This window comes from Schistocerca serialis, chromosome 6 (assembly GCF_023864345.2).
Source record: "Schistocerca serialis cubense isolate TAMUIC-IGC-003099 chromosome 6, iqSchSeri2.2, whole genome shotgun sequence".
In the NCBI taxonomy this organism is placed as follows: Eukaryota; Metazoa; Arthropoda; class Insecta; order Orthoptera; family Acrididae; genus Schistocerca; species Schistocerca serialis.
This window is the reverse complement of record NC_064643.1, coordinates 13,978,282-14,122,460: the sequence shown is the minus strand read 5'-3', so window position 1 is coordinate 14,122,460 and position 144,179 is coordinate 13,978,282.

The following is a 144,179-nucleotide window of genomic DNA, read 5'->3' as shown; positions in this document are numbered from 1 at the left end:
TTAATTCCGATGCAATTTCAGTGTTTCATCGTCAATAAGAAGGTCAGAGGGATACAGTAAACCTTAAGTGAAGCATCGGAATCTATAACTAGTGTCACAGGAATGGTTCAAAGCATAGACAGTAAGAATCGTTAGTCTTCTTCTACTTAAGTCGGCATTGTGCCTTTTGTATTTAATTCCGATGCAATTTCTGTGTTTCATGGTCAATGAGAAGGTCCAAGGGTAACAGTAAACCTGAAGTGAAGCATCGGAATCTATAACTAGTGTCACAGGAATGGTTCAAAACATAGACAAAAAGAAGAGTAAGTCTTCTTGTACCTATGTCGGCATTGTGCCTTTTGTATTTAATTCCCTTTGCAATTTCTGTGATTCATCCTCAAAAAGAAGGTCAGAGGGATACATTAAACCTCAAGTGAAGCATCGGAATCTGTAACTAGTGTCACAGGAATGGTTCAAAACATAGACAGTAGGAAGAGTCAGTCTTCTTGTACCTAAGTCGGTATTGTGCATATCGTATTTAACTCCTATGCACTATCTGTGTTTCATCGTCAATAAGTAGATCAAAGGGATACAGTAAACCTGAAATGAAGCATCGGAATCTATAACTAGTGTCACAGGAATGGTTCAAAACATAGACAGTAGGAAGATTCAGTCTACATTTACCTAAGTCGGCATCGTGCCTTTTGTATTTTTTTCCGATTCAATTTCTGTGTTTCATCGTCAATATGATGGTCAGAGGGATACAGTAAACCTGAAGTTAAGCATCGGAATCTATAACTAGTGTCACAGGAATGGTTCAAAACATAGTCAGTAAGAAGAGTCAGTCTTCTTGTACTTAAGTCGGCATTGTGCCTTTTGTATTTAATTCCGATGCAATTTCTGTGTTTCATCGTCAATAAGAAGGTCAGAGGGATACAGTAATCCTGAAGGGAAGCGTCGGAATCTCTAACTAGTGGCACAGGAATGGTTCAAAACATAGTCAGTAGGAAGAGTCAGTCTTCATGTACTTATGTCGGCATTGTGCGTTTTGTATTTAATTCCGATGCACTTTCTGTGTCATCGTCAATTAGAAGGTCCAAGGGATACAGTAAACCTGAAATGAAACATCGGAATCTATAACTAGTGTCACAGGAATGGTTCAAAACATAGACAAAATAAGAGTCAGTCTTCTTGTTCTTAAGTCGGCAATGTGCCTATTGTATTTAATTCCGATGCAATTTCTGTGATTCATCGTCAATAAGAATGTCAGTGGGTTACAGTAAACCTGAAGTGAAGCATCGGAATCTATAACTAATGTCCCAGGAATGGTTCAAAACAGTCACTAAGAAGAGTCAGTCTTCTTGTACTTAAGTCGGAATGGTGCCTTTTGTATTTAATTCCGATGCAATTTCTGTGTTTCATCGTCAATAAGAAGGTCAGAGGGATACAGTAAACCTGAGGTGATGCATCGGAATCTATAACTAGCGTCACAGGAATCTTCTAAACATAGACAGTAGGAAGAGTCAGTCTACATGTACATAAGTCGGCATTGTGCCTTTTGTATTTAATTCCGATGCGATTTCTGTGTTTCATCGTCAATAAGAAGGTCAGAGGGATACAGTAAACCTGAAGTGAAGCATCGGAATCTATAACTAGTCGCACACGAATGGTTCAAAACATAGTCAGTAAGAAGAGTCAGTGTTCTTGTACATAAGTCGGTATTGTGCCTTTTGTATTTAATTCCGATGCAAATTCTGTGTTTCATCGTCAATAAGAAGGTCAGAGGGATACAGTAAACCTGAGGTGATGCATCGGAATCTATAACTAGTGTCACAGGAATGGTTCAAAACATAGTCAGTAAGAAGAGTCAGTCTTCTTGTACTTAAGTCAGCATTGTGTGTTTTGTAATTAATTCCGATGCAATATCTGTGTTTCATCGTAAATAAGAAGGTCCAAGGGATACAGTAAACCTGAAGTGAAGCATCGGAATCTATATCTAGTGTCACAGGAATGGTTCAAAACACAGACAGTAAGGAGAGTCAGTCTTCTTGTACTTAAGTCGGCATTGTGCCTTTTCTATTTAATTCCGATGCAATTTCTGTGTTTCATAGTCAATAAGAACGTCCACGGGATACAGTAAACCTGAAGTGAAGCATCGGAATCTGTAACTAGTGTCACAGGAATGGTTCAAAACATAGACAGTAGGAAGAGTCAGTCTTCTTGTACTTAAGTCGGCATTGTGCCTTTTCTATTTAATTCCGATGCAATTTCTGTGTTTCATCGTCAAGAAGAAAGTCCAAGGGATACAGTAAACCTGAAGTGAAGCATTGGAATCTATAACTAGTGTCACAGGAATGGTTCAAACATAGACAAAATAAGAGTCAGTCTTCTTGTTCTTAAGTCGGCAATGTGCCTATTGTATTTAATTCCGATGCAATTTCTGTGACTCATCGTCAATAAGAATCTCAGAGGGTTACTGTAAACCTGATGTGAAGCATCGGAATCTGTAACTAATGTCCCAGGAGTGGTTCAAGACAGTCAGTAAGAAGAGTCAGTCTTCTTGTACTTAAGTCGGAATTGTGCCTTTTGTATTTAATTCCGATGCAATCTCTGTGTTTCATCGTCAGTAAGAAGGTCCAAGGGATACAGTAAATCTGAAGTGAAGCATCGGAATCTCTAACTAGTGTCACAGGAATAGTTCAAAACATAGACAGTAAGAAGAGTCAGTCTACTTGTACTTAAGGCGGCATTGATCCTTTTCTATTTATTTCCGATGCAATGTCTGTGTTTCATCGTCAATAAGAAGGTCAGAGGGATACAGTAAACCTGAAGTAAAGAATCGGAATCTATAACAAGTGACACAGGCATGGTTCCAAACATAGTCAGGAAGAAGAGTCAGTCTTCTTGTACTTATGTCGGCATTGTGCATTTTGTATTTAATTCCGATGCAATTTCTGTTATTCATCGTCAATAAGAAGGTCCAAGGGATACAGTAAACCTTAAGTGAATCATCGGAATCTATGAGTGGTGTCACAGGAGTGGTTCAAAACATAGTCAGTACAAAGAGTCAGTCTTCTTGTACTTATGTCGGCGTTGTGCATTTTGTATTTAATTCCGATGCAATTTCTGTGTTTCATCGTCAATAAGAAGGTCAGAGGGATACAGTAAACCTGAAGGGAAGCATCGGAATCACTAACTAGGGGCACAGGAATGGTTCAAAGCATAGTCAGTAGGAAGAGTCAGTCTTCTTGTACTTATGTCGGCATTGTGCCATTTGTATTTAATTCCGATGCACTCTCTGTCTTTCATCGTCAATTAGAAGGTCCAAGGGATACAGTAAACCTGAAATGAAGCATCGGAATCTATAACTAGTGTCACAGGAAAGTTTCAAAACATAGACAGTAGGAAGAGTCTGTCTACATGTACTTAAGTCGGCATTGTGCCTTTTGTATTTAATTCCGATGCAATTTCTGTGTCTCATCGTCAATAAGAAGGTCAGAGGGATACAGTAAACCTGAAGTGAAGCATCGGAATCTATAACTAGTGTCACAGGAATGGTTCAAAGCATAGTCAGTAAGAAGAGTCAGTCTTCTTGTACTTAAGTCGTCATTGTGCCTTTTGTATTTAATTCCGATGCAATTTCTGTATTTCATCGTCAATAACAAGGTCCAAGGGATAAGGTAAACCTGAAGTGAAGCATCGGAATCTATAACTAGTGCCACAGGATTGAGTCAAAATATAGACAGTAAGAAGCGTCAGACTTCTTGTACATAAGTCGGCATTATGCCCTTTTCAATTTAATTCCGATGCAATTACTGTGTTTCATCGTCAATAAGAAGGTCAGAGGGATACAGTAAACCTGAAGTGAAGCATCGGAATCCCTAACTAGGGTCACAGAAATGGTTCAAAACATAGTCAGTAAGAAGAGTCAGGCATCTTGTACTTAAGTCGGCATTGTGCCATTTGTATTTTATTCCGATACAATTTCTGTGTTTCATCGTCAATAACAAGGTCAGAGGAATACAGTAAACCTGAAGTGAAGCATCGGAATCTATAACTAGTGTCACAGGAATGGTTCAAAACATAGTCAGTAAGAAGAGTCAGTCTTCTTGTACTTAAGTCGGCATTGTGCCTTTTGTATTTAATTCCGATGCAAATTCTGTGTTTCATCGTCAATAAGAAGGTCAGAGGGATACAGTAAACCTGAAGGGAAGCATCGGAATCTCTAACTAGTGGCACAGGAATGGTTCAAAACATAGTCAGTAGGAAGAGTCAGTCTTCTTGTACTTATGTCGGCATTGTGCCTTTTGTATTTAATTCCGATGCAATTTCTGTGTTTCATCGTCAATAAGAAGGTCCAAGGGATACAGTTAACCTGAAGTGAAGCATCGGAATCTGAAACTAGCGTCACAGTAATGGTTCAAAGCATAGACACTATGAAGAGTCAGTCTGCTTGTACCTAAGACGGCATTGTGCCTTTTCTATTTAATTCCGATGCAATTTCTGTGTTTCATGGTCAATTAGAAGGTCAGAGGGATACAGTGAACCTGAGGTGAAGCATCGGAATCTATAACTAGTGTCACACAAATGGTTCAAAACATAGACAGTAGGAAGATTCAGTCTACATGTACTTAAGTCGGCATCGTGCCTTTTGTATTTATTTCCGATGCAATTTCTGTGTTTCATCGTCAATAAGATGATCAGAGGGATACAATAAACCTCAAGTGAAGTATAGGAATCTATAACTAGTGTCACAGGAATGGTTAATAACATAGTCAGTAAGAAGAGCCAGTCGTCTTGTACTTAAGTCGGCATTGTTCCTTTTGTATTTAATTCCGAAGAAAATTCTGTGTTTCATCGTCAATAAGAAGGTCAGAAGGATACAGTAAACCTGAAGGGAAGCATCGGAATCTCTAACTAGTGTCACAGGAATGGTTCAAAACATAGTCCGTACGAAGACTCAGTCTTCTTGTTCTTAAGTCGGCATTATGGCCTTTTTAATTTAAGTCCGATGCAATTACTGTGTTTCATCGTCAATAATAAGGTCAGAGGGATACAGTAAACCTGAAGTGAAGCATCGGTATCTCTAACTAGTGTCACAGGAATGTTTCAAATCATAGTCAGTAAGAAGAGTCTGTCTTCTTGTACTTAAGTCGGCATTGTGCTTTTTGTATTTAATTCCGATGCAATATCTGTGTTTCATCGTCAATAAGAAGGTCAGAGGGATACAGTAAACCTGAAGTGAAGCATCGGAATCTGTAACTAGCGTCACAGGAATGGTTCAAAACATAGGCAGTTGGAAGAGACAGTCTTCTTGTACTTAGGTCGGATTTGTGCATTTCTATTTAATTCCGATGCAATTTCTGTGTTTCATCGTCAATAAGAAGGTCAGAGGGATACAGTAAACCTGAAGTGAAGCATCGGAATCTATAACTAGTGACACAGGCATGGTTCCAAACATAGTCAGGAAGAAGAGTCAGTCTTCTTGTACTGAAGTTGGCATTGAGCCTTTTCTATTTAATTCCGATGCAATTTCTGTGATTCATCGTCAGTAAGAAGGTCAGAGGGATACAGTAAACCTTAAGTGAAGCATCGGAATCTATAACTAGTGTCACAGGAATGGTTCAAAACATAGACGTAAAGAAGAGTCAGTCTTCTTCTACCTAAGTCGGCATTGTGCCTTTTGTATTTAATTCCTATGCAATTTCTGTGATTCATCCTCAAAAAGAATGTCAGAGGGATACATTAAACCTCAAGTGAAGCATCGGAATCTATAACTAGTGTCACAGGAATTGTTCAAAACATAGACAGTAGGAAGAGTCAGTCTTCTTGTACTTAAGTCGGTATTGTGCCTATTGTATTTAACTCCTATGCACTATCTGTGTTTCATCGTCAATAAGTAGATCAAAAGGATACAGTAAACCTGAAATGAAGCATCGGAATGTATAACTTGTGTCACAGGAATGGTTCAAAACATAGACAGTAGGAAGATTAAGTCTACATGTACTTAAGTCGGCATCGTGCCTTTTGTATTTATTTCACGATGCAATTTCTGTGTTTCATCGTCAATAAGATGGTCAGAGGTATTCAGTAAACCTCAAGTGAAGTATCGGAATCTATAACTAGTGTCACAGGAATGTTTCAAAACATAGTCAGTAAGAAGATCCAGTCGTCTTGTACTTAAGTCGGCATTGTTCCTTTTGTATTTAATTCCGATGCAAATTCTGTGTTTCATCGTCAATAAGAAGGACAGAGGGATACAGTAAACCTGAAGGGAAGCATCGGAATCTCTAACTAGTGTCACAGGAATGGTTCAAAACATAGTCCGTACGAAGAGTCAGTCTTCTTGTACTTAAGTCGGCATTATGGCTTTTTCAATTTAATTCCGATGCAATTACTGTGTTTCATCGTCAATAATAAGGTCAGAGGGATACAGTAAACCTGATGTGAAGCATCTGTATCTCTAACTAGTGTCACAGGAACGTTTCAAAACATAGTCAGTAAGAAGAGTCTGTCTTCTTGAACTTAAGTCGGCATTGTGCTTTTTGTATTTAATTCCGATGCAATATCTGTGTTTCATCGTCAATAAGAAGTTCCAAGGGATACTGTAAAGCTGAAGTGAAGCATCGGAATCTCTAACTAGCGTCACAGGAATGGTTAAAACATAGTCAGTAAGAAGAGTCATTCTTATTGCACTTAAGTCGGCATTGTGCCTTTTCTATTTAATTTCGATGCAATTTCTGTTTTTCATCGTGAATAAGAACGTCCAAGGGATACAGTAAACCTGAAGTGAAGCATCGGAATCTATAACTATTGTCACAGAAATGGTTCAAAACATAGACAGTAGGAAAAGTCAGTCTTTTTGTACTTAAGTCGGCATTGTGCCTTTTCCATTTATTCCGTTGCAATTTCTGTGTTTCATCGTCAATAAGAAGGTCAGAGGGATACAGTAAACCTGAAGTGAATCATCGGAATCTGTAACTAGCGTCACAGGAATGGTTCAAAACATAGGCAGTAGGAAGAGACAGTCTTCTTGTACTTAGGTCGGATTTGTGCTTTTTCTATTTAATTCCGATGCAATTTCTGTGTTTCATCGTCAATAAGATGGTCCAAGGGATACAGTAAACCTGAAGTGAAGCATCGGAATCAATAACTAGTGTCACAGAAATGGTTCAAAACATAGACAGTAAGAAGAGTCAGTCTTCATGTACTTAAGTCGGCATTGTGCTTTTTGTATTTAATTCCGATGCAATATCTGTGTTTCATCGTCAATAAGAAGTTCCAAGGGATACTGTAAACCTGAAGTGAAGCATCGGAATCTCTAACTAGCGTCACAGGAATGGTTAAAACATAGTCAGTAAGAAGAGTCATTCTTATTGTACTTAAGTCGGCATTGTGCCTTTTCTATTTAATTTCGATGCAATTTCTGTTTTTCATCGTGAATAAGAACGTCCAAGGGATACAGTAAACCTGAAGTGAAGCATCGGAATCTATAACTAGCGTCACAGGAATGGTTCAAAACATAGGCAGTTGGAAGAGACAGTCTTCTTGTACTTAGGTCGGTTTTGTGCCTTTTCTATTTAATTCCGATGCGATTTCTGTGTTTCATCGTCAATAAGAAGGTCCAAGGGATACAGTAAATATGAAGTAAAGCATCGGAAACAATAACTAGTGTCACAGAAATGGTTCAAAACATAGACAGTAAGAAGAGTCAGTCTTCATGTACTTAAGTCGGCATTGTGCCTTTTCTATTTAATTCCGATGCAATGTCTGTGTTTCATCGTCGATAGGAAGGTCAGAGGGATACAGTGAACCTGAAGTGAAGCATCGGAATCTATAACTAGTGTCACAGGAATGGTTCAAAACATAGTCAGTAAGAAGAGTCAGTCTTCTTGTACTTAAGTCGGCATTGTGCCTTTTCTATTTAATTCCGATGCAATATCTGTGTTTCATCGTCAATAAGAAGGTCAGAGGGATACAGTAAACCTGAAGTGAAGCATCGGAATCTATAACTAGTGACACAGGCATGGTTCCAAACATAGTCAGGAAGAAGAGTCAGTCTTCTTGTACTGAAGTTGGCATTGAGCCTTTTCTATTTAATTCCAATGCAATTTTGTGATTCATCGTCAATAAGAAGGTCAGAGGGATACAGTAAACCTGAAGTGAAGCATCGGAATCTATAACTAGTGTCACAGGAATGGTTCAAAACATAGACAGTAGGAAAAGTCAGTCTTTTTGTACTTAAGTCGGCATTGTGCCTTTTCTATTTATTCCGTTGCAATTTCTGTGTTTCATCGTCAATAAGAAGGTCAGAGGGATACAGTAAACCTGAAGTGAAGCATCGGAATCTGTAACTAGCGTCACAGGAATGGTTCAAAAAATAGGCAGTTGGAAGAGGCAGTCTTCTTGTACTTAGGTCGGATTTGTGCATTTCTAGTTAATTCCGATGCAATTTCTGTGTTTCATCGTCAATAAGAAGGTCCAAGGGATACAGTACATATGAAGTAAAGCATCGGAATCAATAACTAGTGTCACAGAAATGGTCAAAACATAGACAGTAAGAAGAGTCAGTCTTCATGTACTTAAGTCGGCATTGTGCCTTTTCTATTTAATTCCGATGCAATGTCTGTGTTTCATCGTCTATAAGAAGGTCAGAGGGATACAGTGAACCTGAAGTGAAGCATCGGAATCTATTACTAGTGCCACAGGAATGGTTCAAAACATAGTCAGTAAGAAGAGTCAGTCTTCTTGTACTTAAGTCGGCATTGTGCCTTTTCTATTTAATTCCGATGCAATATCTGTGTTTCATCGTCAATAAGAAGGTCAGAGGGATACAGTAAACCTGAAGGGAAGCATCGGAATCTCTAACTAGTGTCACAGGAATGGTTCAAAACATAGTCCGTACGAAGAGTCAGTCTTCTTGTACATAAGTCGGCATTATGGCCTTTTCAATTTAATTCTGATGCAATTACTGTGTTTCATCGTCAATAATAAGGTCAGAGGGATACAGTAAACCTGAAGTGAAGCATCTGTATCTCTAACTAGTGTCACAGGAACGTTTCAAAACATAGTCAGTAAGAAGAGTCTGTCTTCTTGAACTTAAGTCGGCATTGTGGACTTTGTATTTAATTCCGATGCAATATCTGTGTTTCATCGTCAATAAGAAGTTCCAAGGGATACTGTAAAGCTGAAGTGAAGCATCGGAATCTCTAACTAGCGTCACACGAATGGTTAAAACATAGTCAGTAAGAAGAGTCATTCTTATTGCACTTATGTCGGCATTGTGCCTTTTCTATTTAATTTCGATGCAATTTCTGTTTTTCATCGTGAATAAGAACGTCCAAGGGATACAGTAAACCTGAAGTGAAGCATCGGAATCTATAACTATTGTCACAGAAATGGTTCAAAACATAGACAGTAGGAAAAGTCAGTCTTTTTGTACTTAAGTCGGCATTGTGCCTTTTCTATTTATTCCGTTGCAATTTCTGTGTTTCATCGTCAATAAGAAGGTCAGAGGGATACAGTAAACCTGAAGTGAATCATCGGAATCTTTAACTAGCGTCACAGGAATGGTTCAAAACATAGGCAGTAGGAAGAGACAGTCTTCTTGTACTTAGGTCGGATTTGTGCCTTTTCTATTTAATTCCGATGCAATTTCTGTGTTTCATCGTCAATAAGATGGTCCAAGGGATACAGTAAACCTGAAGTGAAGCATCGGAATCAATAACAAGTGTCACAGAAATGGTTCAAAACATAGACAGTAAGAAGAGTCAGTCTTCATGTACTTAAGTCGGCATTGTGCTTTTTCTATTTAATTCCGATGCAATATCTGTGTTTCATCGGCAATAAGACGTTCCAAGGGATACTGTAAACCTGAAGTGAAGCATCGGAATCTCTAACTAGCGTCACAGGAATGGTTAAAACATAGTCAGTAAGAAGAGTCATTCTTATTGTACTTAAGTAGGCATTGTGCCTTTTCAATTTAATTTCGATGCAATTTCTGTTTTTCATCGTGAATAAGAACGTCCAAGGGATACAGTAAACCTGAAGTGAAGCATCGGAATCTATAACTAGTGTCACAGGAATGGTTCAAACATAGACAGTAGGAAAAGTCAGTCTTTTTGTACTTAAGTCGGCATTGTGCCTTTTCTATTTATTCCGTTGCAGTTTCTGTGTTTCATCGTCAATAAGAAGGTCAGAGGGATACAGTAAACCTGAATGTGAAGCATCGCAATCTGTAACTAGCGTCACAGGAATGGTTCAAATCATAGGCAGTTGGAAGAGACAGTCTTCTTGTACTTAGGTCGGATTTGTGCCTTTTCTATTTAATTCCGATGCGATTTCTGTGTTTCATCGTCAATAAGAAGGTCCAAGGGATACAGTAAATATGAAGTAAAGCATCGGAAACAATAACTAGTGTCACAGAAATGGTTCAAAACACAGACAGTAAGAAGAGTCAGTCTTCATGTACTTAAGTCGGCATTGTGCCTTTTCTATTTAATTCCGATGCAATGTCTGTGTTTCATCGTCGATAAGAAGGTCAGAGGGATACAGTGAACCTGAAGTGAAACATCGGAATCTATAACTAGTGTCACAGGAATGGTTCAAAACATAGTCAGTAAGAAGAGTCAGTCTTCTTGTACTTAAGTCGGCATTGTGCCTTTTCTATTTAATTCCGATGCAATATCAGTGTTTCATCGTCAATAAGAAGGTCAGAGGTATACAGTAAACCTGAAGTGAAGCATCGGAATCTATAACTAGTGACACAGGCATGGTTCCAAACATAGTCAGGAAGAAGAGTCAGTCTTCTTGTACTGAAGTTGGCATTGAGCCTTTTCTATTTAATTCCGATGCAATTTCTGTGATTCATCGTCAATAAGAAGGTCAGAGGGATACAGTAAACCTTAAGTGAAGCATCGGAATCTATAACTAGTGTCACAGGAATGGTTCAAAGCATAGACAGTAAGAAGCGTCAGTCTTCTTGTACTTAAGTCGGCATTGTGCCTTTTGTATTTAATTCCGATGCAAATTCGGTGTTTCATGGTCAATGAGAAGGTCCAAGGGATACAGTAAACCTGAAGTGAAGCATCGGAATCAATAACTAGTGTCACAGGAATGGTTCAAAACATAGACAAAAAGAAGAGTCAGTCTTCTTGTACCTAAGTCGGCATTGTGCCTTTTGTATTTAATTCCTATGCAATTTCTGTGATTCATCCTCAAAAAGAATGTCAGAGGGATACAGTAAACCTGAAGTGAAGCATCGGAATCAATAACTAGTGTCACAGAAATGGTTCAAAACATAGACAGTAAGATGAGTCAGTCTTCATGTACTTAAGTCGGCATTGTGCCTTTTGTATTTAATTCCGATGCATTGTCTGTGTTTCATCGTCAATAAGAAGGTCAGAGGGATACAATAAACCTGAAGTGAAGCATCGGAATCTATAACTAGTGTCACAGGAATGGTTCAAAACATAGTCAGTAAGAAGAGTCAGTCTTCTTGTACTTAAGTCGGCATTGTGCCTTTTCTATTTAATTCAGATGCAATATCTGTGTTTCATCGTCAATAAGAAGGTCAGAGGGATACAGTAAACCTAAAGTGAAGCATCGGAATCTATAACTAGTGACACAGGCATGGTTCCAAACATAGTCAGCAAGAAGAGTCAGTCTACTTGTACTGAAGTTGGCATTGAGCCTTTTCTATTTAATTCCGATGTAATTTCTGTGTTTCATCGCCAATAAGAAGGTCGAAGGGATACAGTAAACCTGAAGAGAATCATCGGAATCTATTAGTGGTGTCACAGGAATGGTTCAAAACATAGTCAGTACAAAGAGTCAGTCTTCTTGTACTTATGTCGGCATTGTGCATTTTGTATTTAATTCCGATGCAATTTCTGTGATTCATCGTCAATAAGAAGGTCAGAGGGAAACAGTAAACCTTAAGTGAAGCATTGGAATCTATAACTAGTGTCACAGGAATAGTTCAAAGCATTGACAGTAAGAAGCGTCAGTCTTCTTGTACTTAAGTCGGCATTGTGCCTTTTGTATTCAATTCCGATGCAATTTCTGTGTTTCATGGTCAATGAGAAGGTCCAATGGATACAGTAAACCTGAAGTGAAGCATCGGAAATAATAACTAGTGTCACAGGAATGGTTCAAAACATAGACAAAAAGAAGAGTCAGTCTTCTTGTACCTAAGTCGGCATTGTGGATTTTGTATTTAATTCCTATGCAATTTCTGTGATTCATCCTCAAAAAGAAGGTCAGAGGGATACATTAAACCTCAAGTGAAGCATCGGAATCTGTAACTAGTGTCACAGGAATGGTTCAAAACATAGACAGTAGGAAGAGTCAGTCTTCTTGTACTTAATTCGGTATTGTGCCTATTGTATTTAACTCCTATGCACTATCTGTGTTTCATCGTCAATAAGATGGTCAGAGGGATACAGTAAACCTGAAGTGAAGCATCGGAATCTATAACTAGTGTCACAGGAATGGTTCAAAACATAGTCAGTAAGAAGATTCAGTCTTCTTGTACTTAAGTCGGCATTGTGCCTTTTGTAATTAATTCCGATGCAATCTCTGTGTTTCATCGTCTATAAGAAGGTCCATGGGATACAGTAAACCTGAAGTGAAGCATCGGAATCTGAAACTACCGTCACAGGAATGGTTCAAAGCATAGACACTATGAAAAGTCAGTCTGCTTGTACCTAAGACGGCATTGTGCCTTTTCTATTTAATTCCGATGCAATTTCTGTGTTTCATCGTCAATAAGGTCAGAGGGATACAGTGAACCTGAGGTGAAGCATCGGAATCTGTAACTAGTGTCACAGGAATGGTTCAAAACATAGACAGTAGGAAGATTCAGTCTACATGTACTTAAGTCGGCATCGTGCCTTTTGTATTTATTTCCGATGCAATTTCTTTGTTTCATCGTCAATAAGATGGTCAGAGGGATACAGTAAACCTGAAGTGAAGTATCGGAATCTATAACTAGTGTTACAGGAATGGTTCAAAACATAGTCAGTAAGAAGAGCCAGTCTTCTTGTACTTAAGTCGGCATTGTTCCTTTTGTATTTAATTCCGATGCACATTCTGTGTTTCATCGTCAATAAGAAGGTCAGAGGGATACAGTAAACCTGAAGGGAAGCATCGGAATCTCTAACTAGTGTTACAGGAATGTTTCAAAGCATAGTCAGCACGAAGAGTCAGTCTTCTTGTACTTAAGTCGGCATTATGCCCTTTCCAATTTAATTCCGATGCAATTACTGTGTTTCATCGTCAATAATAAGGTCAGAGGGATACAGTAAACCTGAGGTGAAGCATCGGTATCTCTAACTAGTGTCACAGGAATGTTTCAAAGCAAAGTCAGTAAAAAGAGTCTGTCTTCTTGTACTTAAGTCGGCATTGTGCTGTTTGTGTTTAATTCCGATGCAATATCTGTGTTTCATCGTCAATAAGAAGTTCCAAGGGATACTGTAAACCTGAAGTGAAGCATCGGAATCTCTAACTATCGTCACAAGAATGGTTAAAAACATAGTCAGTAAGAAGAGTCATTCTTATTGTAATTAAGTCGGCATTGTGCCTTTTCTATTTAATTCCGATGCAATTTCTGTTTTTCATCGTGAATAAGAACGTCCAAGGGATACAGTAAACCTGAAGTAAGGCATCGGAATCTATAACTAGTGTCATAGGAATGGTTCAAAACATAAACAGTAGGAAGAGTCAGTCTTCTTGTACTTAAGTCGGCATTGTGCCTTTTGTATTTAAATCCGATGCAATATCTGTGTTTCATCGTCAATAAGAAGGTCCAAGGGATACAGTAAACCTGAAGTGAAGCATCCGGATCTGTAACTAGCGTCACAGGAGTGGTTCAAAACATAGTCAGTAAGAAGAGTCAGTCTTCTTGTACTTAAGTCGGAATTGTGCCTTTTGTATTTAATTCCGATGCAATTTCTGTGTTACATCGTCAATAAGAATGTCCAAGGGATACAGTGAACCTGGAGTGAAGCATCGGAATCTGTAACTAGCGTCACAGGAATGGTTAAAACATAGACAGTAAGAAGAGTCAGTCTTCTTGTACTTAAGTCGGAATTGTGCCTTTTCTATTTAATTCCGATGCAATTTCTGTGTTTCGTCGTCAATACGAAGGTCCAAGTTATACAGTAAACCTGAAGTGAAGCATCGGAATCTATAACTAGTGTCACAGAAATGGTTCAAAACATAGACAGTAAGAAGAGTCAGTCTTCTTGTACTGAAGTCGGCATTGTGCCTTTTCTATTTAATTCCGATGCAATGTCTGAGTTTCCTCGTCAATAAGAAGGTCAGAGGGATACAGTAAACCTGAAGTGAAGCATCGGAATCTATAACTAGTGTCATAGGAATGATTCAAAACATAGTCAGTAAGAAGAGTCAGTCTCCTTGTACATAAGTCGGCATTGTGCCTTTTCTATTTAATTCCGATGCAATATCTGTGTTTCATCGTCAATAAGAAGGTCAGAGGGAAACAGTAAACCTGAAGTGATGCATCGGAAACTATAACTAGTGACACAGGAATGATTCCAAACATAGTCAGTAAGAAGAGTCAGTCTTCTTGTACTTAAGTCGGCATTGTGCTTTTTGTATTTAATTCCGATGCAATTTCTGCGTTTCATCGACAATAAGAAGGTTCATGGGATACAGTAAACCTGAAGTGAAGCATCGGAATCAATAACTAGTGTCACAGGAATGGTTCAAAACATAGACAAAAAGAAGAGTCAGTCTCCTTGTACCTAAGTCGGCATTGTGCCTTTTGTATTTAATTCCGATGCAATTTCTGTGGTTCATCGTCAAAAAGAAGGTGAGAGGGATTCATTAAACCTGAAGAGAAGCATCGGAAAATATAACTAGTGTCACAGGAATGGTTCACAACTTAGACAGTAGGAAGAGTCAGTCTTCTTGTACTTAAGTCGGTATTGTGCCTATTGTATTTAACTCCTATGCACTATCTGTGTTTCATCGTCAATACGAAGATCCAAGGGATACAGTAAACCTGAAATGAGGCATCGGAATCTATAACTAGTGTCACAGGAATGGTTCAAATCATAGACAGTAGGAGGATTCAGTCTACATGTACTTATGTCGGCATCGTGCCTTTTGTATTTATTTCCGATGCAATTTCTGTGTTTCAGCGTCAAAAAGAAGGTCGGAGGGATACTGTAAACCTGAAGTGAGGCATCGGAATCTATAACTATTGTCACGGGAATGGTTCAAATCATAGACAGTAAGAAGAGTCAGTCTTCTTGCACTTAAGTCGGCATTGTGCCTTATGTATTTAATTCTGATGCAATTTCTGTGTTTCATCGTCAATAAGAAGGTCTGAGGGATACAGTAAACCTGAAGTGAAGCATCGGAATCTGAAACTAGCGTCACAGGAATGGTTCAAAGCATAGCCACTATGAAGAGTCAGTCTGCTTGTACCTAAGACGGCATTTTGCCTTTTCTGTCTAATTCCGATGTAATTTCTGTGTTCATCGTCAATAAGAAGTTCAGAGGGATACAGTGAACCTGAGGTGAAGCATCGGAATCTATAACTAGTGTCACAGGAATGGTTCAAAACATAGATAGTAGGAAGATTCAGTCTACATGTACTTAAGTCGGCATCGTGCCTTTTGTATTTATTTCCGATGCAATTTCTGTGTTTCATCGTCAATAAGATGGGCAGAGGGATACAGTAAAAATGAAGTGAAGCATCGGAATATATAACTAGTGTCACAGGAATGGTTCAAAGCATAGTCAGTAAGAAGAGTCAGGCTTCTTGTACTTAAGTCGGCACTGTTCCCTTTGTATTTAAGTCCGATGCAATTTCTGTGTTTCATCGTCATTAAGAAGGTCAGAGGGATACAGTAAACCTGAAGTGAAGCATCGGAAACTATAACTAGTGACACAGGAATGATTCCAAACATATTCAGTAAGAAGGGTCAGCCTTCTTGTACTTAAGTCGGCATTGTGCCTTTTCTATTTAATTCAGATGCAATATCTGTGTTTCATCGTCATTAAGAAGGTCAGAGGGATACAGTATACCTGAAGTGAAGCATCGGAATCTATAGCTAGTGACACAGGCATGGCTCCAAACATAGTTAGTAAGAAAAGTTAGTCTTCTTGTACTTAAGTTGGCATTGAGCCTTTTCTATTTAATTCCGATGCAATTTCTGTGTTTCATCTTCGATAAGAAAGTCCAAGAGATACAGTAAACCTGAAGTGAATCATCGGAATCTATAACTAGTGTCATAGGAGTGGTTCAAAACATAGTCAGTACGAAGAGTCAGTCTTCTTGTACTTAAGTCGGCATTGTGCATTTCGAATTTAATTCCAATGCAATTTCTGTGTTTCATCGTCAATAAGAAGGTCAGAGGGATACAGTAAACCTTAAGTGAAGCATCGGAATCTATAACTAGTGTCACAGGAATGGTTTAAAGCATAGACAGTAAGAAGCGTCAGTCTTCTTGTACTTAAGTCGGCATTGTGCCTTTTGTATTTAATTCCGATGCAATTTCTGTGTTTCATGGCAATGAGAAGGTCCAAGGGATACAGTAAACCTGAAGTGAATCATCGGAATCAATAACTAGTGTCACAGGAATGGTTCAAAACATAGACAAAAAGAAGAGTCAGTCTTCTTTTACCTAAGCCGGCATTGTGCCTTTTGTATTTAAATCCGATGCAATTTCTGTGATTCATCCACAAAAAGAACGTCAGAGGGATACATTAAACCTGAAGTGAAGCATCGGAATCCATAACTAGTGTCACAGGAATGGTTCAAATCATAGTCAGTAAGAAGAGTCAGTCTTCTTGTACTTATGTCGGCATTGTGCCTTTTGTATTTAATTCCGATGCAATTTCTGTGTTTCATCGTCAATAAGAAGGTCAGAGGGATACAGTAAACCTGAAGGGAAGCATCGGAATCTCTAACTAGTGTCACGGGAATGGTTCAAAACATAGTCAGTAAGAAGAGTCAGTCTTCTTGTACTTAAGTCGGCATTGTGCCTTTTGTATTTAATTCCGATGCAATTTCTGTTTTTTATCGTCAATAAGAAGGTCCAAGGGATACAGTAAACCAGAAGTGAAGCATCGGAATCTGAAACTAGCGTCACAGGAATGGTTCAAAGCATAGACACTATGAAGAGTCAGTCTGCTTGTACCTAAGACGGCATTGTGCCTTTTCTATCTAATTCCGATGCAATTTCTGTGTTTCATCGTCAATAAGAAGGTCAGAGGAATACAGTGAACCTGAGGTGAAGCATCGGAATCTATAACTAGTGTCACAGGAATGGTTCAAAACATAGATAGCAGGAAGATTCAGTCTACATGTACTTAAGTCGGCATCGTGCCTTTGGTATTTATTTCCGATGCAATTTCTGTGTTTCATCATGAATAAGATGGGCAGAGGGATACAGTAAACCTGAAGTGAAGCATCGGAATCAATAACTAGTGTCACAGGAATGGTTCAAAGCATAGTCAGTAAGATGAGTCAGGCTTCTTGTACTTAAGTCGGCACTGTTCCCTTTGTATTTAAGTCCGATGCAATTTCTGTGTTTCATCGTCAGTAAGAAGGTCAGAGGGATACAGTAAATCTGAAGGGAAGCATCGGAATCTCTAACTAGTGTCACTGGAATGGTTCAAAACATAGTCAGTACGAAGAGTCAGTCTTCTTGTACTTAAGTCGGCTTCATGCCCTTTTCAATTTAATTCCGATGCAATTACTGTGTTTCATCGACTATAATAAGGTCAGAGGGATACAGTAAACCTGAAGTGAACCATCGGTATCTCTAACTAGTGTCACTGGAATGTTTCTAAACATAGTCAGTAAGAAGAGTCAGTCTTCTTGTACTTAAGTCGGCAATTTGCCTTTTGAATTTAATTCCGATGCAATATCTGTGTTTCATCGGCAATAAGAAGTTCCAAGGGATACAGTAAACCTGAAGTATAGCATCGGAAACTGTAACTAGCGTCATAGGAGTGGTTAAAAACATAGTCAGTAAGATGAGTCAGTCTTATTGTACATAAGTCGGCATTGTGCCTTTTCTATTTAATTCCGATGCAATTTCTGTGTTTATCCGCCAATAAGAACGTCCAAGGGATACAGTAAACCTGAAGTGAGGCATCGGAATCTATAACTAGTGTCACAGGAATGGTTCAAGACATAGACTGTATTAAGAGTCAGTCTTCTTGTACTTAAGTTGGCATTGTGCCTTTTGTATTTAATTCCGATGCAATATCCGTGTTTCATCGTCAATAAGAAGGTCCAAGGGATACAGTAAACCTGAAGTAGAGCATCGGAATCTGTAACTAGCGTCACAGGAGTGGTTCAAAACATAGTCAGTAAGAAGATTCAGTCTTCTTGTACTTAAGTCGACATTGTGCCTTTTGTATTAATTTCCAATGCAATTTCTGTGTTTCATCGTCAATACGAGCGTCCAAGGGATACAGTAAACCTGAAGTGAAGCATCGGAATCTGTAACTTGAGTCACAGGAATGGTTCAAAACATAGACAGTAAGAAGAGTCTGTCTTCTTGTACTTAAGTCGGTATTGTGCCTTTTCTATTTAATTCCGATGCAATGTCTGAGTTTCATCGTCAATAAGAAGGTCAGAGGGATACAGTAAACCTGAAGTGAAGCATCGGAATCTATAACTAGTGTCACAGGAATGGTTTAAAACATAGTCAGTAAGAAGAGTCAGTCTCCTTGTACATAAGTCGGCATTGTGCCTTTTCTATTTAATTCCGATGCAATATCTGTGTTACATCGTCAATAAGAAGGTCAGAGGGAAACAGTAAACCTGAAGTGAAGCATCGGAATCTATAACTAGTGACACAGGAATGGTTCCAAACATAGTCAGTAAGAAGAGTCAGTCTTCTTGTACTTAAGTTGGCATTGTGCTTTTCTATTTAATTCCGATGCAAAATCTGTGTTTCATCGTCATTAAGAAGGTCCAAGGGATACAGTAAACCTGAAGTAAATCATCGGAATCTATAACTAGTGTCACAGGAATGGTTCAAATCATAGTCGGTACGAAGGGTCAGTCTTCTTGTACTTAAGTCGGCAGTGTGCATTTTGTATTTATTTCCGATTCAATTTCTGTGTTTCATCGTCAATAAGAAGGTCAGAGGGATACAGTAAACCTTAAGTGAAGCATCGGAATCAATAAGTAGTGTCACAGGAATGGTTCAAAGCATAGACAGTAAGTAGAGTCAGTCCTCTTGTACTTAAGTCGGTATTGTGCCTTTTCTGTTTAATTCCGATGCAATGTCTGAGTTTCATCGTCAATAAGAAGGTCAGAGGGATACAGTAAACCTGAAGTGAAGCATCGGAATCTATAACTAGTGTCACAGGAATGGTTCAAATCATAGTCAGTAACAAGAGTCAGTCTCCTTGTACATAAGTCGGCATTGTGCCTTTTCTATTTATTTCCGATGCAATTTCTGTGGTTCATCGTCAAAAAGAAGGTCAGAGGGATTCATTAAACCTGAAGAGAAGCATCGGAATATATAACTAGTGTCACAGAAATGGTTCAAAACATAGACAGTAGGAAGAGTCAGTCTTCTTGTACTTAAGTCGGGATTGTGCCTATTGTATTAACTCCTATGCACTATCTGTGTTTCATCGTCAATAAGAAGATCCAAGGGATACAGTAAACCTGAAACGAAGCATCGGAATCTATAACTAGTGTCACAGGAATTGTTCAAATAATGGACAGTAGGAAGATTCAGTCTACATGTACTTAAGTCGGCATCGTGCCTTTTGTATTTATTTCCGATGCAATTTCTGTGTTTCGTCGTCAATAAGATGGTCATAGGGATACAGTGAACCTGAGGTGAAGCATCGGAATCTGTAACTAGTGTCACAGGAATGGTTCAAAACATAGTCAGTAAGAAGAGTCAGTCTTCTTGTACTTAAGTCGGCATTGTGCCTTTTGTATTTAATTCCGATGCAATTTCTGTGTTTCATCGTCAATAAGAAGGTCAGAGGGATACAGTAAACCTGAAGGGAATCATCGGAATCTCTAACTAGTGTCACAGGAATGGTTCAAAACATAGTCAGTAAGAAGAGTCAGTCTTCTTGTACTTAAGTCGGCATTGTGCCTTTTGTATTTAATTCCGATGCAATTTCTGTGTTTCATCGTCAATAAGAAGGTCCAAGGGATACAGTAAACCTGCAGTGAAGCATCAGAAGCTGAAACTAGCGTCTCAGGAATGGTTCAAAGCATAGCCACTAAGAAGAGTCAGTCTGCTTGCACCTAAGACGGCATTGTGCCTTTTCTATTTAATTCCGATGCAATTTCTGTGTTTCATCGTCAATAAGAAGGTCAGAGGGATACAGTGAACCTGAGGTGAGGCATCGGAATCTATAACTAGTGTCACAGGAATGGTTCAAAAGTTAGGCACTAGGAAGAGTCAGTCTTCTCGCACTTAAGTCGGCATTGTGCCTTTTCCATTTAATTCCGATGCAATTACTGTATTTCGTCACCAATATGAAGGTCCAAAGGATACAGTAAACCTGAAGTAAAGCATCGGATTCTATAACTAATGTTACAGGAATCGTTCAAAAACATAGACAGTAGGAAGAGTAAGACGTCTTGTACTTAAGTCGGCATTGTGCCTTTTGTATTTAATTCCGATGCAATTTCAGTGTTTCATCGTCAATAAGAAGGTGTTCAAATGGTTCAAATGGCTCTGAGCACTATGCGACTTAACTTCTGAGGTCATCAGTCGCCTAGAACTTAGAACTAATTAAACCTAACTAACCTAAGGACGTCACACACATCCATGCCCGAGGCAGGATTCGAACCTGCGACCGCAGCGGTCACGCGGTTCCAGACTGAAGCGCCTTTAGCCGCACGGCCACACCGGCCGGCCTTATACGAAGGTGTAAGGGATACAGTAAACCTGAAGGGAAGCATCGGAATCTCTAACTAGTGTCACAGGAGTGGTTCAAAGCATAGTCAGTAAGAAGAGCCAATCTTCTTGTACTTAAGTCGGAATTGTGCCTTTTGTATTTACTTCCGATGCAATTTCTGTGTTTCATCGTCAATAAGAAGGTCCAAGGGATACAGTAAACCTGAAGTGAAGCATCGGAATCTGAAACTAGCGTCACAGGAATGGTTCAAAGCATAGACACTAAGAAGAGTCAGTCTGCTTGCACCTAAGACGGCATTGTGCCTTTTCTATTTAATTCCGATGCAATTTCTGTGTTTCATCGTCAATAAGAAGGTCAGAGGGATACAGTGAACCTGAGGTGAGGCCTCGGAATCTATAGCTAGTGTCACAGGAATGGTTCAAATGATAGACAGTAGGAAGAGTCAGTCTTCTTGTACCTAAGTCGGCATTGCGCCTTTTCCATTTAATTCCGATGCAATTACTGTATTTCGTCGCCAATATGAAGGTCCAAAGGATACAGTAAACCTGAAGTAAAGCATCGGAATCTATAACTAATGTTACAGGAATCGTTCAAAAACATAGACAGTAGGAAGAGTAAGTCGTCTTGTACTTAAGTCGGCATTGTGCCTTTTGTATTTAATTCCGATGCAATTTCAGTGTTCCATCGTCTATAAGAAGGTGTAAGGCATACAGTAAACCTGAAGGGAAGCATCGGAATCTCTAACTAGTGTCACAGGAGTGGTTCAAAACATAGTAAGAAGAGTCAATCTTCTTGTACTTATGTCGGAATTGTGTCTTTTGTATTTACTTCCGATACAATTTCTGTGTTTCATCGTCAATAAGAAGGTCCAAGGGATACAGTAAACCTGAAGTGAATCATCGTAATCTATAACTAGTGTCACAGGAATGGTTCAAAACATAGTCAGTACGAAGAGTCAGTCTTCTTGTACTTAAGTCGGCTTTGTGCCTTTTGTATTTAATTCCGATGCAATTTCTGTGTTTCATCGTCAATAAGAAGGTCAGAGGAATACAGTAAACCTGAAGTGAAGCATCCGAATCTATAATTGGTGTCACAGGAATGGCTCAAAACATAGACAGTAAGAAGGGTCAGTCTTCTTGTACTTATGTCGGCATTGTGCATTTTGTATTTAATTCCGATGCAATTTCAGTGTTTCATCGTCAATAAGAAGGTTTAAGGGATACAGTAAACCTGAAGTGAAGCATCGGAATCTATAACTAGTGTCACAGGAATGGTTCAACACATAGACAGTAAGAAGAGTCAGTATTCTTGTACTTAAGTCGACATTGTGCCTTTTGTATGTATGTCTGATGAAATTTCTGTGTTTCAGCGTCAATACGAAGGTCAGAGGGATACAGTAAACCTGAAGTGAAGCATCGGAATCTATAACTAGTGTCACAGGAATAGTTCAAAACAGTCAGTAAGAAGAGTCAGTCTTCTTGTACTTATGTCGGCATTGTGCCTTTTGTGTTTAATTCCGACGCCATTTCTGTGTTTCATCGTCAATAAGAAGGTCCAAGGGATACAGTAAACCTGAAGTGAAGCATCGGAATCTATAACTAGTGTCACAGGAATGGTTCAAATCATAGACAGTAGGAAGATTCAGTCTACATGTACTTAAGTCGGCATCGTGCCTTTTGTTTTTATTTCCGATGCAATTTCTATGTTTCATCGTCAATAAGATGGTCAGAGGGATACAGTAAACCTGAAGTGGGGCATCGGAATCTATAACTAGTGTCACAGAAATGGTTCAAATCATAGTCAGTAAGAAGAGTCAGTCTTCTTGTACTTAAGTCGGCATTGTGCCTTTTGTATTTATTTCCGATGCAATATCTGTGTTTCATCGTCAATAAGAAGGTCCAAGGGATACAGTAAACCTGAAGTAAAGCATCGGAATATGTAACTAGAGTCACAGGAATGGTTCAAAACATAGACAGTAAGAAGAGTCAGTCTTCTTGTACTTAAGTCGGTATTGTGCCTTTTCTATTTAATTCCGATGCAATGTCTGAGTTTCAGCGTCAATAAGAAGGTCAGAGGGATACAGTAAACCTGAAGTGAAGCATCGGAATCTATAACTAGTGTCACAGGAATGGTTCACAACATAGTCAGTAAGAAGAGTCAGTCTCCTTGTACATAAGTCGGCATTGTGCCTTATCTATTTAATTCCGATGCAATATCTGTGTTTCATCGTCAATAAGAAGGTCAGAGGGAAACAGTAAACCTGAAGTGAAGCATCGGAATCTATAACTAGTGACACAGGAATGGTTCCAAACATAGTCAGTAAGAAGAGTCAGTCTTCTTGTACTTAAGTTGGCATTGTGCTTTTCTATTTAATTCCGATGCAATATCTGTGTTTCATCGTCAATAAGAAGGTCCAAGGGATACAGTAAACCTGAAGTAAATCATCGGAATCTATAACTAGTGTCACAGGAAGGGTTCAAATCATAGTCGGTACAAAGGGTCAGTCTTCTTGTACTTAAGTCGGCATTGGGCATTTTGTATTTAATTCCGATGCAATTTCTGTGTTTCAACGTCAATAAGAAGGACAGAGGGATACAGTAAACCTTAAGTGAAGCATCGGAATCTATAACTAGCGTCACAGGAATGGTTCAAAGCATAGATTGTAAGAAGGGTCAATCTTCTTGTACTTAAGTCGGCATTGTGCTCTTTGTATTTAATTGCGCTGCAATTTCTGTGTTTCATCGACGATAGGAAGGTCCAAGGGATACAGTAAACCTGAATTGAAGCATCGGAATCAATAACTAGTGTCACAGGAATGGTTCAAAACAAAGACAAAAAGAAGAGTCAGTCTTCTTGTACCTAAGTCGGCATTGTGCCTTTTCTATTTAATTCCGATGCAATTTCTGTGGTTCATCGTCAAAAAGAAGGTCAGAGGGATTCTTTAAAACTGAAGAGAAGCATCGGAATATATAACTAGTGTCACAGAAATGGTTCAAAACATAGACAGAAGGAAGAGTCAGTCTTCTTGTACTTAAGTCGGGATTGTGCCTATTGTATTTAACTCCTATGCACTATCTGTGTTTCATCGGCAATAAGAAGATCCAAGGGATACAGTAAACCTGAAACGAAGCATCGGATTGAATAACTAGTGTCACAGGAATGGTTCAAATAATAGACAGTTGGAAGATTCAGTCTACATTTACTTAAGTCAGCATCGTGCCTTTTGTATTTATTTCCGATGCAATTTCTGTGTTTCGTCGTCAATAAGATGGTCAGAGGGATACAGTAAACCTGAGGTGAAGCATCGGAATCTATAACTAGTGTCACGGGAATGGTTCAAAACATAGTCAGTAAGAAGAGTCAGTCTTCTTGTACTTAAGTCGGCATTGTGCCTTTTGTATTTAATTCCGATGCAATTTCTGTGTTTCATCGTCAATAAGAAGGTCAGAGGGATACGGTAAACCTGAAGGGAAGCATAGGAATCTCTAACTAGTGTCACAGGAATGGTTCAAAACATAGTCTGTAAGAAGAGTCAGTCTTCTTGTACTTACGTCGGCATTGTGCCTTTTGTATTTAATTCCGATGTCATTTCTGTGTTTCATCGTCAATAAGAAGGTCCAAGGGATACAGTAAACCTGAAGTGAAGCATCCCAATCTATAACTGGTGTCACAGGAATGGTTCAAACATAGACAGTAAGAAGGGTCAGTCTTCTTGTACTTATGTCGGCATTGTGCCTTTTGCATTTAATTCCGATGCAATTTCAGTATTCATCGTCAATAAGAAGGTTTAAGGGATACAATAAACCTGAAGTGAAGCATCGGAATCTATAACTAGTGTAACAGGAATGGTTCAAAACATAGACAGTAAGAAGAGTCAGTATTCTTGTACTTAAGTCGACATTGTGGATTTTCTATTTAATTCCGATGCAATTTCTGTGTTTCATCGTCAATAAGAAGGTCAGAAGGATACAGTGAACCTGAGGTGAGGCATCGGAATCTATAACTCATGTTACAGGAATCGTTCAAAAACATAGACAGTCGGAAGAGTCAGTCATTTGTACTTAAGTCGGCATTGTGCCTTTTCTATTTAATTCCGATGCAATTTCTGTGTTTCATCGTCAATAAGAAGGTCAGAAGGATACAGTGAACCTGAGGTGAGGCATCGGAATCTATAACTCATGTTACAGGAATCGTTCAAAAACATAGACAGTAGGAAGATTCAGTCTACATGTACTTAAGTCGGCATCGTGCCTTTTGTATTTATTTCCGATGCAATTTCTATGTTTCATCGTCAATAAGATGGTCAGAGGGATACAGTAAACCTGAAGTGAAGCATCGGAATCTATAACTAGTGTCACAAAAATGGTTCAAATCATAGTCAGTAAGAAGAGTCAGACTTCTTGTACTTAAGTCGGCATTGTGCCTTTTGTATTTAATTGCGATGCAATTTCTGTGTTTCATCGTCAATAAGAAGGTCAGAGGGATACAGTAAACCTGAAGGGAAGCATCGGAATCTCTAACTAGTGTCAGAGGATTGGTTCAAAACATAGTCAGTAAGAAGAGTCAGTCTTCTTGTACTTACGTCGGCATTGTGCCTTTTGTATTTAATTCCGATGTAATTTCTGTGTTTCATCGTCAATAAGAAGGTCCAAGGGATACAGTAAACCTGAAGTGAAGCATCGGAATCTGAAACTAGCGTCACAGGAATGATTCAAAGCATAGACACTAAGAAGAGCCAGTCTGCTTGTACCTAAGACGGCATTGTGCCTTTTCTATTTAATTCCGATGCAATTTCTGTGTTTCATCGTCAATAAGAAGGTCGGAGGGATACAGTAACCCTGAAGTGAAGCATCGGAATCTGTAACTAGCGTCACAGGAATGGTTCATAACATAGACAGTAAGAAGAGTCAGTTCTCTTGTACTTAAGTCGGCATTGTGCCTTTTCTATTTAATTCCGATGCAATTTCTGTGTTTCATCGTCAATAAGAAGGTCAGAAGGATACAGTGAACCTGAGGTGAGGCATCGGAATCTATAACTCATGTTACAGGAATCGTTCAAAAACATAGACAGTCGGAAGAGTCAGTCATTTGTACTTAAGTCGGCATTGTGCCTTTTGTATTTAATTCCGATGCAATTTCTGTGTTTCATCGTCAAAAAGAAGGTCGGAGGGATACTGTAAACCTGAAGTGAGGCATCGGAATCTATAACTAGTGTCACAGGAATGGTTCAAAACATAGACAGTAGAAAGAGTCAGTCTCCTTGTACGTAAGTCGGCATTGTGCCTTTTGTATTTAATTCCGACGCAATTTCGGTGTTTCATCGTCAATAAGAAGGTCAGAGGAATACAGTAAACCTGAAGTGAAGCATCCGAATCTATAACTGGTGTCACAGGAATGGTTCAAAACATAGACAGTAAGAAGTGTCAGTCTTCTTGTACTTAAGTCGGCATTGTGCCTTTTGTATTTAATTCCGATTCAATTTCTGTGTTTCATCGTCAATAAGAAGGTCCAAGGGATTTAGTAAACCTGAAGTGAAGCATCGGAATCTGTAACTAGCGACACAGGAGTGGTTCAAAGCATAGTCAGTAAGAAGAGTCAGTCTTCTTGTACTAAAGTCGGCATTGTGCCTTTTCTATTTAATTCCCATGCAATTTCTGTGTTTCATCGTCAATAAGAACGTCCAAGGGATACAGTAAACCTGAAGTGAAGCATCGGAATCTATAACTAGTGTCACAGGATTGGCTCAAAGCATAGACAGTAGGAAGAGTCAGTCTTCTTGTACTTAAGTCGGCATTGTGCCTTTTCTATTTAATTCCGATGCAATTTTTGTGTTTCATCGTCAATAAGAAGGTCGGAGGGATACAGTAACCCTGAAGTGAAGCATCGGAATCTGTAACTAGCGTCACAGGAATGGTTCGTAACATAAACAGTAAGAAGAGTCAGTCCTCTTGTACTTAAGTCGGCATTGTGCCTTTTCTATTTAATTCCGATGCAATTTCTGTGTTTCATCGTCAATAAGAAGGTCCAAGGGATATAGTAAACCTGAAGCTAAGCATCGGAATCTATAACTAGTGTCACAGGAATGGTTCAAAACATAGACAGTGGGAGGAGTCAGTCTTCTTGTACTTAAGTCGGCATTGTGCCTTTTGTATTTAATTCCGATGCAATTTCTGTGTTTCATCGTCAATAAGAAGGCCAAAGGGATACAGTAAACCTGAAGTGAAGCATCGGAATCTATAACTAGTGTCACAGGAATGGTTCAAAACAGTCACTAAGAAGAGTCAGTCTTCTTGTACTTAAGTCGGCATTGTGCTTTTGTATTTAATTCCGATGCAATTTCTATGTTACATCGTCAATAAGAAGGTCAGAGGGATACAGTAAACCTAAAGTGAAGCATCGGAATCTATAACTAGTGTCACAGGAATGGTTCAAAACAGTCAGCAAGAAGAGTCAGTCTTCTTGTACTTAAGTCGGCATTGTGCCTTTTGTATTTAATTCCGATGCAATTTCTGTGTTTCATCGTCAATAAGAAGGTCCGAGGGATACAGTAAACCTGAAGTGAAGCATCGGAATCTATAACTAGTGTCAATGGAATGGTTCAAAACATAGACAGTAAGAAGAGTCAGTCATCTTGTACTTAAGTCTGTATTGTGCCTTTTCTATTTAATTCCGATGCAATTTCTGTATTTCATCGAAAATAAGAAGGTCCAAAGGATACAGTGATTCTGAAGTGAAACATCGGAATCTATAACTAATGTCACAGGAATCGTTCAAAACATAGACAGTAGGATGAGTCAGTCTTGCTGTACTTAAGACGGCATTGTGCCATTTGTATTTAATTCCGATGCAATTTCTGTGTTTCATCGTCAAAAAGGAGGTCGGACGGATACAGTAAACCTGAAGTGAGGCATCGAAATCTATAACTAGTGTCACAGGAATGGTTCAAAACATAGACAGTAGGAAGAGTCAGTCTTCTTGTACTTAAGTCGGCATTGTGCCTTTTGTATTTAATTCCGATGCACTTTCTGCGTTTCATCGTCAATAAGAAGGTCCAAGGGATTTAGTAAACCTGAAGTGAGGCATCGGAATCTGTAACTAGCGTCACAGGAGTGGTTCAAAACATAGTCAGTAAGAAGAGTCAGTCTTCTTGTACTAAAGTCGGCATTATGCCTTTTCTATTTAATTCCCATGCAATTTCTGTATTTCATCGCCAACAAGAAGGTCCTAGGGATAGAGTAAACCTGAAGTGAAGCATCGGAAACTATAACTAGTGTCACAGGAATGGTTCAAAACTTAGTCAGTAAGAAGAGTCAGTCTTCTTGTACTTAAGTCGGCATTGTGCCTTTTGTATTTAATTCCGTTGCAATTTCTGTGTTTCATCGTCAATACGAAGGTCCAAGGGATACAATAAACCTGAAGTGAAGCATCGTAATCTATAACTAGTGTCACAGGAATGGTTCAAAACATAGTCAATAAGAAGAGTCAGGCTTCTTGTACTTATGTTGGCATTGTGCCTTTTGTATTTAATTCTGATGCAATTTCTGTGTTTCATCGTCAATAAGATGGTCAGAGGGATACAGCAAACCTGAAGTGAAGCATCGGAATCTATAACTAGTGTCACAGGAATGGTTCAAAACAGTCAGTAAGAAGAGTCAGTCTTCTTGTACTTAAGCCGGCATTGTGCATTTTGTATTTAATTCCGATGCAATTTCTGGTTTTCATCGTCAATAAGGAGGTCCAAGGGACACAGTAAACCCAAAGTGAAGCATCGGAATCTATAACTAGTTTCACAGGAATGGTTCAAAACATAGACAATAAGAAGAGTAAGTCTTCTTTTACTTAAGTCGGCATTGTGCTTTTTGTATTTAATTCCGATGCAATTTCTGTGTTTCATCATCAATAAGAAGGTCAGAGGGATACAGTAAACCTGAAGTGAAGCATTGGAATCTATAACTAGTGTCACGGGAATTTTTCAAAACATAGACAGTAGGAAAAGTCGGTCTTTTTGTACTTAAGTCGGCATTGTGCCTTTTCTATTTAATACCGATGCAATTTCTGTGTTTCATCGTCAATAAGAAGGTCCAAGGGATACAGTAAACCTGAAGTGAAGCATCGGAATCTGAAACTAGCGTCACAGGAGTGGTTCAAAGCATATACACTAAGAAGAGCCAGTCTGGTTGTACCTAAGACGGCATTGTGCCTTTTCTATTTAATTCCGATGCAATTTCTGTGTTTCATCGTCAATAAGAAGGTCGGAAGGATACAGTGAACCTGAGGTGAGGCATCGGAATCTATAACTAGTGTCACAGGAATAGTTCAAAAGATAGTCAGTAGGAAGAGTCAGTCCTCTTGTACTTAAGTCGGCATTGTGCCTTTTCCATTTAATTCCGATGCAATTACTGTATTTCGTCGCCAATATGAAGGTCCATAGGATACAGTAAACCTGAAGTGAAGCATCGGAAACTATAACTCATGTTACAGGAATCGTTCAAAAACATAGACAGTCGGAAGAGTCAGTCATTTGTACTTAAGTCGGCATTGTGCCTTTTGTATTTAATTCCGATGCAATTTCTGTGTTTCATCGTCAAAAATAAGGTCGGAGGGATATTGTAAACCTGAAGTGAGGCAACGGAATCTATAACTAGTGTCACAGGAATGGTTCAAAACATAGACAGAAGAAAGAGTCAGACTTCTTGTACGTAAGTCGGCATTGTGCCTTTTGTATTTAATTCCGATGCAATATCTGTGTTTCATCGTCAATAAGAAGGTCAGAGGAATACAGTAAACCTGAAGTGAAGCATCCGAATCTATAACTGGTGTCACAGGAATGGTTCAAAACATAGTCAGTAAGAAGGGTCAGTCTTCTTGTACTTAAGTCGGCATTGTGCCTTTTGTATTTAATTCCGATGCAATTTCAGTGTTTCATCGTCTATAAGAAGGTGTAAGGGATACAGTAAACCTGAAGTGAAGCATCGGAATCTATAACTAGTTTCACAGGAATGGTTCAAAACTTAGACAGTAAGAAGAGTCAGTATTCTTGTACTTAAGTCGACATTGTGCCTTTTGTATTTAAGTCCGATGCAATTTCTATGTTACATCGTCAATAAGAAGGTCAGAGGGATACAGTAAACCTAAAGTGAAGCATCGGAATCTATAACTAGTGTCACAGGAATGGTTCAAAACAGTCAGCAAGAAGAGTCAGTCTTCTTGTACTTAAGTCGGCATTGTGCCTTTTGTATTTAATTCCGATGCAATTTCTGTGTTTCATCGTCAATAAGAAGGTCCGAGGGATACAGTAAACCTAAAGTGAAGCATCGGAATCTATAACTAGTGCCAATGGAATGGTTCAAAACATAGACAGTAAGAAGAGTCAGTCATCTTGTACTTAAGTCTGTATTGTGCCTTTTCTATTTAATTCCGATGCAATTTCTGTATTTCATCGAAAATAAGAAGGTCCAAAGGATACAGTGATTCTGAAGTGAAACATCGGAATCTATAACTAATGTCACAGGAATCGTTCAAAGCATAGACAGTAGGATGAGTCAGTCTTGTTGTACTTAAGACGGCATTGTGCCATTTGTATTTAATTCCGATGCAATTTCTGTGTTTCATCGTCAAAAAGGAGGTCGGACGGATACAGTAAACCTGAAGTGAGGCATCGAAATGTATAACTAGTGTCACAGGAATGGTTCAAAGCATAGACAGTAGGAAGAGTCAGTCTTCTTGTACTTAAGTCGGCATTGTGCCTTTTGTATTTAATTCCGATGCACTTTCTGTGTTTCATCGTCAATAAGAAGGTCCAAGGGATTTAGTAAACCTGAAGTGAAGCATCGGAATCTGTAACTAGCGTCACAGGAGTGGTTCAAAACATAGTCAGTAAGAAGAGTCAGTCTTCTTGTACTAAAGTCGGCATTATGCCTTTTCTATTTAATTCCCATGCAATTTCTGTGTTTCATCGTCAATAAGAACGTCCAAGGCATACAGTAAACCTGAAGAGAAGCTTCGGAATCTATAACTAGTGTCACAGGATTGGCTCAAAACATAGACAGTAGGAAGAGTCAGTCTTCTTGTACTTATGTCGGCACTGTGCCTTTTCAATTTAATTCCGATGCAATTTCTGTGTTTCATCGTCAATAAGAAGGTCGGAGGGATACAGTAACCCTGAAGTGAAGCATCGGAATCTGTAACTAGCGTCACAGGAATGCTTCATAACATAGACCGTAAGAAGAATCAGTCCTCTTGTACTTAAGTCGGCATTGTGCCTTTTCTATTTAATTCCGATGCAATTTCTGCGTTTCATCGTCAATAAGAAGGTCCGAGGGATATAGTAAACCTGAAGTGAAGCATCGGAATCTACAACTAGTGTCACAGGAATGGTTCAAAACATAGACAGTGGGAGGAGTCAGTCTTCTTGTACTTAAGTCGGCATTGTGCCTTTTCTATTTAATTTCCATGCAATTTCTGTGTTTCATCGTCAATAAGATGGTCAGAGGGATACAGTAAAACTGAAGTGAAGCATCAGAATCTATAACTAGTGTCACAGGAATGGTTCAAAACAGTCAGTAAGAAGAGTCAGTCATTTTGTACTTAAGTCGGCGTTGTGCATTTTGTATTTAATTACGATGCAATTTCTGGTTTTCATCGTCAATAAGGTGGTCCAAGGGACACAGTAAACCTAAAGATAAGCATCGGAATCTATAAGTAGTTTCACAGGAATTGTTCAAAACATAGACAATAAGAAGAGTAAGTAATCTTGTAATTAAGTCGGCATTGTGCTTTTTGTATTTAATTCCGATGCAATTTCTGTGTTTCATCATCAATAAGAAGGTCAGAGGGATACAGTAAACCTGAAGTGAAGCATTGGAATCTAAAACTAGTGTCACGGGAATGTTTCAAAACATAGACAGTGGGAAGAGTCAGTCTTCTTGTACTTAAGTCGGCATTGTGCCTTTTCTATTTAATTCCGATGCAATTTCTGTGTTTCATCATCATAAAGAAGGTCAGAGGGATACAGTAAACCGGATGTGAAGCATCGGAATCTATAACTAGTGTCACAGGAATGGTTCAAAACATAGACAGTGGGAAGAGTCAGTCGTCTTGTACTTAAGACGGCATTGTGGCTTTTCTATTTAATTCCGATGCAATTTCTGTGTTTCATTGTCAATAAGAAGGTCCAAGGGATACAGTAAACCGGAAGTGAAGCATCGGAATCTATAACTAGTGTCACAGGAATGGTTCAAAACTTAGATAGTAGGAAGAGTCAGTCTACTTGTACTTAAGTCGGCATAGTGCCTTTTCTATTAAATTCCGATGAAATTTCTGTGTTTCATCGTCAATAAGAAGGTCAAAGGGATACAGTAAACCTGACGTGAAGCATAGGAATCTATAACTAGTGTCACAGGAATGGTTCTAAACAGTCAGTAAGAAGAGTCAGTCTTCTTGTACTTAAATCGGCATTGTGCCTTTTGTATTTCATTCCCATGCACATTCTGTGTTTCATCGTCTTTAAGAAGGTCCAAGGGATACAGTATATGTCAATTGAAGCATCGGAATCTATTACTAGTGTCACTGGAATGGTTCAAAACATAGATAGTAAGAAGAGTCAGTCTTCTTGTACTTTAGTCGGCATTGTGGCTTTTCTATTTAATTCCGATGCAATTTCTGTGTTTCATCGTCAATAAGAAGGTCCAAGGGATACAGTAAACCTGAAGTGAAGCATCGGCATCTATAACTAGTGTCACAGGAATGGTTCAAAGCATAGACAGTAGGAAGAGTCAGTCTTCTTGTACTTAAGTCGGCATTGTGCCTTTTCTATTTAATTCCGATGCAATTTCTGTGTTTCATCGTCAATAAGAGGGTCCAATGGATACAGTAAACCTGAAGTGAAGCATCGGAATCTATAACTAGTGTCACAGTAATGGTTCAAAACGTAGACAGTAAGAAGAGTCAGTCATCTTGTACTTTAGTCGGCATTGTGGCTTTTCTATTTAATTCCGATGCAATTTCTGTGTTTCATCGTCAATAAGAAGGTCCAAGGGATACAGTAAACCTGAAGTGAAGCATCGGCATCTATAACTAGTGTCACAGGAATGGTTCAAAACATAGACAGTAGGAAGAGTCAGTCTTCTTGTACTTTAGTCGGCATAGTGCCTTTTCTATTAAATTCCGATGAAATTTCTGTGTTTCATCGTCAATAAGAAGGTCAAAGGGATACAGTAAACCTGACGTGAAGCATAGGAATCTATAACTAGTGTCACAGGAATGGTTCTAAACAGTCAGTAAGAAGAGTCAGTCTTCTTGTACTTAAATCGGCATTGTGCCTTTTGTATTTCATTCCCATGCACATTCTGTGTTTCATCGTCTTTAAGAAGGTCCAAGGGATACAGTATATGTCAATTGAAGCATCGGAATCTATTACTAGTGTCACTGGAATGGTTCAAAACATAGATAGTAAGAAGAGTCAGTCTTCTTGTACTTTAGTCGGCATTGTGGCTTTTCTATTTAATTCCGATGCAATTTCTGTGTTTCATCGTCAATAAGAAGGTCCAAGGGATACAGTAAACCTGAAGTGAAGCATCGGCATCTATAACTAGTGTCACAGGAATGGTTCAAAGCATAGACAGTAGGAAGAGTCAGTCTTCTTGTACTTAAGTCGGCATTGTGCCTTTTCTATTTAATTCCGATGCAATTTCTGTGTTTCATCGTCAATAAGAGGGTCCAATGGATACAGTAAACCTGGAGTGAAGCATCGGAATCTATAACTAGTGTCACAGTAATGGTTCAAAACGTAGACAGTAAGAAGAGTCAGTCATCTTGTACTTAAGTCGGCATTGTGCCTTTTCTATTTAATTCCGATGCAATTTCTGTATTTCATCGTCAATAAGAAGGTCCAAGGGATTTAGTAAACCTGAAGTGAAGCATCGGTATTTGTAACTAGTGTCACAGGAATGGTTCAAAACATAGACAGTAAGAGGAGTCAGTCTTCTTGTACTTAAGTCGGCATTGTACCTTTTCTATTTAATTCTGATGGAATTTCTGTGTTTCATCGTCAATAAGAAGGTCCAAGGGATACAGTAACCCTGAGGTGAATCATCGTAAACTATAACTAGTGTCACAGGAATGGTTCAAAACATAGTCAGTACGAAGAGTCAGTCTTCTTGTACTCAAGTCGGCATTGTGCCTTTTGTATTTAATTCCGATGCAATTTCTGTGTTTCATCGTCATTGAGAAGGTCAGAGGGATACAGTAAACCTTAAGTGAAGCATCCGAATCCATAACTAGTGTCACAGGAATGGTTCAAAACATAGACAGTAAGATGGGTCAGTCTTCTTGTACTTAAGTCAACATTCTGCATTTTGTATTTAATTCCGATGCAATTTAGTGTTTCATAGTCAATAAGAAGGTCAGAGGGATACAGTAAACCTGAAGTGAAGCATCGGAATCTATAACTAGTGTCACGGGAATGGTTCAAAACATAGACAGTAGGAAGAGTCAGTCTTCTTGTACTTAAGTCGGCATTGTGCCTTTTCTATTTAATTCCGAAGCAATTTCTGTGTTTCGTCGTCAAAAAGAAGGTCAGAGGGATACAGTAAACTAGATGTGAAGCATCGGAATCTATAACTAGCGTCACAAGAATGGTTCAAAACATATACAGTAGGAAGAGTCAGTCTTCTTGTACTTAAGTCGGCATTGCGGCTTTTCTATCTAATTCCGGTGCAATTTCTGTGTTTCATCGTCAATAAGAAGTCCAAGGGATACAGTAAACCTGAAGTGAAGCATCGGAATCTATAACTAGTGTCACAGGAATGGTTCAAGTCATAGACAGTAGGAAGAGTCAGTCTTCTTGTACTTAAGTCGGCATTGTGCCTTTTCTATTTAATTCCGATGCAATTTCTGTGTTTCATCGTCAATAAGAAGGTCCAAGGGATACAGTAAACGTGAAATAAAGCATCGGAATCAATAACTAGTGTCACTGGAATGGTTCAAAATATAGATAGTAAGAAGAGTCAGTCTTCTTGTACTTAAGTCGGCATTGTGCGTTTTCTATTTAATTCCGATGCAATTTCTGTGTTTCATCGTCAATAAGAGGGTCAGAGGGATAGAGTGAACCTGAGGTGAAGCATCGGAATCTATAACTAGTGTCACAGGAATGGTTCAAAACATAGACAGCAAAAAGAGTCAGTCTTCTTTTCCTTAAGTCGGCTTTGTGCCTTTTGTTTTTAATTCCGATGCAATTTCTGTGTTTCATCGTCAATAAGAAGGTGTAAGGGATACAGTAAACCTGAAGTGAAGCATCGGTATCTATAACTAGTGTAACAGGAATGGTTCAAAACATAGACAGTAGGAAGAGTCAGTCTACTTGTACTTAAGTCGGCATAGTGCCTTTTCTATTTAATTCCGATGCAATTTCTGTGTTTCATCGTCAATACGAAGGTCCACGTGATACAGTAAACCTGAAGTGAAGCATCAGAATCTATAACTAGTGTCACAGGACTGGTTCAAAACATAGACTGTAAGAAGAGTCAGTCTTCTTGTACTTAAGTCGGCATTGTGCCTTTTGTATTTAATTCCGATCCAATTTCTGTGTTTCATCGTCAATAAGAAGGTCAGAGGGATACAGTAAACCTGCCGTGAAGCATCGGAATCTATAACTAGTGTCACAGGAATGGTTCTAAACAGTCAGTAAGAAGAGTCAGTCTTCTTGTACTAAAGTCGGCATTGTGCCTTTTGTATTTAATTCCGATGCAATTTCTGTGTTTCATCGGCAATAAGAAGGTCCAAGGGATACAGTAAACGTGAATTGAAGCATCGGAATCTATAACTAGTTTCACTGGAATTGTTCAAAACATAGACAGTAAGAAGAGTCAGTCTTCTTGTACTTTAGTCGGCATTGTGTCTTTTCTATTTAATTCCGATGCAATTTCTGTGTTTCATCGTCAATAAGAAGGTCCAAGGGCTACAGTAAACCTGACGTGAAGCATCGGAATATATAACTAGTGTCACAGGAATGTTTCAAAACATAGACAGTGGGAAGAGTCAGTCTTCTTGTACTTAAGTCGGCATTGTGCCTTTTCTATTTAATTCCGATGCAATTTCTGTGTTTCATCGTCTTTAAGAAGGTCCAAGGCATACAGTAAACCTGAAGCGAAGCATCGGAATCTATAACTAGTGTCACAGGAATGGTTCAAAACATAGACAGTAAGAAGAGTCAGTCTTCTTGTACTTAAGTCGGCAGTGTGCCTTTTGTATTTAATTCCGATCCAATATTTGTGTTTCTTCGTCGATAAGAAGGTCCAATGGATACAGTAAACCTGGAGTGAAGCATCATAATCTATAACTAGTGTCACAGGAATGGTTCAAAACATAAACAGTAAGAAGAGTCAGTCATCTTGTACTTAAGTCGGCATTGTGCCTTTTATATTTAATTCCGATGCAATTTCTGTGTTTCATCGTCAATAAGAAGGTCCAAGGGATATAGTAAACCTGAAGTGAAGCATCGGTATTTATAACTAGTGTCACAGGAGTGGTTCAAACATAGACAGTAAGAGGAGTCAGTCTTCTTGTACTTAAGTCAGCATTGTGCCTTTTCTCTTTAATTCCGATGCAATTTCTGTGTTTCATCGTCACTAAGAAGGTCCAAGGGATACAGTAAACCTGAAGTGAAGCATCAAAATCTATAACTAGTGTCACGGGAATGGTTCAAAACATAGACAGTAGGAAGAGTCAGTCTTCTTGTACTTAAGCCGGCATTGTGCCTTTTCTATTTAACTCCGATGCAATTTCTGTGTTTCATCGTCAAAAAGAAGGTCAGAGGGATACAGTAAGCCAGACGTGAAGCATCGGAATCTATAACTAGTGTCACAGGAATGTTTCAAAACATAGACAGTAGGAAGAGTCAGTCCTCTTGTACTTCAGTCGGCATTGTGGCTTTCTATTTCATTCCGATGCAATTTCTGTGTTTCATCGTCAATAAGAAGGTCCAAGGGATACAGTAAACCCGAAGAGAAGCATCGGAATCTATAACTAGTGTCACAGGAATGGTTCAAAGCATAGACAGTAGGAAGAGTCAGTCTTCTTGTACTTAAGTCGGCATTGTGCTTCTCTATTTCATTCCGATGCAATTTCTGTGTTTCATCGTCAATAAGATGATCAGAGGGATACAGTAAAAATGAAATGAAGCATCGGAATCTATAACTAGTATCACAGGAATGGTTCAAAGCAGTCAGTAAGAAGTGTCAGTCTTCTTGTACTTAAGTCTGCATTGTGCCTTTTCTATTTAATTCCGATGCAATTTCTGTCTCTCATCGTCAATAAGAAGGTCCAAGGGATACAGTAAACCTGGTGTGAAGCATCGGAATCTATAACTAGTGTCTCAGGAATGGTTCAAAACATAGACAGTAAGAAAAGTCAGTCATCTTGTACTTAAGTCTGCATTGTGCCTTTTCTATTTAATTCCGATGCAATTTCTGTCTTTCATCGTCAATAAGAAGGTCCAAGGGATACAGTAAACCTGAAGTGAAGCATCGGAATCTATAACTAGTGTCACAGGAATGTTTCAAAGCATATACAGTAGGAAGAGTCAGTCTTCTTGTACTTAAGTCGGCATTGTGCCTTTTCTATTTAATTCCGATGCAATTTCTGTGTTTCATCGTCATTAAGAAGGTCCAAGGGATACAGTAAACCTGAAGTGAAGCATCAAAATCTATAACTAGTGTCACGGGAATGGTTCAAAACATAGACAGTAGGAAGAGTCAGTCTTCTTGTACTTAAGTCGGGATTGTGCCTTTTCTATTTAATTCCGATGCAATTTCTGTGTTTCAGCGTCAAAAAGAAGGTCAGAGGGATACAGTAAACCGGATGTGAAGCATCTGAATCTATTACTAGTGTCACAGGAATGGTTCAAAACATAGACAGTAGAAAGAGTCAGTCTTCATTTACTTAAGTCTGCTTTGTGCCTTTTGTATTTAATTCCGATGCAATTTCTGTGTTTCATCGTCAATAAGAAGGTCCAAGGGATACAGTTAACCTGAAGTGAAGCATCGGAATCTATAACTAGTGTCACAGGAATGGTTCAAAACATAGACAGTAGGTAGAGTCAGTCTTCTTGTACTTAAGTCGGCATTGTGCCTTTTCTATTTAATTCCGATGCAATTTCTGAATTCAGCGTCTAAAAGAAGGTCAGAGGGATACAGTAAACCAGATGTGAAGCATCACAATCTATAACTAGTGTCACAGGAATGGTTCAAAACAAAGACAGTAGGAAGAGTCAGTCTTCTTGTACTTAAGTCGGCATTGTGGCTTTCTATTTAATTCCCATGCAATTTCAGTGTTTCATCGTCAATAAGAAGGTGTAAGGGATACAGTAAACCTGAAGTGAAGCATCGGAATCTATAACTAGTGTCACAGGAATGGTTCAAACATAGACAGTAAGTAGAGTCAGTCTTCTTGTACTTAATTCGACATTGTGCCTTTTGTATTTAATACCGATGCAATTTCTGTGTTTCATCGTCAATAAGAAGGTCAGAGGGATACAGTAAACCTGAAGTGAAGCATCGGAATCTATAACTTGTGTCACAGGAATCGTTCAAAACATAGACAGTAGGATGAGTCAGTCTTCTTGTACTTATGTCGGCATTGTGCCTTTTGTATTTAATTGCGATGCAATTTCTGTGTTTCATCGTCAAAATGAAGGTCAGAGGGATACAGTAAACCAGATGCGAAGCATCGGAATCTATAACTAGTGTCACAGGAATGGTTCAAAACATAGACAGTAGGATGAGTCTGTCTTCTTGTACTTAAGTCGGCATTGTGGCTTTTCTACTTAATTCCGATGCAATTTCTGGGTTTCATCGTGAATAAGAAGGTCCAAGGGATACAGAAAACCTAAAGTAAAGCATCGGAATCTATTACTAGTGTCACAGGAATGGTTCAAAACATAGACAGTAGGAAGAGTCAGTCCTCTTGTACTTAAGTCGGCATTGTGCCTTTTCTATTAAATTCCGATGCAATTTCTGTGTTTCATCGTCAATAAGAAGGTCAGAGGGATACGGTAAACCTCAAATGAAGCATCGGAATCTATAACTCGTGTCGCAGGAATGGTTCAAAACAGTCAGTAAGAAGAGTAAGTCTTCTTGTACTTAAGTCGGCATTGTGCCTTTTCTATTTAATTCCGATGCAATTTCTGTGTTTCATCGTCAATAAGAAGGTCCAAGGGATACAGTAAACGTGAAGTGAAGCATCGGAATCTATAACTAGTGTCACTGGAATGGTTCAAAATGTAGATAGTAAGAAGAGTCAGTCTTCTTCTACTTAAGTCGGCATTGTGCCTTTTCTATTTAATTCCGATGGAATTTCTGTGTTTCATCGTCAATAAGAAGGTCAGGGGGATAGAGTAAACCTGAATTGAATAATCGGAATCTATAACTAGCGTCACAGGAAAGGTTCAAAACATAGACAGTAGGAAGAGTCAGTCTTCTTGTACTTAAGTCGGCATTGGGCCTTTTGTATTATTTCCGATGCACTATCTGTGTTTCATCGTCAATAAGAAGATCCAAAGGATACAGTAAACTTAAAATGAAGCTTCGTATTCTATAACAAGTGTCATACGAATGTTTCAAAACATAGACAGTAGTAAGATTCAGTCTTCATGTACTTAAGTCGGCATTGTGCCTTTTGTATTTATTTCTGATGCAATTTCTGTGTTTCATCGTCAATAAGAAGGTCAGAGGGATAGAGTAAACCTGAAGTGAAGCATCGGAATCTATAACTAGTGTCACAGGAATGATTCAAAACATAGTCAGTAAGAAGAGTCAGTCTTCTTGTACTTAATTCGGCATTGTGCCTTGTGTATTTAATTCCGATGCAATATCTGTGTTTCATCGTCAATAAGAAGGTCCAAGGGATACAGTAAACCCGAAGTGGAGCATCGGAATCTATAACTAGTGTCACAGGAATGGTTCAATACATAGACAGTAAGAAGAGTCAGTCTTTTTGTACTTAATTCGACATTTTGCCATTTTCAATTTAATTCCGATGCAATTAGTGTGTTTCATCGTCAATAAGAAGATCAGAGGGATACAGTAAACCTTAAGTGAAGCATCGGAATCTATAACTAGTGTCACAGGAATGGTTCAAGACATAGTCAGTAAGAAGAATCAGTCTTCTTGTACTTCAGTCGGCATTGTGCCTTTTCTATTTAATTCTGATGCAATATCTGTGTTTCATCGACAATAAGAAGGTAAGAGGGATACAGTAAACATGAAGTGAAGCATCGGAATCTATAACTAGTGTCACAGGAATGGTTTAAAACATCGTCAGCAAGAAGAGTCAGTCTTCTTGTACTTAAGTCGGCATTGTGCATTTTGTATTTAATTCCAATGCAATTTCTGTGTTTCATCGTCAAAAAGAAGGTCAGAGGGATACAGTTAACCTGAAGTGAAGCATCGGAATCTATAACTAGTGTCACAGGAATGGTTCAAAACATAGTCAGTAAGAAGAGTCAGTCTTCTTGTACTTATGTTGGCATTGTGCCTTTTGTATTTTTATTCCGATGCAATTTCTGTGTTTCATCGTGAATAAGATGGTCAGAGGGATACAGTAAACCTGAAGTGAAGCATCGGAATCTATAACTAGTGTCACAGGAAAGGTTCAAGACAGTCAGTAAGAAGAGTCAGTCTTCTTGTACTTATGTCGGCATTGTGCATTTTGTATTTAATTCCGATGCAATTTCTGTGTTTCATCGTCAATAAGAAGGTCCTAGGGATAGAGTAAACCTGAAGTGAAAAATCAGAATCTATAACTAGTGTCTCAGGAATGGTTCAAATCATAGTCAGTAATAAGTGTCAGTCTTCTTGTACTTAAGTCGGCATTGTGCGTTTTGTTTTTAATTCCGATGCAATTTCTGTGTTTCATCGTCAATACGAAGGTCCAAGGGATACAGTAAACCTGAAGTGAAGCATCGGAATCTATAACTAGTGTCACAGGAATGGTTCAAAACATAGACAGTAGGAAGAGTCAGTCTTCTTGTACTTATGTCGGCATTGTGCCTTTTCTATTTAATTCCGATGCAATTTCTGTGTTTCATCGTCAAAAAGAAGGTCAGAGGGATACAGTTAACCTGAAGTGAAGCATCGGAATCTATAACTAGTGTCACAGGAATGGTTCAAAACATAGTCAGTAAGAAGAGTCAGTCTTCTTGTACTTATGTTGGCATTGTGCCTTTTGTATTTTTATTCCGATGCAATTTCTGTGTTTCATCGTCAATAAGATGGTCAGAGGGATACAGTAAACCTGAAGTGAAGCATCGGAATCTATAACTAGTGTCACAGGATTGGTTCCAAACATATACAGTGGGAAGATTCAGTCTACATGTACTTAAGTCGGCATTGTGCCATTTGTATTTATTTCCGATGCATTTTCTGTGTTTCATCGTCAATAAGAAGGTCAGAGGGATACAGTAAAACTGAAGTAAAGCATCGGAATCTATAACTAGTGTCACAGGAATGGTTCAAAACATAGTCAGTAAGAATAGTCAGTCTTCTTGTAGTTATGTCGGCATTGTGCCTTTCGTATTTAATTCCGATGCAATTTCTGCGTTTCATCGTCAATTAGAAGGTCAGAGGGATACAGTAAACCTGAAGTGAAGCATCGGAATCTATAACTAGTGTCACAGGAATGGTTTCAAACAGTCAGTAAGAAGAGTCAGTGTTCTTGTACTTAAGTCGGCATTGTGCCTTTTGTATTTAATTCCGATGCAATTTTTGTGTTTCATCGTCAAAAAGAAGGTCAGAGGGATACAGTAAACCTGAAGTGAACCATCGGAATCTATAACTAGTGTCACAGGAATGGTTCAAAACATAGACAGTAAGAAGAGCCAGTCTTCTTGTCCTCAAGTCGGCATTGTGCCTTTTGTATTTACTTCCGATGCAAATATCTGTGTTTCATCGTCAATAAGAAGGTCCTAGGTATACAGTAAACCTGAAGTGAAGGAACGGAATCTACAACTGGTGTCACAGGAATGGTTCAAAACATAGTCAGTAAGAATAGTCAGTCTACTTGTACTTAAGTCGGCATTGTGCTTTTGTATTTCATTCCGATGCAATTTCTGTGTTTCATCGTCAATATGAAGGTCCAAGGGATACAGTAAACCTAAAGTGAAGCATCGGATTTTATAACTAGTGTAACAATAATGGTTCAAAGCATAGAGATTAAGAAGAGTCAGTCTTCTTGTACTTAAGTCGGCATTGAGCCTATTCTATTTAATTCCAATGCAATTTCTGTATTTCGTCGCCAATAAGAAATTCCAAAGGATACAGTAAACCTGAAGTGAAGCATCGGAATCTATAACTAATGTCACAGGAATCGTTCAAAACATAGACAGTAGGAAGAGTCAGTCTTCTTGTACTTAAGTCGGCATTGTGCCTTTTGTATTTAGTTCCGATGCAATTTCTGTGTTTCATCGTCAATAAGAAGGTCCAAGGGATACAGTAAACCTGAAGTGAAGCATCGGAATCTATAACTAGTGTCACAGGAATGGTTCAAAACATAGAAAGTAAGAAGAGCCAGTCTTCTTCTACTTGAGCCGGCATTGTGCCTTTTGTTTTTAATTCCGATGCAATTTCTGTGTTTCATCGACAATAAGGAGAACACAGGGATACAGCATACCTGAAGCGAAGCATCGGAATCTATAACTAGTGTCACAGGAATGGTTCAAAACATAGACAGTAGGAAGAGTCAGTCTTCTTGTACTTAAGTCGGCATTGTGCCATTTCTATTTAATTCCGATGCAATTTCTGTGTTTCATCGTCAAAAAGAAGGTCAAAGGGATACAGTAAACCTGAAGTGAAGCATCGGAATCTATAACTAGTGTCACAGGATTTGTTCAAAACATAGACAGTGGGAAGAGTCAGTCTTCTTGTACTTAAGTCGACATTGTCCCTTTTCTATTTAATTCCGATGCAATCTCTGTGTTTCATCGTCAATAAGTGGGTCCAAGGGATACAGTAAACCAGAGGTGAAGCATCGGAATCAATAACTAGTGTCACAGGAATGGTTCAAAACGTAGACAGTAGGAAGAACCAGTCTTCTTGTACTTAAGTCGGCGTTGTGCTTTTTCTATTTAATTCCGATGCAATTTCTGTGTTTCATCGTCTATTAGATGGTCAGAGGGATACAGTAAACCTGAAGTGAAGCATCGGTACTATAATTAGTGTCACTGGATTGGTTCTAACATAGACAGTAAGAAGGGTCAGTCTTCTTGTACTTAAGTCGTCATTGTGCCTTTTTGTATTTAATTCCGATGCAATTTCTATGTTTCATCGTCAATAAGAAGGTCCAAGGGATACAGAAAACCTGAAGTGAAGCATCGGAATCTATAACTAGTGTCACAGGAATGGTTCAAAACATAGACAGTAAGAAGAGTCAGTCTTCTTGTACTTATGTTGGCATTGTGCCTTTTGTATTTTTATTCCGATGCTATTTCTGTGTTTCATCGTCAATAAGAAGGTCAGAGGGATACAGTAAACCTGAAGTGAAGCATCGGAATCTATAACTAGTGTCACAGGAATGGTTCAAAACAGTCAGTAAGAAGAGTCAGTCTTCTTGTACTTAAGTCGGCATTGTGCATTTTGTATTTAATTCCGATGCAATTTCTGTGTTTCATCGTCAATAAGAAGGTCCAAGGGATACAGTAAACCTGAAGTGAAGCATCGGAATCTATAACTAGTGTCACAGGAATGGTTCAAATCATAGACTGTAAGAAGAGTCAGTCTTCTTGTACTTAAGTCGGCATTGTGCCTTTTCTATTTAGTTCCGATGCAATTTCTGTGTTTCATCGTCAAAAAGAAGGTCAGAGGGATACAGTAAACCTGAAGTGAAGCATCGGAATATATAACTAGTGTCACAGGAATGGTTCAATACTTAGACAGTAGAAAGAGTCAGTCTTCTTGTACTTAAGTCGGCATTGTGCCATTTCTATTTAATTCCGTTGCAATTTCTGTGTTTCATCGTCAAAAAGAGGGTCAGAGGGACACAGTAAACCTGAAGTGAAACATCGGAATCTATAACTAGTGTCACAGGATTGGTTCAAATCATAGACAGTAGGAAGAGTCAGTCTTCTTGTACTTAAGACGGCATTGTGCCTTTTCTATTTATTTCCGATGCAATTTCTGTGTTTCATCGTCAATAAGTAGGTCCAAGGGATACAGTAAACCTGAGGTGAAGCATCGGAATCTATAACTAGTGTCACAGGAATTGGTCAAAACACAGACAGTAGGAAGAACCAGTCTTCTAGTACTTAAGACGGCATTGTGCTTTTTCTATTTAATACCGACGCAATTTCTGTGTTTCATCGTCTATAAGAAGGTCAGAGGGGTACAGTAAACCCGAAGTGAAGCATCGGAATCTATAACTAGTGTCACTGGATTGGTTCTAACATAGACAGTAAGAAGGGTCAGTCTTCTTGTACTTAAGTCGGCATTGTCCCTTTTGTATTTAATTCCGATGCAATTTCTGTGTTTCATCGTCAATAAGAAGGTCCAAGGGACACAGTATACCTGAAGTGAAGCTTTGGAATCTATAACTAGTGTCACAGGAATGGTTCAAAACATAGGCAGTAAGAAAAGCCAGTCTTCTTGTACTTAAGTCAGCATTGTGCCTTTTGTATTTAGTTCCGATCCAACTTCTGTGCTTCATCGTCAATAAGAAGGTCGGAGGAATACAGTAAATCTGAAGTGAAGCATCCGAATCTATAACTTGTGTCACAGGAATGGTTGAAAACAGTCCGTAAGAGGAGTCAGTCTTCTTGTAATTAAGTTGGCATTGTGCCTTTTGTATTTAATTCCGATGCAATATCTGTTTTTCATCGTCAACAAGAAGGTCCAAGGGATACAGTAAACGTGAAGTGAAGCATCGGAATCCGTAACTAGTGTCACAGGAATGGTTCAAAACATAGACAGTAAGAAGAGTCAGTATTCTTGTACTTAAGTCTCCATTGTGCCTCTTCTATTTAATTCCGATGCAATTTCTGTGTTTCATCGTCAAAAAGAAGGTCAGAGGGATAGAGTAAACCCGAAGTGAATAATCGGAATCTATAACTAGTGTCACAGGAACGGTTCAAAACATAGACAGTAGGAAGAGTCAGCCTTCTTGTACTTGAGTCGGCATTGTGCCTTTTATATTTAATTCCGATGCACTATCTGTGTTCCATCGTCAATAAGAAGATCCAAGGGATACAGTAAACCTGAAATGAAGCATCGGAATCAATAACTGGTGTCACAGGTTTAGTTCAAAACATATACAGTAGGAAGATTCAGTCTACATGTACTTAAGTCGGCATTGTGTCTTTTGTATTTATTTCCGATGCAATTTCTGTGTTTCATCGTGAATAAGAAAGTCAGAGGGATACGGTAAACCTGAAGTGAAGCATCGGAATCTATAACTAGTGTCACAGGAATGGTTCAAAACATAGTCAGTAAGAAGAGTCAGTCTTCTTGCACTTAAGTCGGCATTGGGCCTTTTGTATTTAATTCCGATGCAATTTCTGTGTCTCATCGTCAATAAGAAGGTCAGAGGGAGACAGTGAACCTGAGGGGAAGCAGTGGAAACTATAACTAGTGTCACAGGAATGGTTCAAAACATAGCCAGTAGGAAGAGTCAGTCTTCTTTTACTTAATTCGGCATTGTGCTTTTTCTTTTTAATTCCGATGCAATTTCCGTGTTTCGTCGCCAATAAGAATGTCCAAAGGATACAGTGGACCTGAAGTGAAGCATCCGAATCCATAACTAATGTCACAGGAATCGTTCAACACATAGACAGTAGGAAGAGTCAGTCTTCTTGTACGTAAGGCGGCATTGTGTTTTTTGTATTTAGTTCCGATGCAATTTCTGTGTTTCATCATCAATACGAAGGTCCTAGGGATACAGTAAACCTGAAGTGAAGGATCGGAATCTACAACTAGTGTCACAGGAAAGGTTCAAAACATAGTCAGTAAGAATAGTCAGTCTTCTTGTACTTAAGTCGACATTGTGCCTTTTGTATTTAATTCCGATGCAATTTCTGTGTTTCATCGTATATACGAAGGTCAGAGGGATACAGCAAACCTGAAGTGAAGCATCGGAATCTATAACTAGTGTCACAGGAATGGTTTAAATCATAGAGATTAAGATGAGTCAGTCTTCTTGTACTTAAGTAGGCATTGTGCCTATTCTATCAATTTCCAATGCAATTTCTGTATTTCTTCGCCAATAAGAAGGTCCAAAGGATACAGTAAACCTGAAGTGAAGCATCGGAATCTATAACTAATGTCACAGGAATCGTTCAAAACATAGACAGTAGGAAGAGTCAGTCTTCTTGTACTGAAGTCGGCATTGTGCCTTTTGTATTTAGTTCCGACGCAATTTCTGTGTTTCATCGTCAATATGAAGGTCCTAGAGATAGAGTAAACCTGAAGTGAAGCATCGGAATCTATATCTAGTGTCACAGGACTGGTTCAAAAGATAGCCAGTAAGAAGTGTCAATCTTCTTGTACTTAAGTCGGCATTGTGCCTTTTGTATTTAATTCCGATGCAATTTCTGTGTTTCATCGTCAATACGAAGATCCAAGTTATACAGTAAACCTGAAGTGAAGCATCGGAATCTATAACTAGTGTCACAGGAATGGTTCAAAACATAGTCAGTAAGAAGAGTCAGTCTTCTTGTACTTATGTTGGCATTGTGCCTTTTGATTTAATTCCGATGCAATTTCTGTGTTTCAACGTCAATATGAAGGTCAGAGGGATACAGTAAACCTGAAGTGAAGCATCGGAATCTATAACTAGTGTCACAGGACTGGATCAAAACAGTCAGTAAGAAGAGTCAGTCTTCTTGTACTTAAGTCGGCATTGTGCATTTTGTATTTAATTCCGATGCATTTTCTGTGTTTCATCGTCAATAAGATGGTCCAAGGGATACAGTAAACCTGAAGTGAAGCATCGGAATCTATAACTAGTGTCACAGGAATGGTTTAAAACATAGACAGTAGGAAGAGAAAGTCTTCTAGTACTTAAGTCGGCATTGTTCCTTTTCTATTTACTTCCGATGCAATTTCTGTGTTTCATCGTCAAAAAGAAGGTCAGAGGGATACAGTAAACCTGAAGTGAAGCATCGGAATCTATAACTAGAGTCACAGGAATGGTTCAAAACATAGTCAGTAAGAAGAGTCAGTCTTCTTGTACTTATGTTGGCATTGTGCCTTTTGTATTTAATTCCGATGCAATTTCTGTGTTTCATCGTCAATAAGAAGGTCATAGGGATAAAGTAAACCTGAAGTGAAGCATCGGAATCTATAACTAGTGTCACAGGAATGGTTCAAAACAGTCAGTAAGAAGAGACAGTCTTCTTGTACTTCAGTCGGCATTGTGCATTTTGTATTTAATTCCGATGCAATTTCTGTGTTTCATCGTCAATAAGAAGGTCCAAGGGATACAGTAAACCTGAAGTGAAGCATCGGAATCCATTACTAGTGTCACAGGAATGGTTCAAAACATAGACACTAAGAAGAGTCAGTCTTCTTGTACTTAAGTCGGCATTTTGTCTTTTGTATTTAATTCCGATTATACTTCTGTGTTTCATCGTCAATAACAAGATCAGAGGGATACAGTAAATCCGAAGTGAAGCATCGGAATCTATAACTAGTGTCACAGGAATGGTTCAAAACAGTCAGTAAGAAGAGTCAGTCTTCTTGTACTTGAGTCAGCAGTGTGCCTTTTGTATTTAATACCGATGCACTATCTGTGTTCCATCGTCAATAAGAAGATCCAAGGGATACAGTAAACCTGAAATGAAGCATCGCAATCTATAACTGGTGTCACAGGATTGGTTCAAAACATATACAGTAGGAAGATTCAGTCTACATGTACTTCAGTCGGCATTGTGCCTTTTGTATTTATTTCCGATGCATTTTCTGTGTTTCATCGTCAATAGGAAGGTCAGAGGGATACAGTAAACCTGAAGTGAAGCATCGGAATCTATAACTAGTGTCACAGGAATGGTTCAAAAGACAGTCAGTAAGAAGAGTCAGTCTTCTTGTACTTAAGTCGGCATTGTGCCTTTTCTATTTAATTCCGATGCAATTTCTGTGTCTCATCGTCAATAAGAAGGTCAGAGGGATACAGTGAACCTGAGGTGAAGCAGTGGAATCTATAACTAGTGTCACAGGAATGGTTCAAAACAGTCAGTAAGAAGAGTCAGTCTTCTTGTACTTAAGTCGGCATTGTGCCATTTCTATTTAATTCCGTTGCAATTTCTGTGTTTCATCGTCAAAAAGAGGGTCAGAGGGACACAGTAAACCTGAAGTGAAACATCGGAATCTATAACTAGTGTCACAGGATTGGTTCAAATCATAGACAGTAGGAAGAGTCAGTCTTCTTGTACTTAAGTCGGCATTGTGCCTTTTCTATTTATTTCCGATGCAGTTTCTGTGTTTCATCGTCAATAAGTAGGTCCAAGGGATACAGTAAACCTGAGGTGAAGCATCGGAATCTATAACTAGTGTCACAGGAATTGGTCAAAACATAGACAGTAGGAAGAACCAGTCTTCTAGTACTGAAGACGGCATTGTGCTTTTTCTATTTAATTCCGATGCAATTTCTGTGTTTCATCGTCTATAAGAAGGTCAGAGGTATACAGTAAACCCGAAGTGAAGCATCGGAATCTATAACTAGTGTCACTGGATTGGTTCTAACATAGACAGTAAGAAGGGTTAGTCTTCTTGTACTTAAGTCGGCATTGTCCCTTTTGTATTTAATTCCGATGCAATTTCTGTGTTTCATCGTCAATAAGAAGGTCCAAGGGACACAGTAAACCTGAAGTGAAGCTTTGGAATCTATAACTAGTGTCACAGGAATGGTTCAAAACATAGGCAGTAAGAAAAGCCAGTCTTCTTGTACTTAAGTCGGCATTGTGCCTTTTGTATTTAGTTCCGATCCAACTTCTGTGCTTCATCGTCAATAAGAAGGTCGGAGGAATACAGTAAATCTGAAGTGAAGCATCCGAATCTATAACTTGTGTCACAGGAATGGTTGAAAACAGTCCGTAAGACGAGTCAGTCTTCTTGTAATTAAGTTGGCATTGTGGCTTTTGTATTTAATTCCGATGCAATATCTGTTTTTCATCGTCAACAAGAAGGTCCAAGGGATACAGTAAACGTGAAGTGAAGCATCGGAATCCGTAACTAGTGTCACAGGAATGGTTCAAAACATAGACAGTAAGAAGAGTCAGTCTTCTTGTACTTAAGTCTGCATTGTGCCTCTTCTATTTAATTCCGATGCAATTTCTGTGTTTCATCGTCAAAAAGAAGGTCAGAGGGATAGAGTAAACCCGAAGTGAAGCATCGGAATCTATAACTAATGTCACAGGAATCGTTCAAAACATAGACAGTAGGAAGAGTCAGTCTTCTTGTACTTAAGTCGGGATTGTGCCTTTTGTATTTAGTTCCGATGCAATTTCACTGTTTCATCGTCAATATGAAGGTCCTAGAGATAGAGTAAACCTGAAGTGAAGCATCGGAATCTATATCTAGTGTCAGAGGTATGGTTCAAAAGATAGTCAGTAAGAAGTGTCAATCCTCTTTTACTTAAGTCGGCATTTTGCCTTTTGTATTTAATTCCGATGCAATTTCTATGTTTCATCGTCAATACGAAGATCCAAGAGATACAGTAAACCTGAAGTGAAGCATCGGAATCATTAACTAGTGTCACAGGAATGGTTCAAAACATAGTCAGTAAGAAGAGTCAGTCTTCTTGTACTTATGTTGGCATTGTGCCTTGTGTATTTAATTCCGATGCAATTTCTGTGTTTCAACGTCAATATGAAGGTCAGAGGGATACAGTAAACCTGAAGTGAAGCATCGGAATCTATAACTAGTGTCACAGGACTGGTTCAAAACATTGTCAGTAAGAAGAGTCAGTCTTCTTGTACTTATGTTGGCATTGTGCCTTTTGTATTTAATTCCGATGCAATTTCTGTGTTTCATCGTCAATAAGAAGGTCATAGGGATACAGTAAACCTGAAGTGAAGCATCGGAATCTATAACTAGTGTCACAGGAATGGTTCAAAACAGTCAGTAAGAAGAGTCAGTCTTCTTGTACTTGAGTCGGCAGTGTGCCTTTTGTATTTAATACCGATGCACTATCTGTGTTCCATCGTCAATAAGAAGATCCAAGGGATACAGTAAACCTGAAATGAAGCATCGCAATCTATAACTGGAGTCACAGGATTGGTTCAAAACATATACAGTAGGAAGATTCAGTCTACATGTACTTAAGTCGGCATTGTGCCTTTTGTATTTATTTCCGATGCATTTTCTGTGTTTCATCGTCAATAAGAAGGTCAGAGGGATACAGTAAACCTGAAGTGAAGCATCGGAATCTATAACTAGCGTCACAGGAATGGTTCAATACATAGTCAGTAAGAAGAGTCAGTCTTCTTGTACTTAAGTCGGGATTGTGCCATTTCTATTTAATTCCGATGCAATTTCAGTGTTTCATCGTCAAAAAGAAGGTCAAAGGGATACAGTTAACCTGAAGTGAAGCATCGGAATCTATAACTAGTGTCACAGGATTTGTTCAAAACATAGCCAGTAGGAAGAGTCAGTCTTCTTGTACTTAAGTCGACATTGTGCCTTTTCTATTTAATTCCGATGCAATCTCTGTGTTTCATCGTCAATAAGTAGGTCCAAGTGATACAGTAAACCTGAGGTGTAGCATCGGAACCTATAACTAGTGTCACAGGAATGGTTCAAAACATAGACAGTAGGAAGAACCAGTCTTCTTGTACTTAAGTCGGCGTTGTGCTTTTTCTATTTAATTCCGATGCAACTTCTGTGTTTCATCGTCTATAAGAAGGTCAGAAGGATACAGTAAACCTGAAGTGAAGCATCGGAATCTATAACTAGTGTCACTGGATTGGTTCTAACATAGACAGTAAGAAGGGTCAGACTTCTTGTACTTAAGTCGTCATTGTGCCTTTTGTATTTAATTCCGATGCAATTTCTGTGTTTCATCGTCACTAAGAAGGTCCAAGGGATACAGTAAACCAGAAGTGAAGCATCGGAATCTATAACTAGTGTCACAGAAATGGTTCAAAGCATAGACTGTAAGAAGAGTCAGTCTTCTTGTACTTAAGTCGGCATTGTGCCTTTTCTATTTATTTCCGATGCAATTTCTGTGTTTCATCGTCAATAAGTAGGTCCAAGGGATACAGTAAACCTGAGGTGAAGCATCGGAATCTATAACTAGTGTCACAGGAATTGGTCAAAACATAGACAGTAGGAAGAACCAGTCTTCTTGTACTTAAGACGGCATTGTGCTTTTTCTATTTAATTCCGATGCAACTTCTGTGTTTCATCGTCTATAAGAAGGTCAGAGGGATACAGTAAACCTGAAGTGAAGCATCGGAATCTATAACTAGTGTCACTGGATTGGTTCTAACACAGACAGTAAGAAGGGTCAGTCTTCTTGTACTTAAGTCGGCATTGTCCCTTTTGTATTTAATTCCGATGCAATTTCTGTGTTTCATCGTCAATAAGAAGGTCCAAGGGACACAGTAAACCTGAAGTGAAGCATTGGAATCTATAACTAGTGTCACAGGAATGGTTCAAAACATAGGCAGTAAGAAAAGTCAGTCTTCTTGTACTTAAGTCGGCATTGTGCCATTTGTATTTAATTCCGATCCAACTACTGTGCTTCATCATCAATAAGAAGGTCGGAGGAATACAGTAAATCTGAAGTGAAGCATCGGAATCTATAACTAGTGTCACAGGAACGGTTCAAAACATAGACAGTAGGAAGAGTCAGCCTTCTTGTACTTGAGTCGGCATTGTGCCTTTTGTATTTAATTCCGATGCACTATCTGTGTTCCATCGTCAATAAGAAGATCTAAGGGACACAGTAAACCTGAAATGAAGCATCGGAATCAATAACTGGTGTCACAGGTTTAGTTCAAAACATATACAGTAGGAAGATTCAGTCTACATGTACTTAAGTCGGCATTGTGATTTTTGTATTTATTTCCGATGCAATTTCTGTGTTTCATCGTCAATAAGAAGGTCAGAGGGATACAGTAAACCTGAAGTGAAGCATCGGAATCTATAACTAGTGTCACAGGAATGGTTCAAAACAAAGTCAGTAAGAAGAGTCAGTCTTCTTGTACTTAAGTCGGCATTGGGCCGTTTGATTTAATTCCGATGCAATTTCTGTGTCTCATCGTCAATAAGAAGGTCAGAGGGATACAGTGAACCTGAGGTGAAGCAGTGGAATCTATAACTAGTGTCACAGGAATGGTTCAAAACATAGCCAGTAGGAAGAGTCAGTCTTCTATTACTTAAGTCGGCATTGTGCCTTTTCTATTTAATTCCGATGCAATTTCCGTGTTTCGTCGCCAATAAGAATGTCCAAAGGATACAGTGGACCTGAAGTGAAGCATCGGAATCCATAAGTAATGTCACAGGAATCGTTCAAACATAGACAGTAGGAAGAGTCAGACTTCTTGTACGTAAGTCGGCATTGTGCCTTTTGTATTTAATTCCGATGCAATTTCTGTGTTTCATCGTATATAAGAAGGTCAGAGGGATACAGCAAACTTGAAGTGAAGCATCGGAATCCATAACTAGTGTCACAGGAATGGTTTAAAACATAGAGATTAAGATGAGTCAGTCTTCTTGTACATAAGTCGGCATTGTGGCTATTCTATCAAATTCCTATGCAATTTCTGTATTTCGTCGCCTATAAGAAGGTCCAAAGGATACAGTAAACCTGAAGTGAAGCATCGGAATCTATAACTAATGTCACAGGAATCGTTCAAAACATAGACAGTAGGAAGAGTCAGTCTTCTTGTACTTAAGTCGGCATTGTGCCTTTTGTATTTAGTTCCGATGCAATTTCTGTGTTTCATCGTCAATACGAAGGTCCTAGAGATAGAGTAAACCTGATGTGAAGCATCGGAATCTATAACTAGTGTCACAGGAATGGTTCAAAACATAGTCAGTAAGCAGTGTCAATCTCCTTGTACTTAAGTCGGCATTGTGCCTTTTGTATTTAATTCCGATGCAATTTCTGTGTTTCATCGTCAATACGAAGATCCAAGTGATACAGTAAACCTGAAATGAAGCATCGGAATCTGTAACTAGTGTCACAGGAATGGTTCAAAACTTAGTCAGTAAGAAGAGTCAGTCTTCTTGTACTTATGTTGGCATTGTGCCTTTTGTATTTAATTCCGATGCAATTTCTGTGTTTCAACGTCAATATGAAGGTCAGAGGGATACAGTAAACCTGAAGTGAAGCATCGGAATCTGTAACTAGTGCCACAGGAATGTTCAGAACAGTCAGTAAGAACAGTCAGTCTTCTTGTACTTAAGTCGGCATTGTGCATTTTGTATTTAATTCCGATGCATTTTCTGTGTTTCATCGTCAATAAGATGGTCCAAGGGATACAGTAAACCAGGAAGTGAAGCATCGAAATCTATAACTAGTGTCACAGGAATGGTTCAAAACATAGACAGTAGGAAGAGTCAGTCTTCTAGTACTTAAGTCGGCATTGTGCCTTTTCTATTTACTTCCGATGCAATTTCTGTGTTTCATCGTCAAAAAGAAGGTCAGAGGGATACAGTAAACCTGAAGTGAAGCATCGGAATGTATAACTAGTGTCACATGAATGGTTCAAAACATAGTCAGTAAGAAGAGTCAGTCTTCTAGTACTTATGTTGGCATTGTGCCTTTTGTATTTAATTCCGATGCAATTTCTGTGTTTCATCGTCAATACGTAGGTGATAGGGATACAGTAAACCTGAAGTGAGGCATCGGAATCTATAACTAGTGTCACAGGAATGGTTCAAAACAGTCAGTAAGAAGAGACAGTCTTCTTGTACTTAAGTCGGCATTGTGCATTTTGAATTTAATTCCGATGCAATTTCTGTGTTTCATCGTAAATAAGAAGGTCCAAGGGATACAGTAATCCTGAAGTGAAGCATCGGAATCTATTACTAGTGTCACAGGAATGGTTCAAAACATAGACAGTAAGAAGAGTCAGTCTTCTTGTACTTAAGTCGGCATTGTGCCTTTTGTATTTAATTCCGACGCAATTTCTGTGTTTCATCGTCAAAATGAAGGTACGAGGGATACAGTAAACCTGAAGTGAAGCACCGGAATCTATAACTAGTGTCACAGGAATGGTTCAAAACATAGACAGTAGGAAGAGTCAGTCTTCTTGTACTTAAGTCGGCATTGTGCCTTTTCTATTTAATTCCGATGCAATTTCTGTGTTTCATCGTCAATAAGTAGGTCCAAGGGATACGGTAAACCTGAAGTGAAGCATCGGAATCTATAACTAGTGTCACAGGAATGGTTCAAAACATAGGCAGTAAGAAAAGCCAGTCTTCTTGTACTTAAGTCGGCATTGTGCCTTTTGTATTTAATTCCGATGCAATTTCTGTGTTTCATCGTATATAAGAAGGTCAGAGGGATACAGCAAGCTTGAAGTGAAGCATCGGAATCCATAACTAGTGTCACAGGAATGGTTTAAAACATAGAGATTAAGATGAGTCAGTCTTCTTGTACATAAGTCGGCATTGTGCCTATTCTATCAAATTCCTATGCAATTTCTGTATTTCGTCGCCAATAAGAAGGTCCAAAGGATACAGTAAACCTGAAGTGAAGCATCGGAATCTATAACTAATGTCACAGGAATCGTTCAAAACATAGACAGTAGGAAGAGTCAGTCTTCTTGTACTTAAGTCGGCATTGTGCCTTTTGTATTTAGTTCCGATGCAATTTCTGTGTTTCATCGTCAATAAGAAGGTCCTAGAGATAGAGTAAACCTGATGTGAAGCATCGGAATCTATAACTAGTGTCACAGGAATGGTTCAAAACATAGTCAGTAAGCAGTGTCAATCTTCTTGTACTTAAGTCGGCATTGTGCCATTTGTATTTAATTCCGATGCAATTTCTGTGTTTCATCGTCAATACGAAGATCCAAGTGATACAGTAAACCTGAAGTGAAGCATCGGAATCTGTAACTAGTGTCACAGGAATGGTTCAAAACTTAGTCAGTAAGAAGAGTCAGTCTTCTTGTACTTATGTTGGCATTGTGCCTTTTGTATTTAATTCCGATGCAATTTCTGTGTTTCAACGTCAATATGGAGGTCAGAGGGATACAGTAAACCTGAAGTGAAGCATCGGAATCTATAACTAGTGCCACAGGAATGTTCAGAACAGTCAGTAAGAACAGTCAGTCTTCTTGTACTTAAGTCGGCATTGTGCATTTTGTATTTAATTCCGATGCATTTTCTGTGTTTCATCGTCAATAAGATGGTCCAAGGGATACAGTAAACCTGAAGTGAAGCATCGAAATCTATAACTAGTGTCACAGGAATGGTTCAAAACATAGACAGTAGGAAGAGTCAGTCTTCTAGTACTTAAGTCGGCATTGTGCCTTTTCTATTTACTTCCGATGCAATTTCTGTGTTTCATCGTCAAAAAGAAGGTCAGAGGGATACAGTTAACCTGAAGTGAAGCATCGGAATGTATAACTAGTGTCACATGAATGGTTCAAAACATAGTCAGTAAGAAGAGTCAGTCTTCTAGTACTTATGTTGGCATTGTGCCTTTTGTATTTAATTCCGATGCAATTTCTGTGTTTCATCGTCAATACGTAGGTGATAGGGATACAGTAAACCTGAAGTGAGGCATCGGAATCTATAACTAGTGTCACAGGAATGGTTCAAAACAGTCAGTAAGAAGAGACAGACTTCTTGTACTTAAGTCGGCATTGTGCATTTTGTATTTAATTCCGATGCAATTTCTGTGTTTCATCGTAAATAAGAAGGTCCAAGGGATACAGTAATCCTGAAGTGAAGCATCGGAATCTATTACTAGTGTCACAGGAATGGTTCAAAACATAGACAGTAAGAAGAGTCAGTCTTCTTGTACTTAAGTCGGCATTGTGCCTTTTGTATTTAATTCCGACGCAATTTCTGTGTTTCATCGGCAAAATGAAGGTACGAGGGATACAGTAAACCTGACGTGAAGCACCGGAATCTATAACTAGTGTCACAGGAATGGTTCAAAACATAGACAGTAGGAAGAGTCAGTCTTCTTGTACTTAAGTCGGCATTGTGCCTTTTCTATTTAATTCCGATGCAATTTCTGTGTTTCATCGCCAATAAGTAGGTCCAAGGGATACGGTAAACCTGAAGTGAAGCATCGGAATCTATAACTAGTGTCACAGGAATGGTTCAAAACATAGGCAGTAAGAAAAGCCAGTCTTCTTGTACTTAAGTCGGCATTGTGCCTTTTGTATTTAGTTCCGATCCAACTTCTGTGCTTCATCGTCAATAAGAAGGTCGGAGGAATACAGTAAATCTGAAGTGAAGCATCCGAATCTATAACTTGTGTCACAGGAATGGTTGAAAACAGTCCGTAAGAGGAGTCAGTCTTCTTGTAATTAAGTTGGCATTGTGCCTTTTGTATTTAATTCCGATGCAATATCTGTTTTTCATCGTCAACAAGAAGGTCCAAAGCAAGGGATACAGTAAACGTGAAGTGAAGCATCGGAATCCGTAACTAGTGTCACAGGAATGGTTCGAAACATAGACAGTAAGAAGAGTCAGTCTTCTTGTACTTAAGTCTGCATTGTGCCTCTTCTATTTAATTCCGATGCAATTTCTGTGTTTCATCGTCAATAAGAAGGTCAGAGGGATAGAGTAAACCCGAAGTGAAGCATCGGAATCTATAACTAATGTCACAGGAATCGTTCAAAACATAGACAGTAGGAAGAGTCAGTCTTCTTGTACTTAAGTCGGCATTGTGCCTTTTGTATTTAGTTCCGATGCAATTTCTGTGTTTCATCGTCAATATGAAGGTCCTAGAGATAGAGTAAACCTGAAGTGAAGCATCGGAATCTATATCTAGTGTCAGAGGAATGGTTCAAAAGATAGTCAGTAAGAAGTGTCAATCTTCTTGTACTTAAGTCGGCATTGTGCCTTTTGTATTTAATTCCGATGCAATTTCTGTGTTTCATCGTCAATACGAAGATCCAAGAGATACAGTAAACCTGAAGTGAAGCATCGGAATCATTAACTAGTGTCACAGGACTGGTTCAAAACATTGTCAGTAAGAAGAGTCAGTCTTCTTGTACTTATTTTGGCATTGTGCCTTTTGTATTTAATTCCGATGCAATTTCTGTGTTTCATCGTCAATAAGAAGGTCATAGGGATACAGTAAACCTGAAGTGAAGCATCGGAATCTATAACTAGTGTCACAGGAATGGTTCAAAACAGTCAGTAAGAAGAGTCAGTCTTCTTGTACTTGAGTCGGCAGTGTGCCTTTTGTATTTAATACCGATGCACTATCTGTGTTCCATCGTCAATAAGAAGATCCAAGGGATACAGTAAACCTGAAATGAAGCATCGCAATCTATAACTGGAGTCACAGGATTGGTTCAAAACATATACAGAGGGAAGATTCAGTCTACATGTACTTAAGTCGGCATTGTTCCTTTTGTATTTATTTCCGATGCATTTTCTGTGTTTCATCGTCAATAAGAAGGTCAGAGGGATACAGTAAACCTGAAGTGAAGCATCGGAATCTATAACTAGTGTCACAGGAATGGTTCAATACATAGTCAGGAAGAAGAGTCAGTCTTCTTGTACTTAAGTCGGCATTGTGCCATTTCTATTTAATTCCGATGCAATTTCAGTGTTTCATCGTCAAAAAGAAGGTCAAAGGGATACAGTAAACCTGAAGTGAAGCATCGGAATCTATAACTAGTGTCACAGGATTTGTTCAAAACATAGCCAGTAGGAAGAGTCAGTCTTCTTGTACTTAAGTCGACATTGTGCCTTTTCTATTTAATTCCGATGCAATTTCTGTGTTTCATCGTCAATAAGTAGGTCCATGGGCTACAGTAAACCTGAGGTGTAGCATCGGAACCTATAACTAGTGTCACAGGAATGGTTCAAAACATAGACAGTAGGAAGAACATGTCTTCTTGTACTTAAGTCGGCGTTGTGCTTTTTCTATTTAATTCCGATGCAACTTCTGTGTTTCATCGTCTATAAGAAGGTCAGAGGGATACAGTAAACCTGAAGTGAAGCATCGGAATCTATAACTAGTGTCACTGGATTGGTTCTAACATAGACAGTAAGAAGGGTCAGTCTTCTTGTACTTAAGTCGTCATTGTGCCTTTTGTGTTTAATTCCGATGCAATTACTGTGTTTCATCGTCAATAAGAAGGTCCAAGGGATACAGTAAACCTGAAGTGAAGCATCGGAATCTATAACTGGTGTCTCAGAAATGGTTCAAAGCATAGACTGTAAGAAGAGTCCGTCTTCTTGTACTTAAGTCGGCATTGTGCCTCTTCTATTTATTTCCGATGCAATTTCTGTGTTTCATCGTCAATAAGTAGGTCCAAGGGATACAGTAAACCTGAGGTGAAGCAACGGAATCTATAACTAGTGTCACAGGAATTGGTCAAACATAGACAGTAGGAAGAACCAGTCTTCTTGTACTTAAGACGGCATTGTGCTTTTTCTATTTAATTCCGATGCAACTTCTGTGTTTCATCGTCTATAAGAAGGTCAGAGGGATACAGTAAACCTGAAGTGAAGCATCGGAATCTATAACTAGTGTCACTGGATTGGTTCTAACACAGACAGTAAGAAGGGTCAGTCTTCTTGTACTTAAGTCGGCATTCTCCCTTTTGTATTTAATTCCGATGCAATTTCTGTGTTTCATCGTCAATAAGAAGGTCCAAGGGACACAGTAAACCTGAAGTGAAGCATTGGAATCTATAACTAGTGTCACGGGAATGGTTCAAAACATAAGCAGTAAGAAAAGTCAGTCTTCTTGTACTTAAGTCGGCATTGTGCCATTTGTATTTAATTCCGATCCAACTACTGTGCTTCATCATCAATAAGAAGGTCGGAGGAATACAGTAAATCTGAAGTGAAGCATCGGAGTCTATAACTAGTGTCACAGGAACGGTTCAAAACATAGACAGTAGGAAGAGTCAGCCTTCTTGTACTTGAGTCGGCATTGTGCCTTTTGTATTTAATTCCGATGCACTATCTGTGTTCCATCGTCAATAAGAAGATCTAAGGGACACAGTAAACCTGAAATGAAGCATCGGAATCAATAACTGGTGTCACAGGTTTAGTTCAAAACATATACAGTAGGAAGATTCAGTCTACATGTACTTAAGTCGGCATTGTGATTTTTGTATTTATTTCCGATGCAATTTCTGTGTTTCATCGTCAATAAGAAGGTCAGAGGGATACAGTAAACCTGAAGTGAAGCATCGGAATCTATAACTAGTGTCACAGGAATGGTTCAAAACATAGTCAGTAAGAAGAGTCAGTCTTCTTGTACTTAAGTCGGCATTGGGCCGTTTGATTTAATTCCGATGCAATTTCTGTGTCTCATCGTCAATAAGAAGGTCAGAGGGATACAGTGAACCTGAGGTGAAGCAGTGGAATCTATAACTAGTGTCACAGGAATGGTTCAAAACATAGCCAGTAGGAAGAGTCAGTCTTCTTTTACTTAAGTCGGCATTGTGCCTTTTCTATTTAATTCCGATGCAATTTCCGTGTTTCGTCGCCAATAAGAATGTCCAAAGGATACAGTGGTCCTGAAGTGAAGCATCGGAATCCATAAGTAATGTCACAGGAATCGTTCAAAACATAGACAGTAGGAAGAGTCAGACTTCTTGTACGTAAGTCGGCATTGTGCCTTTTGTATTTAGTTCCGATGCAATTTCTGTGTTTCATCATCAATACGAAGGTCCGAGGGATACAGTAAACCTGAAGTGAAGGATCGGAATCTACAACTAGTGTCACAGGAATGGTTCAAATTATAGTCAGAAAGAATAGTCAGTCTTCTTGAACTTAAGTCGGCATTGTGCCTTTTGTATTTAATTCCGATGCAATTTTTGTGTTTCATCGTATATAAGAAGGTCAGAGGGATACAGCAAACCTGAAGTGAAGCATCGGAATCCATAACTAGTGTCACAGGAATGGTTTAAAACATAGAGATTAAGATGAGTCAGTCTTCTTGTACTTAAGTCGGCATTGTGCCTATTCTATCAAATTCCTATGCAATTTCTGTATTTCGTCGCCAATAAGAAGGTCCAAAGGATACAGTAAACCTGAAGTGAAGCATCGGAATCTATAACTAATGTCACAGGAATCGTTCAAAACATAGACAGTAGGAAGAGTCAGTCTTCTTGTACTTAAGTCGGCATTGTGCCTTTTGTATTTAGTTCCGATGCAATTTCTGTGTTTCATCGTCAATAAGAAGGTCCTAGAGATAGAGTAAACCTGATGTGAAGCATCGGAATCTATAACTAGTGTCACAGGAATGGTTCAAAACATAGTCAGTAAGAAGTGTCAATCTTCTTGTACTTAAGTCGGCATTGTGCCTTTTGTATTTAATTCCGATGCAATTTCTGTGTTTCATCGTCAATACGAAGATCCAAGTGATACAGTAAACCTGAAGTGAAGCATCGGAATCTGTAACTAGTGTCACAGGAATGGTTCAAAACTTAGTCAGTAAGAAGAGTCAGTCTTCTTGTACTTATGTTAGCATTGTGCCTTTTGTATTTAATTCCGATGCAATTTCTGTGTTTCATCGTCAATACGAAGGTGATAGGGATACAGTAAACCTGAAGTGAGGCATCGGAATCTATAACTAGTGTCACAGGAATGGTTCAAAACAGTCCGGAAGAAGAGACAGTCTTCTTGTACTTAAGTCGGCATTGTGCCTTTTCTATTTAATTCCGATGCAATTTCTGTGTTTCATCGTCAATAAGTAGGTCCAAGGGATACGGTAAACCTGAAGTGAAGCATCGGAATCTATAACTAGTGTCACTGGAATGGTTCTAACATAGACAGTAAGAAGGGTCAGTCTTCTTGTTCTTAAGTCGGCATTGTGCCTTTTGTATTTATTTCCGATGCAATTTCTGTGTTTCATCGTCAATAAGAAGGTCCAAGGGATACAGTAAAAATGAAGTAAAGCATCGGAATCTATAACTAGTGTCACAGGAATGGTTCACAACATAGACAGCATGAAGAACCAGTCTTCTTGTACTTGAGTCGGCATTGTGCTTATTCTATTTAATTCCGATGCAATTTCTGTGTTTCATCGTCTATAGGAATGTCAGAGGGATACAATAAACCAGAAGTGAAGCATCGGAATCTATAACTAGTGCCACAGGAATGTTCAAAACAGTCAGTAAGAACAGTCAGTCTTCTTGTACTTGAGTCGGCATTGTGCATTTTGTATTTAATTCCGATGCATTTTCTGTGTTTCATCGTCAATAAGATGGTCCAAGGGATACAGTAAACCTGAAGTGAAGCATCGAAATCTATAACTAGTGTCACAGGAATGGTTCAAAACATAGACAGTAGGAAGAGTCAGTCTTCTAGTACTTAAGACGGCATTGTGCCTTTTCTATTTACTTCCGATGCAATTTCTGTGTTTCATCGTCAAAAAGAAGGTCAGAGGGATACAGTAAACCTGAAGTGAAGCATCGGAATGTATAACTAGTGTCACATGAATGGTTCAAAACATAGTCAGTAAGAAGAGTCAGTCTTCTAGTACTTATGTTGGCATTGTGCCTTTTGTATTTAATTCCGATGCAATTTCTGTGTTTCATCGTCAATACGAAGGTGATAGGGATACAGTACACCTGAAGTGAGGCATCGGAATCTATAACTAGTGTCACAGGAATGGTTCAAAACAGTCAGTAAGAAGAGACAGTCTTCTTGTACTTAAGTCTGCATTGTGCATTTTGTATTTAATTCCGATGCAATTTCTGTGTTTCATCGTCAATAAGAAGGTCCAAGGGATACAGTAAACCTGAAGTGAAGCATCGGAATCTATTACTAGTGTCACAGGAATGGTTCAAAACATAGACAGTAAGAAGAGTCAGTCTTCTTGTACTTAAGTCGTCATTGTGCCTTTTGTATTTAATTCCGATGCAATTTCTGTGTTTCATCGTCAAAATGAAGGTACGAGGGATACAGTAAACCTGAAGTGTAGCACCGGAATCTATAACTAGTGTCACAGGAATGGTTCAAAACATAGACAGTAGGAAGAGTCAGTCTTCTTGTACTTAAGTCGGCATTGTGCCTTTTCCATTTAATTCCGATGCAATTTCTGTGTTTCATCGTCAATAAGTAGGTCCAAGGGATACGGTAAACCTGAAGTGAAGAATCGGAATCTATAACTAGTGTCACTGGAATGGTTCTAACATAGACAGTAAGAAGGGTCAGTCTTCTTGTTCTTAAGTCGGCATTGTGCCTTTTGTATTTATTTCCGATGCAATTTCTGTGTTTCATCGTCAATAAGAAGGTCCAAGGGATACAGTAAAAATGAAGTAAAGCATCGGAATCTATAACTAGTGTCACAGGAATGGTTCACAACATAGACAGTATGAAGAACCAGTCTTCTTGTACTTAAGTCGGCATTGTGCTTATTCTATTTAATTCCGATGCAATTTCTGTGTTTCATCGTCTATAGGAAGGTCAGAGGGATACAATAAACCAGAAGTGAAGCATCGGTATCTATAACTAGTGACTCTGGAATGGTTCTAACATAGACAGTAAGAAGGGTCAGTCTTCTAGTACTTAAGTCGGCATTGTGCCTTTTGTATTTAATTCCGATGCAATTTCTGTGTTTCATCGTCGATAAGAAGGTCCAAGGGATACAGTAAACCTGAAGTGAAGCATCGGAATCTATAACTAGTGTCACAGGAATGGTTCAAAACATAGACAGTAAGAAGAGTCAGCCTTCTTGCACTTAAGTCGGCATTGTGCCTTTTGTAATTAATTCCGATCCAACTTCTGTGTTTCATCGTCAATAAGAAGGTCAGAGGGATACAGTAAATCTGAAGTGAAGCATCGGAATCTATAACTAGTGTCACAGGAATGGTACAAAACAGTCAGTAAGGAGAGTCAGTCTCCTTGTAATTAAGCCGGCATTGTGCCTTTTCTATTTAATTCCGATGCAATATCTGTGTTTCATCGTCAATAAGAAGGTCCAAGGGATACAGTAAACGTGAAGTGAAGCATCGGAATCCATAACTAGTGTCACAGGAATGGTTCAAAACATATACAGTAAGAAGAGTCAGTCTTCTTGTACTTATGTCGGCATTGTGCATTTTGTATTTAATTCCGATGCAATTTCTATGTTTCATCGTCAAAAAGATGGTCCATGGGATACAGCAAACCTGAAGTGAAGCATCGGAATCTATAGCTAGTGTCAAAGGAATGGTTCAAAACATAGACAGTAAGAAGAGTCAGTCTTATTGTACTTAAGTCGGCATTGTGCCTTTTCTATTTAATTCCGATGCAATTTCTGTGTTTCATCGTCAATAAGTAGGTCCAGGGGATACAGTAAATCTGAAGTAAAGCATAGGAATCTATAACTAGTGTCACAGGAATGGTTCAAAACATAGACAGTAGGAAGAGTCAGTCTTCTTGTACTTAAGTCGGCATTGTGCCTTTTCTATTTAATTTCGATGCAATTTCTGTGTTTCATCGTCAAAAAGAAGGTCAGAGGGATACAGTAAACCTGAAGTGAAGCATCGGAATCTATAACTAGTGTCACAGGAATGGTTCAAAACATAGACAGTAGGAAGAGTCATTCTTCTTGTACTTAAGTCGGCATTGTGCCTTTTCTATTTAATTCCGATGGAATTTCTGTGTTTCATCGTCAAAAAGAAGGTCAGAGGGATACAGTAAACCTAAATTGAAGCATCGGAATCTATAACTAGTGTCACAGGAATGGTTCAAAACATAGACAGTAGGAAGAGTCAGTCTTCTTGTACTTAAGTCGGCATTGTGCCTCTTCTATTTAATTCCGATGCAATTTCTGTGTTTCATCGACAATAAGTAGGTCCAAGGGATACGGTAAACCTGAGGTGAAGCATCGGAATCTATAACTAGTGTCACAGGAATGGTTCAAAACATAGACAGTAGGAAGAGTCAGTCTTCTTGTACTTAAGTCGGCATTGTGCTTTTTCTAATTAATTCCGATGCAATTTTTGTGTTTCATCGTCGATAAGAAGGTAAGAGCGATACAGTAAACCTGATGTGAAGCATCGGAATCTATAACTAATGTCACTGGAATGGTTCTAACATAGACAGTAAGAAGGGTCAGTATTCTTGTACTTAAGTCGGCATTGTGCCTTTTGTATTTAATTCCGATGCAATTTCTGTGTTTCATCGTCAATAAGAAGGTCCAAGGGATACAGTAAATATGAAGTGAAGCATCGGAATCTATAACTAGTGTCACAGGAATGGTTCAAAACATAGACAGTATGAAGAATCAGTCTTCTTGTACTTAAGTCGGCATTGCGTTTATTCTATTTAATTCCGATGCAATTTCTGTGTTTCATCTTCTATAAGAAGGTCAGAGGGATACGGTAAACCAGAAGTGAAGCATCAGAATCTATAACTAGTGTCACTGGAATGGTTCTAACGTAGTCAGTAAGAAGGGTCAGTCTTCTTGTACTTAAGTCAGCATTGTGCCTTTTGTATTTAATTCCGATGCAATTTCTGTGTTTCATCGTCAATAAGGAGGTCCAAGGAATACTGTAAACCTGAAGTGAAGCATCGGAATCTATAACTAGTGTCACAGGAATGGTTCAAGACATAGATAGTAAGAAGAGTCATCCTTATTGTACTTAAGTCAGCATTGTGCATTTTGTATTTAATTCCGATCCAACTTCTGTGTTTCATCGTCAATAAGAAGGTCAGAGGGATACTGTAAATCTGAAGTGAAGCATCGGAATCTATAACTAGTATCACAGGAATGGTTCAAAACAGTCAGTAAAGAGAGTCATTCTTCTTGTAATTAAGTCGGAATTGTGCCTTTTGTATTTAATTCCGATGCAATATCTGTGTTTCATCGTCAATAAGAAGGTCCAAGGGATACAGTAAACCTGAAGTGAAGCATCGGAATCTATAACTAGTGTCACAGGAATGGTTCAAAACATAGACAGTAAGAAGAGTCAGTCTTCTTGTACTTAAGTCGGCATTGTGCCTTTTCTATTTAATTCCGAAGCAATTTCTGTGTTTCATCGTCAAAAAGAAGGTCAGTGGGATAGAGTAAACCTGAAGTGCATAATCGGAATCTATAACTAGTGTCACAGGAACGGTTCAAACCATATACAGTAGGAACAGTCAGCCTTCTTGTACTTGAGTCGGCATTGTGCCTTTTCTATTTAATTCCGATGCAATTTCTGTGTTTCATCGTCAAAAAGAAGGTCAGAGGGATACAGTAACCCTGAATTGAAGCATCGGAAACTATAACTAGTGTCACAGGAACGGTTCAAAGCATAGATAGTAGGAAGAGTCAGTCTTCTTGTACTTAAGTCGGCATTGTGCTTTTTCTATTTAATTCCGATGCAATTTCTGTGTTTCATCGTCAATAAGAAGGACAGAGGGATACAGTAAACCTGAAGTGAAGCATCGGAATCTATAACTAGTGTCACTGGATTGGTTCTAACATAGACAGTGAACAGGGTCAGTCTTCTTGTACTTAAGTCGGCATTGTGCCCTTTGTATTTAATTCCGATGCAATTTCTGTGTTTCATCGTCAATAAGAAGGTCCAAGGGATACAGTAAAAATGATGTGCAGCATCGGAATCTATAACTAGTGTCACAGGAATGGTTCAAAACATAGACAGTATGAAGAACCAGTTTTCTTGTACTTAAGTCGGCATTGTGCTTATTCTATTTAATTACGATGCAATATCTGTGTTTCATCGTCTATAAGATAGTCAGAGGGAAACAGTAAACCAGAAGTGAAGCATCGGAATCTATAACTATTGTCACTGGAATGGTTCTAACATAGACAGTAAGAAGGGTCAGTCTTCTAGTACTTAAGTCGGCATTGTGCCTTTTGTATTTATTTCCGATGCAATTTCTGTGTTTCAACGTCAATAAGAAGGTCCAAGGGATACAGTAAACCTGAAGTGAAGCATCGGAATCTATAACTAGTGTCACAGGAATGTTTCAAAACATAGAAAGTAAGAAGAGTCAGTCTTCTTGTACTTAAGTCGGCATTGTGCCTCTTGTATTTAATTCCGATCCAACTTCTGTGTTTCATCGTCAATAAGAAGGTCAGAGGAATACAGTAAATCTGAAGTGAAGCATCGGAATTTATAACTAGTGCCACAGGAATGGCTCAAAACAGTCAGTAAGAAGAGTCAGTCTTCTTGTAATTAAGTCGGCATTGTGCCTTTTGTATTTAATTCCGATGCAATATCTGTGTTTCATCGTCTATAAGAAGGTCCAGGGGATACAGTAAAAGTGAAGTGAAGTATCGGAATCCATAACTAGTGTCACAGGAATGGTTCAAAACATAGACAGTAAGAAGAGTCAGTCTTCTTGTACCTAAGTCAGCATTGTGCCTCTTCTATTTAATTCCGATGCAATTTCTGTGTTTCATCGTCAATAAGGAGGTCAGAGGGATACAGTAAACCTGAAGTGAAGCATCCGAATCTACAACTAGTGTCACAGGAATGGTTCAAAACATAGTCAGTATAAATAGTCAGTCTTCTTGTACTTAAGTCGGCATTGTGCCTTTTGTAGTTAATTCCGATGCAATTTCTGTGTTTCATCGTCAATAAGAAGGTCAGAGAGATAAAGTAAACCTGAAGTGAAGCATCGGAATCTGTAACTAATGTCACAGGAATTGTTCAAAATATAGTCAGTAAGAAGTGTCAGTCTTCTTGTACTTAAGTCGGCATTGTGCCTTTTGTATTTAATTCCGATGCAATTTCTGTGTTTCATCGTCAATACGAAGGTCCAAGGGATACAGTAAACCTGAAGTGAAGCATCGGAATCTATAACTAGTGTCACAGGAATGGTTCAAAACATAGTCAGTAAGAAGAGTCAGTTTTCTTGTACTTACGTTGGCATTGTGCCTTTTGTGTTTATTTCCGATGCAATTTCTTTGTTTCAACGTCAATAAGAAGGTCAGAGGGATACAATAAACCTGAAGTGAAGCATCGGAATCTATAACTAATGTCACAGCAATGGTTCAAAACAGTCAGTAAGAAGAGTCAGCCTTCTTGTACTTCATTCGGCATTGTGCATTTTGTATTTAATTCCGATGCAATTTCTGTGTTTCATCGTCAAAATGAAGGTCAGAGGGATACAGTAAACCTGAAGTGAAGCATCGGAAACTATAACTAGTGTCACAGGAATGGTTCAAAACGTAGACAGTAGGATGAGTCAGGCTTCTTGTACTTAAGTCGTCATTGTGTCTTTTCTATTTAATTCCGATACAATTTCTGTTTTTCATCTTCAATAAGTAGGTCCAGGGGATACAGTAAACCTGAAGTGAAGCATCGCAATTTATAACTAGTCTCACAGGAATGGTTCAAAGCATAAACAGTAGGAAGAGTCAGTCTTTTTGTACTTATGTTGGCATTGTGCCTTTTGTATTTAATTCCGATGCAATTTCTTAGTTTCAACGTCAATAAGAAGGTCAGAGGGATACAGTAAACCTGAAGTGAAGCATCGGAATCTATAACTAGTGTCACAGGAATGATTCAAAACAGTCAGTAAGAAGAGTCAGTCTTCTTGTACTTAAGTCGGCATTGTGCTTTTTCTATTTAATTCCGGTGAAATTTCTGTGTTTCATCGTCAATATGTAGGTCCAAGGGATACAGTAAACCTGAGGTGAAGCATCGGAATCTATAGCTAGTGTCACAGGAACGGTTCAAAACATAGACTGTAGGAAGAGTCAGTCTTCTTGTACTTAAGTCGGCATCGTGCTTTTTCTATTTAATTCCGATGCAATTTCTGTGTTTCATCGTCAATAAGAAGGTCAGAGGGATACAGTCAACCTGAAGTGAAGCATCTGAATCTATAACTAGTGTCACAGGAATGGTTCAAATCATAGACAGTAAGAAGAGTCAGTCTTCTTGTACTTAAGTCGGCATTGTGCCTTTTGTATTTAATTCTGATGTAATTTCTGTGTTTCATCGTCAAAAAGAAGGTCAGAGGGATACAGTAAACCTGATGTGAAGCATCGGAATCAATATCTAGTGTCACAGGAATGGTTCAAAACATAGACAGTAGGAAGAGTCAGTCTTCTTGTACTTAAGTCGGCATTGTGCCTTTTCTATTTAATTCCGATGCAATTTCTGTGTTTCATCGTCAAAATGAAGGTCAGAGGGATACAGTAAACCTGAAGTGAAGCATCGCAAACTATAACTAGTGTCACAGGAATGGTTCAAAACATAGACAGTAGGAAGAATCAGTCTTCTTGTACTTAAGTCGGCATTGTGCCTTTTCTATTTAATTCCGATGCAATTTCTGTTTTTCGTCGTCAATAAGTAGGTCCAAGGGATACAGTAAACCTGAAGTGAAGAATCGAAATCTATAACTAGTGTCACAGGAATGGTTCAAAGCATAGGCAGTAGGAAGAGTCAGTCTTCTTGTACTTAAGTCGGCATTGTGAATTTTTCTATTTAATTTCGAAGCCATTTCTGTGTTTCATCGTCAAAAAGAAGGTCAGAAGGATACAGTAAACCTGAAGTGAAGCATCGAAATCTATAACTAGTGTCACAGGAATGGTTCAAAACATAGACAGTAGGAAGAGTCAGTCTTCTAGTACTTAAGACGGCATTGTGCCTTTTCTATTTACTTCCGATGCAATTTCTGTGTTCCATCGTCAATACGAAGATCCAAGGGATACAGTAAACCTGAAATGAAGCATCGGAATCTATAACTGGTGTCACAGGAATGGTTCAAAACATATACAGTAGGAAGATTCAGTCTACATGTACGTAAGTCGGCATTGTGCCTTTTGTATTTATTTCCGATGCAATTTCTGTGTTTCTTCGTCAATAAGAAGGTCAGAGGGATACAGTAAACCTGAAGTGAAGAATCGGAATCTATAACTAGTGTCACAGGAATGGTTCAAAACATAGTCAGTAAGAAGAGTCAGTCTTCTTGTACTTAAGTCGGCATTGTGCATTTTGTATTTAATTCCGATGCAATTTCTGTGTCTCATCGTCAATAAGAAGGTCAGTGGGATACAATGAACCTGAGGTGAAGCATTGGAATCTATAACTAGTGTCACAGGAATGGTACAAAGCACAGACAGTAGGAAGAGTCAGTCTTCTTTTACTTAAATCGGCATTGTGCCTTTTCTATTTAATTCCGATGCAATTTCCGTGTTTCGTCTCCAATAAGAATGTCCAAAGGATACAGTGAACCTGAAGTGAAGCATCGGAGTCCATAACTAATGTCACAGGAATCGTTCAAAACATAGACAGTAGGAAGAGTCAGTCTTCTTGTACTTAAGTCGGCATTGTGCCTTTTGTATTCAGTTCCGATGAAATTTCTGTGTTTCATCGTCAATAAGAAGGTCCAAGGGATACAGTAAACCTGAAGTGAAGCATCGGAATTTATAAATAGTGTCACAGGAATGGTTCAAATCATAGAGATTAAGAAGAGTCAGTCTTCTTGTACTTAAATCGGCTTTGTGCCTATTCTATTTGATTGCGATGCAATTTCTGTATTTCGTCGCCAATATGAAGGTCCAAAGGATACAGTAAACCTGAAGTGAAGCATCGGAATCTATAACTAGTGTCACAGAGAGGCTTCAAAACATAGTCAGTAAGAAGAGTCAGTCTTCTTGTACTTATGTTGGCATTGTGCCTTTTGTATTTAATTCCGATGCAAATTCTGTGTTTCATCGTCAATAAGAGGGTCAGAAGGATACAGTAAAAATGAAGTGAAGCATCGGAATCTATAACTAGTGTCACAGGAATGGTTCAAAACAGTCAGTAAGATGAGTCAGTCTTCTTGTACTTATGTCGGCATTGTGCGTTTTGTGTTTAATTCCGATTTAACTTCTGTGTTTCACCGTCAATAAGAAGGACCAAGAAATCCAGTAAACCTGAAGGGAAGCATTGGAATCTGTAACTAGTGTCACAGGAATGGTTCAAAACATAGACAGTAGGAAGACTCAGTCTTCTTGTACTTAAGTCGGCATTGTGCTTTTTCTATTTAATTCAGATGCAATTTCTGTGTTTCATCGTCAATAAGAAGGTCAGAGGAATACAGTAAACCTGACGTGAAGCATCGGAATCTGTAACTAGTGTCACTGGAATGGTTCTAACATAGACAGTATGAAGCGTCTGTCTTCTTGTACTTAAGTCGGCATTGTGCCCTTTGTATTTAATTCCGATGCAATTTCTGTGTTTCATCGTCAATAAGAAGGTCCAAGGGATACAGTAAAAATGAAGTGCAGCATCGGAATCTATAACTAGTGTCACAGGAATATTTCAAAACATAGACAGTATGAAGAACCAGTTTTCTTGTACTTAAGTCGGCATTGTGCTTATTCTATTTAATTACGATGCAATATCTGTGTTTCATCGTCTATAAGATAGTCAGAGGGAAACAGTAAACCAGAAGTGAAGCATCGGAATCTATAACTATTGTCACTGGAATGGTTCTAACATAGACAGTAAGAAGGGTCAGTCTTCTAGTACTTAAGTCGGCATTGTGCCTTTTGTATTTATTTCCGATGCAATTTCTGTGTTTCATCGTCAATAAGAAGGTCCAAGGGATACAGTAAACCTGAAGTGAAGCATCGGAATCTATAACTAGTGTCACAGGAATGTTTCAAAACATAGAAAGTAAGAAGAGTCAGTCTTCTTGTACTTAAGTCGGCATTGTGCCTCTTGTATTTAATTCCGATCCAACTTCTGTGTTTCATCGTCAATAAGAAGGTCAGAGGAATACAGTAAATCTGAAGTGAAGCATCGGAATCTATAACTAGTGTCACAGGAATGGTTCAAATCTTAGACAGTAAGAAGAGTCAGTCTTTTTGTACTTAAGTCGGCATTGTGCCTTTTGTATTTAATTCCGATGTAATTTCTGTGTTTCATCGTCAAAAAGAAAGTCAGAGGGATACAGTAAACCTGGAGTGAAGCATCGGAATCAATAACTAGTGTCACAGGAATGGTTCAAAACATAGGCAGTAGGAAGAGTCAGTCTTTTTGTACTTAAATCGGCAATGTGCCTTTCAATTTAATTCCGATGCAATTTCTGTGTTTCATCGTCAAAATGAAGGTCAGAGGGATACAGTAAACCTGAAGTGAAGCATCGGAAACTATAACTAGTGTCACAGGAATGGTTCAAAACGTAGACAGTAGGATAAGTCAGTCTTCTTGTACTTAAGTCGTCATTGTGTCTTTTCTATTTAATTCCGATACAATTTCTGTTTTTCATCTTCAATAAGTCGGTCCAGGGGATACAGTAAACCTGAAGTGAAGCATCGCAATTTATAACTAGTGTCACAGGAATGGCTCAAAACAGTCAGTAAGAAGAGTCAGTCTTCTTGTAATTAAGTCGGCATTGTGCCTTTTGTATTTAATTCCGATGCAATATCTGTGTTTCATCGTCTATAAGAAGGTCCAGGGGATACAGTAAAAGTGAAGTGAAGTATCGGAATCCATAACTAGTGTCACAGGAATGGTTCAAAACTTGGACACTAAGAAGAGTCAGTCTTCTTGTACCTAAGACAGCATTGTGCCTCTTCTATTTAATTCCGATGCAATTTCTGTGTTTCATCGTCAAAAAGAAGGTCAGAGGGATAGAGTAAACCTGAAGTGAATAATCGGAATCTATAACTAGTGTCACAGGAACGGTTCAAACCATAGACAGTAGGAAGAGTCAGCCATCTTGTACTTGAGTCGGCATTGTGCCTTTTGTATTTAATTCCGATGCACTATCTGTGTTCCATCGTCAATAAGAAGATCCAAGGGATACACTAAACCTGAAATGATGCATCGGAATCTATAACTGGTGTCACAGGAATGGTTCAAAACATATACAGTAGGAAGATTCAGTCTACATGTACTTAAGTCGGCATTGTGCCTTTTGTATTGATTTCCGATGCAATTTCTGTGTTTCATCGTCAATAAGGAGGTCAGAGGGATACAGTAAACCTGAAGTGAAGCATCCGAATCTACAACTAGTGTCACAGGAATGGTTCAAAACATAGTCAGTATAAATAGTCAGTCTTCTTGTACTTAAGTCGGCATTGTGCCTTTTGTAGTTAATTCCGATGCAATTTCTGTGTTTCATCGTCAATAAGAAGGTCAGAGAGATAAAGTAAACCTGAAGTGAAGCATCGGAATCTGTAACTAATGTCACAGGAATTGTTCAAAATATAGTCAGTAAGAAGTGTCAGTCTTCTTGTACTTAAGTCGGCATTGTGCCTTTTGTATTTAATTCCGATGCAATTTCTGTGTTTCATCGTCAATACGGAGGTCCAAGGGATACAGTAAACCTGAAGTGAAGCATCGGAATCTATAACTAGTGTCACAGGAATGGTTCAAAACATAGTCAGTAAGAAGAGTCAGTTTTATTGTACTTACGTTGGCATTGTGCCTTTTGTGTTTATTTCCGATGCAATTTCTTTGTTTCAACGTCAATAAGAAGGTCAGAGGGACACAATAAACCTGAAGTGAAGCATCGGAATCTATAACTAATGTCACAGCAATGGTTCAAAACAGTCAGTAAGAAGAGTCAGCCTTCTTGTACTTCATTCGGCATTGTGCATTTTGTATTTAATTCCGATGCAATTTCTGTGTTTCATCGTCAATAAGATGGTCCAAGGGATACAGTAAACCTGAAGTGAAGCATCGGAATCTATAACTAGTGTCACAGGAATGGTTCAAATCTTAGACAGTAAGAAGAGTCAGTCTTTTTGTACTTAAGTCGGCATTGTGCCTTTTGTATTTAATTCCGATGTAATTTCTGTGTTTCATCGTCAAAAAGAAAGTCAGAGGGATACAGTAAACCTGGAGTGAAGCATCGGAATCAATAACTAGTGTCACAGGAATGGTTCAAAACATAGGCAGTAGGAAGAGTCAGTCTTTTTGTACTTAAATCGGCAATGTGCCTTTCAATTTAATTCCGATGCAATTTCTGTGTTTCATCGTCAAAATGAAGGTCAGAGGGATACAGTAAACCTGAAGTGAAGCATCGGAAACTATAACTAGTGTCACAGGAATGGTTCAAAACGTAGACAGTAGGATAAGTCAGTCTTCTTGTACTTAAGTCGTCATTGTGTCTTTTCTATTTAATTCCGATACAATTTCTGTTTTTCATCTTCAATAAGTCGGTCCAGGGGATACAGTAAACCTGAAGTGAAGCATCGCAATTTATAACTAGTGTCACAGGAATGGTTCAAAGCATAAACAGTAGGAAGAGTCAGTCTTTTTGTACTTATGTTGGCATTGTGCCTTTTGTATTTAATTCCGATGCAATTTCTTTGTTTCAACGTCAATAAGAAGGTCAGAGGGATACAGTAAACCTGAAGTGAAGCATCGGAATCTATAACTAGTGTCACAGGAATGGTTCAAAACAGTCAGTAAGAAGAGTCAGTCTTCTTGTACTTAAGTCGGCATTGTGCTTTTTCTATTTAATTCCGATGAAATTTCTGTGTTTCATCGTCAATAAGTAGGTCCAAGGGATACAGTAAACCTGAGGTGAAGCATCGGAATCTATAACTAGTGTCACAGGAACGGTTCAAAACATAGACTGTAGGAAGAGTCAGTCTTCTTGTACTTAAGTCGGCATCGTACTTTTTCTATTTAATTCCGATGCAATTTCTGTGTTTCATCGTCAATAAGAAGGTCAGAGGGATACAGTCAACCTGAAGTGAAGCATCTGAATCTATAACTAGTGTCACAGGAATGGTTCAAATCATAGACAGTAAGAAGAGTCAGTCTTCTGGTACTCAAGTCGGCATTGTGCCTTTTGTATTTAATTCTGATGTAATTTCTGTGTTTCATCGTCAAAAAGAAGGTCAGAGGGATACAGTAAACCTGATGTGAAGCATCGGAATCAATATCTAGTGTCACAGGAATGGTTCAAAACATAGGCAGTAGGAAGAGTCAGTTTTCTTGTACTTAAGTCGGCATTGTGCCTTTTCTATTTAATTCCGATGCAATTTCTGTGTTTCATCGTCAAAATGAAGGTCAGAGGGATACAGTAAACCTGAAGTGAAGCATCGCAAACTATAACTAGTGTCACAGGAATGGTTCAAAACATAGACAGTAGGAAGAATCAGTCTTCTTGTACTTAAGTCGGCATTGTGCCTTTTCTATTTAATTCCGATGCAATTTCTGTTTTTCGTCGTCAATAAGTAGGTCCAAGGGATACAGTAAACCTGAAGTGAAGAATCGAAATCTATAACTAGTGTCACAGGAATGGTTCAAAGCATAGGCAGTAGGAAGAGTCAGTCTTCTTGTACTTAAGTCGGCATTGTGAATTTTTCTATTTAATTTCGAAGCAATTTCTGTGTTTCATCGTCAAAAAGAAGGTCAGAAGGATACAGTAAACCTGAAGTGAAGCATCGGAATCTATAACTAGTGTCACAGGAATGGTTCAAAACATAGACAGTAGGAAGAGTCAGTCTTCTTGTACTTAAGTCGGCATTGTGCCCTTTCTATTTAATTCCGATGCAATTTCTGTGTTCCATCGTCAATACGAAGATCCAAGGGATACAGTAAACCTGAAATGAAGCATCGGAATCTATAACTGGTGTCACAGGAGTGGTTCAAAACATATACAGTAGGAAGATTCAGTCTACATGTACTTAAGTCGGCATTGTGCCTTTTGTATTTATTTCCGATGCAATTTCTGTGTTTCTTCGTCAATAAGAAGGTCAGAGGGATACAGTAAACCTGAAGTGAAGAATCGGAACCTATAACTAGTGTCACAGGAATGGTTCAAAACATAGTCAGTAAGAAGAGTCAGTCTTCTTGTACTTAAGTCGGCATTGTCCATTTTGTATTTAATTCCGATGCAATTTCTGTGTCTCATCGTCAATAAGAAGGTCAGAGGGATACAATGAACCTGAGGTGAAGCATTGGAATCTATAACTAGTGTCACAGGAATGGTACAAAGCACAGACAGTAGGAAGAGTCAGTCTTCTTTTACTTAAGTCGGCATTGTGCCTTTTCTATTTAATTCCGATGCAATTTCCGTGTTTCGTCTCCAATAAGAATGTCCAAAGGATACAGTGAACCTGAAGTGAAGCATCGGAGTCCATAACTAATGTCACAGGAATCGTTCAAAACATAGACAGTAGGAAGAGTCAGTCTTCTTGTACTTAAGTCGGCATTGTGCCTTTTGTATTCAGTTCCGATGAAATTTCTGTGTTTCATCGTCAATAAGAAGGTCCAAGGGATACAGTAAACCTGAAGTGAAGCATCGGAATTTATAAATAGTGTCACAGGAATGGTTCAAATCATAGAGATTAAGAAGAGTCAGTCTTCTTGTACTTAAATCGGCTTTGTGCCTATTCTATTTGATTCCGATGCAATTTCTGTATTTCGTCGCCAATATGAAGGTCCAAAGGATACAGTAAACCTGAAGTGAAGCATCGGAATCTATAACTAGTGTCACAGAGAGGCTTCAAAACATAGTCAGTAAGAAGAGTCAGTCTTCTTGTACTTATGTTGGCATTGTGCCTTTTGTATTTAATTCCGATGCAAATTCTGTGTTTCATCGTCAATAAGAGGGTCAGAAGGATACAGTAAACCTGAAGTGAAGCATCGGAATCTATAACTAGTGTCACAGGAATGGTTCAAAACAGTCAGTAAGATGAGTCAGTCTTCTTGTACTTATGTCGGCATTGTGCGTTTTGTGTTTAATTCCGATTTAACTTCTGTGTTTCACCGTCAATAAGAAGGACCAAGAAATCCAGTAAACCTGAAGGGAAGCATTGGAATCTGTAACTAGTGTCACAGGAATGGTTCAAAACATAGACAGTAGGAAGAGTCAGTCTTCTTGTACTTAAGTCAGCATTGTGCTTTTTCTATTTAATTCAGATGCAATTTCTGTGTTTCATCGTCAATAAGAAGGTCAGAGGAATACAGTAAACCTGACGTGAAGCATCGGAATCTGTAACTAGTGTCACTGGAATGGTTCTAACATAGACAGTATGAAGCGTCTGTCTTCTTGTACTTAAGTCGGCATTGTGCCTTTTGTATTTAATTGCGATGCGATTTCTGTTTCCATCGTCAATACGAAGGTCCAAGGGATACAGTAAACCTGAAGTGAAGCATCGGAATCTATAACTAGTGTCACTGGAATGGTTCAAAACATAGACAGTAAGAAGAGTCGGTCTTCTTGTACTTAAGTCGGCATAGTGCCTTTTGTATTTAATTCCGATCCAATTTCTGTGTTTCATCGTCAATAAGAAGGTCAGAGGGATACAGTAAATCTGAAGTGAGGCATCGGAATCTATAACTAGTGTCACAGGAATGGTTCAAAACAGGCAGTAAGTAGAGTCAGTCTTCTTGTAATTAAGTCGGCATTGTGCCTTTTGTATTTAATTCCGATGCAATTTCTGTGTTTCATCGTCAATAAGAAGGTCCAAGGGAAACAGTAAACGTGAAGTGAAGCATCGGAATCCTTAAGTAGTGTCACAGGAATGGTTCAAAACATAGACGGCAAGAAGAGGCAGTCTTCTTGTACTTAAGTCGGGATTGTGCGTTTTCTATTTAATTCCGATGCAATTTCTGTGTTTCATCGTCAAAAAGAAGGTCAGAGGGATAGAGTGAACCTGAAGTGAAAAATCGGAATCTATAACTAGTGTCCCAGGAACGGTTCAAAACAGAGACAGTAGGAAGAGTCAGCCTTCTTGTACTTGAGTCGGCATTGTGCCTTTTGTATTAAATTCAGATGCACTAACTGTGTTCCATCGTCAATAAGAAGGTCCAAGGGATACAGTAAACCTGAAATGAAGCATCGGAATCTATAACTAGTGTCACAGGAATGGTTCATAACATAGACAGTAGGAAGATTCAGTCTACATGTACTTAAGTCGGCATTGTGCCTTTTGTATTTTTTTCCGATGCAATTTCTGTGTTTCATCGTCAATAAGAAGGTCAGAGGGATACAGTAAATCTGCAGTGAAGCATAGGAATCTATAACTAGTGTCACAGGAATGGTTCAAAACAGTCAGTAAGAAGAGTCAGTCTTCTTGTACTTAAGTCGGCATTCTGCCTTTTGTATTTAATTTCGATGCAAGTTCTGTGTTTCATCGTCAATAAGATGGTCCAAGGGATACAGTAAACCTGAAGTGAAGCATCGGAATCTATAACTAGTGTCACAGGAATGGTTCAAATCATAGACAGTAAGAAGAGTCAGTCTTCTTGTACTTAAGTCGGCATTGTGATTTTGTATTTAATTCCGTTGTAATATCTGTGTTTCATCTTCAAAAAGAAGGTCAGAAGGATACTGTAAACCTGAAGTGAAGCATCGGAATCTGTAACTAGTGTCACAGGAATGGTTCAAAACATAGACAGTAGAAAGAGTCAGTCTTCTTGTACTTAAGTCGGCATTGTGCTTTTTCTATTTAATTCCGATGCAATTTCTGTGTTTCATCGTCAATAAGAAGGTCAGAGGGATACAGTCAACCTGAAGTGAAGCATCGGAATCTATAACTAGTGTCACTGGAATGGTTCAAAACATAGACAGTAAGAAGAGTCAGTCTTCTTGTACTTAAGTCGGAATTGTGCCTTTTGTATTTAATTCCGATCCAACTTCTGTGTTTCTTCGTCAATAAGAAGGCCAGAGGGATACAGTAAATCTGCAGTGAAGCATAGGAATCTATAACTAGTGTCACAGGAATGGTTCAAAACAGTCAGTAAGAAGAGTCAGTCTTCTTGTACTTAAGTCGGCATTGTGCCTTTTGTATTAAATTCCGATGCAATATCTGTGTTTCATCAACAATATGAAGGTCCAAAGGATACAGTAAACGTGAAGTGAAGCATCGGAATTGTAGCGTTGCTCTTGGGGGACAAAAAATAAAAAGAATTGTTACTTTTTTTTTTTTTTAATGTCGAAAAAGTGAATATTTTGGTGGGCCACTTGGCAACAGAATCAGGGATTTATTACACTATTATAATAACATACGTTGACCATTAAATACCTGAATAAGAGCAGCATATTGATATATATATATATATTTGAGATCGCTCGGAAGAAACATTATCATTTCTGTGCATTTTTATAGTGACGATGTAGTCATACCCGGATTAACACGAAGGGACCAGAAGATTTATAGACTTTAAAAGAAATGCAACACTACACAATTAAAAAAGAGTTGGTTCAGAAATAATAGGAAAACGATAATGTTCCTTCTGCCTCATGCTGCGTTCGGCCCATCAGCGTGATCGTAATTTCTGATGATGAAGTAACACAAAATAATTAACAGTTAAGTAAATAAGGAGATGGACTCATCAAGGTTAATTTACGAAAATAAGGACACTTATCTTTAACACACGTTTTTTTTAATGCTACGTACCTTTTCATATTAAATTACAATAGATGACCATTGTGGTTAAATACTTTATACATAACATTCAAAATGTCCTCTTGATGCTGTCTGTTCGATGTCAGTTACAAGAAACTACATCTTTTCTGATTGGAAAAAATAACAATTAGCATATTCACTCAATATTTTCACATCAAATATAAAATACAGTTGTGGAACGCAGCAAGTCCGCGTCCGCCTCTCATGGAATACAAACAGTAAAAGGTGAGGCGCGAAAAGCCTCATTTGTCTTGAAACAACAGAATTCTTTTTTTTATACCATTAATCGATACATGTACATAGAGATTTACTGGCACCGCGCAAGAAGGGCAAAGATAAAGAATAATAGATTCTGTCGCTGCTATGCGATGATTCATTTCTTTTACTTTACAATTTTTCGATAACTTTAGGCCATCAGGCGTTTACTATTGAGCGTATATTAATGTTTGTGAGGCGAAAATTACTAATATTACACTGCCTCCCTTGAGGAGGGAAGGAATACCGAAGGTATTACTTTCATCCTCATGCCCATTGGAATATTTGTAATTTTCGAGTGTAACATACAGGTTATTAAAAGTTTCATTTTATATTCATTCCATAATAAAAGAATTAACGTTTCAATTTGTAATTACTGACGGTGGATCATTGTGAATTTGTTCTGTATGTCTATCAGTGTTTGTATGGATTCAGTCTATCTTGATGATTCTTAAAATTAAGGCTATAAGTACACATATTTACAAGATTTATAAGGAAATAGAGTCACACTTCATTTTTCATCGTTGCAAAAGTAATTTGACTACCACAACTGGTACACAACTTTCTGTTTTGACAGTATTCATTATATTGTCATCGTCTTGTCGATTGATTGCCTTGTCCGTCGTCGCATTTAATTATACATTTATTTTCGTCGCACATACACTATTTATGATAGACTTGGATTGTAGAGCGGCCACTGGTGATGGCTTCGAAAAGGCAGTCCATATCTTTCACTTTCAGGGCTCGAGTGTGGCTCTCCGAATTATTGCCCATATGAAACAGATAAAATATCTTATATTAGAATAGCTTACAAAACTAATTTTATATACATGTGGGATGGGATATAGGAAGGATCGGATCCTTTGACGTATTTTCGTGTGCTTATTTTCATTCGTATCGTGACCTCTCGTCAAAGTTTACATTTCAACAGTGTTCAGAGGTGACCTTGTGACTTGTCTCTGTGTACAATCAGTCATTATAATAATTACGTTAACTTCTCTATTTTAGAGTCTCTCGGAAGGTTTATGATACATACAAAATGTTTTCAGTACTGGGTGTGAATGTTTTTGCTACAGAATGTAGCGCACAGCAACTGTGTTGTCGGTTGAACGTTTACATTATTTCGTCACGTGGTGGCTGTCCGCCTCCACTGTTGCGAGCAATCTTGAAATTCAGTCTGTGCGCGCGCACGTGACCGGAGCTTTCTTGCAGAGCGTTGATTTCGCGCTTGAGGTGCCGTGCGTCGCTTTTGTTCGGCGGATCGTGGCTTTGTGCTTTTTAGATTGCTGGAGGGAGCTTCTGCCACCGAAACTGCCTCACATCACTTCCTGTCCACTATCCAGTTACGGATTCACAGGTAAGTGGTAGCTACCGCTGCAACTGCATGTGTGGAATGACACTGATTATTACACACTGCACACATCAACGAAATTGTTCACACATATGGTGCAGTAGAATACTGCCACTGACAATCGTCGAACTTTAAAACTTCACTTGCACTGTGGTGAGCGTCTGCGTGAACGGTGTATTAACAGAAATTCTCGCGTCGTAACATCACACGGTGTTTACAAGTTGATTTACATACTAATATTTACAAGAGTTCATTTAAATCGAGAAATAATCTAATTGACCACTTTGAATCAAAACAATTGTTTCTTAATTAGTCTTTTTTTTATTTAAGTACTTTTTCTTTGACCAACTCCATTCCAATCTCCTTTACAAATTAATTTCATTCATAGTAATCTTTATCACGCTTGCTTATTCATTTTGTAGGACCAATACTTTTTTTTTTTAGTGCTCGTCTTGTTTAGTGTCAAAAGTTTTTCTCGTATGTGCTTGTCTTTAAAGAAAGTTCGAGGACAGATTTGAAAATAGCAATTCCGCCTCTGAGTTTCGTGTAGAAATACAAACAGTCGAAAAAAAAATGGGAAAAGCGGGCCTACTCGCGGATCGTCGACAGAATCTAAATTACTCCTCAACCAGGTCGAAAATTTAATTTACCTTGCGCATTACAAAAGCAATATGCGCGTCGCGAACCTACTCATTTTTATAAGTAGTGCCTCACTTCCTAAGCACACGTGCATCTTTACAAGTTGATCCTGAGGAGTGGATAGGATCAAGGATCTTAAAGGATTTGCACTTAGGAAAGGGATTCAATAATCACATAATCACAGAGAAAGCAATAAATATTGCAGTGCACACTTAAAATAAAATCTATCACTTCAAGCATGTATATCTAATATGTATCTTGCTGCAGCTTGCTTACTACTCGTTGCTCATTTCTTAGACTAAGCCAAGTTTATGCATTACGCATTTGGGTATTAATTATCATTTGTATATATATATAAGCCTCTCACTAGAGTGTTGTTTTTTTTTTTGCTGCTGTCGCTACCTGTGAAGCTTGGGCGAGATCCTTATTATATGTGCTGCTAGCTTGTGAATTTGCAGTATCGCTAATGCTCAATAGTACCGTGAAGTTGGCATAATAAACCATGTTACTCATATGTTCTTTTACTCAGCTTGTTTATAGTCTGGACTCATCTTACTTTGCGTTATATAATAAACTTCCTTTTTATTCCATCACGCTTTTACTTAAGGTTAACGTCAGGCCTTTTTTAGAACAATTGCACTGCGTTATCAATCTGTTCATGCTTAATCCTAGGTATCTGTTCACTTCAAAGAGATGTTATTTTATCGCTGGCACAGCACTGTGCTGGAATTTACAAGTTAAATCTACCGACTGTTTTACGCTAACAGGTGGTGCCTTATTTACGTCACATTTGAAAACAGGGAATATCCTCATGGAATCGAATCTTTCTCACAACTTTCCTCTTTTGTCTGGACGTTTAAGTATTTCCTTTTAAAACAGGTCATTAATTTGTCCTCGATTAAATTTCACTTACTAATACTAAGCACATATAATCATCATTTTCATATTACTATTTAGGGAGAGAAGTGCATTATTCGCTCCTTCCTGCTCATTCTCAAATTACTATTTAGCGAGAGAAGTGCATTATTCGCTCCTTCCTCTTTCCTCATTTTAGTACCTCGGGGCTAATTAATACCTCTCGAGTACATCATTTTCCTTACATACTAACTTATAACTAAAATTGAAAATCGCCTCTAGGACATGTCCTCCTGTTTACATAAAGATTATTCATGTAAATACTTGCTGCAACTTATTCTGTATTTTATTTTCCAGACACGTTGTTTTGATACATAAGGTTTCCTTTTAGCACCGGCTAACGTCCGTAGTCAGTTCAGTTCCGTTCTTGTTACCCATTGGTTAACCCTGATCTCCAATACCTTAGAATTTTCTTACAGCTTAAATTAACTTAATTCCTGGCGTTATAAAATTTTCTTAAATCTTGATGGTGGAACAATCCTTTGATTTTATTCGTGGCAGGGTCAGATAACAAATAGCTACCAATGTGTGGTTTCCTCATTATCACAAAGGGACCTTCATAAATGTGTTGCCACTTACGATTCTTCTTTAACATCAGGGATGGTTTAAAGTGAGTCCTGACTAATAACTAACTCCAAGAAACTTCTGCAGATGCTCTTCAAGAGCCTCTGGTCTCGTTCTTATGGGTACTATAATTTTATTGATTAATCTCGCATCTAGGACTAGCCTTACGCTACCATCTGATTTTAGCACAGACAATAAAGGACTCGAATAAGGTGAATTAGATACTTCTATCACATTCCAGCGTAACATTTTCTTGATCTCGCACTTGACAGCTTCGCGTCTCGCATATGGAATGGAATAGCTTGTTCTACAGTAGGTTGAATGGGGCAGGACATCCATTCGATATTCAAAGCCTTTTATTAGTCCAGGTTTCTTAGAAAATACTTGAACGTAATCTGTTAACAAATTGTAAAGCTCATTCTTCTGTTGTTTGGATAATTCAATGGACTCACTAGCTTTACCGTATAATTCATTCTGACCGGGAATTAGGTCTTTATACTCATCGTCATTAACACTTTCAAGATCTGTCATGTCTTCTGTCTGACTGTACTGTTGTCTTTTAGTCCATGGCCGTACTGCTGTTTGAAGCACCCCAAATTTGTCTTCACCTTACTTCTTAACAAATTTACAGTTACTTGTTGCTGGCTCGCTACTAGAGTACAGATTCCACACTCGATGTCAATTTTAGCTTTCGTCTGCCTCAAGAATTCCATACTCAGGATACATGGCACTGATAGGTTTTTAACAGTAAGAAAAATGCACGTTACTGAAATAGACTCTATCTGGATTTGAAGCTGAGTCTGAAGATTTACACGTTGTGTTAGTGGACCAATTGCTCCCGATATGGTGCAACCTTGAATTGGAAGTGATAAAACTTTGCATACAGAGGATATTTGCTTAAATAAACATAAAGATAAGACATTTATATTAGCTCCTGTATCTACAATAGCTGTTACAGGTATGTTGGCAATTGATACCCTTATGGAAGCTTGAACTTGTTCGTCCCATACGTCATCATTGTCTTTCGTCTCAGTGTCTGCTACTAGATCATCCCGTAAGTTTGTCTCTTTGTCATACCTAATTGCTTTAATTTCGTGTGGACTAAAGGACAGGGTGCCCCCATTCAAACCTGCAGCATCCTCTAGGAGGCTCAAAGGTGCTGCTTTTAATTTTCCGCTCGACGCTTACTTTCCTGCTGATTTATATTTCTTAATGTTTCTTCCGTCTGGAACTGGTGTTGGTTTTGTGGTACGAACTCGGTTGGAAACAGATCTTGTTGTCCTGGCGTATTCGCTTGCGCATAATAAATTTGCGTATTATGCGGGCGTTTAGGCTTCAGAGTTCCTGAAGGTCCGTTCGCTTGTTGCGTGAAGTGTGTATTTTGTGGCTGAAAGGTATTTTGCTGTGGCTTGTGTTGATTGTAACCGTTACTGAAAGGTGTACATTGGTCTCCACCTTGATTATGCCATTTATTTCTTTTCCACTGACGATTTGAATCGTAAGACTGATCGTTTTGATAATTACCGTTGATCGGTTGCGTGTTTCCGTATTGATGGGGCTGTGTGCTATAATGTGCATTTTCGTACTGAGGTGGTGACGAATTATATATTGGATCGTATCTCTGGCCGTTATTGTACTTATTTTTGTATTTGCTGTTGGAGTACGTAGTGTGTTTATTTTTGAAACCGTTGTGGGGTTGGTACTGGCTGTCGCTGTGACGCGCTTTCGCTCGGCCACCATTGTTGCCTGCGTATTCTGTATTGTGCTGGCCGCCTGCACTGAAGTGGGCGTTGCCAACATCAACTCTAGCGTCCTCGTAAATCAGATCTAACGAGTCTAACACAGATAGGAAAGTGTCCGTATCGTCCTCAGACACGTTTACTAACTTTTCTCTGATCGCAATCGGTAGCTTAGTTTTTAGAATCATAATAACGTCTTTGGCGGTGATCGGCGAATCCCAGAACTTGATTTTCGCTAAATACTTTTCAAAATATCTTCTCAAACTACCGCGCTTACTGTTAAACACTTCGGCGTTGTAAACCTCTTTTCTCAGGCGCTGCTGCACACCAGAACTCCAGAATTTAGCTAAAAACATCTGTTCAAACTCTTTGTAACTTTTACAAGAGTCGACCATTTCGGTTCCCCATAAGGCAGCATCGCCTACGATAAATCCACTAACAAATTGAATTCGCTGGCGGTCACTCCAGCTACTCGGGAAAATTCCTGAAAAATTTCGGAGGAACACTATAGGATGAATTTCTCTTTTCTGTGGGTGAAAGGTCGGAAAAATACGATGTTTGATCACGCTTTCCTCCTGCATCAAACTGACAAAAGTGGGTGGGCTGGTACTCTGGTTAACTTGTGCTTCTATAGAACTATGAGTTTGAGCGTTAACAAATGGTGAACGGTAATGTACCTGCTGTTGTTCATTACTTCGTGGTGAATTATTCCAGTTTCCTGACACGGGAGGTGGGGAATTTTCAACTTGACATTTTAGTGTACGAACTTCATCAACTATCTGTTGACGCCATTCAGGTAAATCTTGAGCTAACGCTCGTCTTATCTGGCCTAATTCTGACATCACCGTGTCTCCTGTTTTTCCAGGGGCTGCCAATATTTCAAAGGTCATGTTTTTGACAGTTTCCCTGAGTTCGTTCTTGACCTTGTTTTCTATGAATCCGTCTTTGTTTTTAATCCACTCTTGGTAGTGATCAGACAATGCTTCAGCATGTGCCTTAACAGTATTCTTTATTTGGTCCTCTACATTAAGAGTCTCAATCTGTTTCGAAAGATCATCAACAACATTCTCGATCGTGTCTACCGCGGTTTTAACTCCTTTGACCTCATCAGAGATTGCAGTATAATCTTCTTTTAAGGTCGCAGCTTGTTTTTGATATTCTATCACTTTTGAATTTATCTCTCCCTTGGCTGCTTCGATTTTTTCATCTAACCGTTTTGAAATATCCTCTATTTTTGACTCTACTTGTGTGTCAATTTCTAGCCTCATGATCGTGATCTGCCTGCTGATTTGGCTTTGGACATTACCCAACAGGGTATTTAAATCAGCTGTTATGTCTGCCTTTAGTTCGGCCTTTACCGAATTTAACCGTGTATTTAGGTCATTTATCTCCGTTTGCAGATCTGTTTTTACTGAATTTATGTCTGTTTTTACCGAATTTATTTCTGTTTTTACTGAATTTATGTCTTCTTTTACTGAGTTGCACAGATTTGTAAGGACCTGATTTTTATTATGCCGTCTTTCGGCCTTCTCTTTTTCTTCGCGGGCCTTTTCATCTAATTTTTCCTGCTTTTCACGTTCCTGTCTTTGCGCCTCTCTCTGTCTTTGACTTTCGAACTTGCGTTCCATTATTGCTTCGATCATTGCAGCCAAGTCATTTTTTTCAAAAGCGGGAATAGTTTGCACACTAGGACCAGCTTCTAAAACTTCGGTCGAGGCTGCTTCTGCCTCCGCTCGTGTACCTATCGCGCGTGATCGTAATGGATAGTGAGGTCCATTCGCATCACCGCTGTCGTCTGGTTTTGTTTATGTCCGCTGTTTACCGTCAGCCATGTTCATGAATTATTTGTCAAACGTCAAAATGCTACAAATATTGTTTGTCACTGCCGTCATTCGTTTGTCTGTGACGTAGTGCTATGGCTTACTGGGACCTAAGATAAAATTTTATCTCTGTGTAGCAACTGACGTTCATTTACGCCAAGAAGACAAGATGGTTCCTACTAATTACAAACAAATGAAATATCACACGTTTTACCGGTTTTGAGCGTAGTTATCCGCCATATCGTAATTTTTTTATGCACTGACAACAATGTTACACTTTCACTGAATTTAACTACGTAAGAATGGACTATGGACAAATTGAAATAAAGCTGTTTCAAGGCAAGGAAAGACAGGTCTACGTTCTGATCAACTCGAAAGATGCTACGTCACTACGAAAGCTTAGCTACTGCGTATAAAAATTTGACTTACTATGGCTGTCTTGATAATGATACAGCTGGATACTCGCGTTTTTTGGTAATTTCATCAATCGTTCTTCTGAATTAATTAAAAGGTTTTCCCACTTCTCTTTCTCGGTTGAATTGCATCCACATGAAAAAAATGAAACAGTTATTAGAACAAGCAAAGAAAATTTTTTAAACACATACATGAAATGATTTTTTTTGATCAAGTCCCTGTTCGGGCGCCAAGTGTAGCGTTGCTCTTGGGGGACAAAAAATAAAAAGAATTGTTACTTTTTTTTTTTTAATGTCGAAAAAGTGAATATTTTGGTGGGCCACTTGGCAACAGAATCAGGGATTTATTACACTATTATAATAACATACGTTGACCATTAAATACCTGAATAAGAGCAGCATATTGATATATATATATATATTTGAGATCGCTCGGAAGAAACATTATCATTTCTGTGCATTTTTATAGTGACGATGTAGTCATACCCGGATTAACACGAAGGGACCAGAAGATTTATAGACTTTAAAAGAAATGCAACACTACACAATTAAAAAAGAGTTGGTTCAGAAATAATAGGAAAACGATAATGTTCCTTCTGCCTCATGCTGCGTTCGGCCCATCAGCGTGATCGTAATTTCTGATGATGAAGTAACACAAAATAATTAACAGTTAAGTAAATAAGGACATGGACTCATCAAGGTTAATTTACGAAAATAAGCACACTTATCTTTAACACACGTTTTTTTTAATGCTACGTACCTTTTCATATTAAATTACAATAGATGACCATTGTGGTTAAATACTTTATACATAACAGTCAAAATGTCCTCTTGATGCTGTCTGTTCGATGTCAGTTACAAGAAACTACATCTTTTCTGATTGGAAAAAATAACAATTAGCATATTCACTCAATATTTTCACATCAAATATAAAATACAGTTGTGGAACGCAGCAAGTCCGCGTCCGCCTCTCATGGAATACAAACAGTAAAAGGTGAGGCGCGAAAAGCCTCATTTGTCTTGAAACAACAGAATTCTTTTTTTTATACCATTAATCGATACATGTACATAGAGATTTACTGGCACCGCGCAAGAAGGGCAAAGATAAAGAATAATAGATTCTGTCGCTGCTATGCGATGATTCATTTCTTTTACTTTACAATTTTTCGATAACTTTAGGCCATCAGGCGTTTACTATTGAGCGTATATTAATGTTTGTGAGGCGAAAATTACTAATATTACAGAACCCATAACTAGAGTCACAGGAATGGTTCAAAACATAGACAGTAAGAAGAGTCAGTCCTCCTGTACTTAAGTCGGCATTGTGCATTTTGTATTTAACTCCGATGCAATTTCTGTGTTTCATCGTCAATACGATGGTCCAAGGGATACAGTAAACCTGAAGTGAAGCATCGGAATCTATAACTAGTAACACAGGAATGGTTCAAAACAGTCAGTAAGAAGAGTCAGTTTTCTTGTACTTAAGTCGGCATTCTGCATTTTGTATTTAATTTCGATGCAAGTTCTGTGTTTCATCGTCAATAAGATGGTCCAAGGGATACAGTAAACCTGAAGTGAAGCATCGGAATCTATAACTAGGGTCACAGGAATGGTTCAAATCATAGACAGTAAGAAGAGTCAGTCTTCTTGTACTTAAGTCGGCATTGTGATTTTGTATTTAATTCCGTTGTAATATCTGTGTTTCATCTTCAAAAAGAAGGTCAGAAGGATACAGTAAACCTGAAGTGAAGCATCGGAATCTATAACTAGTGTCACAGGAATGGTTCAAAACATAGACAGTAGAAAGAGTCAGTCTTCTTGTACTTAAGTCGGCATTGTGCTTTTTCTATTTAATTCCGATGCAATTTCTGTGTTTCATCGTCAATAAGTAGGTCCAAGGGATACAGTAAACCTGAGGTGAAGCATCGGAATCTATAACTAGTGTCACAGGAACGGTTCAAAACATAGACAGTAGGAAGAGTCAGTCTTCTTGTACTTAAGTCGGCATTGTGCTTTTTCTATTTAATTCCGATGCAATTTCTGTGTTTCATCGTCAATAAGAAGGTCAGAGGGATACAGTCAACCTGAAGTGAAGCATCGGAATCTATAACTAGTGTCACTGGAATGGTTCAAAACATAGACAGTAAGAAGAGTCAGTCTTCTTGTACTTAAGTCGGAATTGTGCCTTTTGTATTTAATTCCGATCCAACTTCTGTGTTTCTTCGTCAATAAGAAGGTCAGAGGGATACAGTAAATCTGCAGTGAAGCATAGGAATCTATAACTAGTGTCACAGGAATGGTTCAAAACAGTCAGTAAGAAGAGTCAGTCTTCTTGTACTTAAGTCGGCATTGTGCCTTTTGTATTAAATTCCGATGCAATATCTGTGTTTCATCAACAATATGAAGGTCCAAGGGATACAGTAAACGTGAAGTGAAGCATCGGAATCCATAACTAGAGTCACAGGAATGGTTCAAAACATAGACAGTAAGAAGAGTCAGTCCTCCTGTACTTAAGTCGGCATTGTGCATTTTGTATTTAACTCCGATGCAATTTCTGTGTTTCATCGTCAATACGATGGTCCAAGGGATACAGTAAACCTGAAGTGAAGCATCGGAATCTATAACTAGTGTCACAGGAATGGTTCAAATCATAGACAGTAAGAAGAGTCAGTCTTCTTGTACTTAAGTCGGCATTGTGCCTTTTGTATTTATTTCTGATGTAATTTCTGCGTTTCATCGTCAAAAAGAAGGTCAGAGGGATACAGTAAACCTGAAGTGAAGCATCGGAATCAATATCTAGTGTCACAGGAATGGTTCAAAACATAGGCAGTAGGAAGAGTCAGTCTTCTTGTACTTAAGTCGGCATTGTGCCTTTTCTATTTAATTCCGATACAATTTCTGTGTTTCATCGTCAAAATGAAGGTCAGAGGGATACAGTAAACCTGAAGTGAAGCATCGGAAACCATAACTAGTGTCACAGGAATGGTTCAAAACATAGACAGTAGGAAGAATCAGTCTTCTTGTACTTAAGTCGCATTGTGCCTTTTCTATTTAATTCCGATGCAATTTCTGTTTTTTATCGTCAATAAGTAGGTCCAAGGGATACAGTAAACCTGAAGTGAAGAATCGAAATTTATAACTAGTGTCACAGGAATGGTTCAAAGAATGGGCAGTAGGAAGAGTCAGTCTTCTTGTACTTAAGTCGGCATTGTGCCTTTTCTATTTAATTTCGAAGCAATTTCTGTGTTTCATCGTCAAAAAGAAGGTCAGAAGGATACAGTAAACCTGAAGTGAAGCATCGGAATCTATAACTAGTGTCACAGGAATGGTTCGAAACATAGACAGTAGGAAGAGTCAGTCTTCTTGTACTTAAGTCGGCATTGTGCCCTTTCTATTTAATTCCGATGCAATTTCTGTGTTCCATCGGCAATACGAAGATCCAAGGGATACAGTAAACCTGAAATGAAGCATCGGAATCTATAACTAGTGTCACAGGAATGGTTCAAAACAGTCAGTAAGAAGAGTCAGTCTTCTTGTACTTAAGTCGGCATTGTGCCTTTTGTATTAAATTCCGATGCAATATCTGTGTTTCATCAACAATATGAAGGTCCAAGGGATACAGTAAACGTGAAGTTAAGCATCGGAATCCATAACTAGAGTCACAGGAATGGTTCAAAACATAGACAGTAAGAAGAGTCAGTCCTCCTGTACTTAAGTCGGCATTGTGCATTTTGTATTTAACTCCGATGCAATTTCTGTGTTTCATCGTCAATACGATGGTCCAAGGGATACAGTAAACCTGAAGTGAAGCATCGGAATCTATAACTAGTGTCACAGGAATGGTTCAAAACAGTCAGTAAGAAGAGTCAGTCTTCTTGTACTTAAGTCGGCATTCTGCATTTTGTATTTAATTTCGATGCAAGTTCTGTGTTTCATCGTCAATAAGATGGTCCAAGGGATACAGTAAACCTGAAGTGAAGCATCGGAATCTATAACTAGTGTCACAGGAATGGTTCAAATCATAGACAGTAAGAAGAGTCAGTCTTCTTGTACTTAAGTCGGCATTGTCATTTTGTATTTAATTCCGTTGTAATATCTGTGTTTCATCTTCAAAAAGAAGGTCAGAAGGATACAGTAAACCTGAAGTGAAGCATCGGAATCTATAACTAGTGTCACAGGAATGGTTCAAAACATAGACAGTAGAAAGAGTCATTCTTCTTGTACTTAAGTCGGCATTGTGCTTTTTCTATTTTATTCCGATGCAATTTCTGTGTTTCATCGTCAATAAGTAGGTCCAAGGGATACAGTAAACCTGAGGTGAAGCATCGGAATCTATAACTAGTGTCACAGGAACGGTTCAAAACATAGACAGTAGGAAGAGTCAGTCTTCTTGTACTTAAGTCGGCATTGCGCTTTTTCTATTTAATTCCGTTGCAATTTCTGTGTTTTATCGTCAATAAGAAGGTCAGAGGGATACAGTCAACCTGAAGTGAAGCATCGGAATCTATAACTAGTGTCACTGGAATGGTTAAAAACATAGACAGTAAGAAGAGTCAGTCTTCTTGTACTTAAGTCGGAATTGTGCCTTTTGTATTTAATTCCGATCCAACTTCTGTGTTTCTTCGTCAATAAGAAGGTCAGAGGGATACAGTAAATCTGCAGTGAAGCATAGGAATCTATAACTAGTGTCACAGGAATGGTTCAAAACAGTCAGTAAGAAGAGTCAGTCTTCTTGTACTTAAGTCGGCATTGTGCCTTTTGTATTAAATTCCGATGCAATTTCTGTGTTTCATCGTCAATACGATGGTCCAAGGGATACAGTAAACCTGAAGTGAAGCATCGGAATCTATAACTAGTGTCACAGGAATGGTTCAAATCATAGACAGTAAGAAGAGTCAGTCTTCTTGTACTTAAGTCGGCATTGTGCCTTTTGTATTTATTTCTGATGTAATTTCTGTGTTTCATCGTCAAAAAGAAGGTCAGAGGGATACAGTAAACCTGAAGTGAAGCATCGGAATCAATATCTAATGTCACAGGAATGGTTCAAAACATAGGCAGTAGGAAGAGTCAGTCTTCTTGTACTTAAGTCGGCATTGTGCCTTTTCTATTTAATTCCGATGCAATTTCTGTGTTTCATCGTCAAAATGAAGGTCAGAGGGATACAGTAAACCTGAAGTGAAGCATCGGAAACCATAACTAGTGTCACAGGAATGGTTCAAAACATAGACAGTAGGAAGAATCAGTCTTCTTGTACTTAAGTCGCATTGTGCCTTTTCTATTTAATTCCGATGCAATTTCTGTTTTTTATCGTCAATAAGTAGGTCCAAGGGATACAGTAAACCTGAAGTGAAGAATCGAAATTTATAACTAGTGTCACAGGAATGGTTCAAAGAATAGGCAGTAGGAAGAGTCAGTCTTCTTGTACTTAAGTCGGCATTGTGCCTTTTCTATTTAATTTCGAAGCAATTTCTGTGTTTCATCGTCAAAAAGAAGGTCAGAAGGATACAGTGAACCTGAAGTGAAGCATCGGAGTCCATAACTAATGTCACAGGAATCGTTCAAAACATAGAGAGTAGGAAGAGTCAGTCTTCTTGTACTTAAGTCGGCATTGTGCCTTTTGTATTCAGTTCCGATGACATTTCTGTGTTTCATCGTCAATAAGAAGGTCCAAGGGATACAGTAAACCTGAAGTGAAGCATCGGAATTTATAAATAGTGTCACAGGAATGGTTCGAAACATAAAGATTAAGAAGAGTCAGTCTTCTTGTACTTAAGTCGGCTTTGTGCCATTTCTATTTGATTCCGATGCAATTTCTGTATTTCGTCGCCAATATGAAGGTCCAAAGGATACAGTAAACCTGAAGTGAAGCATCGGAATCTATAACTAGTGTCACAGAGAGGCTTCAAAACATAGTCAGTAAGAAGAGTCAGTCTTCTTGTACTTATGTTGGCATTGTGCCTTTTGTATTTAATTCCGATGCAAATTCTGTGTTTCATCGTCAAAAATAAGGTCAGAAGGATACAGTAAACCTGAAGTGAAGCATCGGAATCTATAACTAGTGTCACAGGAATGGTTCAAAACAGTCAGTAAGATGAGTCAGTCTTCTTGTACTTATGTCGGCATTGTGCGTTTTGTGTTTAATTCCGATTTATCTTCTGTGTTTCACCGTCAATAAGAAGGTCCAAGAGATCCAGTAAACCTGAAGGGAAGCATCGGAATCTATAACTAGTGTCACAGGAATGGTTCAAAACATAGACAGTAGGAAGAGTCAGTCTTCTTGTACTTAAGTCGGCATTGTGCTTTTTCTATTTAATTCAGATGCAATTTCTGTGTTTCATCGTCAATAAGAAGGTCAGAGGAATACAGTGAACCTGAAGTGAAGCATCGGAATCTGTAACTAGTGTCACTGGAATGGTTCTAACATAGACAGTATGAAGGGTCAGTCTTCTTGTTCTTAAGTCGGCATTGTGCCTTTTGTATCTAATTGCGATGCGATTTCTGTTTTCATCGTCAATACGAAGGTCCAAGGGATACAGTAAACCTGAAGTGAAGCATCGGAATCCATAACTAGTGTCACTGGAATGGTTCAAAACATAGACAGTAAGAAGAGTCGGTCTTCTTGTACTTAAGTCGGCATAGCGCCTTTTGTATTTAATTCCAATCCCATTTCTGTGTTTCATCGTCAATAAGAAGGTCAGAGGGATACAGTAAATCAGAAGTGAGGCATCGGAATCTATAACTAGTGTCACAGGAATGGTTCAAAACAGGTAGTAAGTAGAGTCAGTCTTCTTGTAATTAAGTCGGCATTGTGCCTTTTGTATTTAATTCCGATGCAATTTCTGTGTTTCATCGTCAATAAGAAGGTCCAAGGGATACAGTAAACGTGAAGTGAAGCATCGGAATCCTTAAGTAGTGTCACAGGAATGGTTCAAAACATAGACGGTAAGAAGAGGCAGTCTTCTTGTACTTAAGTCGGGATTGTGCGTTTTCTTTTTAATTCCAATGCAATTTCTGTGTTTCATCGTCAAAAAGAAGGTCAGAGGGATAGAGTGAACCTGAAGTGAAAAATCGGAATCTATAACTAGTGTCCCAGGAACGGTTCAAAACAGAGACAGTAGGAAGAGTCAGCCTTCTTGTACTTGAGTCGGCATTGTGTCTTTTGTATTAAATTCCGATGCACTAATTGTGTTCCATCGTCAATAAGAAGATCCAAGGGATACAGTAAACCTGAAATGAAGCATCGGAATCTATAACTAGTGTCACAGGAATGGTTCAAAACATATACAGTAGGATGATTCAGTCTACATGTACTTAAGTCGGCATTGTGAGTTTTGTATTTTTTTCCGATGCAATTTCTGTGTTTCATCGTCAATAAGAAGGTCAGAGGGCTACAGTAAACCTGAAGTGAAGCATCGGAATCTATAACTAGTGTCACAGGAATGGTTCAAAACAGTCAGTAAGATGAGTCAGTCTTCTTGTACTTATGTCGGCATTGTGCGTTTTGTGTTTAATTCCGATTTAACTTCTGTGTTTCACCGTCAATAAGAAGGTCCAAGAGATCCAGTAAACCTGAAGTGAAGCATCGGAATCTATAACTAGTGTCACTGGAATGGTTCAAAACATAGACAGTAAGAAGAGTCGGTCTTCTTGCACTTAAGTCGGCATAGCGCCTTTTGTATTTAATTCCGATCCCATTTCTGTGTTTCATCGTCAATAAGAAGGTCAGAGGGATACAGTAAATCTGAAGTGAGGCATCGGAATCTATAACTAGTGTCACAGGAATGGTTCAAACAGGTAGTAAGTAGAGTCAGTCTTCTTGTAATTAAGTCGGCATTGTGCCTTTTGTATTAAATTCCGATGCACTAACTGTGTTCCATCGTCAATAAGAAGATCCAAGGGATACAGTAAACCTGAAATGAAGCATCGGAATCTATAACTAGTGTCACAGGAATGGTTCAAAACATATACAGTAGGAAGATTCAGTCTACATGTACTTAAGTCGGCATAGTGCCTTTTGTATTTTTTTCCGATGCAATTTCTGTGTTTCATCGTCAATAAGAAGGTCAGAGGGCTACAGTAAACCTGAAGTGAAGCATCGGAATCTATAACTAGTGTCACAGGAATGGTTCAAAAGCATAGTCAGTTTGAAGAGTCAGTCTTCTTGTACTTATGTCTTCATTGTACCTTTTGCATTTAATTCCGATGCAACTTCTGTGTCTCATCGTCAGTAAGAAGGTCAAAGGGATACAGTAAACCTGAAGTGGAGCATCGGAATCTATAACTAGTGTCACAGGAATGGTTCAAAACATAGACAGTAAGAGGAGTCAGTCTTCTTGTACTTAAGTCGGCATTGTGCCTTTTCTATTTAATTTCGAAGCAATTTCTGTGTTTCATCGTCAATAAGGATGTCAGAGGGATACAGTAAACCTGAAGTGAAGCATCGGAATCTCTAAATAGTGTCACAGGAATGGTTTAAAACATAGTCAGTAAGAAGAGTCAGTCTTCTTGTACTTAGGTCGGCATTGTGCATTTTGTATTTAATTCCGATGCAATTTCTGTGTTTCATCGTCAATACGAAGGTCAGAGGGATACATTAAACCTGAAGTGAAGCATCGGAATCTATAACTAGTGTCACAGGAATGGTTCAAAACAGTCAGTAAGAAGAGTCAATCTTCTTGTACTAAAGTCGGCATTGTGCCTTTTGTACTTAATTCAGATCCAATTTCTGTGTTTCATCGTCAATAAGAAGGTCCAAGGGATACAGTAAACCTGAAGTGACGCATCGGAATTTGTGAATAGTGTCACAGGAATGGTTCAAAACATAGAGATTAAGAAGAGTCAGTCTTTTTGTACTTATGTCGGCTTTGTGCCTATTCTATTTAATTCCGATGCAATTTCTGTATTTCGTCGCCAATACGAAGGTCCAAAGGATACAGTAAACCTGAAGTGAAGCATCGGAATCTATAACTTATGTCACAGGAATCATTCAAAACATAGACGTAGGAAGAGTCAGTCTTCTTGTACTTAAGTCGGCATTGTGCCTTTTGTATTTATTTCCGATGCAATTTCTGTGTTTCATCGTCAATAAGAAAATATTAGGGATAGAGTAAACCTGAAGTGAAGCATCGGAACATATAACTAGTGTCACAGGAATGGTTCAAAACATAGTCAGTAAGAAGTGTCAGTCTTCTTGTACTTAAGTCGGCATTGTGCCTTTTGTATTTAATTCCGATGCAATTTCTGTGTTTCATCGTCAATACAAAGGTGCAAGGGATACAGTAAACCTGAAGTGAAGCATCGCAATCTATAACTAGTGTCACAGGAATGGTTCAAGACATAGTCAGTAAGAAGAGTCAGTCTTCTTGTACTTATGTTTGCATTGTGCCTTTTGTATTTAATTCCGATGCAATTTCTGTGTTTCATCGTCAATAAGAAGGTCAGAAGGATACAGTAAACCTAAAGTGAAGCATCGGAATCTATAACTAGTGTCACAGGAATGGTTCAAAACAGTCAGTAAGAAGAGTCAGTCTTCTTGTACTTAAGTCGGCATTGTGCATTTTGTGTTTAATTCCGATGCAATTTCTGTGTTTCATCGTCAATAAGAAGGTCCAATTGATACAGTAAACCTGAAGGGAAGCATCGGAATCTATTATTAGTGTCACAGGAATGGTTCAAAACATAGACAGTAGGAAGAGTCAGTCTTCTTGTACTTAAGTCGGCATTGTGCTATTTCTATTTAATTCAGATGCAATTTCTGTGTTTCATCGTCAATAAGAAGGTCAGAGGAATACAGTAAACCTGAAGTGAAGCATCGGAATCTATAACTAGTGTCACTGGAATGGTTCAAAACATAGACTGTAAGAAGAGTCAGTCTTCTTGTACTTAAGTCGTCATTTGGCCTTTTGTATTTAATTCCGATCCAATTTCTGTGTTTCATCGTCAATAGGAAGGTCAGAGGGATACAGTAAATCTGAAGTGAAGCATCGGAATCTATAACTAGTGTCACAGGAATGGTTCAAAGCGGTCAGTAAGTAGAGTCAGTCTTCTTGTAATTAAGTCAGCATTGTGCCTTTTGTATTTAATTCCGATGCAATTAGTGTGTTGCATCGTCAATAAGAAGGTCCAAGTGATACAGTAAACGTGAAGTGAAGCATCTGAATCCATAACTAGTGTCACAGGAATGGTTCAAAACATAGACACTAAGAAGAGTCAGTCTTCTTGTACTTAAGTCGGCATTGTGCCTTTGTATTTAATTCCGATGCAATTTCTGTGTTTCATCGTCAATAAAAAGGTCAGAGGGATACAGTAAATCTGAAGTGAAGCATCGGAATCTATAACTAGTGTCACAGGAATGGTTCAAAACAGTCAGTAAGATGAGTCAGTCTTCTTGTACTTATGTCGGCATTGTGCGTTTTGTGTTTAATTCCGATTTATCTTCTGTGTTTCACCGTCAATAAGAAGGTCCAAGAGATCCAGTAAACCTGAAGGGAAGCATCGGAATCTATAACTAGTGTCACAGGAATGGTTCAAAACATAGACAGTAGGAAGAGTCAGTCTTCTTGTACTTAAGTCGGCATTGTGCTTTTTCTATTTAATTCAGATGCAATTTCTGTGTTTCATCGTCAATAAGAAGGTCAGAGGAATACAGTAAACCTGAAGTGAAGCATCGGAATCTGTAACTAGTGTCACTAGAATGGTTCTAACATAGACAGTATGAAGGGTCAGTCTTCTTGTTCTTAAGTCGGCATTGTGCCTTTTGTATCTAATTGCGATGCGATTTCTGTTTTCATCGTCAATACGAAGGTCCAAGGGATACAGTAAACCTGAAGTGAAGCATCGGAATCCATAACTAGTGTCACTGGAATGGTTCAAAACATAGACAGTAAGAAGAGTCGGTCTTCTTGTACTTAAGTCGGCATAGCGCCTTTTGTATTTAATTCCGATCCCATTTCTGTGTTTCATCGTCAATAAGAAGGTCAGAGGGATACAGTAAATCAGAAGTGAGGCATCGGAATCTATAACTAGTGTCACAGGAATGGTTCAAAACAGGTAGTAAGTAGAGTCAGTCTTCTTGTAATTAAGTCGGCATTGTGCCTTTTGTATTTAATTCCGATGCAATTTCTGTGTTTCATCGTCAATAAGAAGGTCCAAGGGATACAGTAAACGTGAAGTGAAGCATCGGAATCCGTAAGTAGTGTCACAGGAATGGTTCAAAACATAGACGGTAAGAAGAGGCAGTCTTCTTGTACTTAAGTCGGGATTGTGCGTTTTCTTTTTAATTCCAATGCAATTTCTGTGTTTCATCGTCAAAAAGAAGGTCAGAGGGATAGAGTGAACCTGAAGTGAAAAATCGGAATCTATAACTAGTGTCCCAGGAACGGGTCAAAACAGAGACAGTAGGAAGAGTCAGCCTTCTTGTACTTGAGTCGGCATTGTGTCTTTTGTATTAAATTCCGATGCACTAACTGTGTTCCATCGTCAATAAGAAGATCCAAGGGATACAGTAAACCTGAAATGAAGCATCGGAATCTATAACTAGTGTCACAGGAATGGTTCAAAACATATACAGTAGGATGATTCAGTCTACATGTACTTAAGTCGGCATTGTGCCTTTTGTAATTTTTTCCGATGCAATTTCTGTGTTTCATCGTCAATAAGAAGGTCAGAGGGCTACAGTAAACCTGAAGTGAAGCATCGGAATCTATAACTAGTGTCACAGGAATGGTTCAAAACAGTCAGTAAGATGAGTCAGTCTTCTTGTACTTATGTCGGCATTGTGCGTTTTGTGTTTAATTCCGATTTAACTTCTGTGTTTCACCGTCAATAAGAAGGTCCAAGAGATCCAGTAAACCTGAAGGGAAGCATCGGAATCTATAACTAGTGTCACAGGAATGGTTCAAAACATAGACAGTAGGAAGAGTCAGTCTTCTTGTACTTAAGTCGGCATTGTGCTTTTTCTATTTAATTCAGATGCAATTTCTGTGTTTCATCGTCAATGAGAAGGTCAGAGGAATACAGTAAACCTGAAGTGAAGCATCGGAATCTGTAACTAGTGTCACTGGAATGGTTCTAACATAGACAGTATGAAGGGTCAGTCTTCTTGTTCTTAAGTCGGCATTGTGCCTTTTGTATCTAATTGCGATGCGATTTCTGTTTTCATCGTCAATACGAAGGTCCAAGGGATACAGTAAACCTGAAGTGAAGCATCGGAATCTACAACTAGTGTCACTGGAATGGTTCAAAACATAGACAGTAAGAAGAGTCGGTCTTCTTGCACTTAAGTCGGCATAGCGCCTTTTGTATTTAATTCCGATCCCATTTCTGTGTTTCATCGTCAATAAGAAGGTCAGAGGGATACAGTAAATCTGAAGTGAGGCATCGGAATCTATAACTAGTGTCACAGGAATGGTTCAAAACAGGTAGTAAGTAGAGTCAGTCTTCTTGTAATTAAGTCGGCATTGTGCCTTTTGTATTTAATTCCGATGCAATTTCTGTGTTTCATCGTCAATAAGAAGGTCCAAGGGATACAGTAAACGTGAAGTGAAGCATCGGAATCCTTAAGTAGTGTCACAGGAATGGTTCAAAACATAGACGGTAAGATGAGGCAGTCTTCTTGTACTTAAGTCGGGATTGTGCGTTTTCTTTTTAATTCCAATGCAATTTCTGTGTTTCATCGTCAAAAAGAAGGTCAGAGGGATAGAGTGAACCTGAAGTGAAAAATCGGAATCTATAACTAGTGTCCCAGGAACGGTTCAAAACAGAGACAGTAGGAAGAGTCAGCCTTCTTGTACTTGAGTCGGCATTGTGTCTTTTGTATTAAATTCCGATGCACTAACTATGTTCCATCGTCAATAAGAAGATCCAAGGGATACAGTAAACCTGAAATGAAGCATCGGAATCTATAACTAGTGTCACAGGAATGGTTCAAAACATATACAGTAGGAAGATTCAGTCTACATGTACTTAAGTCGGCATAGTGCCTTTTGTATTTTTTTCCGATGCAATTTCTGTGTTTCATCGTCAATAAGAAGGTCAGAGGGCTACAGTAAACCTGAAGTGAAGCATCGGAATCTATAACTAGTGTCACAGGAATGGTTCAAAAGCATAGTCAGTTTGAAGAGTCAGTCTTCTTGTACCTAAGTCTTCATTGTACCTTTTGCATTTAATTCCGATGCAACTTCTGTGTCTCATCGTCAGTAAGAAGGTCAAAGGGATACAGTAAACCTGAAGTGGAGCATCGGAATCTATAACTAGTGTCACAGGAATGGTTCAAAACATAGACAGTAAGAAGAGTCAGTCTTCTTGTACTTAAGTCGGCATTGTGCCTTTTCTATTTAATTTCGAAGCAATTTCTGTGTTTCATCGTCAATAAGGATGTCAGAGGGATACAGTAAACCTGAAGTGAAGCATCGGAATCTCTAAATAGTGTCACAGGAATGGTTTAAAACATAGTCAGTAAGAAGAGTCAGTCTTCTTGTACTTAGGTCGGCATTGTGCATTTTGTATTTAATTCCGATGCAATTTCTGTGTTTCAACGTCAATACGAAGGTCAGAGGGATACATTAAACCTGAAGTGAAGCATCGGAATCTATAACTAGTGTCACAGGAATGGTTCAAAACAGTCAGTAAGAAGAGTCAATCTTCTTGTACTAAAGTCGGCATTGTGCCTTTTGTACTTAATTCAGATCCAATTTCTGTGTTTCATCGTCAATAAGAAGGTCCAAGGGATACAGTAAACCTGAAGTGACGCATCGGAATTTATGAATAGTGTCACAGGAATGGTTCAAAACATAGAGATTAAGAAGAGTCAGTCTTTTTGTACTTATGTCGGCTTTGTGCCTATTCTATTTAATTCCGATGCAATTTCTGTATTTCGTCGCCAATACGAAGGTCCAAAGGATACAGTAAACCTGAAGTGAAGCATCGGAATCTATAACTAATGTCACAGGAATCATTCAAAACATAGACGTAGGAAGAGTCAGTCTTCTTGTACTTAAGTCGGCATTGTGCCTTTTGTATTTATTTCCGATGCAATTTCTGTGTTTCATCGTCAATAAGAAAATATTAGGGATAGAGTAAACCTGAAGTGAAGCATCGGGACATATAACTAGTGTCACAGGAATGGATCAAAACATAGTCAGTAAGAAGTGTCAGTCTTCTTGTACTTAAGTCGGCATTGTGCCTTTTGTATTTAATTCCGATGCAATTTCTGTGTTTCATCGTCAATACAAAGGTGCAAGGGATACAGTAAGCCTGAAGTGGAGCATCGCAATCTATAACTAGTGTCACAGGAATGGTTCAAGACATAGTCAGTAAGAAGAGTCAGTCTTCTTGTACTTATGTTTGCATTGTGCCTTTTGTATTTAATTCCGATGCAATTTCTGTGTTTCATCGTCAATAAGAAGGTCAGAAGGATACAGTAAACCTGAAGTGAAGCATCGGAATCTATAACTAGTGTCACAGGAATGGTTCAAAACAGTCAGTAAGAAGAGTCAGTCTTCTTGTACTTAAGTCGGTATTGTGCATTTTGTGTTTAATTCCGATGCAATTTCTGTGTTTCATCGTCAATAAGAAGGTCCAAGGGATACAGTAAACCTGAAGGGAAGCATCGGAATCTATTATTAGTGTCACAGGAATGGTTCAAAACATAGACAGTAGGAAGAGTCAGTCTTCTTGTACTTAAGTCGGCATTGTGCTATTTCTATTTAATTCAGATGCAATTTCTGTGTTTCATCGTCAATAAGAAGGTCAGAGGAATACAGTAAACCTGAAGTGAAGCATCGGAATCTATAACTAGTGTCACTGGAATGGTTCAAAACATAGACTGTAAGAAGAGTCAGTCTTCTTGTACTTAAGTCGTCATTTGGCCTTTTGTATTTAATTCCGATCCAATTTCTGTGTTTCATCGTCAATAGGAAGGTCAGAGGGATACAGTAAATCTGAAGTGAAGCATCGGAATCTATAACTAGTGTCACAGGAATGGTTCAAAGCAGTCAGTAAGTAGAGTCAGTCTTCTTGAAATTAAGTCAGCATTGTGCCTTTTGTATTTAATTCCGATGCAATTAGTGTGTTGCATCGTCAATAAGAAGGTCCAAGTGATACAGTAAACGTGAAGTGAAGCATCTGAATCCATAACTAGTGTCACAGGAATGGTTCAAAACATAGACACTAAGAAGAGTCAGTCTTCTTGTACTTAAGTCGGCATTGTGCCTTTGTATTTAATTCCGATGCAATTTCTGTGTTTCATCGTCAATAAAAAGGTCAGAGGGATACAGTAAATCTGAAGTGAAGCATCGGAATCTATAACTAGTGTCACAGGAATGGTTCAAAACAGTCAGTAAGTAGAGTCAGTCTTCTTGTAATTAAGTCGGCATTGTGCCTTTTGTATTTAATTCCGATGCTATTTCTGTGTTTCATCGTCAATAAGAAGGTCCAAAGGATACAGTAAACGTGAAGTGAAGCATCGGAATCCATAACTAGTGTCACAGGAATGGTTCAAAACATAGACAGTAAGAAGAGGCAGTCTTTTTGTACTTAAATCGGGATTGTGCCTTTTCTATTTAATTCCGATGCAATTTCTGTGTTTCATCGTCAAAAAGAAGGTCAGAGGGATAGAGTGAACCTGAAGTGAATAATCTGAATCTATAACTAGTGTCCCAGGAACGGTTCAAAACAGAGACAGTAGGAAGAGTCAGCCTTCTTGTACTTGAGTCGGCATTGTGCCTTTTGTATTAAATTCCGATGCACTATCTGTGTTCCATCGTCAATAAGAAGATCCAAGGGATACAGTAAACCTGAAATGAAGCATCGGAATCTATAACTAGTGTCACAGGAATGGTTCAAAACAGTCAGTAAGAAGAGTCAATCTTCTTGTACTTAAGTCGGCATTGTGCCTTTTGTATTTAGTTCCGATGCAATTTCTGTGTTTCATCGTCAATAAGAAGATATTATAGATAGAGTAAACCTGAAGTGAAGCATCGGAACATATAACTAGTGGCACAGGAATGGTTCAAAACATAGTCAGTAAGAAGTGTCAGTCTTCTTGTACTTAAGTCGGCATTGTGCCTTTTGTATTTAATTCCGATGCAATTTCTGTGTTTCATCGTCAATACGAAGGTGCAAGGGATACAGTAAACCTGAAGTGAAGCATCGCAATCTATAACTAGTGTCACAGGAATGGTTCAAAACATAGTCAGTAAGAAGAGTCAGTCTTCTTGTACTTATGTTTGCATTGTGCCTTTTGTATTTAATTCCGATGCAATTTCTGTGTTTCATCGTCAATAAGAAGGTCAGAAGGATACAGTAAACCTGAAGTGAAGCATCGGAATCGATAACTAGTGTCACAGGAATGGTTCAAAACAGTCAGTAAGAAGAGTCAGTCTTCTTGTACTTAAGTCGGCATTGTGCATTTTGTGTTTAATTCCGATGCAATTTCTGTGTTTCATCGTCAATAAGAAGGTCCAAGGGATACAGTAAACCTGAAGGGAAGCATCGGAATCTATTACTAGTGTCACAGGAATGGTTCAAAACATAGACAGTAGGAAGAGTCAGTCTTCTTGTACTTAAGTCGGCATTGTGCTATTTCTATTTAATTCAGATGCAATTTCTGTAACTCAGCGTCAATAGGAAGGTCAGAGGGATACAGTAAATCTGAAGTGAAGCATCGGAATCTATAACTAGTGTCACAGGAATGGTTCAAAGCAGTCAGTAAGTAGAGTCAGTCTTCTTGTAATTAAGTCAGCATTGTGCCTTTTGTATTTAATTCCGATGCAATTTCTGTGTTTCATCGTCAATACGAAGGTCTGGGGGATACAGTAAACCTGAAGTGAAGCATCGGAATCTATAACTAGTGTCACAGATATGGTTCAAAACAGTCAGTAAGAAGAGTCAATCTTCTTGTACTTAAGTCGGCATTCTGCCATTAGTATTTAATTCCGATGCATTTTCTGTGTTTCATCGTCAATAAGAAGGTCAGAGGGATTCAGTAAACCTGAAGTGAAGCATCGGAATTTATGAATAGTGTCACAGGAATGGTTCAAAACATAGAGACTAAGAAGAGTCAGTCTTTTTGTACTTATGTCGGCTTTGTGCCTATTCTATTTAATTCCGATGCAATTTCTGTATTTCGTCGCCAATACGAAGGTCCAAAGGATACAGTAAACCTGAAGTGAAGCATCGGAATCTATAACTAATGTCACAGGAATCATTCAAAACATAGACGTAGGAAGAGTCAGTCTTCTTGTACTTAAGTCGGCATTGTGCCTTTTGTATTTAGTTCCGATGCAATTTCTGTGTTTCATCGTCAATAAGAAGATATTAGGGATAGAGTAAACCTGAAGTGAAGCATCGGAACATATAACTAGTGTCACAGGAATGGTTCAAAACATAGTCAGTAAGAAGTGTCAGTCTTCTTGTACTTAAGTCGGCATTGTGCCTTTTGTATTTAATTCCGATGCAATTTCTGTGTATCATCGTCAATACAAAGGTGCAAGGGATACAGTAAACCTGAAGTGAAGCATCGCAATCTATAACTAGTGTCACAGGAATGGTTCAAGACATAGTCAGTAAGAAGAGTCAGTCTTCTTGTACTTATGTTTGCATTGTGCCTTTTGTATTTAATTCCGATGCAATTTCTGTGTTTCATCGTCAATAAGAAGGTCAGAAGGATACAGTAAACCTGAAGTGAAGCATCGGAATCTATAACTAGTGTCACAGGAATGGTTCAAAACAGTCAGTAAGAAGAGTCAGTCTTCTTGTACTTAAGTCGGCATTGTGCATTTTGTGTTTAATTCCGATGCAATTTCTGTGTTTCATCGTCAATAAGAAGGTCCAAGGGATACAGTATACCTGAAGGGAAGCATCGGAATCTATTATTAGTGTCACAGGAATGGTTCAAAACATAGACAGTAGGAAGAGTCAGTCTTCTTGTACTTAAGTCGGCATTGTGCTATTTCTATTTAATTCAGATGCAATTTCTGTGTTTCATCGTCAATAAGAAGGTCAGAGGGATTCAGTAAACCTGAAGTGAAGCATCGGAATCTATAACTAGTGTCACTGGAATGGTTCAAAACATAGACTGTAAGAAGAATCAGTCTTCTTGTACTTAAGTCGTCATTTGGCCTTTTGTATTTAATTCCGATCCAATTTCTGTGTTTCATCGTCAATAGGAAGGTCAGAGGGATACAGTAAATCTGAAGTGAAGCATCGGAATCTATAACTAGTGTCACAGGAATGGTTCAAAGCAGTCAGTAAGTAGAGTCAGTCTTCTTGTAATTAAGTCAGCATTGTGCCTTTTGTATTTAATTCCGATGCAATTAGTGTGTTGCATCGTCAATAAGAAGGTCCAAGTGATACAGTAAACGTGAAGTGAAGCATCTGAATCCATAACTAGTGTCACAGGAATGGTTCAAAACATAGACAGTAGGAAGAGTCAGTCTTCTTGTACTTAAGTCGGCATTGTGCTATTTCTATTTAATTCCGATGCTATTTCTGTGTTTCATCGTCAATAAGAAGGTCCAAAGGATACAGTAAACGTGAAGTGAAGCATCGGAATCCATAACTAGTGTCACAGGAATGGTTCAAAACATAGACAGTAAGAAGAGGCAGTCTTTTTGTACTTAAATCGGGATTGTGCCTTTTCTATTTAATTCCGATGCAATTTCTGTGTTTCATCGACAAAAAGAAGGTCAGAGGGATAGAGTGAACCTGAAGTGAATAATCTGAATCTATAACTAGTGTCCCAGGAACGGTTCAAAACAGAGACAGTAGGAAGAGTCAGCCTTCTTGTACTTGAGTCGGCATTGTGCCTTTTGTATTAAATTCCGATGCACTATCTGTGTTCCATCGTCAATAAGAAGATCCAAGGGATACAGTAAACCTGAAATGAAGCATCGGAATCTATAACTAGTGTCACAGGAATGGTTCAAAACAGTCAGTAAGAAGAGTCAATCTTCTTGTACTTAAGTCGGCATTGTGCCTTTTGTATTTAGTTCCGATGCAATTTCTGTGTTTCATCGTCAATAAGAAGATATTATAGATAGAGTAAACCTGAAGTGAAGCATCGGAACATATAACTAGTGGCACAGGAATGGTTCAAAACATAGTCAGTAAGAAGTGTCAGTCTTCTTGTACTTAAGTCGGCATTGTGCCTTTTGTATTTAATTCCGATGCAATTTCTGTGTTTCATCGTCAATACGAAGGTGCAAGGGATACAGTAAACCTGAAGTGAAGCATCGCAATCTATAACTAGTGTCACAGGAATGGTTCAAAACATAGTCAGTAAGAAGAGTCAGTCTCCTTGCACTTATGTTTGCATTGTGCCTTTTGTATTTAATTCCGATGCAATTTCTGTGTTTCATCGTCAATAAGAAGGTCAGAAGGATACAGTAAACCTGAAGTGAAGCATCGGAATCGATAACTAGTGTCACAGGAATGGTTCAAAACAGTCAGTAAGAAGAGTCAGTCTTCTTGTACTTAAGTCGGCATTGTGCATTTTGTGTTTAATTCCGATGCAATTTCTGTGTTTCATCGTCAATAAGAAGGTCCAAGGGATACAGTAAACCTGAAGGGAAGCATCGGAATCTATTACTAGTGTCACAGGAATGGTTCAAAACATAGACAGTAGGAAGAGTCAGTCTTCTTGTACTTAAGTCGGCATTGTGCTATTTCTATTTAATTCAGATGCAATTTCTGTGTCTCAGCGTCAATAGGAAGGTCAGAGGGATACAGTAAATCTGAAGTGAAGCATCGGAATCTATAACTAGTGTCACAGGAATGGTTCAAAGCAGTCAGTAAGTAGAGTCAGTCTTCTTGTAATTAAGTCAGCATTGTGCCTTTTGTATTTAATTCCGATGCAATTTCTGTGTTTCATCGTCAATACGAAGGTCTGGGGGATACAGTAAACCTGAAGTGAAGCATCGGAATCTATAACTAGTGTCACAGATATGGTTCAAAACAGTCAGTAAGAAGAGTCAATCTTCTTGTACTTAAGTCGGCATTCTGCCATTAGTATTTAATTCCGATGCATTTTCTGTGTTTCATCGTCAATAAGAAGGTCCAAGGGATACAGTAAACCTGAAGTGAAGCATCGGAATTTATAAATAGTGTCACAGAAATGGTTCAAAACATAGAGATTAAGAAGAGTCAGTCTTCTTGGACTTAAGTCGGCTTTGTGCCTATTCAATTTAATTCCGATGCAATTTCTGTATTTCGTCGCCAATACGCAGGTCCAAGGGATACAGTAAACCTGAAGGGAAGCATCGGAATCTATAACTAGTGTCACAGGAATGGTTCAAAACATAGACAGTTGGAAGAGTCACTCTTCTTGTACTTAAGTCGGCTTTGTGCTATTTGTATTTAATTCAGATGCAATTTCTGTGTTTCATCGTCAATAAGAAGGTCAGAGGGATACAGTAAACCTGAAGTGAAGCATCGGAATCTGTAACTAGTGTCACTGGAATGGTTCTAACATAGACAGTATGAAGGGTCAGTCTTCTTGTACTTAAGTCGGCATTGTACCTTTTGTATTTAATTGCGATGCGATTTCTGTTTTCATCGTCAATACGAAGGTCCAAGGGATACAGTAAACCTGAAGTGCAGCATCGGAATCTATAACTAGTGTCACTGGAATGGTTCAAAACATAGACATTAAGAAGGGTCAGTCTTCATGTCCTTAAGTCGGCATTGTGTCTTTTGTATTTAATTCCGATCCAATTTCTGTGTTTCATCGTCAATAAGAAGGTCAGAGGGATACAGTAAATCTGAAGTGAAGCATCGGAATCTACAACTAGTGCCACAGGAATGGTTCAAAACAGTCAGTAAGTAGAGTCAGTCTTCTTGTAATTAAGTCAGCATTGTGCCTTTTGTATTTAATTCCGATGCTATTTCTGTGTTTCATCGTCAATAAGAAGGTCCAAAGGATAGAGTAAACGTGAAGTGAAGCATCGGAATCCATAACTAGTGTCACAGGAATGGTTCAAAACACAGACAGTAAGAAGAGGCAGTCTTTTTGTACTTAAGTCGGGATTGTGCCTTTTCTATTTAATTCCGATCAATTTCTGTGTTTCATCGTCAAAAAGAAGGTCAGAGGGATAGAGTGAACCTGAAGTGAATAATCTGAATCTATAACTAGTGTCCCAGGAACGGTTCAAAACAGAGACAGTAGGAAGAGTCAGCCTTCTTGTACTTGAGTCGGCATTGTGCCTTTTGTATTAAATTCCGATGCCCTATCTGTGTTCCATCGTCAATAAGAAGATCCAAGGGATACAGTAAACCTGAAATGAAGCATCGGAATCTATAACTAGTGTCACAGGAATGGTTCGAAACAGTCAGTAAGAAGAGTCAGTCTTCTTGTACTTAAGTCGGCATTGTGCTTTTTGTATTTAGTTCCGATGTAATTTCTGTGTTTCATCGTCAATAAGAAGGTCCTAGGGATAGAGTAAACCTGAAGTGAAGCATCGGAATCTGTAACTAGTGTCACAGGAATGGTTCAAAACATAGCCAGTTAGGAATGTCAGTCTTCTTGTACTTAAGTCGTTATTGTGCCTTTTCTATTTAATTACGATGCAATTTCTGTGTTTCATCGTCAAAAAGAAGGTCCAAGGGATACAGTAAACCTGAAGTGAAGCATCGGAATCTATAACTAGTGTCACAGGAATTGTTCAAGACATAGTCAGTGAGAAGAGTCAGTCATCTTGTACTTATGTGGGCATTGTGCCTTTTGTATTTAATTCCGATGCAATTTCTGTGTTTCATCGTCAATAAGAAGGTCAGAGGGATACAGTAAACCTGAGATGAAGCATCGGAATCTATAACTAGAGTCACAGGAATTGTTCAAAACAGTCAGTAAGAAGAGTCAGTCTTCTTGTACTTAAGTCGGCATTGTGCATTTTGTATTTAATTCCGATGCAGTATCTGTGTTTCATCGTCATTAAGAAGGTCCAAGGGATACAGTAAACCTGAAGTGAAGCATCGGAATCTACAACTAATGTCACAGGACTGGTTCAAAACATAGACAGTAAGAAGAGTCAGTCTTCTTGTACTTATGTCGGCATTGTGCCTTTTGTATTTAATTCCGATGCAATTTCTGTGTTTCGTCGTCAAAACGAAGGTCAGAGGGATACAGTAAACCTGAAGTGAAGCATCGGAATCTGTAACTAGTGTCACAGGAATGGTTCAAAACATAGCCAGTTAGGAATGTCAGTCTTCTTGTACTTAAGTCGTTATTGTGCCTTTTCTATTTAATTACGATGCAATTTCTGTGTTTCATCGTCAAAAAGAAGGTCCAAGGGATACAGTAAACCTGAAGTGAAGCATCGGAATCTATAACTAGTGTCACAGGAATTGTTCAAGACATAGTCAGTGAGAAGAGTCAGTCTTCTTGTACTTAAGTCGGCATTGTGCCTTTTCTATTATATTCCGATGCAATTTCTGTGTTTCATCGTAAAAAAGAAGGTCAGAGGGATACAGTAAACCTGAAGTGAAGCATCGGAATATGTAACTAGTGTCACAGGAATGGTTCAAAACAGTCAGTAAGAAGAGTCAGTCTTCTTGTAATTAAGTCGGCATTGTGCCTTTTGTATTTAATTCCGATGCAATTTCTGTGTTTCATCGTCAATAAGAAGGTCCAAGGGAAACAGTAAACGTGAAGTGAAGCATCGGAATCTATAACTAGTGTCACAGGAATGGTTCAAAACATAGACAGTAAGAAGAGTCAGTCTTCTTGTTCTTAAGTTTGCATTGTGCCTATTCTATTTAATTCCGGTGCAATTTCTGTGTTTCATCGTCAAAAAGAAGGTCAGAGGGATAGAGTAAACCTGAAGTGAATAATCGGAATCTATAACTAGTGTCACAGGACCGATTCGAAACAGAGACAGTAGGAAGAGTCAGCCTTCTTGTACTTGAGTCGGCTTTGTGCCTTTTGTATTAAATTCCGATGCACTATCTGTGTTCCATCGTCAATTAGAAGATCCAAGGGATACAGTAAACCTGAAATGAAGCAACGGAATCTATAACTGGTGTCACAGGAATGGTTCAAATCATGTACAGTAGGAAGATTCAGTCTACATGTACTTAAGTCGGCATTGTGCCTTTTGTATTTATTTCCGATGCAATTTCTGTGTTTCATCGTTAATAAGAATGTCAGAGGGATACAGTAAACCTGAAGTGAAGCATCGGAATCTATAACTAGTGTCACAGGAATGGTTCAAAACATAGTCAGTAAGAAGAGTCAGTCTTTCTGTACGTAAGTCGGCATTGTGCCTTTTGTATTTAATTCCGATGCAATTCCTGTGTCTTATCGTCAGTAAGGAGGTCCAAGGGATACAGTATACCTGAAGTGGAGCATCGGAATCTATGACTAGTGTCACAGGGGTGGTTCAAAACATAGAGAGTAAGAAGAGTCAGTCTTCTTCTACTTAAGTCGGCATTGTGCATTTTCTATTTAATTCCGATGCAATTTCCGTGTTTCATCGTCAATAAGAAGGTCCTAGGGATACAGTAAACCTGAAGTGAAAAATCGGAATCTACAACTAGTGTCACAGGAATGGTTCAAAACATAGTCAGTAAGAAGAGTCAGTCTCCTTGTACAAAAGACGGCATTGTGCCTTTTGTATTTAATTCCGATGCAATTTCTGTGATTCATCGTCAATAAGTAGGTCCAAGGGATACAGTAAACCTGAAGTGAAGCATCGGAATCTGTAACTAGTGTCGCAGGAATGAATCAATATATAGTCAGTAAGAAGAGTCTGTCTTCTTGTACTTAAGTCTTCATTGTGCCTTTTCTATTTAATTCCGATGCAATTTCTGTGTTTCATCGCCAATAAGAAGGTCCAAGGGATACAGTAATCCTGAAGTGGAGCATCGGAATCTATAACTAGTGTCACAGGAATGGTTCAAAAATTAGACAGTAAGAAGAGCCAGTCTCCTTGTACTTAAGTCGGCATTGTGTTTTTCTATTTAATTCCGATGCAATTTCTGTGTTTCATCGTCAATAATAAGGTCAGAGTGATACAGTAAACCTGAAGTGAAGCATCGGAATCTATAACTAGTGTCATCGGAATGGTTCTAACATAGACAGTAAGAAGGGTCAGTCTTCTTCTACTTGATTCGGCATTGTGCCTTTTGTATTTAATTCCGATGCAATTTCTGTGTTTCATTGTCAATACGAAGGTCAGAGGGATACAGTAAACCTGAAGTGAAGCATCGGAATGTATAACTAGTGTCACAGGAGTGATTCAAAACGTAGACAGTAGGAAGAATCAGTCTTCATGTACTTAAGTCGGCATTGTGCCTATTCTATTTAATTCCGATGCAATTTCTGTGTTTCATCGTCAAAAAGAAGGTCAGAGGGATAGAGTAAACCTGAAGTAAAAAGTCGGAATCTATAGCTACTGTCACAGGATCGGTTCAAAACAGAGAAAGTAGGAAGGGTCAGCCTTCTTGTACTTGAGTCGGCTTTGTGCCTTTTGTATTAAATTCCGATGCACTATCAGTGTTCCATCGTCAATAAGAAGATCCCAGGGATACAGTAAACCTGAAATGAAGCATCGGAAACTATAACTGGTGTCACAGGAATGGTTCAAAACATGTACAGTAGGAAGATTCAGTCTACATGTACTTAAGTCGGCATTGTGCCTTTTGTATTTATTTCCTATGCAATTTCTGTGTTTCATCGTTAATAAGAAGGTCAGAGGGATACAGTAAACCTGAAGTGAAGCATCGGAATCTATAACTAGTGTCACAGGAATGGTTCAAAACATAGTCAGTAAGAAGAGTCAGTCTTCCTGTACGTAAGTCGGCATTGTGCCTTTTGTATTTATTACCGATGCAATTCCTGTGTCTCATCGTCAATAAGGAGGTCCAAGGGATGCAGTAAACCTGAAGTGGAGCATCGGAATCTATGACTAGTGTCACAGGGGTGGTTCAAAACATAGACAGTAAGAAGAGTCAGTTTTTTTGTACTTAAGTCGGCATTGCGCCATTTTCAATTTAATTCCTATGCAATTAGTGTGTTTCATCGTCAATAAGTAGGTCAGAGGGATACAGTAAACCTGAAGTGAAGCATCGGAATCTCTAACTAGTGTCACAGGAATGGTTCAAAACATAGTCAGTAAGAAGTGTCAGTCTTCTTGTACTTAAGTCGGCATTGTGCCTTTTGTATTTAATACCGATGCAATTTCTGTGTTTCATCGTCTATGAGAAGGTCCAAGGGATACAGTAAACCTGAAGCATCGGAATCTGTAACTAGCGTCACAGGAATGGTTCAAAACATTGACACTAAAAAGAGTCAGTCTGCTTGTACATAAGATGGCATTGTGCCTTTTCTATTTAATTCCGATGCAATTTCTGTGTCTCATCGTCAATAAGAAGGTCCAAGGGATACAGTAAACCTGAAGTGAAGCATCGGAATCTGTAACTAGTGTCACAGGAATGGGTCAAGATATAGTCAGTAAGAAGAGTCAGTCTTCTTGTACTTAAGTCGGCATTGTGCATTTTCTATTTAATCCCGATGCAATTTCTGTGTTTCATCGTCAATAAGAAGGTCCAAGGGATACACTAAACCTAAAGTGGAGCATCGGAATCTGTAACTAGTGTCACAGGAATGGTTCACAAATTAGACAGTAAGAAAAGCCAGTCTTCTTGTACTTAAGTCGGCATTGTGTTTTTCTACTTTATTCCGATGCAATTTCTGTGTTTCATCGTCAATAATAAGGTCAGAGGGATACAGTAAACCTGACGTGAAGCATCGGAATCTATAACTAGTGTCATCGGAATGGTTCTAACATAGACAGTAAGAAGGGTCAGTCGTCTTGCACAAAGTCGGCATTGTGCCTTTTGTATTTAATTCCGATCCGATTTCTGTGTTTCATCGTCAATAAGAAGGTCAGAGGGATACAGTAAATCTGAAGTGAAGCATTTTAATCTATAACTAGTGTCACAGGAATGGCTCAAAACAGTCAGTAAGAAGAGTCAGTCTTCTTGTAATTAAGTCGGCATCGTGCCTTTTGTATTTAATTCCGATGCAATTGCTGTATTTCATCGTCAATAAGAAGGTCCAAGGGATACAGTAAACGTGAAGTGAAGCATCGGAATCTATAACTAGTGTCACAGGAATGGTTCCAAGCATATAGATTAAGAAGAGTCAGTCTTCTTGTACTTAAGGCGGCATTGTGCATATTCCATTTCATTCCGATGCAATTTCTGTGTTTCATAGTCAAAAAGAAGGTCAGAGGGATAGAGTAAACCTGAATTGAATAATCGGAATCTATAACTAGTGTCACAGGAACGGTTCAAACCATAGACAGTAGGAAGAGTCAGCCTTCTTGTACTTGAGTCGGCATTGTGCCTTTTGTATTTAATTCCGATACGCTATCTGTGTTCCATCGTCGATAAGAAGATCTAAAGGATACAGTAAACCTGAAATGAAGTATCGGAATCTATAACTAGTGTCACAGGAATGGTTAAAAACATAGTCAGTAAGAAGAGTCAGTCTTCCTTTACTTAAGTCGGCATTGTGCCTATTGTATTTAATTCCGATGCAATTTCTGTGTTCCATCGTCAATAAGAAGATCCAAAGGATACAGTAAACCTGAAATGAAGCATCGGAATCTATAACTAGTGTCACTGGAATGGTTCAATACATATACAGAAGGAAGATTCAGTCTACATGTACTTAAGTCGGCGTTGTGCCTTTTGTATTTATTTCCGATGCAATTTCTGTGTTTCATCGTCAATAAGAAGGTCCAAGGGATACAGTAAACCTGAAGTGAAGCATCGGAATCTATAACTAGTGTCACAGGAATGGTTCAAAACATAGACAGTAAGAAGAGTCAGTCATCTTGTACTTAAGTCAGCCTTGTGCCTTTTGTATTTAATTCCGATCCAATTTCTGTGTTTCATCGTCAATAAGAAGGTCAGAGGGACACAGTAAATCTGAAGTGAAGCATCGGAATCTATAACTAGTGTCACAGGAATGGTTCAAAACAGTCAGTAAGAAGAGTCAGTCTTCTTGTAATTAAGTCGGCATTGTGCCTTTTGTATTTAATTCCGATGCAATTTCTGTGTTTCATCGTCAATAAGAAGGTCCAAGGGATACAGTAAACGTGAAGTGAAGCATCGGAATCTATAACTAGTGTCACAGGAATGGTTCAAAACATAGAGATTAAGGAGAGTGAGTCTTCTTGTACTTAAGTCGGCATTGTACCTATTCTATTTAATTCCGATGCAATTTCTGTGTTTCATTGTCAATACGAAGGTCAGAGGGATACAGTAAACCTGAAGTGAAGCATCGGAATGTATAACTAGTGTCACAGGAGTGATTCAAAACGTAGACAGTAGGAAGAATCAGTCTTCATGTACTTAAGTCGGCATTGTGCCTATTCTATTTAATTCCGATGCAATTTCTGTGTTTCATCGTCAAAAAGAAGGTCAGAGGGATAGAGTAAACCTGAAGTGAATAATCGGAATCTATAGCTACTGTCACAGGATCGGTTCAAAACAGAGACAGTAGGAAGGGTTAGCCTTCTTGTACTTGAGTCGGCTTTGTGCCTTTTGTATTAAATTCCGATGCACTATCTGTGTTCCATCGTCAATAAGAAGATCCAAGGGATACAGTAAACCTGAAATGAAGCATCGGAAACTATAACTGGTGTCACAGGAATGGTTCAAACATGTACAGTAGGAAGATTCAGTCTACATGTACTTAAGTCGGCATTGTGCCTTTTGTATTTATTTCCTATGCAATTTCTGTGTTTCATCGTTAATAAGAAGGTCAGAGGGATACAGTAAACCTGAAGTGAAGCATCGGAATCTATAACTAGTGTCACAGGAATGGTTCAAAACATAGTCAGTAAGAAGAGTCAGTCTTCCTGTACGTAAGTCGGCATTGTGCCTTTTGTATTTATTTCCGATGCAATTCCTGTGTCTCATCGTCAATAAGGAGGTACAAGGGATACAGTAAACCTGAAGTGGAGCATCGGAATCTATGACTAGTGTCACAGGGGTGGTTCAAAACATAGACAGTAAGAAGAGTCAGTCTTTTTGTACTTAAGTCGGCATTGCGCCATTTTCAATTTAATTCCTATGCAATTAGTGTGTTTCATCGTCAATAAGTAGGTCAGAGGGATACAGTAAACCTGAAGTGAAGCATCGGAATCTCTAACTAGTGTCACAGGAATGGTTCAAAACATAGTCAGTAAGAAGTGTCAGTCTTCTTGTACTTAAGTCGGCATTGTGCCTTTTGTATTTAATACCGATGCAATTTCTGTGTTTCATCGTCTATGAGAAGGTCCAAGGGATACAGTAAACCTGAAGTATCGGAATCTGTAACTAGCGTCACAGGAATGGTTCAAAACATTGACACTAAAAAAGTCAGTCTGCTTGTACATAAGATGGCATTGTGCCTTTTCTATTTAATTCCGATGCAATTTCTGTGTCTCATCGTCAATAAGAAGGTCCAAGGGATACAGTAAACCTGAAGTGAAGCATCGGAATCTGTAACTAGTGTCACAGGAATGGGTCAAGATATAGTCAGTAAGAAGAGTCAGTCTTCTTGTACTTAAGTCGGCATTGTGCATTTTCTATTTAATCCCGATGGAATTTATGTGTTTCATCATCAATAAGAAGGTCCAAGGGATACACTAAACCTAAAGTGGAGCATCGGAATCTGTAACTAGTGTCACAGGAATGGTTCACAAATTAGACAGTAAGAAAAGCCAGTCTTCTTGTACTTAAGTCGGCATTGTGTTTTTCTACTTTATTCCGATGCAATTTCTGTGTTTCATCGTCAATAATAAGGTCAGAGGGATACAGTAAACCTGACGTGAAGCATCGGAATCTATAACTAGTGTCATCGGAATGGTTCTAACATAGACAGTAAGAAGGGTCAGTCGTCTTGCACAAAGTCGGCATTGTGCCTTTTGTATTTAATTCCGATCCGATTTCTGTGTTTCATCGTCAATAAGAAGGTCAGAGGGATACAGTAAATCTGAAGTGAAGCATTGGAATCTATAACTAGTGTCACAGGAATGGCTCAAAACAGTCAGTAAGAAGAGTCAGTCTTCTTGTAATTAAGTCGGCATCGTGCCTTTTGTATTTAATTCCGATGCAATTGCTGTACTTCATCGTCAATAAGAAGGTCCAAGGGATACAGTAAACGTGAAGTGAAGCATCGGAATCTATAACTAGTGTCACAGGAATGGTTCCAAGCATATAGATTAAGAAGAGTCAGTCTTCTTGTACTTAAGTCGGCATTGTGCATATTCCATTTCATTCCGATGCAATTTCTGTGTTTCATAGTCAAAAAGAAGGTCAGAGGGATAGAGTAAACCTGAATTGAATAATCGGAATCTATAACTAGTGTCACAGGAACGGTTCAATTCATAGACAGTAGGAAGAGTCAGCCATCTTGTACTTGAGTCGGCATTGTGCCTTTTGTATTTAATTCCGATACGCTATCTGTGTTCCATCGTCGATAAGAAGATCTAAAGGATACAGTAAACCTGAAATGAAGCATCGGAATCTATAACTAGTGTCACAGGAATGGTTAAAAACATAGTCAGTAAGAAGAGTCAGTCTTCCTTTACTTAAGTTGGCATTGTGCCTATTGTATTTAATTCCGATTCAATTTCTGTGTTTCATCGTCAATAAGTAGGTCCAAGGGATACAGAAAACATGAAGTGAAGCATCGGAGTCTGTAACTAGTGTCACAGGAATGGATCAAGATATAGTCAGTAAGAAGAGTCAGTCTTCTTGTATTTGAGTCGGCATTGTGCCTTTTGTATTTAACTCCGATGCACTATCTGTGTTCCATCGTCAATAAGAAGATCCAAAAGATACAGTAAACATGAAATGAAGCATCGGAATCTATAACTAGTGTCACTGGAATGGTTCAATACATATACAGAAGGAAGATTGAGTCTACATGTACTTAAGTCGGCGTTGTGCCTTTTGTATTTATTTCCGATGCAATTTCTGTGTTTCATCGTCAATAAGAAGGTCCAAGGGATACAGTAAACCTGAAGTGAAGCATCGGAATCTATAACTAGTGTCACAGGAATGGTTCAAAACATAGACAGTAAGAAGAGTCAGTCATCTTGTACTTAAGTCAGCCTTGTGAATTTTGTATTTAATTCCGATCCAATTTCTGTGTTTCATCGTCAATAAGAAGGTCAGAGGGACACAGTAAATCTGAAGTGAAGCATCGGAATCTATAACTAGTGTCACAGGAATGGTTCAAAACAGTCAGTAAGAAGAGTCAGTCTTCTTGTAATTAAGTCGGCATTGTGCCTTTTGTATTTAATTCCGATGCAATTTCTGTGTTTCATCGTCAATAAGAAGGTCCAAGGGATACAGTAAACGTGAAGTGAAGCATCGGAATCTATAACTAGTGTCACAGGAATGGTTCAAAACATAGAGATTAAGGAGAGTCAGTCTTCTTGTACTTAAGTCGGCATTGTACCTATTCTATTTAATTCCGATGCAATTTCTGGGTCTCATGGTCAAAAAGAAGGTCAGAGGGATAGAGTAAACCTGAAGTGAATAATCGGAATCTATAACTAGTGTCACAGGAACGGTTCAAAACATAGACAGTAGGAAGAGTCAGCCTTCTTGTACTTGAGTAGGCATTGTGCCTTTTGTATTTAATTCCGATGCACTATCTGTGTTCCATCGTCATTAAGAACATCCAGAGGATACAGTAAACCTGAAATGAAGCATCGGAATCTCTAACTAGTGTCACAGGAATGGTTCAAAACATATACAGTAGTAAGATTCTGTCTACATGTACTTAAGTCGGCATTGTGCCTTTTGTATTTATTTCCGATGCAATTTTTGTGTTTCATCGTCAATAAGAAGGTCAGAGGGATACAGTAAACCTGAAATGAAGCATCGGAATCTCTAACTTGTGTCACAGGAATGGTTCAAAACATATACAGTAGGATGATTCTGTCTACATGTACTTAAGTCGGCATTGTGCCTATTGTATTTAATTCCGATGCAATTTCTGTGTTTCATCGTCAATAAGAAGGTCCAAGGGATACAGTAAACCTGAAGCATCGCAATCTGTAACTAGCGTCACAGGAATGGTTCAAAACATAGACACTAAGAAGAGTCAGTCTGCTTGTACTTAAGACAACATTGTGCCTTTTCTATTTCATTCCGATGCAATTTCTGTGTTTCATCTTCAATACGAAGGTCAGAGGGATACAGTAAACCTGAAGTGAAGCATCGGAATCTATAACTAATGTCACAGGAATCGTTCAAAGCATAGACAGTAGGAAGAGTCAGTCTTCTTGTACTTAAGTAGGCATTGTGACTTTTGTATTTAGTTCCGATGCAATTTCTGTGTTTCATCGTCAATAAGAAGGTCCTAGGGATAGAGTAAACCTGAAGTGAAACATCGGAATCTGTAACTAGTGTCACAGGAATGGTTCAAAACATAGTCAGTAAGAAGAGTCAGTCTTCTTGTACTTAAGTCGGGATTAAGCCTTTTGTGTTTATTTCCGATGCAATTTCTGTGTTTCGTCGTCATTAAGAAGGTGCAAGGGATACAGTAATCCTGAAGTGAAGCATCGGAATCTATAACTAGTGTCACAGGAATGGTTCAAAACATAGACAGTAGGAAGAGTCAGTCTTCTTGTACTTAAGTCGGCATTGTGCCTTTTCTATTTAAGTCCGATGCAATTTCTGTGTTTCATCGTCAATAAGATGGTTAGAGGGACACAGCAAACCTGAAGTGAAGCATCGGAATCTATAACTAGTGTCACAGGAATGGTTCAAAACATTGACAGTAAGAAGGGTCAGTCTTCTTGTACCTAAGTCGGCATTGTGCCTTTTCTATTTAATTCCGATGCAATTTCTGTGTTTCATCATCAATAAGAAGGTCACAGGGATACAGTAAACCTGAAGTGAAGCATCGAAATCTATGACTAGTGTCACAGGAATGCTTCAAAGCATAGACAGTAAGAAGAGTCAGTCTTCTTGTACTTAAGTCGGCATTGTGCCTTCTGTATTTAATTCCGATGCAATTTCTGTGTTTCTTCGTCTATGAAAAGGTCCGAGGGATACAGGAAACCTGTGGTGGAGCATCGGAATCTATAACTAGTGTCACAGGAATGGTTCAAAAATTAGTCAGTAAGAAGAGTCAGACTTCTTGTACTTAAGTCGGCATTGTGCCCTTTTCAATTTAATTTCGATGCAATTACTGTGTATCATCGTCAACAAGAAGGTCAGAGGGATACAGTAAACCTGAAGTGAAGCAACGGAATATCTAACTAGTGTCACAGGAATGGTTCAACGCATAGTCAGTAAGAAGAGTAAGTCTTCTTGTACTTAAGTCGCCATTCTGCCTTTTTGTATTTGATTCCCATGCAATTTATGTGTTTCATCGTCAATAAGAAGGTCCAAGGGATACAGCAAACCTGAAGTGAAGCATCGGAATCTATAACTAGTGTCACAGGAATGGTTCAAAACATTGACAGTAAGAAGGGTCAGTCTTCTTGTACCTAAGTCGGCATTGTGCCTTTTCTATTTAATTCCGATGCAATTTCTGTGTTTCATCATCAATAAGAAGGTCACAGGGATACAGTAAACCTGAAGTGAAGCATCGAAATCTATGACTAGTGTCACAGGAATGCTTCAAAGCATAGACAGCAAGAAGAGTCAGTCTTCTTGTACTTAAGTCGGCATTGTGCCTTTTGTATTTAATTCCGATGCAATTTCTGTGTTTCTTCGTCTATAAAAAGGTCCGAGGGATACAGGAAACCTGTGGTGGAGCATCGGAATCTATAACTAGTGTCACAGGAATGGTTCAAAAATTAGTCAGTAAGAAGAGTCAGTCTTCTTGTACTTAAGTCGGCATTGTGCCTTTTGTATTTAATTCCGATGCAATTTCTGTGTTTCTTCGTCTATAAAAAGGTCCGAGGGATACAGTAAACCTGAACTGAAGCATCGGAATCTATAACTACTGTCACAGGACTGGTTCAAAACATAGTCAGTAAGAAGAGTCAGTCTTCTTGTACTTAAGACGGCATTGTGCCTTTTGTATTTAATTCCGAAGCATTTTCTGTTTTTCGTCGCCAATAAGAAGGTCCAAAGGATACAGTAAACCTGAAGTGAAGCATCGGAATCTATAACTAGTGTCACAGGAATGGTTCAAAACATAGATAGTAGGAAGAGTCAGTCTTCTTGTACTTAAGTCGGCATTGTGCCTCTTCTATTTAATTCCGATGTAATTTCTGTTTTTCATCGTCAATAAGAAAGTCCAAGGGATACAGTAAACCTGAAGCGAATAATCGGAATCTATAACAAGTGTCGCAGGAATGGTTCAAAACATAGGCAGTAGGAAGATTCAGTCTACATGTACTTAAGTCGGCATTGTGCCTTTCGTATTTATTTCCGATGCAATTTCTGTGTTTCATCGTCAATAAGATGGTCAGAGGGATACAGTAAACCTGAAGTGAAGCATCGGAATCTATAACTACTGTCACAGGACTGGTTCAAAACATAGTCAGCAAGAAGAGTCAGTCTTCTTGTACTTAAGACGGCATTGTGCCTTTTGTATTTAATTCCAATGCAATTTCTTTGTTTCATCGTCAATAAGAAGGTCCAAGGGACACAGTAAACCTGAAGTGGAGCATCGGAATCTATAACTAGTGTCACAGGAATGGTTCAAAACATAGACAGTAGGAAGGGTCAGCCTTCTTGTACTTGTGTCGGCTTTGTGCCTTTTGTATTAAATTCCGATGCACTATCTGTGTTCCATCGTCAATAAGAAGATCCAAGGGATACAGTAAACCTGAAGTGAAGCATCGGAGTCTGTAACTAGTGTCACAGGAATGGATCAAGATATAGTCAGTAAGAAGAGTCAGTCTTCTTGTACTTGAGTCGGCATTGTCCCTTTTGTATTTAATTCCGATGCACTATCTGTGTTCCATCGTCAATAAGAAGATCCAAAGGATACAGTAAACCTGAAATGAAGCATCGGAATCTATAACTAGTGTCACTGGAATGGTTCAATACATATACAGAAGGAAGATTCAGTCTACATGTACTTAAGTCGGCGTTGTGAATTTTGTATTTATTTCCGATGCAATTTCTGTGTTTCATCGTCAATAAGAAGGTCCAAGGGATACAGTAAACCTGAAGTGAGGCATCGGAATCTATAACTAGTGTCACAGGAATGGTTCAAAACATAGACAGTAAGAAGAGTCAGTCATCTTGTACTTAAGTCAGCCTTGTGCCTTTTGTATTTAATTCCGATCCAATTTCTGTGTTTCATCGTCAATAAGAAGGTCAGAGGGACACAGTAATTCTGAAGTGAAGCATCGGAATCTATAACTAGTGTCACAGGAATGGTTCAAAACAGTCAGTAAGAAGGGTCAGTCTTCTTGTAATTAAGTCGGCATTGTGCCTTTTGTATTTAATTCCGATGCAATTTCTGTGTTTCATCGTCAATAAGAAGGTCCAAGGGACACAGTAAACGTGAAGTGAAGCATCGGAATCTATAACTAGTGTCACAGGAATGGTTCAAAACATAGAGATTGAGGAAAGTCAGTCTTCTTGTACTTAAGTCGGCATTGTGCCTATTCTATTTAATTCCGATGCAATTTCTGGGTCTCATGGTCAAAAAGAAGGTCAGAGGGATAGAGTAAACCTGAAGTGAATAATCGGAATCTATAACTAGTGTCACAGGAACGGTTCAAAACATAGTTAGCAGGAAGAGTCAGCCTTCTTGTACTTGAGTCGGCATTGTGCCTTTTGTATTTAATTCCGATGCACTATCTGTGTTCCATCGTCATTAAGAAGATCCAAAGGATACAGTAAACCTGAAATGAAGCATCGGAGTCTCTAACTAGTGTCACAGGAATGGTTCAAAACATATACAGTAGGAAGATTCTGTCTACATGTACTTAAGTCGGCATTGTGCCTTTCGTATTTATTTCCGATGCAATTTCTGTGTTTCATCGTCAATAAGAAGGTCAGAGGGAAACAGTAAACCTGAAATGAAGCATCGGAATCTCTAACTTGTGTCACAGGAATGGTTCAAAACATATACAGTAGGAAGATTCTGTCTACATGTACTTAAGTCGGCATTGTGCCTATTGTATTTAATTCCGATGCAATTTCTGTGTTTCATCGTCAATAAGAAGGTCCAAGGGATACAGTAAACCTGAAGCATCGCAATCTGTAACTAGCGTCACAGGAGTGGTTCAAAACATAGACACTAAGAAGAGTCAGTCTGCTTGTACTTAAGACATCATTGTGCCTTTTCTATTTCATTCCGATGCAATTTCTGTGTTTCATCTTCAATACGAAGGTCAGAGGGATACAGTAAACCTGAAGTGAAGCATCGGAATCTATAACTAATGTCACAGGAATCGTTCAAAGCATAGACAGTAGGAAGAGACAGTCTTCTTGTACTTAAGTAGGCATTGTGACTTTTGTATTTAGTTCCGATGCAATTTCTGTGTTTCATCGTCAATAAGAAGGTCCTAGGGATAGAGTAAACCTGAAGTGAAACATCGGAATCTGTAACTAGTGTCACAGGAATGGTTCAAAACATAGTCAGTAAGAAGAGTCAGTCTTCTTGTACTTAAGTCGGGATTAAGCCTTTTGTATTTATTTCCGATGCAATTTCTGCGTTTCGTCGTCATTAAGATGGTGCAAGGGATACAGTAATCCTGAAGTGAAGCATCGGAATCTATAACTAGTGTCACAGGAATGGTTCAAAACATAGACAGTAGGAAGTGTCAGTCTTCTTGTACTTAAGTCGGCATTGTGCCTTTTCTATTTAAGTCCGATGCAATTTCTGTGTTTCATCGTCAATAAGATGGTTAGAGGGACACAGCAAACCTGAGGTGAAGCATCGGAATCTAAATCTAGTGTCACAGGAATGGTTCAAAACATTGACAGTAAGAAGGGTCAGTCTTCTTGTACCTAAGTCGGCATTGTGCCTTTTCTATTTAATTCCGATGCAATTTATGTGTTTCATCGTCAATAAGAAGGTCCAAGGGATACAGTAAACCTGAAGTGAAGCATCGGAATGGGTAACTAGCGTCACAGGAATGTTCCAAAAATAGACACTAATAAGAGTCAGTCTGCTTGTACTTAAGACGGCATTGTGCGTTTTCTATTTAATTCCGATGCAATTTCTGTGTTCCGTCGCCAATAAGAAGGTCCAAAGGATACAGTAAAACTGAAGTGAAGCATCGGAATCCATAACTAATGTCACAGGAATCATTCAAAACATAGACAGTTGGAAGAGTCAGTCTTCCTGTACTTAAGTCGGCATTGTGCCTTTTGTATTTAGTTCCCATGCAATTTCTGGGTTTCATCGTCAAAAAAGATGGTAGTAGGGTTGCAGTAAACCTGAAGTGAAGCATCGGAATCTATAACTAGTGTCACAGGAATGGTTCAAATCATAGTCAGCAAGAAGAGTCAGTCTTCTTGTACTTAGGTTGGCATTGTGCCTTTTGTATTTAATTCCGATTCAAATTCTGTGTTACATCGTAAATAAGAAGGTCAGAGGGATACAGTAAACCTAAAGTGAAGCATCGGAATCTATAACTAGTGTCACTGGAATGGTTCAAGGCTTAGACAGTAAGAAGAGTCAGGCTTCTTGTACTTATGTCGGCATTGTGCCTTTTCTATTTAATTCCGAAGCATTTTCTGTTTTTCGTCGCCAATAAGAAGGTCCAAAGGATACAGTAAACCTGAAGTGAAGCATCGGAATCTGTAACTAGTGTCACAGGAATGGTTCAAAACATAGATAGTTGGAAGAGTCAGTCTTCCTGTACTTAAGTCGGCATTGTGCCTCTTCTATTTAATTCCGATGCAATTTCTGTGTTTCATCGTCAATAAGAAGGTCCAAGGGATACAGTAAACCTGAAGTGAAGCATCGGAATCTATAACTAGTGTCACAGGAATGGTTCAAAACATAGACAGTAAGAACAGTCAGTCTTCTTGTACTTAACTCGGCATTGCGCCTTTTGTATTTAATTCCGATCCAATTTATGTGTTTCATCGTCAATAAGAAGGGCAGAGGGATAGAGTAAACCTGAGGTGAAGCATCGGAATCTATAACTGGTGTCACAGGAATGGTTCAAAACAGTCAGTACGAAGAGTCAGTCTTCTTGTACTTAAGTCGGCATTGTGCCTTATGTATTTAATTCGACGCAATTTCTGTGTTTCATCGTCAATAAGAAGATCCAAGGGATACAGTAAACCTGAAGTGAATAATCGGAATCTATAACTAGTGTCACAGGAATGGTTCAAAACATAGACAGTAAGAAGTGTCAGTCTTCTTGTACTTAAGTCGGCATTGTGCCTTTTGTATTTAATTCCGATGTAATTTCTGTTTTTCATCGTCAATAAGAAGGTCCAAGGGATACAGTAAACCTGAAGCGAATAATCGGAATCTATAACAAGTGCGGCAGGAATGGTTCAAAACATAGGCAGTAGGAAGATTCAGTCTACATGTACTTAAGTCGGCATTGTGCCTTTCGTATTTATTTCCGATGCAATTTCTGTGTTTCATCGTCAATAAGATGGTCAGAGGGATAGAGTAAACCCGAAGTGAATAATCGGAATCTATAACTAGTGTCACAGGAACGGTTCAAAACATAAACAGTAGGAAGAGTCAGTCTTCTTGTACTTTAGTCGGCATTGTGCCTTTTGTATTTAATTCCGATGCAATTTCTGTGTTTCATCGTCAATAAAAAGGTCCGAGGGATAGAGTAAACCTGAAGTGAAGCATCGGAATCTATAACTAGTGTCACAGGAATGGGTCAAAACATAGCCAGTAAGAAGAGTCAGTCCTCTTGTCCTTAAGTCGGCATTGTGCCTTTTGTATTTAACTCCAAAGCAATTTCTGTGTTTCATCGTCAATACGAAGGTCCAAGTGATACTGTGAACATGAAGCGAAGCATCGAAATCTATAACTAGTGTCACGGGAATGGTTCAAACATAGTAATAAGAGTCAGTCTTCTTGTACTTAAGTTGGCATTGTGCCTTTTGTATTTAATTCCGATGCAATTTCTGTGTTTCATCGTCAAAAAGAAGCTCAGAGGGATACAGTAAACCTGAAGTGATGCATCGGAATCTATAACTAGTGTCACGGGAATGGTTAAAAACTTAGACTGTGGGAACAGTCAGTCTGCTTGTACTTAAGTCGGCATTGTGCCTTTTCTATTTAATTCTGATGAAATTTCTGTGTTTCATCGTCAATAAGAAGCTCCAAGGGATACAGTAAACCTGAAGCGAAGCATCGGAATCTATAACTAGTGTCACAGGAATGGTTCAAAACATAGACAGTAAGAAGGGTCAGTCTTCTTGTACTTAAGTCGGCATTGTGCCTTTTGTATTTAATTCCGATGCAATTTCTTTGTTTCATCGTCAATAAGAAGGTCCAAGGGACACAGTAAACCTGAAGTGGAGCATCGGAATCTATAACTAGTGTCACAGGAATGGTTAAAAACATAGACAGTAAGAAGAGTCAGTCTTTTTGTAATTAAGTCGGCATTGTGCCATTTTCAATTTAATTCCGATGCAATTTCTGTGTTTCATCGTCAAAAAGAAGGTCAGAGGGATAGAGTAAACCTGAAGTGGATAATCGGAATCTATAACTAGTGTCACAGGAATGGTTCAAAACATAAACAGTAGGAAGAGTCAGTCTTTTTGTACTTTAGTCGGCATTGTGCCTTTTGTATTTAATTCCGATGCAATTTCTGTGTTTCATCGTCAATAAAAAGGTCCGAGGGATACGGGAAACCTGTAGTGGAGCATCGGAATCTATAACTAGTGTCACAGGAATTGTTCAAAAATTAGTCAGTAAGAAGAGTCAGACTTCTTGTACTTAATTCGGCATTGTGCCCTTTTCAATTTAATTTCGATGCAGTTACTGTGTATCATCGTCAACAAGAAGGTCAGAGGGATACAGTAAACCTCAAGTGAAGCAACGGAATCTCTAACTAGTGTCACAGGAATGGTTCAACACATAGTCAGTAAGAAGAGTAAGTCTTCTTGTACTTAGGTCGCCATTCTGTCTTTTTGTATTTGATTCCGATGCAATTTCTGTGTTTCATCGTCAATAAGACGGTCCAAGGGATACAGTAAACCTGAAGTGAAGCATCGGAATGTGTAACTAGCGTCACAGGAATGGTTCAGATAATAGACACTAATAAGAGTCAGTCTGCTTGTACTTAAGACGGCATTGTGCGTTTTCTATTTAATTCCGATGCAATTTCTGAGTTTCTTCGTCACTAAGAAGGTCAGAGGGATACCGTGAACCTTAGGTGAAGCATCGTTATATATAACTAGTGTCACAGGAATGGTTCAAACATAGACAGTAGGAAGAGTCAGTCTTCTTGCACTTAAGTCGGCATTGAGCCTTTTCTATTTAATTCCGATGCAATTTCTGTGTTCCGTCGCCAATAAGAAGGTCCAAAGGATACAGTAAACCTGAAGTGAAGCATCGGAATCCATAACTAATGTCACAGGAATCATTCAAAACATAGACAATAGGAAGAGTCAGTCTTCCAGTACTTAAGTCGGCATTGTGCCTTTTGTATTTAGTTCCGATGCTATTTCTGGGTTTCATCGTCAATAAGATGGTCCTAGGGTTGCAGTAAACCTGAAGTGAAGCATCGGAATCTATAACTAGTGTCACAGGAATGGTTCAAATCATAGTCAGCAAGAAGAGTCAGTCTTCTTGTATTTATGTTGGCATTGTGCCTTTTGTATTTAATTCCGATTCAATTTCTGTGTTACATCGTCAATAAGAAGGTCAGAGGGATACAGTAAACCTGAAGTCAAGCATCGGAATCTATAACTAGTGTCACTGGAATGGTTCAAAGCTTAGACAGTAAGAAGAGTCAGGCTTCTTGTACTTAAGTCGGCATTGTGCCTTTTCAATTTAATTCCGAAGCATTTTCTGTTTTTCGTCGCCAATAAGAAGGTCCAAAGGATACAGTAAACCTGAAGTGAAGCATCGGAATCTATAACTAATGTCACAGGAATCGTTCAAAACGTAGACACTAGGAAGAGTCAGTCTTCTAGTACTTAAGTCGGCATTGTGCCTTTTTTATTTAGTTCCGATGCAATTTCTGTGTTTCATCGTCAATAAGAAGGACCTAGGGATAGAGTAAACCTGAAGTTAAGCATCGGAATCTATAACTAGTGTCACAGGAATGGGTCAAAACATAGCCAGTAAGAAGAGTCAGTCTTCTTGTCCTTAAGTCGGCATTGTGCCTTTTGTATTTAACACCAAAGCAATTTCTGTGTTTCATCGTCAATACGAAGGTCCAAGCGATACTGTGAACATGAAGCGAAGCATCGAAATCTATAACTAGTGTCACGGGAATGGTTCAAACATAGTAATAAGAGTCAGTCTTCTTGTACTTAAGTTGGCATTGTGCCTTTTGTATTTAATTCCGATGCAATTTCTGTGTTTCATCGTCAAAAAGAAGCTCAGAGGGATACAGTAAACCTGAAGTGATGCATCGGAATCTATAACTAGTGTCACGGGAATGGTTAAAAACTTAGACTGTGGGAACAGTCAGTCTTCTTGTACTTAAGTCGGCATTGTGCCTTTTCTATTTAATTCTGATGAAATTTCTGTGTTTCATCGTCAATAAGAAGCTCCAAGGGATACAGTAAACCTGAAGCGAAGCATCGGAATCTATAACTAGTGTCACAGGAATGGTTCAAAACATAGACAGTAAGAAGGGTCAGTCTTCTTGTACTTAAGTCGGCATTGTGCCTTTTGTATTTAATTCCGATGCAGTTTCTGTGTTTCAACGACAATAAGAAGGTCCAAGGGATACAGTAAACCTGAAGTGAAGCATCGGAATCTATAACTAGTGTCACAGGAATGGTTCAAAACATAGACAGTAAGAACAGTCAATCTTCTTGTACTTAACTCGGCATTGCGCCTTTTGTATTTAATTCCGATCCAATTTATGTGTTTCATCGTCAATAAGAAGGTCAGAGGGATAGAGTAAACCTGAGGTGAATAATCGGAATCTATAACTAGTGTCACAGGAATGGTTCAAAACATAGACAGTAAGAAGTGTCAGTCTTCTTGTACTTAAGTCGGCATTGTGCCTTTTGTATTTAATTCCGATGTAATTTCTGTTTTTCATCGTCAATAAGAAGGTCCAAGGGATACAGTAAACCTGAAGCGAATAATCGGAATCTATAACAAGTGCGGCAGGAATGGTTCAAAACATAGGCAGTAGGAAGATTCAGTCTACATGTACTTAAGTCGGCATTGTGCCTTTCGTATTTATTTCCGATGCAATTTCTGTGTTTCATCGTCAATAAGATGGTCAGAGGGATAGAGTAAACCCGAAGTGAATAATCGGAATCTATAACTAGTGTCACAGGAACGGTTCAAAACATAAACAGTAGGAAGAGTCAGTCTTCTTGTACTTTAGTCGGCATTGTGCCTTTTGTATTTAATTCCGATGCAATTTCTGTGTTTCATCGTCAATAAAAAGGTCCGAGGGATAGAGTAAACCTGAAGTGAAGCATCGGAATCTATAACTAGTGTCACAGGAATGGGTCAAAACATAGCCAGTAAAAAGAGTCAGTCCTCTTGTCCTTAAGTCGGCATTGTGCCTTTTGTATTTAACTCCAAAGCAATTTCTGTGTTTCATCGTCAATACGAAGGTCCAAGTGATACTGTGAACATGAAGCGAAGCATCGAAATCTATAACTAGTGTCACGGGAATGGTTCAAACATAGTAATAAGAGTCAGTCTTCTTGTACTTAAGTTGGCATTGTGCCTTTTGTATTTAATTCCGATGCAATTTCTGTGTTTCATCGTCAAAAAGAAGCTCAGAGGGATACAGTAAACCTGAAGTGATGCATCGGAATCTATAACTAGTGTCACGGGAATGGTTAAAAACTTAGACTGTGGGAACAGTCAGTCTGCTTGTACTTAAGTCGGCATTGTGCCTTTTCTATTTAATTCTGATGAAATTTCTGTGTTTCATCGTCAATAAGAAGCTCCAAGGGATACAGTAAACCTGAAGCGAAGCATCGGAATCTATAACTAGTGTCACAGGAATGGTTCAAAACATAGACAGTAAGAAGGGTCAGTCTTCTTGTACTTAAGTCGGCATTGTGCCTTTTGTATTTAATTCCGATGCAATTTCTTTGTTTCATCGTCAATAAGAAGGTCCAAGGGACACAGTAAACCTGAAGTGGAGCATCGGAATCTATAACTAGTGTCACAGGAATGGTTAAAAACATAGACAGTAAGAAGAGTCAGTCTTTTTGTAATTAAGTCGGCATTGTGCCATTTTCAATTTAATTCCGATGCAATTTCTGTGTTTCATCGTCAAAAAGAAGGTCAGAGGGATAGAGTAAACCTGAAGTGGATAATCGGAATCTATAACTAGTGTCACAGGAATGGTTCAAAACATAAACAGTAGGAAGAGTCAGTCTTTTTGTCCTTTAGTCGGCATTGTGCCTTTTGTATTTAATTCCGATGCAATTTCTGTGTTTCATCGTCAATAAAAAGGTCCGAGGGATACGGGAAACCTGTAGTGGAGCATCGGAATCTATAACTAGTGTCACAGGAATTGTTCAAAAATTAGTCAGTAAGAAGAGTCAGACTTCTTGTACTTAATTCGGCATTGTGCCCTTTTCAATTTAATTTCGATGCAGTTACTGTGTATCATCGTCAACAAGAAGGTCAGAGGGATACAGTAAACCTCAAGTGAAGCAACGGAATCTCTAACTAGTGTCACAGGAATGGTTCAACACATAGTCAGTAAGAAGAGTAAGTCTTCTTGTACTTAGGTCGCCATTCTGTCTTTTTGTATTTGATTCCGATGCAATTTCTGTGTTTCATCGTCAATAAGACGGTCCAAGGGATACAGTAAACCTGAAGTGAAGCATCGGAATGTGTAACTAGCGTCACAGGAATGGTTCAGATAATAGACACTAATAAGAGTCAGTCTGCTTGTACTTAAGACGGCATTGTGCGTTTTCTATTTAATTCCGATGCAATTTCTGAGTTTCTTCGTCACTAAGAAGGTCAGAGGGATACCGTGAACCTTAGGTGAAGCATCGTTATATATAACTAGTGTCACAGGAATGGTTCAAACATAGACAGTAGGAAGAGTCAGTCTTCTTGCACTTAAGTCGGCATTGAGCCTTTTCTATTTAATTCCGATGCAATTTCTGTGTTCCGTCGCCAATAAGAAGGTCCAAAGGATACAGTAAACCTGAAGTGAAGCATCGGAATCCATAACTAATGTCACAGGAATCATTCAAAACATAGACAATAGGAAGAGTCAGTCTTCCAGTACTTAAGTCGGCATTGTGCCTTTTGTATTTAGTTCCGATGCTATTTCTGGGTTTCATCGTCAATAAGATGGTCCTAGGGTTGCAGTAAACCTGAAGTGAAGCATCGGAATCTATAACTAGTGTCACAGGAATGGTTCAAATCATAGTCAGCAAGAAGAGTCAGTCTTCTTGTATTTATGTTGGCATTGTGCCTTTTGTATTTAATTCCGATTCAATTTCTGTGTTACATCGTCAATAAGAAGGTCAGAGGGATACAGTAAACCTGAAGTCAAGCATCGGAATCTATAACTAGTGTCACTGGAATGGTTCAAAGCTTAGACAGTAAGAAGAGTCAGGCTTCTTGTACTTAAGTCGGCATTGTGCCTTTTCAATTTAATTCCGAAGCATTTTCTGTTTTTCGTCGCCAATAAGAAGGTCCAAAGGATACAGTAAACCTGAAGTGAAGCATCGGAATCTATAACTAATGTCACAGGAATCGTTCAAAACGTAGACACTAGGAAGAGTCAGTCTTCTAGTACTTAAGTCGGCATTGTGCCTTTTTTATTTAGTTCCGATGCAATTTCTGTGTTTCATCGTCAATAAGAAGGACCTAGGGATAGAGTAAACCTGAAGTTAAGCATCGGAATCTATAACTAGTGTCACAGGAATGGGTCAAAACATAGCCAGTAAGAAGAGTCAGTCTTCTTGTCCTTAAGTCGGCATTGTGCCTTTTGTATTTAACACCAAAGCAATTTCTGTGTTTCATCGTCAATACGAAGGTCCAAGCGATACTGTGAACATGAAGCGAAGCATCGAAATCTATAACTAGTGTCACGGGAATGGTTCAAACATAGTAATAAGAGTCAGTCTTCTTGTACTTAAGTTGGCATTGTGCCTTTTGTATTTAATTCCGATGCAATTTCTGTGTTTCATCGTCAAAAAGAAGCTCAGAGGGATACAGTAAACCTGAAGTGATGCATCGGAATCTATAACTAGTGTCACGGGAATGGTTAAAAACTTAGACTGTGGGAACAGTCAGTCTTCTTGTACTTAAGTCGGCATTGTGCCTTTTCTATTTAATTCTGATGAAATTTCTGTGTTTCATCGTCAATAAGAAGCTCCAAGGGATACAGTAAACCTGAAGCGAAGCATCGGAATCTATAACTAGTGTCACAGGAATGGTTCAAAACATAGACAGTAAGAAGGGTCAGTCTTCTTGTACTTAAGTCGGCATTGTGCCTTTTGTATTTAATTCCGATGCAGTTTCTGTGTTTCAACGACAATAAGAAGGTCCAAGGGATACAGTAAACCTGAAGTGAAGCATCGGAATCTATAACTAGTGTCACAGGAATGGTTCAAAACATAGACAGTAAGAACAGTCAATCTTCTTGTACTTAACTCGGCATTGCGCCTTTTGTATTTAATTCCGATCCAATTTATGTGTTTCATCGTCAATAAGAAGGTCAGAGGGATAGAGTAAACCTGAGGTGAAGCATCGGAATCTATAACTAGTGTCACAGGAATGATTCAAAACAGTCAGTACGAAGAGTCAGTCTTCTTGTACTTAAGTCGGCATTGTGCCTCTTCTATTTAAATCCGATGCAATTTCTGTGTTTCATCGTCAATAAGAAGGTCAGAGGGATACAGTAAACCTGAAGTGAAGCATCGGAATCTATAACTAGTGTCACAGGAATGGTTCAAAACATAGACAGTAAGAAGGGTCAGTCTTCTTGTACTTAAGTCGGCATTGTGCCTTTTGTATTTAATTCCGATGCAGTTTCTGTGTTTCAACGACAATAAGAAGGTCCAAGGGATACAGTAAACCTGAAGTGAAGCATCGGAATCTATAACTAGTGTCACAGGAATGGTTCAAAACATAGACAGTAAGAACAGTCAATCTTCTTGTACTTAACTCGGCATTGCGCCTTTTGTATTTAATTCCGATCCAATTTATGTGTTTCATCGTCAATAAGAAGGTCAGAGGGATAGAGTAAACCTGAGGTGAAGCATCGGAATCTATAACTAGTGTCACAGGAATGATTCAAAACAGTCAGTACGAAGAGTCAGTCTTCTTGTACTTAAGTCGGCATTGTGCCTTATGTATTTAATTCGACGCAATTTCTGTGTTTCATCGTCAATAAGAAGATCCAAGGGATACAGTAAACCTGAAGTGAGTAATCGGAATCTATAACTAGTGTCACAGGAATGGTTCAAAACATAGACAGTAAGAAGTGTCAGTCTTCTTGTACTTAAGTCGGCATTGTGCCTTTTGTATTTAATTCCGATGTAATTTCTGTTTTTCATCGTCGATAAGAAGGTCCAAGAGATACAGTAAACCTGAAGCGAATAATCGGAATCTATAACAAGTGTCGCAGGAATGGTTCAAAACATAGGCAGTAGGAAGATTCAGTCTACATGTACTGAAATCGGCATTGTGCCTTTCGTATTTATTTCCGATGCAATTTCTGTGTTTCATCGTCAATAAGATGGTCAGAGGGATACAGTAAACCTGAAATGAAACATCGGAATCTATAACTACTGTCACAGGAATGGTTCAAAACATAGTCAGTAAGAAGAGTCAGTCTTCTTGTACTTAAGACGGCATTGTGCCTTTTGTATTTAATTCCAATGCAATTTCTTTGTTTCATCGTCAATAAGAAGGTCCAAGGGACACAGTAAACCTGAAGTGGAGCATCGTAATCTATAACTAGTCTCACAGGAATGGTTCAAAACATAGACAGTAAGAAGAGTCAGTCTTCTTGTACTTAAGTCGGCATTGTGCCTTTTCTATTTAATTCCGACGTAATTTCTGTGTTTCATCGTCAAAAAGAAGGTCAGAGGGATAGAGTAAACCTGAAGTGGATAATCGGAATCTATAACTAGTGTCACAGGAATGGTTCAAAACATAAACAGTAGGAAGAGTCAGTCTTCTTGTACTTAAGTCGGCATTGTGCCATTTTCAATTTAATTCCGATGCAATTTCTGTGTTTCATCGTCAAAAAGAAGGTCAGAGGGATAGAGTAAACCTGAAGTGGATAATCGGAATCTATAACTAGTGTCACAGGAATGGTTCAAAACATAAACAGTAGGAAGAGTCAGTCTTTTTGTACTTTAGTCGGCATTGTGCCTTTTGTATTTAATTCCGATGCAATTTCTGTGTTTCATCGTCAATAAAAAGGTCCGAGGGATACGGGAAACCTGTAGTGGAGCATCGGAATCTATAACTAGTGTCACAGGAATTGTTCAAAAATTAGTCAGTAAGAAGAGTCAGACTTCTTGTACTTAATTCGGCATTGTGCCCTTTTCAATTTAATTTCGATGCAGTTACTGTGTATCATCGTCAACAAGAAGGTCAGAGGGATACAGTAAACCTCAAGTGAAGCAACGGAATCTCTAACTAGTGTCACAGGAATGGTTCAACACATAGTCAGTAAGAAGAGTAAGTCTTCTTGTACTTAGGTCGCCATTCTGTCTTTTTGTATTTGATTCCGATGCAATTTCTGTGTTTCATCGTCAATAAGACGGTCCAAGGGATACAGTAAACCTGAAGTGAAGCATCGGAATGTGTAACTAGCGTCACAGGAATGGTTCAGATAATAGACACTAATAAGAGTCAGTCTGCTTGTACTTAAGACGGCATTGTGCGTTTTCTATTTAATTCCGATGCAATTTCTGAGTTTCATCGTCACTAAGAAGGTCAGAGGGATACCGTGAACCTTAGGTGAAGCATCGTTATATATAACTAGTGTCACAGGAATGGTTCAAACATAGACAGTAGGAAGAGTCAGTCTTCTTGCACTTAAGTCGGCATTGAGCCTTTTCTATTTAATTCCGATGCAATTTCTGTGTTCCGTCGCCAATAAGAAGGTCCAAAGGATACAGTAAACCTGAAGTGAAGCATCGGAATCCATAACTAATGTCACAGGAATCATTCAAAACATAGACAATAGGAAGAGTCAGTCTTCCAGTACTTAAGTCGGCATTGTGCCTTTTGTATTTAGTTCCGATGCTATTTCTGGGTTTCATCGTCAATAAGATGGTCCTAGGGTTGCAGTAAACCTGAAGTGAAGCATCGGAATCTATAACTAGTGTCACAGGAATGGTTCAAATCATAGTCAGCAAGAAGAGTCAGTCTTCTTGTATTTAGGTAGGCATTGTGCCTTTTGTATTTAATTCCGATTCAATTTCTGTGTTACATCGTCAATAAGAAGGTCAGAGGGATACAGTAAACCTGAAGTCAAGCATCGGAATCTATAACTAGTGTCACTGGAATGGTTCAAAGCTTAGACAGTAAGAAGAGTCAGGCTTCTTGTACTTAAGTCGGCATTGTGCCTTTTCAATTTAATTCCGGAGCATTTTCTATTTTTCGTCGCCAATAAGAAGGTCCAAAGGATACAGTAAACCTGAAGTGAAGCATCGGAATCTATAACTAATGTCACAGGAATCGTTCAAAACGTAGTCACTAGGAAGAGTCAGTCTTCTAGTACTTAAGTCGGCATTGTGCCTTTTTTATTTAGTTCCGATGCAATTTCTGTGTTTCATCGTCAATAAGAAGGACCTAGGGATAGAGTAAACCTGAAGTGAAGCATCGGAATCTATAACTAGTGTCACAGGAATGGGTCATAACATAGCCAGTAACAAGAGTCAGTCTTCTTGTCCTTAAGTCGGCATTGTGCCTTTTGTATTTAACTCCAAAGCAATTTCTGTGTTTCATCGTCAATACGAAGGTCCAAGCGATACTGTGAACATGAAGCGAAGCATCGAAATCTATAACTAGTGTCACGGGAATGGTTCAAACATAGTAATAAGAGTCAGTCTTCTTGTACTTAAGTTGGCATTGTGCCTTTTGTATTTAATTCCGATGCAATTTCTGTGTTTCATCGTCAAAAAGAAGCTCAGAGGGATACAGTAAACCTGAAGTGATGCATCGGAATCTATAACTAGTGTCTCGGGAATGGTTAAAAACTTAGACTGTGGGAACAGTCAGTCTTCTTGTACTTAAGTCGGCATTGTGCCTTTTCTATTTAATTCTGATGAAATTTCTGTGTTTCATCGTCAATAAGAAGCTCCAAGGGATACAGTAAACCTGAAGCGAAGCATCGGAATCTATAACTAGTGTCACAGGAATGGTTCAAAACATAGACAGTAAGAAGGGTCAGTCTTCTTGTACTTAAGTCGGCATTGTGCCTTTTGTATTTAATTCCGATGCAGTTTCTGTGTTTCAACGACAATAAGAAGGTCCAAGGGATACAGTAAACCTGAAGTGAAGCATCGGAATCTATAACTAGTGTCACAGGAATGGTTCAAAACATAGACAGTAAGAACAGTCAATCTTCTTGTACTTAACTCGGCATTGCGCCTTTTGTATTTAATTCCGATCCAATTTATGTGTTTCATCGTCAATAAGAAGGTCAGAGGGGTAGAGTAAACCTGAGGTGAAGCATCGGAATCTATAACTAGTGTCACAGGAATGATTCAAAACAGTCAGTACGAAGAGTCAGTCTTCTTGTACTTAAGTCGGCATTGTGCCTCTTCTATTTAAATCCGATGCAATTTCTGTGTTTCATCGTCAATAAGAAGGTCAGAGGGATACAGTAAACCTGAAGTGAAGCATCGGAATCTATAACTAGTGTCACAGGAATGGTTCAAAACATAGACAGTAAGAAGGGTCAGTCTTCTTGTACTTAAGTCGGCATTGTGCCTTTTGTATTTAATTCCGATGCAGTTTCTGTGTTTCAACGACAATAAGAAGGTCCAAGGGATACAGTAAACCTGAAGTGAAGCATCGGAATCTATAACTAGTGTCACAGGAATGGTTCAAAACATAGACAGTAAGAACAGTCAATCTTCTTGTACTTAACTCGGCATTGCGCCTTTTGTATTTAATTCCGATCCAATTTATGTGTTTCATCGTCAATAAGAAGGTCAGAGGGATAGAGTAAACCTGAGGTGAAGCATCGGAATCTATAACTAGTGTCACAGGAATGATTCAAAACAGTCAGTACGAAGAGTCAGTCTTCTTGTACTTAAGTCGGCATTGTGCCTTATGTATTTAATTCGACGCAATTTCTGTGTTTCATCGTCAATAAGAAGATCCAAGGGATACAGTAAACCTGAAGTGAGTAATCGGAATCTATAACTAGTGTCACAGGAATGGTTCAAAACATAGACAGTAAGAAGTGTCAGTCTTCTTGTACTTAAGTCGGCATTGTGCCTTTTGTATTTAATTCCGATGTAATTTCTGTTTTTCATCGTCGATAAGAAGGTCCAAGAGATACAGTAAACCTGAAGCGAATAATCGGAATCTATAACAAGTGTCGCAGGAATGGTTCAAAACATAGGCAGTAGGAAGATTCAGTCTACATGTACTGAAATCGGCATTGTGCCTTTCGTATTTATTTCCGATGCAATTTCTGTGTTTCATCGTCAATAAGATGGTCAGAGGGATACAGTAAACCTGAAATGAAACATCGGAATCTATAACTACTGTCACAGGAATGGTTCAAAACATAGTCAGTAAGAAGAGTCAGTCTTCTTGTACTTAAGACGGCATTGTGCCTTTTGTATTTAATTCCAATGCAATTTCTTTGTTTCATCGTCAATAAGAAGGTCCAAGGGACACAGTAAACCTGAAGTGGAGCATCGTAATCTATAACTAGTCTCACAGGAATGGTTCAAAACATAGACAGTAAGAAGAGTCAGTCTTCTTGTACTTAAGTCGGCATTGTGCCTTTTCTATTTAATTCCGACGTAATTTCTGTGTTTCATCGTCAAAAAGAAGGTCAGAGGGATAGAGTAAACCTGAAGTGGATAATCGGAATCTATAACTAGTGTCACAGGAATGGTTCAAAACATAAACAGTAGGAAGAGTCAGTCTTCTTGTACTTAAGTCGGAATTGTGCCTTTTGTATTTAATTCCGATGCAATTTCTGTGTTTCATCGTCAATAAAAAGGTCCGAGGGATACAGGAAACCTGTAGTGGAGCATCGGAATCTATAACTAGTGTCACAGGAATGGTTCAAAAATTAGTCAGTAAGAAGAGTCAGACTTCTTGTACTTAAGTCGGCATTGTGCCCTTTTCAATTTAATTTCGATGCAATTACTGTGTATCATCGTCAACAAGAAGGTCAGAGGGATACAGTAAACCTCAAGTGAAGCAACGGAATCTCTAACTAGTGTCACAGGAATGGTTCAACACATAGTCAGTAAGAAGAGTAAGTCTTCTTGTACTTAAGTCGCCATTCTGTCTTCTTGTATTTGATTCCGATGCAATTTCTGTGTTTCATCGTCAATACGAAGGTCCAAGGGATACAGTAAACCTGAAGTGAAGCATCGGAATCCATAACTAATGTCACAGGAATCATTCAAAACATAGACAGTAGGAAGAGTCAGTCTTCCTGTACTAAGTCGGCATTGTGCCTCTTGTATTTAGTTCCGATGCAATTTCTGGGTTTCATCGTCAATAAGATGGTCCTAGCGTTGCAGTAAACCTGACGTGAAGCATCGGAATCTATAACTAGTGTCACAGGAATGGTTCAAATCATAGTCAGCAAGAAGAGTCAGTCTTCTTGTACTTAGGTTGGCATTGTGCCTTTTGTATTTAATTCCGATTCAATTTCTGTGTTACATCGTCAATAAGAAGGTCAGAGGGATACAGTAAACCTGAAGTCAAGCATCGGAATCTATAACTAGTGTCACTGGAATGGTTCAAAGCTTAGACAGTAAGAAGAGTCAGGCTTCTTGTACTTAAGTCGGCATTGTGCCTTTTCAATATAATTCCGAAGCATTTTCTGTTTTTCGTCGCCAATAGGAAGGTCCAAAGGATACAGTAAACCTGAAGTGAAGCATCGGAATCTATAACTAATGTCACAGGAATCGTTCAAAACGTAGACACTAGGAAGAGTCAGTCTTCTAGTACTTAAGTCGGCATTGTGCCTTTTGAATTTGGTTCCGATGCAATTTCTCTGTTTCATCGTCAATAAGAAGGACCTAGGGATAGAGTAAACCTGAAGTGAAGCATCGGAATCTATAACTAGTGTCACAGGAATGGGTCAAAACATAGCCAGTAAGAAGAGTCAGTCTTCTTGTCCTTAAGTCGGCATTGTGCCTTTTGTATTTAACTCCGAAGCAATTTCTGTGTTTCATCGTCAATACGAAGGTCCAAGCGATACTGTGAACATGAAGCGAAGCATCGAAATCTATAACTAGTGTCATGGGAATTGTTCAAACATAGTAAGAAGAGTCAGTCTTCTTGTACTTAAGTTGGCATTGTACCTTTTGTATTTAATTCCGATGCAATTTCTGTGTTTCATCGTCAAAAAGAAGCTCAGAGAGATACAGTAAACCTGAAGTGATGCATCGGAATCTATAACTAGTGTCACAGGAATGGTTAAAAACTTAGACTGTGGGAACAGTCAGTCTTCTTGTACTTAAGTCGGCATTGTGTCTTTTCTATTTAATTCTGATGAAATGTCTGTGTTTCATCGTCAATAAGAAGCTCCAAGGGATACAGTAAACCTGAAGCGAAGCATCGGAATCTATAACTAGTGTCAGAGGAATGGTTCAAAACATAGACAGTTGGAAGAGTCAGTCTTCTTGTACTTAAGTCGGCATTGTGCCTCTTCTCTTTAATTCCGATGCAATTTCTGTGTTTCATCGTCAATAAGAAGGTCAGAGGGATACAGTAAACCTGAAGTGAAGCATCGGAATCTATAACTAGTGTCACAGGAAAGGTTCCAAACATAGACAGTAAGAACAGTCAGTCTTCTTGTACTTAACTCGGCATTGTGCCATTTTCAATTTAATTCCGATGAAATTTCTGTGTTTCATCGTCAGTAAGATTGTCAGAGCTATAAAGTAAACCTGAAGTGAAGCATCGGAATCTCTAACTAGTGTCACAGGAATGGTTCAAAACATAGACAGTAAGAAGAGTCAGTCTTCTTGTACTTAAGTCGGCATTGTGCCTTTTATATTTAATTCCGATGCAATTTCTGCATTTCGTCGCCAATGAGAAGGTCCAAAGTACGCAGTAAACCTGAAGTGAAGCATCGGAATCTAAAACTAGTGTCACAGGAATGGTTCAATTCATAGACAGTAGGAAAAGTCAGTCTTCTTGTACTTAAGTTGGCATTGTGCCTTTTGTATTTAATTTCGATGCACTATCTGTGTTTAATAGTCAATAAGAAGGTCCAAGGGATACAGTAAACCGGAAATGAAGCATCGGAATCTATAACTAGTGTCACACTAATGGTTCAAAACATAGACAGTAGGAAGATTCAGTCTACATGTACTTAAGTCGGCATTGAGCCTTTTGTATTTATTTCCGATGCAATTTCTGTGTTTCATCGTCAATACGAAGGTCAGAGGGATACAGTAAACCTGAAGTGAAGCAGCGGAATCTATAACTAGTGTCACAGGAATGGTTCAGAATATAGTCAGTAAGAAGAGCCAGCCTTCATGTACTTAAGTCGGCATTGTGCCTATTGTATTTAATTCCGATGCAATTTCTGTGTTTCATCGTCAATAAGAAGGTCCTAGGGATAGAGTAAACCTGAAGTGAAACATCGGAATCTATAACTATTGTCACAGGAATGGTTCAAAGCATAGTCAGTAAGAAGAGTCAGTCTTCTTGTACTTAAGTCGGGATTAAGAATTTTGTATTTCATTCCGATGCAATTTCTGTGTTTCATCGTCAATAAGAAGGTCAGAGGGACACAGCAAACCTGAAGTGAAGCATCGGAATCTATAACTAGTGTCACAGGAATGGTTCAAAACATTGACAGTAAGAAGGGTCAGCCTTCTTGTACCTAAGTCGGCATTGTGCCTTTTCTATTTAATTCCGATGCAATTTCTGTGTTTCATCATCAATAAGAAGGTCACAGGGATACAATAAACCTGAAGTGAAGCATCGAAATCTATGACTAGTGTCACAGGAATGCTTCAAAGCATAGACAGTTAGAAGAGTCAGTCTTCTTGTACTTAAGTCGGCATTGTGCCTTTTGTATTTAATTCCGATGCAATTTCTGTGTTTCTTCGTCAATAAAAAGGTCCGAGGGATACAGGAAACCTGTGGTGGAGCATCGGAATCTATAACTAGTGTCACAGGAATGGTTCAAAAATTAGTCAGTAAGAAGAGTCAGACTTCTTGTACTTAAGTCGGCATTGTGCCCTTTTCAATTTAATTTCGATGCAATTACTGTGTATCATCGTCAACAAGAAGGTCAGAGGGATACAGTTAACCTGAACTGAAGCAACGGAATCTCTAACTAGTGTCACAGGAATGGTTCAACGCATAGTCAGTAAGAAGAGTAAGTCTTCTTGTACTTAAGTCGCCATTCTGCCTTTTTGTATTTGATTCCGATGCAATTTCTGTGTTTCATCGTCAATAAGAAGGTCCAAGGGATACAGTAAACCTGAAGTGAAGCATCGGAATGTGTAACTAGCGTCACAGGAATGGTTCAAAAATAGACACTAATAAGAGTCAGTCTGCTTGTACTTAAGACGGCATTGTGCGTTTTCTATTTAATTCCGATGCAATTTCTGTGTTTCATCGCCAATAAGAAGGTCAGAGGGATACAGTGAACCTTAGGTGAAGCATCGGAATATATAACTAGTGTCACAGGAATGGTTCAAAACATAGACAGTAGGAAGAGTCAGTCTTCTTGTACTTACGTCGGCATTGAGCCATTTCTATTTAATTCCGATGCAATTTCTGTGTTCCATCGCCAATAAGAAGGTCCAAAGGATACAGTAAACCTGAAGTGAAGCATCGGAATCCATAACTAATGTCACAGGAATCATTCAAAACATAGACAGTAGGAAGAGTCAATCTTCCTGTACATAAGTCGGCATTGTGCCTTTTGTATTTAGTTCCCATGCAATTTCTGGGTTTCACCGTCAATAAGATGGTAGTAGGGTTGCAGTAAACCTGAAGTGAAGCATCGGAATCTATAACTAGTGTCACAGGAATGGTTCAAATCATAGTCAGCAAGAAGAGTCAGTCTTCTTGTACTTAGGTTGGCAGTGTGCCTTTTGTATTTAATTCCGATCCAATTTCTGTGTTACATCGTCAATAAGAAGGTCAGAGGGATACAGTAAACCTGAAGTGAAGCATCGGAATCTATAACTAGTGTCACTGGAATGGTTCAAAGCTTAGACAGTAAGAAGAGTCAGGCTTCTTGTACTTAAGTCGGCATTGTGCCTTTTCTATTTAATTCCGAAGCATTTTCTGTTCTTCGTCGCCAATAAGAAGGTCCAAAGGATACAGTAAACCTGAAGTGAAGCATCGGAATCTATAACTAGTGTCACAGGAATGGTTCAAAACATAGACAGTAGGAAGAGTCAGTCTTCTTGTACTTATGTCGGCATTGTGCCTCTTCTATTTAATTCCGATGCAATTTCTGTGTTTCATCGTCAATAAGAAGGTCAGAGGGATACGGTAAACCTGAAGTGAAGCATCGGAATCTATAACTAGTGTCACAGGAATGGTTCAAAGCATAGACAGTAAGAATGGTCAGTTTTCTTGTACTTAAGTCGGCATTGTGCCTTTTGTATTTAATTCCGATGCAGTTTCTGTGTTTTACCGACAATAAGAAGGTCCAAGGGATACAGTAAACCTGAAGTGAAGCATCGGAATCTATAACTAGTGTCACAGGAATGGTTCAAAAATAGACACTAATAAGAGTCAGTCTGCTTGTACTTAAGACGGCATTGTGCGTTTTCTATTTAATTCCGATGCAATTTCTGTGTTTCATCGTCAATAAGAAGGTCAGAGGGATACAGTGAACCTTAGGTGAAGCATCGGAATATATAACTAGTGTCACAGGAATGGTTCAAAACATAGACAGTAAGAAGGGTCAGTCTTCTTGTACTTAAGTCGGCATTGTGCCTTTTGTATTTAATTCCGATGCAGTTTCTGTGTTTCAACGACAATAAGAAGGTCCAAGGGATACAGTAAACCTGAAGTGAAGCATCGAAATCTATAACTAGTGTCACAGGAATGGTTCAGAACATAGACAGTAAGAACAGTCAGTCTTCTTGTACTTAACTCGGCATTGCGCCTTTTGTATTTAATTCAGAAACAATTTATGTGTTTCATCGTCAATAAGAAGGTCAGAGGGATAGAGTAAACCTGAAGTGAAGCATCGGAATCTATAACTAGTGTCACAGGAATGGTTCAAAACAGTCAGTACGAAGCGTCAGTCTTCTTGTACTTAAGTGGGCATTGTGCCTTATGTATTTAATTCGACGCAATTTCTGTGTTTCATCGTCAATAAGAAGATCCAAGGGATACAGTAAACCTGAAGTGAATAATCGGAATCTATAACTAGTGTCACAGGAATGGTTCAAAACATAGACAGTATGAAGTGTCAGTCTTCTTGTACTTAGGTCGGCATTGTGCCTTTTGTATTTAGTTCCGATGCAATTTCTGGGTTTCATCGTCAATAAGATGGTCCTAGGGTTGCAGTAAACCTGAAGTGAAGCATCGGAATCTATAACTAGTGCCACAGGAATGGTTCAAATCATAGTCAGCAAGAAGAGTCAGTCTTCTTGTACTTAGGTTGGCATTGTGCCTTTTGTATTTAATTCCGATTCAATTTCTGTGTTACATCGTCAATAAGAAGGTCAGAGGGATACAGTAAACCTGAAGCCAAGCATCGGAATCTATAACTAGTGTCACTGGAATGGTTCAAAGCTTAGACAGTAAGAAGAGTCAGGCTTCTTGTACTTAAGTCGGCATTGTGCGTTTTCTATTTAATTCCGAAGCATTTTCTGTTTTTCGTCGCCAATAAGAAGGTCCAAAGGATACAGTAAACCTGAAGTGAAGCATCGGAATCTATAACTAATGTCACAGGAATCGTTCAAAACGTAGACACTAGGAAGAGTCAGTCTTCTAGTACTTAAGTCGGCATTGTGCCTTTTGTATTTAGTTCCGATGCAATTACTGTGTTTCATCGTCAATAAGAAGGACCTAGGGATAGAGTAAACCTGAAGTGAAGCATCGGAATCTATAACTAGTGTCACAGGAATGGGTCAAAACATAGCCAGTAAGAAGAGTCAGTCTTCTTGTCCTTAAGTCGGCATTGTGCCTTTTGTATTTAACTCCGAAGCAATGTCTGTGTTTCATCGTCAATACGAAGGTCCGAGCGATACTGTGAACATGAAGCGAAGCATCGAAATCTATAACTAGTGTCACGGGAATGGTTCAAACATAGTAAGAAGAGTCAGTCTTCTTGTACTTAAGTTGGCATTGTGCCTTTTGTATTTAATTCCGATGCAATTTCTGTGTTTCATCGTCAATAAGAAGGTCAGAGGGATACAGTAAACCTGAAGTGAAGCATCGGAATCTATAACTAGTGTCACAGGAAAGGTTCAAAACATAGACAGTAAGAACAGTCAGTCTTCTTGTACTTAACTCGGCATTGCGCCTTTTTTATTTAATTCCGATCCAATTTATGTGTTTCATCGTCAATAAGAAGGTCAGAGGGATAGAGTAAACCTGAAGTGAAGCATCGGAATCTATAACTAGTGTCACAGGAATGGTTCAAAACAGTCAGTACGAAGAGTCAGTCTTCTTGTACTTAAGTCGGCATTGTGCCTTATGTATTTAATTCGACGTAATTTCTGTGTTTCATCGTCAATAAGAAGATCCAAGGGATACAGTAAACCTGAAGTGAATAATCGGAATCTATAACTAGTGTCACAGGAATGGTTCAAAACATAGACAGTAAGAAGTGTCAGTCTTCCTGTACTTAAGTCGGCATTGTGCCTTTTGTATTTAATTCCGAGGTAATTTCTGTTTTTCATCGTCACTAAGAAGGTCCAAGGGATACAGTAAACCTGAAGCGAATAATCGGAATCTATAACAAGTGTCACAGGAATGGTTCAAAACATAGGCAGTAGGAAGATTCAGTCTACATGTACTTAAGTCGGCATTGTGCCTTTCGTATTTATTTCCGATGCAATTTCTGTGTTTCATCGTCAATAAGATGGTCAGAGGGATACAGTAAACCTGAAGTGAAGCATCGGAATCTATAACTAGTGTCACAGGAATGGTTCAAAACATAGTCAGTAAGAAGAGTCAGTCTTCTTGTACTTAAGACTTCATTGTGCCTTTTGTATTTAATTCCAATGCAATTTCTTCGTTTCATCGTCAATAAGAAGGTCCAAGGGACACAGTAAACCTGAAGTGGAGCATCGGAATCTATAACTAGTGTCACAGGAATGGTTCAAAACATAGACAGTAAGAAGAGTCAGTCTTTTTGTAATTAAGTCGGCATTGTGCCATTTTCAATTTAATTGCGATGCAATTTCTGTGTTTTATCGTCAATAAGAAGGTCAGAGCTATACAGGAAACCTGAAGTGAAGCATCGGAATCTCTAACTAGTGTCACAGCAATGGTTCAAAACATAGACAGTAAGAAGCGTCAGTCTTCTTGTACTTAAGTCGGCATTGTGCCTTTTCTATTTAATTCCGATGTAATTTCTGTGTTTCATCGTCAAAAAGAAGGTCAGACTGATAGAGTAAACCTGAAGTGAATAATCGGAATCTATAACTAGTGTCACAGGAATGGTTCAAAACATAAACAGTAGGAAGAGTCAGTCTTCTTGTACTTAAGTCGGCATTGTGCCGTTTGTATTTAATTCCGATGCAATTTCTGTGTTTCATCGTCAATAAGATGGTCAGAGGTATACAGTAAACCTGAAGTGAAGCATCGGAATCTGTAACTAGCGTCACAGGAATGGTTCAAAACATAGACACTACGAAGAGTCAGTCTGCTTGTACTTAAGTCGGCATTGTGCTTTTTCAATTTAATTCCGATACAATTTCTGTTTTTCAACGTCAAAAAGAAGGTCAAAGGGATACAGTAAACCTGAAGTGGGGCATCGGAATCTATAACTAGTGTCACAGGAATGGTTCAAAA